This window comes from Saimiri boliviensis, chromosome 4 (genome assembly GCF_048565385.1).
Source record: "Saimiri boliviensis isolate mSaiBol1 chromosome 4, mSaiBol1.pri, whole genome shotgun sequence".
In the NCBI taxonomy this organism is placed as follows: domain Eukaryota; kingdom Metazoa; phylum Chordata; class Mammalia; order Primates; family Cebidae; genus Saimiri; species Saimiri boliviensis.
Window position 1 is genome coordinate 100,860,297 of NC_133452.1, and position 142,250 is coordinate 101,002,546.

Consider the following 142,250-nt stretch of genomic DNA (forward strand, 5'->3'; position numbering starts at 1 on the left):
TAACACTTAAAATTAGGCATTCTAATAGTTTGTGGACAAAAGGGTTAAAAACAGCCACCAGCACTCTGCCTCTAAGTTATAAGCCACTATTTGCTTTAAATCACATCACAATCCCTTCTCAGCCTTTTTGCTATCATCAAATGCTGTATCTGTTCTTATCAGTTTAAGAAATCACACCACAGATTTCCACTACTGTTTTCACACAGTTTATTCAGAAGTTTAAAAGTTAAAATGTGGGCATTTTCCCGTAAAACAAATCATCCCCTGCCACTCCCCAACAAAAAGACTCTCCTAACACTGCAGTTACTTCTCTTTACCCAGGCTTACCACACACTCTTGCAAAACACACAGGAGTCAACACCCCAACTATTTGGTAATACAAAGAGACTACAAAGTTACACAAAAGAATCTCATTTACTTCCTTTTCACTAGCAGGCTATGAATGAAAGATTGAGAGGCAAACACATCATCTTCATCCAAGAGTTGAGACTTCCCTAACCTTTTTTCTTCCTCTAAGAGGTTAAAACCCAAAGCAGTTTCACTGACAACTGTTAACTCTGATACTCCTTTTTTTTTTTTCTGAATGGCTAAGCCAGGAGATACTTTCCTTTCAAAGCTGATCTTCACAACCTCAAGACTGGCAGAAAGCAGGCTCCCAGCTGCAGCTCGGCCGCAATGCTCTGCAATAGGCAAAATTCCCACACAGGTGCAAATGATGCTTTAAGAGTTATCAAAACTTTTTTAAAAAGTAATAATGCATTAATATGGAGCCTCCACATTTTTCTGACAAAATTTCTCTAAAGGTGGTGGCAGCTGTGAAACAGAAGGCACTTTGTGCTAAAATTCAGAGTCTCTTATGAGAGAATGACACAGTAGAGACCCAATCCGCCTAACTCGCAGGCGACCCTTTAGGGTGGGGAGGAGTATCCTCCAGGAAGGCATCTGCAAAGGAAAAAACTGTAATCATGATTCCAAGGCAAAATGGCTAAAGTTGGGAGAGAAGAAATACCGAGAGAAGAGACAAAACATGGTTGCACCAAGGACTGAGGAGTGAACTTTACAAGGACTTGTCAGCTGGCTCTGTACTTCTATTGGGCTGGTTCCTTCACCATTTCCAAAGAGGTTCTGGAGACCTTGCAGGAACAGGAAGAGCACCTTAGCCAAGAGGATTCCAGGCCTCCTGCCTCTGCCTGGGTTCTCCTTGTTAGGTTCCCAAGGAATAAACTGAGTTCCCACTGGCAGTACTTGCAGGTATTGCTGGTCCACGGCAACATCTGTTTTAGGGGTTTTCTGGTACAGCCGTGAAGAGAAAGTGAGGATGTTCCACATGATCCGGGATTCCTTGGCAATGCCCAAAGGCTTTCTGGGCCTTCTAAGAGCAACAATGAATCAAGCTGGTAACCCCCATCAACACTCAGAAAAGCAGCATGGGTATTTTATATTGGGGGCAGAGAGGAGATAAATCAATGGATTGACAGTCTTTATCTTAGTACCATAAATAAAGTGCACCATGAATGGAGGCTCTAAGCCACTCTCCTGAGGCTGAGGTATGGGTAGAAACTTCCATCACCACTCTCAGGGTGGCGGATCATTTCCTTCAGCCAGGATACTGGCTGCTGAGACTATCATTATTGCTTTATTTCCTTAGTACTATGGGACTTTTAGCTATAAAGGAAAAAGAAATACTTGGTGGGCTTGGCAGACAGCATGTCACAAAATCACAGGAACTGGCTGATATTCAATGACTATAGAAGACAATCTCAATAATGTTGGATGATGGCTGTTTTTCCCGTTCATTCTGATGAACTTAGGAAAACTCAAGTTGTTTTGAAAACACCTAATGAATTGGCTCATGATGCTTCAGAAGAAGCAGGAAAGCTGTTTATGGCCCATGTAGTAGAAATGGTTGTCTTTGTTTACAAGTTTTCAGATGGATTATGGAAGAAAATCCTCTTATTATCACATTTCAGGAGACTTTACTATGACATATTGGTAGGTTACATCAACTTCTCGGAAGCTCTTCAAGAGTGTGAGAGGAAAAGCATGATGTTGTACAAAGAACTCTGCTCCATGTAGGATTCTGTGGCAAGAGTACTATTTTGCTGCTTTCATGTAGGAAGGTATTGCCCCCCTTGCAGTCAGACCCTCAAAGCGCTTGTATGTGTAATTGATGAAGACCCAGTCTTTGTTCTTGTAGTCAGTCTCAGGGTGATTACTTGTGGCCACTGGGAAAGAAATAGACGTGAGAGTTGATTCACTGCCTTACCTCTAATGGACTATTCACAGTGCTGAAGACAGCGCTCAGAATAACATACCAGTTTCTAATTGGGAAAGCTTATTTTTCACTCTACGAATTTTTTACATTTTCTTGCTCATGTTCTTTAAATCTCGTATTTCTTCACAAATATTTTTAATGTTTTATATTCCCATTCCTGTCATTTCAGATTACCTACCACTTAGTAAATAACAAGAGAACAGATTTTTGTGACTTACCCACCCAGTGGAGCAGTCTAAACATGGGAGCTGATATTCATTTTCCATTCACCAACGTTTCACCACTACCCAGCACTAGAACTGGAAAAGTACTTACAAAGAACCTGAAGAACTGAAGTTTCTCTCCATGTTCTATACCCTGATTTGTAAACATCATCCCAAAATTGGGGGTAAATAATGTGCTTATAAGGCAGCAGGAGACAATGGTGGTGGTGTTACCTGTTGGCTTAAGAATATCAGATTCTGGAAACTCATCGAAGTTTGAGGTATCATCAATGCTTTTGATTTCAATAGATATTGCAGCAGGTCTCTCTCTGCCAAGAATATACATGCCAAAAATTACTAAGTTAGTAATCATATGGATCATGCCAATCAAGTTTTTCTCCAAAAAAGACCCCTGGTCTGACATGATCAGACTATTCACTGGCAGGCAGCATTTATTTTCTCTGAAAAACTTACAAACACTGACTAACCAAGCCAACTGACTGTATCCAAACAAAATAAATTATGATTAAAAAAAAAACAAAAACTCAATCATTCATAGCTAGAAAGAAAGATAACAATAATTAAAACCTGAAGTTAATCAAACTCCCCCCAATGGCCTGTCCTGTCTACTAAAAAGGGAAACTGAACCTCTAAGTGTCCCCCTGTGCGGTGTTCTGCCCGTCTCTCACTAGAGGTGCCAACAAGTAAGATGGCTAAAAAAGTGGCAAAGGTTAAAAACAAACAAACAAACAAACAAAAAAACACACAAGCAGCAAATCAGAACCCAATTAGAAATAAATTAAAACTTCTTCACCTTCTATTTAATGACCAGGGAATGCTGAATCGGAAGGTCTGGACTATAGCAGGTGGTCTAGGCTGCTGGCTATAGTCTACCACCCCGACCATAACAGTTTTCCCTTTCGCTTTCCCTCTCCACCTCCACCCCTCCAATCTTTCCTCCACACCTTTCTCCCTTCTCTATGTCCCTGTGATACCCTTCACACTTTGGGTAGGAACAGTCCTGCTGGTGGGCTGTAAGAGGTTGCTGAGTTCGAGGTAAAGGATAATATACTTCCTAGATAGATGCTCCCTCCACCACAGAAACCAAAGTTCACTTCGCTTTGTAAATACCTGCAAGATTCAATGTTTTCCATGACACATGGCTGGCAAAAAAAACCAATGCCCAAGCTTCAACATGAATGAAAATCAAGGGAAGACCCTAAATCTCTAAGAAGCTCTCTGCCCTTACTTGGCTTGCCAATGATGATCCTTCCAAATTATTATTAAGTGAACTACATACTTTCTGAAATAATTCTGAAAGTTTTTATATGGATATACCTGATATGTTCCCAGTCAACGCCTTCAAAAAAAGAGTTACTTTTGATTTCCTCAACTCCAGGGGCTCCAATTCTATGTTCCCATTCACAGCAGAATCTGGAAAAGACAGAGGTCTTTCAGCACACCTCAAGTAGTCTCTTCAGAAAAAGAAAAGGAGTAACTTTTTTTTTTTTTTTTTTTTTTTTGGAGACAGGATCTCACTCTGTCACCCAGGCTGGAGTCCAGTAGCACAATCACGACTCACTGCAGCCTCAACCTCCTGGGCTCAAGTGATCCTCCCATCTCAGCCTCCCAAGCTGGAACCACAGGTTCAATCATGCTGGGTCAATTTTTTTTTAGAGGTAGGGATTTGCTGTGTTATCCAGGCTGGTCTCAAACTCCTGGGCTCAAATGATCCTCCTGCCTCAGCCTCCCAAAGTGCTGAGATTATAGGCGTGAGCCACCATTCCCAGCCTTTTTATTCTTTTAAAGAGCAATAAGAGGAAACAGAAGGCAGATTCGGGAGATAACAAAAGTTTTTAAAAAATGGAATCATTCATATTAAAAAGCTGGAAAAGAAGGTGAAGGGATGTTCTCTAATACCTCAAAATTAGATCCTTGGCTTTCTCAGAGATGGGAACTTCTGGAGGAAAAGTCAAAGTTTCTTTCCAGTTCATCACCTTCTTATATGTCTCTTGAGGGGTCTCAGAACAGAAAGGTGGGTAGCCTGCAATAAAAAAGGAGCTTCGGAGCTTTTACACCCTAGAACTTTGAATCTGACTGAGATTACCACTCTCTTTAATAAAAAATCTACGGGTCTTTTTTTTTTTTTTTTTTTTTTTTTGAGACAGGGTCTCACTGTTACCCAGGCTGGAGTCGTAGTGGCGCAATCATGGTTCACTGCAGCTTTGAATTCCTGGGCTCAAGTGATCTTCCTGCCTCAGCCTCCCCAGTAGGTGGGACTACCGATGAACACCACCATGCCTGCTATTTTTAAATTTTTCTTTTGTAAAGAAAGTATCTCGGTATGTTGACCAGGCTCATTTTGAACTCCTGGGTTCAAGCGATCTTACTGCCTCAACCTCCCAAAGTGCTGGGATTACAGGCATAAGCCACTGTGCCCGGCCCAATTCTGTATGTCTTTAATGACTACTGGATTACTCTGCATGGCCATCCCTTCATGATACAGACAGGATTTCCACTTATCCCAGAAAATATCGAAACCTATTTTTCATTTTCCCCCAAACTCCTAGACCCAAAGTGAAATCGTGCCTCTGGTACCACCAAGAAGTCAGCTAATAGGTGGAGCTGGGAAAAGAAAGGAGGACATAAGTAGAGTTGCAGGTGTGGGAATCACCATGCCCAAAGAAGAAATGAAAGGATGATAACAATATCATTCTAGAAATATCCTTATATGGGTAAAGTATCAAATAACTTGAATAAGAAAAAAGCAAAGATTTAAAAAGTGATCACATGCCTCTTTTTGAGAACTACAGGCAAGAAGACAAACACGCACACACCCTGTCACCCCATCTGCTCTCCACACAGTGTCCGCCCACCTCCACAGGCATCCTTCCCATGTTCCTGAAGACAATGCCGCCAGACGAACTCACTCGGGACCACCAAGGATATACTTAATCTCCCAGTGCTCACTGGCATGTGACCACCCCCACAGATGCAGCCCATAAATACAGAGCTATACTCCAATACAGTAAGAGGGAGAGAGGCCAGAGGGTCCCATGATTTGAAGGCTTTAACAGAGGAAGGGGGCAGCAAATTAGAAGAGTGAGTGAGGCAATGCCCAGTTAAATTGCTCTGCATACAACAGATGTTTAATAAATGCTAGTGCCTAAAAGAGCTTCTAGATAGAGAAGATGAAGGTATAAGAGAAAGAAAAACATAAAAAATGATCAGCAAAGCAATTGCAGGATGCTAGTAAGGCCAAGAATGCAGTGGGATACATCTGACTGAAAGAGTTGTCATCTGTCCAAAACAATTCACTTTGAAAGACAAGGGGGGAAGCATTTAGATCACTGCCAATTGAAACAGAGGCTGGTATCAACGTAGAAGTCTGTCATGGATGTACAGAAAAAGTCCTCTGAAACCATGCAACTTACCGATGAGCATCTCATACATGATCACCCCAAGCGACCACCAATCACAGAGCTTGTTGTACCCGGTCTGCATGAACACCTCAGGAGCAATGTAGTCAGGAGTGCCTACTGTGGAGAAGGCCTGAAACATGGACCACACATCAGGGAGGCCCAGCCAGGCAGGAGGGTGCCCAGAGTTCTGTTCTAGAAACCAAAGGCTATGAGTACCACCTGGAGCTACCCCCAAACCAAATAGGAAGGACTGCCCAATAGCTTAATGCCAAGCTCAATTTTCCAAAGCACTTTCAAAAATGAAACAATAAAGCTTTGTTAATGAGGTGGGAGACCCTTCTTAACTATATCCAAAGCCTGAGTCACTAGGCTGAAGGCATCTCTGTCGTAATAACGAGTATTATAAATTTTCTGAGTACCCATTAAGTACCAGGCTCTGTGCTTCTTAACATGTATACTCATGTAATATATACATATATAATGTATATTACTTCATATACATGAGTCTATTTAACCCTGACAAAACTTTTCCAAGGAGGACCTTATTAGCCTAACTTTGCAGATACAATCTGATGCTCAAAATGGCTTTGCCCAAGACCCTAGAACAAGTAAAGTGTTAGAGCGCAGTTTAGAAATTAAATATCTTACTCCAAACCATCCCTCTTTTTCATGATACATATTCTTTGATTTGACACAATCATAAAGGGAAGCTTTGATCAAAAGCTGAAGTTTTCATGTAAGTTAAATGTTTATAAATACTTATTTACCAAACTTAATTGTTTTTGTAAATAGTAGTTGGAGGAAGGTTTTCTGTTTCTAAGAGATGGGGGGGGGGTCTCCCTTTGTGGCCCAGACTGGAGTGCAGTGACACAATCATAGCTCACCTCAAACTCCTAGGCTCAAGAGATCCTCACACCTCAGCCACTAGCATAGCTGGGACCACAGGTGCACCGCCACCACACCTGGCTCATTTAAAAATTTTTTTTGTAGAGATGGTGTTTTGCCATCTTGCCCAGGCTGGTCTTTAACTCCTGGGATCAAGTGATCCTCCCACCTCAGCCTCCCAAAGTGCTGGGATTATAGGTGTGAGCCACCACATCTGATCAAAAGAAACATTTCTGCATTCCAGTATTCTACTAACATACCAGGACTGCAAAATGAGAATGTACAATCAAAATCTCCCAATGTGCTTAACATTTGAGGGCTTGCCATGTGTAAGGCTCTAATCTAGGTGCTTCATATATGTAATTTTTAAAGTTACAGCTGTATTGTCTTTTAAAACATGTATTATGAAATGTTACAAACACACAGAAAAAAGGAACAGACAATACAATACAGACCCATTACCCATAATAAAGAGATTCATAATGTGCCATACTTAGATCATTTGTCTTTTCTTTTTTTTTTTTTTTTGCGACAGAGTCTTGCTCTGTCACCCATTGCAGTGGCACGATCTCAGCTCACTGCAACCTCTACCTCCCTGGTTCAAGCAATTCTCCTGTCTCGGCCTCCTGAGTAGCTGTTATTTCAGGCACCAACCACCATACCCAGCTAATTTTTGTATTTTTAGTAGAGATGGGGTTTCACCATCTTTTCTAGGCTGGTCTTGAACTCCTAACCTTGTGATCTGCCTGCCTCGGCCTCCCAAAGTGCTGGGATTTATAGGCATGAGCCACCGCATCCGGCCCATTTGTCTTTTTAAAATAAACAAAATATAGAAACAAAGCACTGCCTTATATATTCCCTCCCTCCCTCTCCTACTGGAGTAAAAACTACCCTGAAGTTACCATGCTGTTCTTATATACATATGCTCATAAATAACATAGCACTACTTTAATATTTAAACGTAGACCGGGCGCTGTGGCTCACGCCTGTAATCCCAGGACTTTGGGAGGCCGAGGCGGGTGGATCACGAGGTCAAGAGATCGAGACCATCCTGGTCAACATGGTGAAACCCCGTCTCTACTAAAAATACAAAAATTAGCTGGGCACGGTGGCGCGCGCCTGTAATCCCAGCTACTCAGGAGGCTGAGGCAGGAGAATTGCCTGAACCCAGGAGGCGGAGGCTGCGGTGAGCCGAGATCGCGCCATTGCACTCCAGTCTGGGTAACAAGAGTGAAACTCCGTCTCAAAAAAAAAAATTTAAACGTTTAATAAAGGGTTTCATACTATACTGCTAATATTATTCTTAATGCTACAACTTGTTTTCCTTTTTTTGTTGTTTTGAGACAGAGTCTAGCTCTGTGGCCCAGGCTGGAGTGCAGTGGCACGATCTCAGCTAACTGCAACCTCCACCTCCCAGGTTCAAGTGATTATCATGCCTCTTCCTCCTGTATAGCTAGGACTACTACAGGCACCTACCACCACACCTGGCTAATTTTTTGTATTTTTAGTAGAGACAGGGTTTCATTCACCATGTTAGTCAGGCTGGTCATGAACTCCTGACCTCAAGTGATCTGCCCGCCTCTGCCTCCCAAGGTGCTGGGATTACAGGCATGTGCCACTGCACCTGGCCTTGTTTTTCTTAATATTAGTTTTGAGATTTATTCATGTAGCTCTAGTTCACTAATTTCTCTGCTGTATGCTATACTGTAATATAAATAAATCACAATAGCTTTTTATCCATTCTTCTGTAATGGACAGTTACATTGCTTCCAGTGTTTCACTGTGACAAGTAACACCTGAATAAACATTACTGTAATACCTTCTTGAGCACTGTGCAAGCATTTCTCTAGAGTATAAACTAGAACTAGTATTGCTGAGTCTTGGGTTACAACCATCTCAACTTGTATCTTCCATGTCCTCCAAAGTAGTTAGTCCTATTTAAACCAATCCCAGTGGGGATGAAGTTCTGGTGCTCCACATCTTACCAAGAATTGGCTTTGTAGGATTTTTTTTTTTTTAACCAATCTGATGAATATGAAATGGGATCTCTTTTTTTTCTTCTGTAAGGGACAGTTACATTTAAGACATGAGGTCTTGCTCTGTCACACAGGCTGGAGTACTCACTGCAGCCTTGAAATTCTGGCCTCAAGGGATTAGGGATTCTCCTGCCTCAGCCTCCTGAGTAGCTGGGACTGTAGGGATGTGCCAGCATGGCTGGGATCGTATTTTAATTTGCATTTCCTTGATTTCAAGTAGTGCTGAGCACATATTCATATTTTAATTAGCCATCCAGGTTTTTACTGTGAATTCCTGTTCAGATCCTTTGTCCATGTTTTTTTAAGCTGTGTTGTCTTTTTTCTTATTGATTCATAGGAATCCTTTATGAATTCAGGACATTAATCCGTTTAAGATATTTATATATTGCAAATATCTTCTCCCAGTTTGAGGCTTGTGATTTTTATTGTGATTTGTTAATGAAGACTGGTTACCAAAAGTAAATACGTCACATACATACATGTGTTAATTACATACATTATCAAATTATAATGCATAACAATGAAAATGAATACTTATGAGTTCAACTGAAGAACCAAGTAATACAAACATTATTAAATGTACTCCTCCCCATCTCTCCTGCCTCTCTTCTTAACCACTTTGCTGAATTTCATGTTTTGTCACTCCTGCTTTTGAAAAGAATTTTGCCAACTATCTCTAAATGAAATCTTAGTTATTTTTGAGCTTTATTAAAATGGTACCATTCTATATACAGTCTTCTGCTCTTAGGTTCTTCCTCTCAACTTTATGTTTCTCGAATTGATTCATACTGTCACACATAGCTACAGTCCAGTTCTTTTTACTACTGTAAAATATTCTATTCCGGAATGTAACTGTTTTCCCATGGATGGACACTGGGTTATTCCCAGTGTTATGCTATTGTGAAAACGCAATAAACATTCTTCTGCATGTCTCCTGGTTCATATATGCAGTTTCTCCAGGGCCTATGACTAGGGGTAGAATTGCAGCACTGTAGGATGTACACATGAATTCTGAAAGGTAATTCCAAAGTAGCTTTACCCTGTAGCTTGTCTTTTCCTTTCTTTATGTCTTTCGATATACAGAAGGTTTTTTTTTTTCCTTAAAGTAATAAAATAAACGAACTTTTTCCTTTATGAGCTGTACTTCTTGTAACTTAAGAAATCCTTCTTTTCTCTGAGATCATAAAAATACTGTCCTGTATTTTCTTTAAAATTGCTTAAGTTTAATTTTCCATCTAGAATTGCTTTTTGCATAAACTGTAAGGTAGGGGTCCATTTTTTCCACATAGATAAGCGTATATATATGTAAATATATGTACATATATTTAATATATATATTTAAATGTTGATATTAATTAACACAAATGTCAGTGTTGTCTTTTGTCTTTAAGCTTTAAAGACTGAAATGTGGATTGGGCCCTCTCCAGGAATTTTCATTCTAATCATTAAGAAACTACAAATACCCTTTAATTTAGAGATGAGGTTTACAATAACAAAGATGAATGTAAATCTAAGCAAATCTTATTTGTTCAAAGATTTCCATTATAAAACCAGAGGTCTACTGCCAGAGGAAAAGAACTCCTTCAAGATATCAACGCATTAAAAAAAAAAAAACAAAAAAAACTTTAGTATTATAAAATATAGCAAACAGCAGGCTCAAACCTATAAAGGTAAAAGTATTGCTCTTACCCCAGAAACTAGAGTCTGCCATAGAAGCTCACTCACATTTTACCAGACTTGTTTACCACACCATCTGTACCAGGTGTAGCCTTTCCAATCTAAGGACTGTCCCCTTCCAAAACCTTTGTGGTTTTCCACAGCACAGCGTCCTCCAACTCCAACCTCGAATATCTGTACTCTAGCTTTTCCTTTTGCTGTCTGGGTATTTCAAATGTCAATGAAAGCTGCAATCTACACTAGATCTGTTGGTTGTTAATAACCATTTCAACCATATGTGTTCTAACCTTATGATTTTGTGTCAGAGTTTTCGGAGAAATAAAGCAATTTAATTTCCTACCTAATCACTTCTGTAAATTCTACCCTAAAAAAAATAAACTGACCAAGATGGGATGCCTATCTGTCTACTACCTTTTACATCTGTGATTTATTAACTTCAAGCTGACTCATATTAATGAGTTACTGGGGGTTATCCAGGACCAAATAACAATTTAAAACATTACAATATGATTTAAGCAGCCAAGGAATGAAACTAAAGCATCTACTTTTTTAGTGATTTCCAATGGACTAAAAAGTAATAGGTTGGGTAGCAATTACATATGTTAGGCTTAACCTACAGCAGTAAACTTTTATTAAACATTAACAAATATCAATCTTCAGCTTGTTACTAGCTGAATGGGCTCACTTACAAAAGGTCAAAGTAACACAGTCAAGTAACATTTAGAAGACTGAAAGGTGGCTTCATTTTCTTCAAGTTTTGAAAGAAATAATACGAGGATGACCTTAATTTACACTTTCCCATTTCTACTGTATAAAAAGGCAAGAACCTTTAACATAGCATCAGGGCCTTAAGTTTATTCAGATTTTCAAAAACATTTTTAACTAGTAAATGACATTTAACTGCAAACTTGAAAATTGTGAAATTGCTTTCCTTATAGAACTATAGAAATTGTTCCTCTAATCATAACATGACCCTTTGATACACATCAAAGAGGATAAAGTTTGTCTTAGAAAATAGGGACAATTCAAGGTACTTAAGCTTTATCCCCAAAATACGTGTTAGCACAGTAGCTAAAGGTTAAATATTGGCCTGCCTCAAAAAAAAAAAATAATAATAATAATAAAAATAAAAAAGAAAGAAAAGAAAAATCACTGATTCCTTACCTTTTATTAGTTTCCAAAATATAGATAAATATTAGTTTCCCAACAATGCAGGAGCTACTATTTAAGACATAACCTCTTCAGCTGAGGATCTCAACATTCACTGCACAATAGAATCACTCAGAGTCTTTTAAAAATCAGATACCCGGCCGGGTGCGGTGGCTCACACCTGTAATCCCAGCACTTTGGGAGGCCGAGGCGGGTGGATCACGAGGTCAAGAGATCGAGACCATTCTGGTCAACATGGTGAAACCCCGTCTCTACTAAAAATACAAAAATTAGCTGGGCATGGTGGCACACGCCTGTAGTCCCAGCTACTCGGGAGGCTGAAGCAGGAGAATTGCTTGAACCCAGGAGGCGGAGGTTGCAGTGAGCCGAGATCGCGCCATTGCACTCCAGCCTGGGTAACAAGGGCGAAACTCCGTCTCAAAAAAAAAATCAGATACCCAGACAACATCCCAGACCAAGTGAATCATAATCTCTGTGGGTGGGACCTGGACATTAATATGTTCTGAAGTTCCCCAAGTGATTTTGTTGTGCAGCCAAGGTTAAAAACTACATCTCTATGGAGAGACATAACAGAAGCATCTGACCACATTTGTTCCTAATACTCCCTAATCCTCAACAAGATACATAAACCTTTTTTCAACCACATACAGAATGTAGAAGTTTAAAGAGTAGCAGAGTTCCCAAGGAAAGGAGACTGTTTTGTGACTAACTGTACTACACTTAAGATTCCTCAAGTGAATGCTGTCTGAGGCCCTACTGATGGGTGGGCTTCAAATCAATCAAAACGAATGCAAAGCCTTTCCTTTGACTTTTTTTTTTTTTTTTTTTTTGAGACGGAGTTTTCGCTCTTGTTACCCAGGCTGGAGTGCAATGGCGCGATCTCGGCTCACCGCCACCTCCGCCTCCTGGGTTCAGGCAATTCTCCTGCCTCAGCCTCCTGAGTAGCTGGGATTACAGGCACACGCCACCATGCCCAGCTAATTTTTTGTATTTTTAGTAGAGACGGGGTTTCACCATGTTGACCAGGATGGTCTCGATCCCTTGACCTTGTGATCTACCCGCCTCGGCCTCCCAAAGTGCTGGGATTACAGGCTTGAGCCACCGCGCCCGGCCCTTTGACTCTTTCTTAAATCATCCCATAGGCTTCTATTTTCACATGTAACTGACATCCACTTATTAGTGAACTACTGAGAGTGTTATTAAAGGTACTCTAGAGAGCTGTAAATCAGTATTTTACTAGGAATTCTGACTGAAACACAGTATTTGCTAAACTTGCCAAGTTACTACTGTATATATGAACAAACAGAAGCGCTACCATTTCTAGATAATACATGTGCATAACCATCATTCCAAGTTAGTCAGTTTCCCATTGCTGCTATTCTGCTTTCTAATAACCAAATGTTAGTTTGGCTCTACCATCACCAATTTCATTTGCTATGAGTTTCTAGCAAGCCTAAGAACGTAGTGATACACATTTCTATTAACTAGCCAATAACTTTCCAGTAACTGGACACTGGAACATGTACACTATACTTCAAACATGAACCAATTAATCAGCTGTTGGTAAAAAAAATAAATTCTGCCTAGACAGCAGTATTTCACTGGCAAATTTGTACTATTTAAATATCTTCCGACATACTATCAAGGTAAACACAATGTTTCTTATTTTTCAGCCTGTAGGACATAATTTTATATAGGCATAGAATCAAAGGCATACAAATTAAGTAATAAGCATTCTCCTTATATTTATCTCCAATCTGTATAAATAAGTCCTTTCTTACATCACAAAGTGAGAAAGTGTGAGGCAAATGAACTGAGAACTCGCCCTTGCCAAAGTGGATCAAATTTTTTAAAAAGGTTGAGAACTGATGCTTGAAAACTCTAGGTAGGTATTTGTACTTAGTTTTGAGAAACCTCCAGCTTAAATATAACTTCTTTACCACTATAAAAATAGAGAAAAGGTGGGACAGGAAGTAAAGTTATTGTTACCAAGCTAAGAGGTCAGAATGAGGTCATCCACTGAAAATGTCACAATCAAAACAACCTAATATTACCTGTCCTCCTTCAAAAGATTCCTCTTGGTAATACCAACATAACAACAGCACCCTATTTAGGTAATCTTAAAAGCAAGGGATATGTTGCAAGTATTTGTCAAATGCGAATTTATGTGTGTATCTTTTGAACTTATTCATACTTGGTTTGCAGCATTTCAGAAGCCACAGATATTACTTACCAGCTGACGTCTATTTCTTTTCCAGGTTTCTGCTTTCCTTTTGGAATTCATGTTCTGGAATGCTGAAAGTAGAGAATACAAGCTGCAGTCAAAAGTTGAGACCAAAATGTTTACAACTTTTTTTTAGTAGGCTCTTACAAGTCATATGAGACCCTAAAGTCTTGCTTCTTTTCTACTCATACATAAAAAGCTCCAGATGAAACATATCCTAGTAAGTTTACAATAAGCTTAAATCAGAGGCTGTAAAGCATTAACTTAAAGACTCACATAGACAGAGTTGTAAAAGACACTCCCATGTGAATCAAGTGGCCAGAGAGGATACAGGACTTAATCAGAATTACAGAGAATTCAGTCTCAACTAGAAGCAAGGTCCTAAAGTGGACCTAAAACAGTCACAATTTCTCAAAATAAGCATCAATTTTCCAAGCTGTAGTAAGTGTTATATAATCAGGGACATCTGAACTTACGATACATGATTTGACATAAGCTTTTCTAGGATGAGCTGTAATTTTGCTACATACTTGTCAACGATATCATAGTGCTCAAGTGAAGTGCCTGTCATAAACTTTTTTCTGTCATGAAGGAAAGAAGCACCCAGGACAAATCTAGCTTGGAGCTGGTCCCAGGAGTTTTTCCTCTACTACTTCTGCTTGCCTGTCCCATACTCATCCCCAGTGACCTTCCCAGTAGACCTCTAAAGAAGACCCCTTTCAATATCTGCCTTCACAAACTTGGTAGCACTCATTCATTTTGCCTCACCAGACAACACAAATCACAGGCAAACCTGGGAACGTACTGTTATTCTCTACATACTCCTGCTGTGAGAATCTCCTATTTGTCCTGCATAATTTGGTTATCAGGGAAACAGCTCTTCTAGGTCCAGTTAAAATGAAAAGGCGAACTTAATTGTTACCACTTACTGAAATCACTGGGGAGGCTGTGGTTCAGATTCCTATAAAATTCTGTCCTGTGTGCTTTCTTCAGTCCTGTGCAAAGACCAAAGTCAGAAAGTTTCACATGGCCCTATGGGGAAGAAACAAGGTGACAGATGGATGAGTATCCTTGGAGGAAGAACAGAATATTAACTTCTGCTCCTTCCAGTATCTGTTATAGTTCTACAGTCAAAATACACTGTAGAAAAATCATGTAAATGCACATAAAATTTTTTAAAAACATCCCAAATCCTATTATACTAGTAAAACTATTTTCCTTTCTGCATATCATCATCTTTGGTTCTATCCAAATACTGATTTGAAACATAGTTGATCCCTCCATGCCATCTAAAGACAATTTTACTACTATTTCTTTCTTTCTTTCTTTTTTTTTTTTTTTGAGAAGGAGTCTTCCTCTGTCACCAGGCTGAAGTGCAGTGCCGTGAGCTCGGCTCCCTGCAACCTCCACCTCCTGGGTTCAGGCGATTGTTCTGCCTCAGCCTCCCGAGTCGCTGGAACCACAGGTATGCGCCACCACACCCAGCTAATTTTTGCATTTTTAGTAGAGACGGGGTTTCACCATGTTGGCCAGGATGGTCTCAATCTCCTGACCTTGTGATATGCTAGCCGACTCGGCCTCCCAAAGTGCTGGCATTACAAGCGTGAACCACTGCGCCCGGCCTATTTTACCACTTTAACTCAAATATTCCTCTCTGTTTCTATACGGTCTTCAAAATTAACCTTTTTTTTTTTTTTTTTGGAGACATGCTCTTGCTGTGTTGCCCAGGCAACAGTGGCACGATCATGGCTCGTACAGTGGCACAGATCGTACAGTGGCACGATCATGGCTCAGTGCAGCCTCGACCTCTCAGGCTCAAGTGATCCTCCCACTTTAGCTTCCTGAGTAGCTGGGACCTCAGGTGTGTGCCATCACACCCAATTAATTTTTTTTTTTTTTTTGGAGATACAGGGTATCCCTATGTTGCCCAGGCTGGTCTCAAACTCCTGGGGTCAAGCGATCCTCCCACCCCAGCCTCCTAAAGTTGAGATTATTGGCATGCACCACCACACCCAGCCAAAATCACCACTTTGAAAGTCTACATAATATTCAATTAACTTGACACTTCATTGTTTACCTCACCATCCCCCTAATACTGGATGTACATTCCATTTTCAATTCTTAGCTCTCATATGACATGGATTAGCAATGCCCTCTGACAGATCTGTATTTCCGGCCCTAATCAGGCATGATTCAGATTGACCTTAATAAATGGTTATTAAATGAAGAGTAAATTTTTCAAAATTGTTCATATCACTTTTCCTCCTCTTATTCCATTGGAATAAATTCCAGGAGTAAACTGTTTCAAAACAAGGGAATAAATATTATTGCACAGTCCTTGATCAATACTACTGTGACAGGATCCCTGGGGTGTCACTTTGCTAGCCAGAAGTCTCTGTGGTCATTGGTGCCTCTATCTGAGTTTTGCTTAGGCCTGCTGGGCTCATTCTGCTCACTCAGCCTGGCAGGCTCATGCTACCTGCCCGGATCCCATGCCTGCCAAGGGTAAGACAGGCAGAGTGGCGAGGGGTGTGTGAGTGACTGTAGGGTCCAGCCACTGCACACAACCAGGCACACGGGTGGCAGTGGCAGGGCAGGCAGATTCAGGCGCTCGCACAGGTGCTGGCTCCATGCAAGCCTGTGGCTAGATCAGATGCACCGCAAGCGGCTTCTGCTGTGGGGGCAGCTGTGTCTGGACAAGGGGAATGCAGTGGCACCTGGAAGCTTGGAGATGCCCAAAACTGCAGAGCCCCAAAGGGCGTGTCACAGCCCTGGCTCAGGAAGCCCCTAGGTCTGGGTTCCCAGAAGGGCCACAGCTCTTCTATTCTTCTTGCTGCCTGTAACATGGTGGGCACATATTTCAGCCCTATTTGTGTTACAGCTCTTTCAGCCCCACCATTTGGCAGGTCCCAAGTTCTTGTCCCACATTCAGGAAGAATGAGGTACATGTACAACTAGAGGGTGAGCAAGGCGAAGAGGAGCTTTATTAGGTGACAGTACAGCTCTCAGGAGACCTGAAGTGGGTTGCTCCTTTCCGCAGACAGGTTGTCCTGACATGCGTGCAGCCCTCAGAGCAGAGGAGACCCAGAGCGGGTATCTTCCCATATGCAGGCAGGTCATTCCATCAAGTCTGTAGCCCTCAGTGGAGAGGAGACTCAAAGTAGGTAGCTGCTTTCTGAAGCAGGTTGTCTGACATCTGCCAGACTCTGGCTAAGTCTAGGGTTTTTATTGGCTTCAGAAGGGAGAAAGTGTGTGCTGACTGGTCCATGGGCAGGCCCAAAAAAAGCAACACAAGTTCTCACTCTGGGCCACAGACTCCAACCTGAACTGACAGACGAGTTTTTAGTACAGATAGGGTTTCACCATATTGGCCAGTCTGGTCTCAAACTCCTGACCTTGCGATCTATCACCTTAGCCTCCCAAAGTGCTGGGATTATAGGCATTGAGCCACCCAGCCTGGCCTCTTTTTTTTTAACCAACCTCTTCCCATATTCCCCTCCTTGCTACACTCCCTAGCCTTTGGTGTCCACTATTCTACTCCACTTCTGTCCATTACAATGAATAAAAAAGCAGGTGGTGGCTCACACTTGTAATCACAGGACTATGGGAGGCTGAGGCAGGAGGATCACTTAAACTAGTGAGTTTGAGACCAGCCTGGGCAGAAAAGTGAGACCTCATCTCTACTAAAAATTAAAAAAAAAAAAAAAAAAAAAAAAAAATTAGCCAGGCACAATGGCATGCACCTATAGTTCCAACTACTCAGGAGGCTGAAGCAGGAGGATCAAGAGTTAGGTTGTAGTGAGCTATAATTGTGTCACTGCATTCCAGCCTGGAAAAAAACTTCAGGTTCTTCAACGACAGCAAGAAAGTTATCAAAAGACAGCAAAGAAGAAAAATATCCTAGGCCGGGTACGGTGGCTCAACCCTGTAATCCCAGCACTTTGGGAGGCCAAGGCGGGTGGATCACGAGGTCAAGAGATTGAGACCATCCTGGTCAACATGGTGAAACCCCGTCTCTACTAAAAACACAAAAAATTAGCTGGGCATGGTGGCGTGTGCCTATAATCCCAGCTACTCAGGAGGCTGAGGCAGGAGAATTGCCTGAACTCAGGAGGCGGAGGTTGCGGTGAGCCGAGATCGCGCCATTGCACTCGAGCCTGGGTAACAAGAGCGAAACTCCGTCTCAAAAAAAAAAAAAAAGAAAAGAAAAAAGAAAAATATCCTAGAAAATAAGTGTGCTTTTTTTCACCTTAAAAGAAAATTCAGTCCAGACAATAAATCTGCTTAACAGAAAACAACATTCTAGAATTTTAGAGGTGAAAGGGATTTTAGGGGTTTCCTAGATCAGTATGTTCACTTTATGGGTAAGAAGAGAGAGGTCCAGGTAGCAGCACAGGGATTCTCTTCTAATTTCCTGTAAGTTTAGGAACTAAGCAACTAGGCTTTTCTGCATGTCTAAAGATAAATATAAAAAGGCCATTTAAGAGGCTGGGCAGGACTCTTCATTAAGCAGAGAGCACGATTTGGAACTTGGACTTTGTTACAGGTTCTTGTTATTATTGCCTCACTTCCTGCTTCTTGGCTGGGTTCCTCATTAACTGATGAGGCTGCCCAACAGAAGGGCTCTAGATAGATGATGTATTAGTAGTATAGTTAATTATATGCTAAGAGAAGATGACTATCTTTGGCTTTATTTCAAAATTACCCTCTACATCAATTTTGCTCTGATTTTCAAGAATCCCCTTTATTTTTAAGAGAAATGTTCAACCAAATTATAGAATGATAAGCCTTTCAAAGAAAGGAAGTGACAGCAAACTTACCTGTTAAAAAAAAAAAAAAGAAAGAAAACCATGACAAGGGAGGTCACAGCTCCCCCACTAGGATAATCACAGTGGTGCGGTTTTAAAGCAGAGGCTGCTCAGATCAGTAAATGTGCTTAATTCATGCCAACACCCCCCATACCTTGCTGTCCAAAAGAAGATTGTCCGGTTTGATGTCTCTATGGATGAATCCAAGTTGGTGAATAGAGTCTATGGCTAATACTGTTTCTGCTATATAAAACTGAGTCTCTTCTTCTGTCAGCGTGTCTTTTTTCATCAACAAGGTCATCATGTCCCCTGGAAACAAGATACAAAGCCACCACACACACATACACACACACACACACACACACACACACACACACACACACACAAACATATGAGTACCAATTTTCAGATATGTCTTCCCTATCTGCCAACATAAGGCAGCTAAACAGACCTCTTCTGTGTGCCAGAGATAGACCCACATTGCCAACATGAGAGGAAATGGAATTTTCACACCTAAGCTAGCTAAGATTGACCACTAAGCTGTAATTTCTATTATACTTTTGAGAGAAAAAGAAAATTTCTCCCACACTTTAAAAAACAACTATAGTTGCTTAGGATGATTTTTTGGACTTGGAGTAAAAAGCTACCCTACTTTTCACTTTCCCTGAACAAGTACCTGCAAGCTTTTCTGCATCTAGAACTAAATGGCACGTCCATATAGACTATATTGCCATTGTTACAGAGAGGCTGAAATGCCAAATAAAAATGTAAACACTTGGGGAGGCTGAAAACAAGCTTACCAATTTCACAGAACACAAACAAATACAAAGGAGGGACATGGGTAGCAAAGCATTAGTCAACAAAAGCTAAAAATGAACTGAAAATGCTACACACTAGAATGTGTAATAACTGCCTCCCAGAAGAGCACAATGAACACCTCTCAAGGTGTTTTTTCTCTAGTGTGTTATTATAGTTATTTAAATGTATATCAGTACTTTTTTTTTTTTTTAAGACAGGGTTTCACCATGTTGGTCAGGCTGGTCTTGAACTCTTAACCTCAGGTGATCCACCCACCTTGGCCTCCAAAGTGCTTGGATTACAGGCAGGAGCCACCAAGCCCGGCCCCCTTCATGTAACTTTTAAAACACAGTATCGGTATTCTAGTAGTTAAAAGGTAACCTCCTTAGTTTCTGCAAAGTCAAAATTTAATCATTTCTGCCTAATACCAGCAACATAAAACGGCAGAAAAAGATTCAGATCCTAACTCAACAGTTAGAAAAGCAAAAAAATATGTATAAGAAGTTTAAGAGAAAAAGGAAAGATTCGGTTTAGACTTCACATATAGCCACTTATGTTAGAAAACAAGGAAAAGAAAAAGGAACCTTTGATTTTAACAGAGCATTATACTGTTTTTCAATTTCATTTCATTTACAACGTTATGTTTTGCATTACTGGAGAAAAGTAGCTATTTTTCCCTCAGGCAAAAATTAAACCATTTATGAAAGTGCTCTTTTTCAGTACAAAGACAAAAAATACCATTTCCCGGCTGGGTGCGGTGGCTCGCACTTATAATCCCAGCACTTTGGGACGTGAGGTGGGTGGATCACCTGAGGTTGGGAGTTCGAGACCAGCCTGACCAACATGGAGAAACCTGGTCTCTACAAAAAATACAAAATTAGCCGGGCATGGTGGTGCATGCCTGTAATCCCAGCTACTCGGGAAGCAGGAGAATCCCTTGAAACTGAGAGGCAGAGGTTGCAGTGAGCCAAGATCATGCCACTGCACTCCAGCCTGGGCAATAAGAGTGAAATTCCATCTAAAAAATAAATAAATAAAATACAATTCCCTGATCACTCCTGGTAGCCATTAAATCTGGAGGCCCACCAGAGACATGGAGGCAGTGCACTTTGGCTGCTACATCACTAAGGTGGCTATACGGCCTCAGTTCTGTGGCTCGGGAGAGCAGCCAATGGCCTCACCTGTGCAAGTTTGCCCAGATGATCAGAGAGCTCAGGCCAGATGCTCTATGGCTTTGCAGGCCAGCTCCATCAAGTGCAAAGGGCAGGGTCCAGGAGACATGAGAAGCTATGGAAGATGGGGCAGGTTAAGGCTTCAGGACACGTTAGGAGCTGGTAACCAAGTTGGCTCTTGCTCCTATTTTAAGAACATCTAAATGTTAAAAAGTTTCTCCTCATTCTACCAGACTCTTTTCTAACATTGATCAACTAAATGTGTTTATTTACTAAAAAGTATGGATGACCCTAAATCTAAGGGTTGTCACAAAATCAAAATATTACGCTACAATTTTAAGAACCAAAAGAGAAAAGTTATCTTTTTTTCCCCACCAGAGTTTGCCCAGAGTTCATCTGCTCACTGGGAAACAGACTGTGTTCCTCAGAACAGATGGCATGTTCTGTTCTAGGTTTACTTTGGAGCTGTCTTAGGAGATGCTTATGCTGACTTACAAGTTATACAAAACTTAAAATTTCAAAAATGAGAAATGGATTCTAGCTACTAATATAGGTAATAAAAAATTCACTCCTTATTAATATGTTATACAAAAAGAAACCAAAAGTTGGAGCAAAGAATGTTATAGCTTCAATTTTGTCACTTGGGTTATTAATCATATATAATTCATATTGACAGGAGAGCAGGCAGAGCCCCCTAGTTTACTGCTATATATTTTTAAAAGAAGAAACAAAGAAAGAAATGTCCATCTGAAATCATCTGAATGAATGAAAAGGTTACTTTTATGGGACTAAGATTGTAGAAAGGCACCCCAGCACAAGACAGTTTATTGACTTCCTTTATAGACCTAAAAAAGGCTAAAGAAAGCAACTTTGTGAGAACAATTAAAAGTAGAAAGGAGGGTTAATTGTGATGTGAGAGAAAGAAACCACAGAACAAAAAGAAAAAATGACCTTTCATCGTCAAGTAATTACCTCCAGGCAGGAACTCCATGATTAGGTAGAGGTTTAGCTTATCCTGAAAACTATAGAACATTTTCACAACCCACAAACTGTCTGCCTCCACTAGAATGTCACGCTCCGCACGAATGTGGCCAACCTGGAGGTATATGCATTTGATTAATGACAAAGCTTGCTCTGCTTTATTAGATAGTATATTTGCTTAAACAACTTAAATACTGTGTTTAAATACTGTTTTGAGTATTTAATCGTGATGATACAAAAGTTCTAATTTCTGCTTAGGCAAACCTACTAAAAATTGACAACATTTGACTTGAAGGTATTCAGTGATGAAAACTTGAGTGATGAAAGGCTTTAAAAAATGGCAAAATGAATGTCTTAAATGCAAATAGCAACTTTAACACTGCTATGAACTGAATCTGATTAGTTAAAATTACTACTCTTTTGCATATAGTTTTGTCCAATAATCTTTTATAACAAAAATAAATCCCCAAAGTGAGACACTCTAGCAAGTCTTTTCTCAGGTCTGCAATAGTATCTGCAATGACAGTGAGCTCACTGACAATTCTAGAATGCTATGATACAATAGCATTTAGTTCGCTGCTATGCACATAATATGTGCTCAATCAATCCTTACTGAATTGAAATATAAGATTCAAATTAATGACATTTCCAGTTTATACTTTTACTGAAATATCTAGCTAAGGAGACCAAATTGTAGAAAGTCTGGGAGAAATGGAAATATTTTGTTAATAATGCTTTATTGTCAAATTTACCTTATTTACTTTAAATGCAGAACAGTAATCAAACATCACTGCAAATCCCACTCCTCCCCACTTTTTTTTTTTTCTTTTGAGACCAAGTCTCGCTCTGTTGCCAGGCTGGAGTGTAGTGGTGTGATCTCGGCTCACTGCAACCTCCAACTCCCTGGTTCAAGCAATTCTCCTGCCTCAGCCTCCCGAGGAGCTGGGACTACAGGCACATGCAACCACACCCAGTGAATTTTTTATTTTCAGTAGAGACGGGGTTTCACCATGTTGGCCAGAATGGCCTCAATCTCTTGACCTTGTGATCCACCCTCCTCGGTCTCCCAAAGTGCTGGGATTACAGGCATGAGCCACCAAGCCCAGCCCCCCTACTTTTTTAAAAAGAGAGATGGGATCTTGCTGTCACCAAGGCTGGAGTACAGTGGCATGATCACAGTTCACTAAAGCCTCAAATTCCTGGTCTAAAGTGATCCTCTGCCTCAACCTCCCGAGTAGCTGGGATTACAGGTGTGTGCCAAGACGCCTGGCCCCTCCCCTCTTTTTTAAGTGTCACAAGGTCTAAATTGGGTTGATTCAGATCTAAATTTATTAAGACTCAGTCCAATCCCTGAGTAGTGGTTTTGGTCTTAACATATACTACAGGTCTTAGCCAGGCGCAGTGGCTCACGCCTGTAATCCCAGCACTTTGGGAGGCCGAGGCGGGTGGATCACGAGGTCAAGAGATCGAGACCATCCTGGTCAACATGGTGAAACCCCGTCTCTACTAAAAACACAAAAAATTAGCTTGGCATGGTGGCTCGTGCCTGTAATCCCAGCTACTCAGGAGGTTGAGGCAGGAGAATTGCCTGAACCCAGGAGGCGGAGGTTGCAGTGAGCCGAGATCGCGCCATTGCACTTAGGTCCTGGGTAACAAGAGTGAAACTCAAAAAAAAAACGTGTACTACAGGTCTTGACTTTTTACAATATGTTCTGAACCAAAACATGTATCAAGGTTCACGAACTGGCACTTCTGTTGGCAAATTTAGCCCATGGCTGTTGTTTGGTTTAATACAATGTTTGATACAATGCTTGTTTTATTGACATGTCTTTAGGGAAACGAGGCCCTCTTCCATTACTCTTCCATTTCAACACAGATGCCATCCTCTCTCCTAGTCTTACAGCTAACTTGCTTCAGTCTTCTACCCTAACTCTTGGGGGCCCAGAGGCATCTGAGTTTACATATTTGAGTTTTCAGTGTCTACTAAAATTGTTCTTTGGGGAATTTTTTTTTAAAGCTGCAACAGCCGGGCATGGTGGCTCATGCCTGTAATCCAAGCACTTTGGAGGCCAAGGCAGGAGGATCACCTGAGGTCAGGAGTTCAAGACTAGCCTGACCAACATGGTGAAACCCCGTCTTTAAAAAACATAATTAGGGCCGGGTGCGGTGGCTCAAGCCTGTAATCCCAGCACTTTGGGAGGCCGAGGCGGGCGGATCACAAGGTCAAGAGATCGAGACCATCCTGGTCAACATGGTGAAACCTCGTCTCTACTAAAAACACAAAAAATCAGCTGGGCATGGTGGGGCGTGCCTGTAATCCCAGCTACTCAGGAGGCTGAAGCAGGAGAATTGCCTGAACCCAGGAGGCAGAGGCTGTGGTGAGCCGAGATCACGCCATTGCACTCCAGCCTGGGTAACAAGAGCGAAACTCCGTCTCAAAAAACAAATAAAATAAAATAAAATAAATAATTAAAAAAATGAAACAGTACAGAAAACCTTCATCTTTACATCTGTACTTATGGTACTGGGTGGGAAGAAATGGACAATAAGGGTGAAAAGAAAGTGTGCTATGAAACACAATGAAGCCAAGTAAAGCAACTGCCTTTATTCGACCTTAATACAGAAGCAAAGCTTTTGGGAAACAGTAATGTTGCCTGCTGCCCCACAGCCATGGCTAGGGGTCCCAGTCACTGTAAGACATTAATATAGTGGAAGGCAGCCTTCATCTGCCTGTCTCTCCTTGCTTCCATTCAGATCCCCACCTACTGCAGGGAGCCAGAGAAAAGTGGAGGCACTACAATTACCACTTGTCACTCACCCTGGAGGACAGAATGTTGACCACAACATTTCCTGTTTGTCAAGGGGAAAACTACCATGAGCACACCTTGCACATTTCTCCTGAGGCTGAAACAGTAGCTAGAAACTTCCTAGTTTGAAAGTGGAGTTGGGTGAATATAGATTGAGGGAGGGAAGAACCGGAGGTGCAATTCATACAAAAAGGTATCTTTCCCCTGTTCCATAAATACTTAATAAAGTGGGGGTAATAGCTGCTATCCTGTGCCTTAAGAAAGCAGAAATAAGGCCAGGCACGGTGGCTCAAGCCTGTAATCCCAGCACTTTGGGAGGCCGAGGCGGGTGGATCACAAGGTCAAGAGATCGAGACCATCCTGGTCAACATGGTGAAACCCCGTCTCTACTAAAAATACAAAAAAGGGCATGGTGGCTCGTGCCTGTAATCCCAGCTACTCAGGAGGTTGAGGCAGGAGAATTGCCTGAACCCAGGAGGCGGAGGTTGCGGTGAGCCGAGATCGCGCCATTGCACTCCAGCCTGGGTAACAAGAGCGAAACTCGGTCTTAAAAAAAAAAAAAAAAGAAAGCAGAAATAAAAGCCAGCATTTTGTCCCTTCAATAACTGTATACTGGCATCACAACTGAAGGTTTTCCTTTTGCACTGGAAGAGAAACATCAGAAACTAGCTAGATGCCATGTCTTACCCTTTAAATTTTCCCAGGTAGCAAAAATGTCCACGATGTGAAGCCAAAAAATAACCTGAATACTCAGTGGGTAGCTTGTAATTCCTACTCAGATTATTTAGTAAAAGCAAACAAAAAAACAATTTTACTTCTGTATCTCTACTTTGTCAGCCCTACCCCAAAATGGTGATGGATTTGCACTGGTCTACTTTCATGTTTTACTTAGCACACCCACATGCTTCTTTAAGATGGCTGAGCCAGGTAGAATCTGTGGCCAGAGACTGTAACTGGTTCATAATGAGATCAAACCTGGGGAGTTGAGTCCATCAGCTAAAGTGAGCTAAACAATTTAAGTTAATGTACCATTTAAGGCATAAATTAATGCATCATTTAAAATGTTAGTTCTAATAGACAGTTCCTTTACTTTCATAGAGAAAAGTTTTAGAAACTGAAGAAGGCACAATATTTGAGAAAAGGGTTTTTAACATATTATGTTTGGATCATCCACTGTTAGAAACCATGCTGGGCACCTGGTATACATAAAATTACTAATTCTGAAAATCCTATGTACTTTGTTTTGCAATTTTACTCTGACGGCCAATTATTTGATAAAAAGAGGTCTTAAGCCTTGGTTGAAACTGAAGGAAATATATCTTGCAAAAATAACTTACTCATGAGATGCAAACATACTGACTAATGCAGAAGCTTTATATTTTCCGTCTCAAGATTAACTGAAACTCTTTCAGTGCCTACACACCCATACCACACACTAATTTGTAGATAATACGTAAATACAGCTACTGTGAATTTTGAAAGGGGTTGGTGTTAGCATAGTGTCTAAAGATTTACTGCCATGGTATTTGATACTCTCAACTGAAATTCCCAGGAGTCTAAAGCTTCTCATAACACATGAAAATTTTAGAGAAAATAAAAATTCCAAATTTTGGGGTGGCATTTAAATGAAGACAGGGAAGACCAGTGATTATATCTTCTCTCAATAGGTAGAAAGGATTGCTTGTGGGGCCAATCTCCATTCTCCCTCTTTGGCTCTAAATTGGGAGTTCTCCTTGTCACAAGGTCTCCACGTTCCTGTAGCATCAAATCTTTAACAGGACATTTGTAGTCAGCACCCACTGCAATCTGTTCTTGAGCAACAAGCTACATTAAACTAGATGTACAGAAAGTCTATTCTTGCTTTTTAAAATACACTTTCCAATAGTTAAAACCTTATTTATTTTGCATAAGGTGTTTATGTACTTTATAGATCTATCTGCAAACCAGGTTTTGGTTTTAGAAAGTGTCCCTAATCATTAAAGGATAATTTGTATTGTTCTGCCATTTGCATTATATTTTTCAAATTCATTCAGAAATTGGATGGCTGGTCTTTCTCAGGAACTGATGAGCTACCTAGAAAACTCAACTTTGGTTTAGGTAAACAGAATGAAGCATATAAAGACACATTTTAGATTGTAAAATCCAAATTCTAATTCCTAATCCTTAGTTATGAGGTATATATACAATTTCTACTTCTCAGCACTTGGTAAGAAACACACTACCACATCACATATGACCTCAGTAAAAAAAGGCTCTCACATTAAGGACATTTTGTGATCAACTGGAAGACACAAGTAACAGCTGCTTTTCAAATAGATTTTCAATTTTTAAAAGATTACACATAACCTGTAGGCATTATTTGTGATTTTATTTATTTATTTATTTATTTATTTATTTATTTGTGTTTTTTGAGACGGAGTTTCACTCTTGTTACCCAGGCTGGAGTGCAATGGCATGATCTTGGCTCACCGCAACCTCCGCCTCCTGGGTTCTGGCAGTTCTCCTGCTTCAGCCTCCTGAGTAGTTGGGATTACAGGCACGCACCACCATGCCCAGCTAATTTTTTGTATTTTTAGTAGAGACGCGGTTTCACCATGTTGACCAGGATGGTCTCGATCTCTTGACCTCGTGATCCACCCGCCTCGGCCTCCCAAAGTGCTGGGATTACAGGCTTGAGCCACCGCGCCCGGCCTTATTTGTGATTTTAAATATGAACTGCTTCTTCACAGGGGGAAGAAGATAATATTACATATATAGCCATACTATATGCTAAAGAAAACTGCAATAAAAATATCCATTTCAATTAAACAAAAAGTTTTAGGAGACAAAAATCAGTAAGTTAAAAGCACCACTACAACTGTGCTTTACCTGCTCTTTTTCAAGCATATCTGCTTTACGGAGTATTTTCATTGCATACACATGCCCCGTATCTTTCTTCTGAACAAGCCGTACCTAAAATGTTATAAAAGAAATGCCAAGTCAACTCACACTGCCAAGCTAATGCTTTCAGGACACAATAGTTAACTGAAAAAGTATTGTAATTTTAACTCAAGCAACTAGTAATAACAAAGCAGAAGAAAATGCTTTTCAGTGTTCCAAAATGAATACAGTGTAGTCGGTGCTGGAAACAGTCTCAAATACCTCTACATCTAAACAGCTTTGGTTCCTTAGTTGAACAAACCAGTCTAATTAAAAACCTTCAACTTCAAATTTAAGGACTCCTTAAACCCCTGACATATGTCATCCAGTCAGCTCAGAAAATCTAAGTAAATGATTACAATGATGTGTAATTAAAACAAAAATAGCTAGACATGATGGTGTATACCTGTAGTCCCAGCTATTTGGGAGACTGAGGTAGGAGGATTGCTTGAGCTCAGGAGTTCTAAGCTATGGCGCATTATGCTGATCAGGTGTGTGAACCAAGTTCAGCATAATATGGTGACCTCCCAGGAGTGGGGCAGAGGACGACAACAACTCATCAGGTTGCCTAAGGAAGGGTAAAGAGGCCCAGTTCAGAAATGGAGCAGGTCAAAACTCCCATACTGATCAGTAGGGGGACTGCGCCTGTAAACAGCCACTGCACTTCAGCCTGGGAAACATTGCAAAACCCTGTCACTTAATAATAATAACAATAAAGTAAAACCTCATGTATAACAAAAATGTCTGGAAAGGAAAACAAAAAATTCAGGTCAGACACAGTGGCTCACACCTATAATCCCAGCACTTTGGGAGGCCAAGGCGAGCGGATCACCTGAGGTCAGGAGTTTGAGACCAGCCTGGCCAACCTGGTGAAATCCCATCTCTACTAAAAACACAAAAATTAGATGGGCATGGTGGTGTATGCCTGTAGTCTCAGCTACTTAGGAGGCAGGAGAATCACTTGAACCCAGGAGGTGGAGGTTGCAGTGAGCCAAGATCACGCCATTGCACACCAGCCTGGGCGACAAAGCAAGACTCTATGTCTCAAAAAAAGAAAAAAAATTCAAAATGTATATTTTGGGAAATTGTGTTTCATGCAGTTTTCCTTCCTCTTTTACGGTTTCCATAGTTTTTAAAGAAAACAGATTAATTTTAGAAAGAAAAGAAAATGGTCTACACACTAAAAAAAATTTCTTTTTTTTGAGATGAAGTCTCGCTCTTGTCTCCGAGGCTGGAGTGCAATGGCGCAATCTTGGCTCATTACAACCTCCACCTCCTGGGTTCAAGCAATTCTCCTGCCTCAGCCTCCTAAGTAACTGGGATTACAGGTGCCTGCCACCTTGCCCAGCTAATTTTTCTATTTTTAGTAGAGATAAGAGTTTTGCCATGTTGGCCCAGCTGGTCTCAAAATCCTGACCTCAGGTGATCCGCTTGCCTAGGCCTCCCAAAGTGCTGGAATTACAGGAGTAAGCCATTGCACCCGGCAGAAAAATTTCATTGCAAGCTCCTGCATGTCTTCCCCTCCTCTCCCAAAATAAGTATGTTTTCTTTTCCCTGAACCTTTCTTCATGTTTTTCCTAATTGAGTACCACAACCCTTCCTTGCCAAACAGAAAGCTCTTTCAGAGCTGGTAGTATACTTTTACCTCTTTCAGGAAGCCAGTCGGAATTCTGAGGGATCAATCTATCACCTATGCCTTTGAATATTACTCACATTTCCCCGGGGTACCAGGTTTTAATAATACACTGCTCCTGGCCAAGTGAGGTGGCTCACACCTGTAATCCCAGCACTTTGGGAGGCCGAGGCAGGCAGATCATAAAGTCAGGAGTTTGAGACCAGCCTGGGCAACATGGTGAAACCCCGTCTCTACTAAAAATACAAAAATTAGCTGGGTATTTTGGCACATGCCGATAGTCCCAGCTACTCTGGAGGCTGAGGCAGGAGAACTGCTCGAACGCAGGAGGCTGAGGTTGCAGTGAGCCTAGAAGCCATTGCACTCCAGCTTGGGTGACAGAGTGAGACTCCATCTCAAAAAAAAAATATATATATATACTGCTCCTTCTACACTTGCAACTATTACATCAGTAGGTTATCCACTTTGGGCATTTTTCATGAATGGGAACGACCTTGCATGGGCTCTCTCAAACTCTCCCCAACAGATTGCTCTTGTGCCCAACAAGAATTGTGGGGACAAAGTCACAAATGCTTTCAACTCTCTACCACTACCTCTGTAACTCCTTTCAGTAAATTCTACCTCCTAGTGTCATCTTTTTAGAGCTGTATCAAACTGGTGGGGAGAAATAAAGGGTGGAGAGACACCGTTAGTTTCCTTCTGGAGAAGCGGTGTGGTACTGGGAAAAGCAAGAGCTTTGAATTCAGGAAGTTGGGCCCAACTTTGGGTCCGACTGCTCAATGGCTGTGTGATACTAGGATATTTTATATACCATTGGAGTCCTAATTTCATCACCTATTAAATGGGTTACCGTCCTGATTATGGGGAAAAAAGCAGCGAGTAAATAATAAATGTTGATTTCCTTCTACCTTTCAACTCTCCCTCTAAACACCGACACCATCTCTGGCAAAATAGAGAACAGAGATCAGGGACCATGGAGAGAAGAAAAAGAGAAAGCAAACAGACAAAGCAATTAGGATGTGGGGCTGGCATGCCTGACCCATCTAATTCCATGTATTTCAGTTATATCAACAATCATGAGTTCATGGTATGTTAGAAACTTTGAAGTTTTGCAATATTTTTGTACTTGATAAGCAGCTGTGGCTTTTACCTCACCAAATGCTCCTCTGCCTATTACTTTTAAGGACTCAAAATCTTCCAATCCAAGCCTTGTTCTCTTCAAACGAAGAAACTCTGTTTCCTTCCGAGCATGTGCTGATCTTCTGAGTCGTTTCTAATATTTAAATAAGGAAGAAAGGAGAGGGGAAGAAGGTGAAATTCTAAAACTCTGTAACAAGTCATGTTTGTGACTTAACCAGCTGGAAACAGGACCACAGTGGACTAGGGATAATCTTTTCACACATGAAAGCACCCCAGAAAGATCCTTAAGAGGTCACGTCTCCCTTTCCTGGCCTTTACACGAAACATCCAAGCCACACTGAACAGACGGGTGCCTCCTCTGGGAACTCTGACTAACCTACTTCAACAATCTACTATCCTAACATTTTTAGTGAAGGGAGGGATAAATAACCAACAACATTTTCCTTTATCCTGTTTAATATATATGAAAAATGTGTTCTCTTTCCCTCTGGATTTTTTTACACATTATATGCTCTAACTTTCTGTTATTTCTACAAGTATTGGGTATTTTTCACCACTGTCCTGGGTTCTGCAAGCCAATTCTATTTTTGAAGGCATTTCCACTGCCATTTCGGTTCCTTGTGCAGTCCCTTGTTATTTTCTCCTACCATATCTGTGGGCGCTGGGTGGAAGGGCTGATTGAGATGGATATTTTGCCTTAATAAAGATTTCAGTTGTCTGTGATCAGTGGTAAATTTAAAAAGACAAACAAAGCCGGGCGCGGTGGCTCAAGCCTGTAATCCCAGCACTTTGGGAGGCTGAGGCGGGTGGATCACGAGGTCGAGAGATCGAGACCATCCTGGTCAACATGGTGAAACCCCGTCTCTACTAAAAGTGCAAAAAATTAGCTGGGCATGGTGGCACGTGCCTGTAATCCCAGCTACTCAGGAGGCTGAGGCAGGAGAATTGCCTGAGCCCAGGAGGCGGAGGTTGCGGTGAGCCAAGATCGCGCCATTGCACTCCAGCCTGGGTAACAAGGGCGAAACTCCGTCTCAAAAAAAAAAAATAAATAAAATAAAAAGACAAACAAAAAAAAAATAAAAAATAAAATAAAAAAATAAAGATTTAGGAACATCACACACTGGGGCCTGTCAGGGGGTGGGGGAGAGCATTAGGATAAATACCTCATGCATGTGGAGCTTAAAACCTAGATGATGGGTTGATAGGTGCAGTAAACTACTATAGCACATATATTCCTACGTAACAAACCTGTACATTCAACATATGTATCCCAGAACTTAGAATTAAAAATATTTCAGAAATTTGCCCTATTCCTACAGAGGCTTTTCAGTGATTTCAGTAAAAATGCTGTTACTTGCTCTTTTCTTTTTTTTTTTTGAGATGGAGTTTCGCTCTGGTTACCCAGGCTGGAGTGCAATGGCATGATCTCGGCTCACCGCAACCTCCGCCTCCTGGGTTCAGGCAATTCTCCTGTCTCAGCCTCCTGAGTAGCTGGGATTACAGGCACGCGCCACCACGCCCAGCTAATTTTTGTATTTTTAGTAGAGACAGGGTTTCACCATGTTGACCAGGATGGTCTCGATCTCTTGACCTCATGATCCACCCGCCTCGGCCTCCCAAAGTGCTGGGATTACAGGCTTGAGCCACCGCGCCCGGCCTGTTACTTGCTCTTTAAATTTTTTTTTTTTTTTTGAGACGGAGTTTCGCTCTTGTTACCCAGGCTGGAGTGCAATGGCGCGATCTCGGCTCACCGCAACCTCCGCCTCCCGGGTTCAGGCAATTCTCCTGTCTCAGCCTCCTGAGTAGTTGGGATTACAGGCATGCGCCACCATGCCCAGCTAATTTTTTGTATTTTTAGTAGAGACGGGGTTTCACCATGTTGATCAGGATGGTCTCGATCTTTTGACCTCGTGATCCACCCGCCTCGGCCTCCCAAAGTGCTGGGATTACAGGTTTGAGCCACCGCGCCCGGCCTGCTCTTTAAATTTTAATTTGATCATTGCTTTCTCTTGGAATTCTAAATCTAGTTTACTCTAACTATACCTAGAGAATCCTTCCTCTCCTAGGTACTTAATAAGTAATTTGTCCCTCTGCATGAACACCAAAATCCAGAAGCACGCTACCTCCTCAAGTTCTGTTACTGAGCCAAAACCCTTCTCATGTGTACCAAGGCTAACAACTCACTGAACAAAATACAATCTGCCATGCTGGGTTTTAAGGAAGACACTGCCAATATTAATTACCTCCTCATCTTTTAGGCCTTCTTCTTCCATCACCTTTTCTAACTTCTTTTGTCTAAAACAAAAACAAAAGACATATGAAATCACATCTGAATGATACCTTTCGGAAAATTCTATAACTTAATTCTGTCACTGCATTTTAAAAATGACAAAAACAGGTAAATCTCAAAATGTCCCATTAAAACAAACAAACAAAAAATTACAGTTACCAAGACAAATAAAAAGATTTCCACTCCTTGTTAGGTCTATTTTTTTGGGGGGGTGGGGGGGAGGAGAGACATGCTCTTGTTCTGTCACCCAGGCTGGAATGCAGTGGCTGGCACAATCTCAGCTCACTGAAATCTCTACCTCACAGACAAGCAATCCCACCTCAGCCTCCTAAGTAGCTGGGACTACAGGCGCATGCCACCACGCCTGGCTAATTTTCAAATTTTTTGTAGAAATGAGGTCTCACTGTATTGCCCAGGCTGGTCTCAAACTCCAGCCTGACCTTCCCAAGTACTGGGATTACAGGTGTGAGCCACCATGCCCCACCCTTAGGTCTACATTTTTTAAAAAACTGTCTAAGATGTTAACGCAACAAAGAATCTTGTTTCAAAAAAGGTTCTCTCTAGGTTTTGAGGGTTGTTTTAAAAAATATATTTTTTCAATTATTTTCTCCTTACCAAACCACAAAACAGCTGGTATTTGATAACCTCCTATCATGGTGTTTCTTTCCCTCTCTCTGACTGAAGTCTACTTCCTTTATCTTTGCATCTTCCTCCTCCTCCCTGCCATGAGCAAAGGGTAACAAACAATGGTAAAAGCAGAATTTGGAAATTTTAGGGGAAAAAGTGATCAAAAAAGGTGACTGGTACCACTATCATCAAAATTTCATACATCAGACTGGGTGCGATGGCTCACACCTCTGATCCCAGCACTCTGGGAGGCTGGGACAGGTGGATCACTTGAGGTCAGGAGTCCAAGACCAGCCTGGTCAATATGGTGAAACCCAGTCTCTACTCAAAACACAAAAATTAGGCTGGGTGCGGTGGCTCATGCCTGTAACCCCAGCACTTTTGGAGGCCAAGGTGGGTGAGTCACTTGAGGTCACGAGTTTGAGACCAGACTGGCCAACATGGTGAAACCCCATTTCTACTAAAAATGCAAAAGTTAGCCGGGCATGGTGGTGTGCCCCTGTATTCCCAGCCACTCAGGAGCCTGAGGCAGAAGAACTGCTTGAACCCAGGAGGTGGAGGCTGCAGTGAGCAGAGACTGCTCCACTGCACTCCAGCCTGGGCAACAGAGCAAGACCCTGTCTCAAAAAAAAAAAAAAAAAAAAAAAATTAGCTGGGCATAGTGGCAGGTGTCTGTAATCCCAGCTACCCAGGAGGCTAAGGCACAAGAATCACTTAAACCCAGGAGGCTGAGGTTGCAGTGAGGCAAGATCACACCACTGCACCACAGCTTGGGTGTCGGAGTGAAACTAAAAAACCTTCAGACATCAAACTCTTGGAGTACTGAACTTTAGAAAGTGAAGCAATAATGTTTTCGAGCTATAGTCTCATAAAACTAAAAGAAGGAAGTAAAACTTCCTTACAACCAATTCCACAGAACCTTCATTTATTCAGCACAATAAATGAAAGCACATGGGCTAGAATCTCTCCTCCACTACTCATCAGCATTCTAGATAAACAGATAAAAACAGAGCAAAGAAGGATAAGAGTGTACAGTATGCTACAGAAATAGCATGTAGTCCATTGCAGCTGATACACACAGCACTTCAAATGCCACACCAAGAAGGCTGGATCTCATTCTGTAGACAAGCGAGTGCTAAAAGAGGCTTGTGTGCAAAGGAGTGATATGGTAAGATTTCTATTTTAGAATGGTAGCCAGCAGTAATGAGGATCTGATGGACTGGCAGAGAAAGCAACTGAGAAAGATGAGAGGCCAGTGGAGAGTCACTGTAATGATTCAGACGTGCAGTAAAGATCTAGAGCCAGCTGTAATCCTAACACTTTGGGAGGCCAAGGCGGGCGGATCACAAGGTCAAGAGATCAAGACCATCCTGGCCAATATGGTGGAACCCTGTCTCTACTAAAAATACAAAAAATAGCCGGGCATGGCGGCACATGCCTACGGTCCCAGCTACTCAGGAGGCTGAGGCGGAAGAATCGCTTGAACCCAGGAGGCGGAGGTTGCAGTGAGCCGAGATTGCGCCACTGCACTCCAGCCTGGCGATAGAGCAAGACTCCGTCTCAAAAAAAAAAAAGGTCTAGAGCCAGGGCAGAAAACTAGAATGAAGTGGAGATATTGCAAAGATGACCAACTGACAATACAAGTCTAGGGAAAAGTCTTAGAATTTTTTGTCTAGAGGGATATGATACCACTAACCAAGATAGGAAATACAGAGAGAGGAACTCAAACAGTTCTCCTAGTTCCCAGAATATTTTGGGATGCATGTGCATCTATGTGTGTTAGTTGAAGCCGAGCAGAATAAGAAGTCAGAGCATAACACGCTAAGCAAAAGCTCTAAGAACACAACTGTAGTCAACCCTTTTTACGCCCTGAGTACTTAACACCATCATACCTCCTCACTATACAGGCGCCCGCCACCACACCCAGCTAATTTTTGTATTTTTAATAGAGATGGGGTTTCACCATGTTGGCCAGTGTGGTCTCGAACTCCTGACCTGAACTGATCCACCTGCCTTGGCCTCCCAAAGTACAGGGATTATAAGCATGTGCCACTGCACCCAGCGTTTTTTTTTGTTTTTTGTTTTTTGTTTTTTGAGACAAGAGTCTGGCTCTGTCATTCAGGCTGGAATGGAGTGTGCAGGGCATGATCTCGGCTCACTGCAACCTTCAGGTGATTCTTGTGCCTCAGCCTCACAAGTAGCAGAGATTACAGGCATGTACCACCATTTCTGGCTAATTTGTATATTTTTAGTAGAGACAGGGTTTCACCATGTTGCACAGGCTGGTCCCAAACCCCTGACCTCAAGTGATCCGCCCACCTCGGCCTCCCAACATGCTGTGATTATAGGTGTGAGCCACTGCAACCAGCCAGAAATACCCTAAAATTAACACTACACAGTTTCTTTAAGATCTCAACAAATTACTTCAATTCTACACTCTGATTTGACTGATATCTGGTCAGTGAAGACCATTTGGAGGTCTGAACTTGCTCATTCTTGGGGCCTAAATAAAACTGACACTGAATCACTAATAATAATCACATATCTCTACTCAGTATTAGGTAAGACCAAATGGAGAATTTCTACAGTTAAGAAACCATAGGTGAGAAAATCCAAGAGGAGTTGCAGAACACAGAGGTTCTCAGTAAAATTATTAAAGTATTTATTTGATTTGAGGAGAAAAAAAGCTTGCCTTTATTATATATTAAATTAGCTGTTTATGGTTTTAATTAATCCACCTAAATAGTATTCATGAAGAAAAGAAACAACTGAAAATATTTGGTACAAGGAAATGCCTGTCTCCTCAGATTTGATTTCAAACTGCCTATGAATGATCTAAACCATTATTTTTTAATGAATAAGTAGACAACTCTCATTACCTACTAGATACCTAGGATCATATACAGAGAGAATACAAGGAGGGCTGCTGCTCCTAAAGAAGTTTACAACCAAGGCCGCCATTGAAGACAAAACACAGACTGAAGGAATAGAGCAGATGCACTTGCCCTATTGAGCACTTGTGATTGAAGAATGGTATTAATAGGAGACCATTAGGTGGCATTCTGCAGCACCGTGTGATGGACACTAGATTCAGGGGGTTTAATTATTATTATTATTATTTTTTTTTTTTGAGACAGAGTCTCGCTCTGTTGCTAGGTGCCAGGCTGGAGTACAGTGGTGTGATCTCGGCTCACTGCAGCCTCCACCTCCCGGGTTCAAGCAATTCTCCTGCCTTAGCCTCCCAAGTAGCTAGGACTACAGGCATGCACCACCATGCCCCGCTAATTTTTTTATTTTAATAGAGATGGGGTTTCACTATGTTGACCAGGATGGTCTCGATCACTTGACCTTGTGATCCGCCCACCTCTGCCTCCCAAAGTGCTGGGAATTACAGACATGAGCCACCACGCCCAGCCTAATTATTTTTAAACCAATCTGTAGGGCTGGGTACGGTGGCTCACGCCTGTAATTCCAGCACTTTGGGAGGTCAAGGCAGGTGAATCATGAGGTCAGGAGTTCAAGACCAGACTGGCCAACATGGTGATACCCCGTGTCTACTAAAAAATACAAAAATTGGCCGGGCGCGGTGGCTCAAGCCTGTAATCCCAGCACTTTGGGAGGCCGGGGCGGGTGGATCACGAGGTCAAGAGATCGAGACCATCCTGGTCAACATGATGAAACCCTGTCTCTACTAAAAATACAAAAAAAATTAGCTGGGCATGGTGGCGCGTGCCTGTAATCCCAGCTACTCAGGAGGCTGAGGCAGGAGAATTGCCTGAACCCAGGAGGCGGAGGTTGCAGTGAGCCGAGATCGCGCCATTGCACTCCAGCCTGGCAACAAGAGTGAAATTCTGTCTCAAAAAAAAAAAAAAAAAATTAGTTGGGCATGGTGGCTCATGCCTATAATCCCGGCTACTTGGGAGGCTGAGGTAGAATTGCTTGAACCAGGACCTGGGAGGCGGAGGTTGCAGTGAGCCAAGGTAACGCCACTGTACTCCAGCCTGAGCTACAGAGCAAGAGTCCATTGCCCCCACACAAAAAAAAAAATCTGTAGAAGCTGCTATAGTGTTTCTATGAAACTGCTCAAAGTTCTCATATTTTATGTTTATACAGGAAACAATTCCCAGATGAATTTTATTCTTTCTTCTGTCTCTGGGCTTTGTACACATATCCTCCTGCAGTTAAGTCCTTTGTTTCAACTATAACCTAGTGCATGTTGGAACAGGGCAAAAGTTGCCTAACAATGCTAGGAGTAACAGATATTTAAAGGCACCTGGACAAGGCACAAAAGAAAAAAAACAAAAATTTGTATTACAATTTGGTCTCAAAATTAACTAGCCCAATACTTATTTCAAACCCTTATCACATATTATCTCTTTATTATCAATTGTTTCCTATCATTAAAACTGTTTACTTATCAAGGTCCTGCAATGTGACCCTCCAGAACATCAAAAAGCTTGAAAACCCAGGCCAGGCAATGGTGGCTCATGCCTGTAATTCCAACACTCTAGGGGGCTGAGGCTGGCTTGAGCCAAGGAGTTTGAGGCTGCAGTGAGCCATGATTGCATCACTGCACTCCAGCCTGGGTGACGCACTGAAACCTTGTCCATTAAAAACAAGCAAATATAATCTGTCATAAGATTAGAAAAAAATATTAAAAAAGAAAACATAAGATTAGAAAAAAAAATTTTTTTAAAAGAAAAAAGAAAAAAACCCAAAAAACAAAAAAACCTTGTTTCTCACTTCTGAGGTAACTCTTGTCAATCACTTTTTAAAAATATTTTCTTTTTTTTTTTTTTTTTTGAGACGGAGTTTCGCTCTTGTTGCCCAGGCTGGAGTGCAATGGTGTGATCTCGGCTCACCGCACCCTCCGCCTCCTGGGTTCAGGCAATTCTCCTGCCTCAGCCTCCTGAGTAGCTGGGATTACAGGCACACGCCACCATGCCCAGCTAATTTTTAGTATTTTTAGTAGAGACGGGGTTTCACCATGTTGACCAGGATGGTCTCGATCTCTTGACCTCGTGATCCACCCGCCTCAGCCTCCCAAAGTGCTGGGATTACAGGCTTGAGCCACCACGCCCGGCTAAAAATATTTTCTAGGAAGAATAAAACCTATAAGTCTTATTGAACTGTATCAGTAAATCCAAAACCAACTAGCAGCTCATACAAAAAAAGAGGGTACTGGCTGGGCACAGTGGCTCATACCTGTAATCACAGCACTTTGGGAGGCTGAGGCAGGCAGATCACTTCAGGTCAGGAACTCAAGACCAGCCTAGCCAACATGGCGAAACCCCATCTCCACTAAAACTACAAAAATTAGGCCAAGCATGGTGGCTCATGCCTGTAATCCCAGCACTTTGGGAGGCCAAGGCAGGTGGATCATGAGATCAAGAGATCCGAGACCATCCTGGCCAAGATGGTGAAACCTCGTCTCTAGTAAAACTACAAAAGTTAGTTGGGCGTGGTTGGTCCAGGCTACTCGGGAAGCTGAGGCAGGAGAATCGCTTGAACCTGGGAAATGGAGGTTGCAGTGAGCAGAGATCACACCACTGCACTCCAGCCTGGGTGACAGAGCAAGACTCCATCTCAAATACAAAAAAAAGAGCCAAACATATATCTGTGTATATGATTCAGCAATTCCATTTCTAGATATTTACCTAAGAACTAAAAACAAATGTTCACAAGATTGGTACAAAAATGTGCATAGAAGTTTATTCAAAATAGCCAAAAACTGAAAAGAACCCAGGTGTTTATCAATAAGAAAACGGATAAACAAACTAAGATAAAGTCAGAAGACAGAAAAGTACTCAACAATAAAACTGAACAAATTATTGATGCATATAGCAACACAGAAGAACCTCAAAAACATTACGCTGGCCAGCTGTGGTGGCTCGCACCTGTAATCCCAGCACTTTGGGAGGCTAAGGTGGGAGGATTGCTTGAACTCGGGAGTTCAAGACCAGCCTGGGCAACAAAGTGAGACCCTGTCTCTAGAAAAAATTTTTTAAAAATTAGCCAAGTGTAGCCAGGCGCGGTGGCTCAAGCCTGTAATCCCAGCACTTTGGGAGGCCAAGACGGGTGGATCACAAGGTCAAGAGATTGAGACCATCCTGGTCAACATGGTGAAACTCCATCTCTACTAAAAATACAAAACATTAGCTGGGCATGGTGGCGCGTGCCTGTAATCCCAGCTACTCAGGAGGCTGAGGCAGGAGAATTGCCTGAACCCAGGAGGCGGAGGTTGCGGTGAGCCGAGATGGCGCCATTGCACTCCAGCCTGGATAACAAGAGTGAAACTCCATCTCAAAAAAAAAAAAAATTAGCCAAGTGTAGTGACATGCACCTATAGTTCCAGCTACTTGGGAGGATGAGGCAGGAAGATCACCTGAGCGTGGGAGGTGGAGGCTACAGTGAGCTATGATTGTGCCACTGCATACCAGCCCGGGCAACAAAGCAACACCCTGTCTAAACAACAAAAAAAATTATGCTAAATGGAAGATGCCTTGCTTAAATGAGTACATACTATACATTTCCATTTATATGTTCCACTTGCATGAAACAGGCAAGACTAATCTATAATAGAAACAAACTCACAACAATGGTTGTCCAAGGTCGACAAAACTTTCTGGGAGAGGTAATGTTCGCTGTTTTGATAAAGGTTTAAATTATACAAGTGTATGCATTTGTCAAAACTCATAAAATGGTACCCTTCAACTTGTGCATTTCATTGTGCATAAATTTTACACCCTTCCCCCAAAAATATAAATATTGAACTCTAGTTAATGTTATACAAGCAAAAATATTCAGAAGTATACTGATGTCTACAACATAATTTGAAGTGAGGCAGAAAATTAAGATGGATTAATGAACACATACAAGAATGGATAGATGAATATGTGGTTAAACAAATATAATAATCAGCCGGGCGCAGTGGCTCATGCCTATAATCCCAGCACTTTGGGAGGCCAAGGCGGGTGGATCACGAGGTCACGAGATTGAGACCATCCTGGTCAACATGGTGAAACCCTGTCTCTACTAAAAGTACAAAAAATTAGCTGGGCATGGTGGCACACGCCTGTAATCCCAGCTACTCGGAAGGCTGAGGCAGGAGAATTGCCTGAACCCAGGAGGCGGAGGTTGTGGTGAGCCAAGATCGCGCCATTGCACTCCAGCCTGGGTAACAAGAGCGAAACTCCGTCTCAAAAAAAAAAAAACACAAATATAATAATCATTATAGTCTCTAGATGATATATATGTATATATTCACTGTATAATTATTACAAGTTTTTTGTATTTCTGAATACTTTCATGGTAAAATATTAGGAAAAAAATTTTTTTTAATTATGAGCTATGGCCGGGCACAGTGGCTTATGCCTATTAATTCCAGCACTTTGGGAGGCTGAGGAAAGTGGAATACCTGAGGTCGGGCGTTCAAAACCAGCCTGGCCACATGAGTGCAGTGAGCCAAGATCATGCCACTGCACTCTAGCCTGGGCAACAGAATGAGATTCAGTCTCAAAAAAATAATAATAAATAAACTTTGAGTTACTATGTGGATAGTATATGCCAGATCAGTAATAACAACAGCTGATACTACCACCATTAACTAAGTGACTACGATGTGTAAAACAATCTATACCCATTGCAATCCTGCAAGGCAAGCAGTATTATCCCCATTTTCCTGATGAGGGAACCAATTCACAGAAAGAGTAAAGAAATTGTTAGAGCTTCATACATCTATTCTATTCAATGAAACTGGCAGGACTCTAAACCCAGGTCTGACTCCAAATGGGCTGCACTCCCATTATTCCACACCGCCTTAACAATTAACTCCAAGGATTGAGCCCAATTTTTTTTTTTTTAAGATACAGAGTCTCACTGTTGCTCAGGCTGGCCTCAAACTCATAGGCTAATGCAATCCTCCCAACTTTAGCCTCCCAAGTACCAACTTTTTCTTATATTTCAGTAGAAGTTTGTATGACCTTTAGGCATAAGTAGGTTAACAGCAGGGACTTTGACAATCCCTTTCACTGTCATTCTATTATGATAGTCTATAATACGGCTGCTAGTATTCTTGTCTCCTTTCAGCATTATAAGTGTTTTACAATACGAGAAATGCATGCCACACCCATGACACAATTGTTTAAAACAAAACTCTTTACCTCATTTCTCGTTCTTCATGTTGAGCGATAAGGTTGCTATAAAAATTCTCCAGTGTCACTTTGGTCATTGTCACCCTTTCCTTTGTGTGGTTACTCATGGATGAGCAAGGTGTTGAGCCTGTCATTGCCATGGCTGCTAGAAACAAAGAAAAGAAGAGGTATTAGTTTTGGAGTTAGAATCACCCATTGTGCATTCTCCTACCCTACTGGTAGGAATGTAAATTGGTACAAGTTTTCTGGAGGACAAACAGGTAATATGTAAGAAAAGCCAGACAAAGACAATATTTGGTAAAATAATAAATATAAATTACTGTTCCATGACCGAGAAATCTCATAAAGACTTGAGAAACCGTCAAAAGGGCTTCTAAAGAGACATACACAGGATGTTCAGTACAAAGAGGATGTTCATTATGCCATAATTTGTGTTATGGGAAGTTAGAGGCAATTCAGTAAGAAAATAAAGAGCTGTCGCTGCATAGGAAATACTATGCAACAACCAGAAGCAACTCTACCTGTACCTATCAGTCACGCAAATATATCTTTAAAACATATTAGTGCAAAAGTACGGTATTGCATTTTTAAAGAAAATAGGATCACAAAACCACATAGGTAAATCAAGAATATATACTAAACCACACGCCTGTAATCCCAGCTATCTTGGGAGGCCAAGACGGAGGATTGCTTGAGCCCCCAAGTTTAAGACCAGCTTGGACAACCTAGTGAGACACTTTTTTTTTCTTTCTGTTTTTCAGGGATTGTTGTCTCTGAGTACGGATCCTCCCTGACTAGTGAGACTTAAAAATATATATATAGTATACATACAGTACAATTCTTTGCCATCTAGTAATCTACCTTGAAGAAGTCAAGGACCTATAAAAAAATCATCACAACGGGGTTCAATGCAGCACTGTAATCACAATGGGAAATTAGAGATAACTTGAATATATACAATAGAACTAATTCGGTATGAAAAAACCCTTCATGATTATGAAGCTGAAGCCTAAAGAAAAAAAAAACACCCTTCAATAAAATAATGTGCAATTAAAATATGTCCAAACAGTTAATGTCAGAAGATACGCTTCCATTCGAAGTCAACAGAACAGATTACAAAGCAAAATGTATATCATGATCTAAATTCTTTTTGTGTTTATGTGCACAGAATTATTAGAAATATATCATCGCCGGGCACGGTGGCTCAAGCCTGTAATTCCAGCACTTTGGGAGGCCGAGGCGGGTGGATCATGAGGTCAAGAGATCGAGACCATCCTGGTCAACATGGTGAAACCCCGTCTCTACTAAAAATACAAAAAAGTAGCTGGGCATGGTGGCACATGCCTGTAATCCCAGCTACTCAGGAGGCTGAGGCAGGAGAATTGCCTGAACCCAGGAGGCGGAGGTTGCGGTGAGCCGAGATCGTGCCATTGCACTCCAGCCTGGGTAACAAGAGTGAAACTCCGTCTCAAAAAAAAAAAAAGAAATATATCATCAAAATGTTATTAGTGGCATACCTATAGGCAGTGAGAATAGAAAATTTTATTCTTGCTTGTGCTTTTTACATAGTTTTCTCTCTCTCTCTCTTTTTTTTTATTCAGTCTCCATAGAGACCCCCAAAAATTGCCAACGCAGACTATATTTCAAGTCGTCATGGGGGGTATTGGGAAAAGTTTTCAATTAACAATAATCGAGCCTCGGATAAACCTCATTGGCTACAATACTGCCACTGTTGCAAAGCTGTCTCTCTCTTTTTTTTTTTTAGATGGAGTCTCACTCTGTCACCCAGGCTGGAGTACAGTAATGCAATCTCAGCTCACTGCAACCTCTATCTCCCAGGTTCAAGAGATTCTTGTGTCGCAGCCTCCCAACTAGCTGAGATTACAGGCTTCTCCTGCCTCAGCCTCCTGAGCAGCTGGGATTACAGGTGTGTGCCACCACACCCAGCTAATTTTTGTACTTTTAGTAGAGATGGGGTTTCACCAGGTTGGTCAGCCTGGTCTCAAACTCCTGACCTAGTAATCTCCCAGCCTCAGCCTCCCAAAGTACTGGGATTACAGGCATAACCCACAATGCCTGGCCTGTTCCCAGTACCTTTTTAAGTTTATCCACAGTTAGAAGAAAAATCTATGATTAAAATGGTAATCTACTAATATATACGTGCTGTGACACAGCCTTAAGGCATTTGACAAATGTTTGCCGTTTACTTGAATTTACAGGTTAAAATAAAGATTTAAGTCTTAAAATAAAAGGAACAATATGACCAAAAAACCTCAATCAATTCTAGTGGCAGAAGTATCAATACCTTAAAAACAAGAGATCCTAACTTCCTCATTTTACACAAGAAAAACACCACCAGCCACGCGCGGTGGCTCATGCCTGTCATCCCAGCACTTTGGGAGGCCGAGGCAGGTGGATCACGAGGTCAAGAGATCAGGACCATCCTGGCCAACATGGTGAAACCCCGTCTCTATTAAAAAATACAAAAATTAGCTGGGCGTGGTGGCATGCGTCTGTAGTCCCAGCTACTCAGGAGGCTGAGGCAGGAGAATTGCTTGAACCCAGGAGACAGAAATTGCAGTGAGCCGAGATTGCAACATTGCACCCCAGTCTGGCACCTGGCGACAGAGCCAGACTCTGTCTCAAAAAAAAAAAAAAAGTAAAAAGAAAAAACACCACCAACGGGTTTAGATAACTTTTAATTTTTTCCTAAATTTAAAATCTCATTTACAAAAGGGTGTGTGACACACGCCTGTAGATTACGCCTCTGGAGTAGCTGGGACTACAGATTGCAGTGAAGCAATATCGTGCCACTGCACTCTAGCCTGGGCTACGCAACAAGACTCCATTTCAAAAATAAATAATAAACCGGCCGGGCGCGGTGGCTCAAGCCTGTAATCCCAGCACTTTGGGAGGCCGAGGCGGGTGGATCACGAGGTCAAGAGATCAAGACCAACCTGGTCAACATGGTGAAACCCCGTCTCTACTAAAAATACAAAAAAATAGCTGGGCATGGTGGCACGTGCCTGTAATCCCAGCTACTCGGGAGGCTGAGGCAGGAGAACTGCTTGAACCCAGGAGGAGGAGGTTGCGGTGAGCCGAGAGCGTGCCATTGCACTCCAGCCTGGGTAACAAAAAGTGAAACTCCGTCTCAAAAAAAATAAATAAATAAATAAAAATAAATAAATAATAAAATAAAATCAACCGAGTACAGTGGCTCACGCCTGTAATCCCAGCACTTTGGGAGGCTGAGGCAGGCAAATTACCTGAGATCAGGAGTTTTGAGACCAGCCTGACCAACATGATGAAACCCCGTCTCCACTAAAAATACAAAAATTAGCCGGGTGTGTGGTGGTTCCTGTAATGTCAGCTACTTGGGAGGCTAAGGCAGAAGAATCACTTGAACCCAGGAGGCTGAGGTCGCAGTGAGCAGAGATCATGCCACTGCACTCCACCTGGGTGACAGAGCAAGACTCCATCTCAAAATAAAATAAAATAAAATAAAATCTACCCCCAGATTTTTCAGCTAACCTATATTATGACACTTGTCCAAATTGTTCACTAACACTGACTTGCTCCAGCATTGGCAATAGTGCTCAATATTTTATCCTTACCATTCTTTCCTCATACATGATCTACTTCTCTGTCTTTTTATCCCAATACAAAGCTCATAAAAATTTGGGGTCTCCTCTTTCAGCTTTGGAGCCCCCCTCCGTCTCTGTAAGGGGGAGCTTTTAAAAAAAAAATTAAGAGAGGCTGAGCACCGTGGCTCATGCCTGTAATCCCATCACTTTGGGAGCATGAGGCAGGAAGATCATCTGAGCCCAGGAGTTCAAGACCAGCCTGGGCAACATAGCGAGACCCTGTCTCTACTACCTCTGACAACCGCAGCAAAAAAAAAAAAATCACGAGAGACCAAGGGTCATTTTTCTTTCTCTCTTTCCTTTTTTATTTTAAGACCAACCTGGTCCCGGCACCGGGGCAACAAACCTGGAACTGAGCCCCGCCGGACTCTTTTTTTTTCTTTCCCAGACAGTCTTGTTCTGTTGCCCAGGGCAGAGTGCAATGGCACGATCTCAGCTCACTGCAACCTCTGCCTCCTGAGTTCGACCAATTCTCCTGCCTCCTGAGTTCGACCAATTCTCCTGCCTCAGCTTCCCAAGTAGCTGAGACTACAGGCACATGCCACCATGCCCAGCTAATTTTTTGTATTTTTAGTAGAAACGGGGTTTCACCATGTTAGCCAGAATGGTCTTGAACTCCTGACCTCAGATGATCCGCCTGCCTCGGGCTCCCAAAGTGCTAGGATTACAGGGATGAGCCATCGCGCACAGCCAAGGGCCATTTTCAAAGATAGCGCATTTTAAGAAAGGTTGTAAGGTTTTCCACCTTAGTATTTACCAGCTTTTTAAATTGTTTTGTGGATTAAACTAAGGCTTGTAAGGAATATAATTTAAAAAGCAATTATTTAAAAAGATACTCTGACAAAAATCACATAAAGAATAATCCCTTCAGAGCAGAGATTCAAAACGAAGGCTCTACTTTAGAGTCCAACATTTTGATTCATCATGTACCAAAAAGATCAGTAAAAACAAATTCAAGACAGAGCTACCTTACTATAAAATATCATTATTTTTTATGGGGAAGTTTCAACTAATACAAAGGAAACGCAACTGTTTTAAAGCATCAGTAAAGGAATACAAAAAAAAAAAAACAAAAAAAAACCTCTATTTGGTGTGAAGTTTGGGTGTGGTTCCTTATTTGTCAGCCTGTACCCCCTCCACCCACAATGAAAACCACATGCACTCTGTGTGTTTGGTGAAGAAACTTAAAAACCAGATCTAAAAACATGTCAAAAGCAAGTGAGAGTTTTGTACTTCCTTGCATGAAAATTTCTGAAGATATTACATATATGTAGCTAAATTTTAACAACTGAAATTACTTCAACATAAAATTATAACAATTTGTCAGGACACTGGTACATGCCTGTAATTCCAGCACTCTGGAAGGGAGAGGGACCAGCCTGGGCAACATGGCAAAACCCCATCTCTACAACAAAATACAAAAAAATGGCCAGGTATGGTGGTGCCCACCCGTAGTCCCAGCTCCTAAGGAGGCTGAGGTGGGAGGATTGCTTGAGTTGGAGAGGCAGAGGTTTTGGTGAGTCCAGCTTGTGCCCCTGCACCTGAACCTGGGACAGAGCAAGAGCCTGTCTTAAACAACAACCACAAACAAAACACAACAATCTGCAAGTGTTTAACCCTAAGCCAAACAATGCCTTTTATTTATAGGCAGTTAATAAATGTAAGTTGAGCGAGTTAATGATTTTTAGTTGCCAACAAAGCTAAAGAATAAAGACTACATTTACACTGATGGGTATATCAAAACTAGGGAAAAAATGTTTTCACTAATTTAAGTAGCTGGCATTACTTCCTAAACTTTTAAAAAAGATCAAAAGGACATTAAATGAACTCAAAGATGTTCATATGTTAGACCAACAAATTCTTAAGCAGTGTTTTTCAACTTCCAGAGTTTCTAATATAATAAAGACTGCAGGCCAGGCGCGGTGGCTCACACCTGTAATCCCAGCACTTTGGGAGGCCGAGGCAGGTGGATCACGAGGTCAAAAGATCCAGACTATCCTGGTCAATACGGTGAAACCCCCGTCTCTACTAAAAATACAAAAATTGGCCGGGAGCGGAGGCTCACGCCTGTAATCCCAGCAGTTTGGGAGGCCGAGGCTGGTGGATTACGAGGTCAAGAGATCAAGACCATCCTGGTCAACAAGGTGAAACCCCGTCTCTACTAAAAATACAAAAATTGGCCGGGAGCGGAGGCTCACGCCTGTAATCCCAGCAGTTTGGGAGGCCGAGGCTGGTGGATTACGAGGTCAAGAGATCAAGACCATCCTGGTCAACAAGGTGAAACCCCGTCTCTACTAAAAATACAAAAATTAGCTGGGCATGGTGGCGCGTGCCTGTAAGCCCAGCTACTCGGGAGGCTGAGGCAGGAGAATTGCCTGAACCCAGGAGACGAAGGTTGCGGTGAGCCGAGATGGCGCCATTGCACTCCAGCCTGGGTAACAAGAGCGAAACTCCGTCTCAAAAAAAAAAAAAAAAAAAGATTGCACTCTCCTTCCCTTTGACCTTTCTTTAAACCCTCCTCCACTTCCTCTACCGTAATATAAAAAATTTAGCCTAATTCTAATAACCTTTCCTCAAAAAATGTAATCAATATTGCCCTAAAGCAATTCATAGGTTTACTGGGTCACCTGACTTTTCTTAAGACAGTATCCCTCGGGCCGGGCGCGGTGGCTCAAGCCTGTAATCCCAGCACTTTGGGAGGCCGAGGCGGGTGGATCACGAGGTCAAGAGATCGAGACCAACCTGGTCAACATGGTGAAACCCCGTCTCCACTAAAAATACAAAAACTTAGCTGGGCATAGTGGCGCGTGCCTGTAATCCCAGCTACTCAGGAGGCTGAGGCAGGAGAATTGCCTGAACCCAGGAGGCGGAGGTTGCAGTGAGCCGAGATGGCGCCATTGCACTCCAGCCTGGGTAACAAGAGCGAAACTCCGTCTCAAAAAAAAAAAAAAAAAAAAGTTTTAAAGAATTAATAAAAGGACTTGATCCAGATAAAAGTCAGGTTTAAGACCTGCACGCCCAAAAGGAAGTCAAATGAAAACCATTATTTGATTCAGTCTATATGGTTATGCCTGGTTAACTGATTTACTTCACAATGTAGTCTGTGATCACTATAAATAACCCTTCTCTCAACAATATGGACTTTATTTTTTTGTGACTGACAATCCATTATCGTTCATTTGGACAATTCAACATTGGAGGTAAGATTATTGCTTAAGTAGCATGTCTACGTTCTCCTACTGAACTGTAAATCACTAGAAAGCAAGCACCATGTCTTATACTTGTTTTAATGTTCTTCCCCCATTTCATGCACAGTGCTATGCACTTAGTACCTTCAGAAAGATTAACTAGAAAAAATGCTAATTTTTGATTTCCATTCCTAGGAGTTTGTGTGTGACGGGGGATAGGGTTGGGACATAAAATAGTTTGCTGTCAACTGATTACAGGGGAAAAAAATGAAATAGTTTGCCAGAGGGTTCTCTTCTCTCACAAGGAAGCTGATATCTAAAGTTTGAGGTGGGGAGGAGAGCCTGTTATCGTGGTGCTGATTGTTTTATGTTTGGGGAAACCAAATACACAGCCTGGCTAATTCAGAGGCAGGGTCAACTCAAAGGGTGGAGACACTTAGGGTCTACTTCCTTCCAACCCTCCTCGGTGCATTTCAAAAAGAACAAGTTTCTCTTTTCCGTGTCTTTTAGTCATTTCAGAGTGAACTGAGAGATCTGGTGTCTCCGCCGGCCGTTCTGCCCGCTTGACACAGACTTTCCTCTAAACCCTTATCAACTTTTTCCTTTCCACTGGCTGTTGCTTTTCCACTCTCTTCTTAAGAATCCTCCCTGCCTCTTCCTGTGATGTTAAGCTTATCTGAACCCAGTATCCTAAGACTAACGGAGAAAGGAGCAGACTCAAAGATACCACACCCCAAGAGGGGCTTTCGACATCTCTGCCTCAGACCACAGTTCTCAGGCTCTCGGGCAGCAGCAGGAAAAGGAGATGAAAACTGGTGATGACCGAGATCCCTGAGGGACTGACTGGTGGCAGGCAGCAGACAAAGGTGGCAACATGGAAAGGAGAGCCCGGCTCCCCGCTCCAACTGCAAACGGAGAAAGAGAAAGGACAGGGTGGAGAGGCTGGGACCGGGAAAATGCGGAGACGGCCAACAAGGGAAACCGGGGAAGGAGGAGGCTAAGGAGAGGGGCCGAGACGCTGAGAGGTTAGGGCTAGAAAGAGGCGCCAGCAAGAAGGATAGAGTCAAGAAGGAGTCGGGGGTTGGGAAAGGAGGAGATGAACAAAAAACCGGGGAATGGAGTGAGGACGGCAGCAGCAGGTAACTCACCAGAGCCTCGGGGGAGGCAGGGCTGGGGGCGGCGGGGAGCCGCAGACGCCCCTTCGGCCAGTAGTCCCTACGTGAAGGCTGGCGAAGTCCCGGCAGCAGGCAGCCAACGAGCCAAAGACCAGAGGAGACCCGTGCCGGGGATCTGAGACAGGGGGCGACGGGCAGTTGCGCGTGAGGACAACAGGAAGCGTCCCAACTGCCGGAAAAGACGGGAGGGATAAGGGACCAAAGCAGCCCGATCCCCCACCGCGGAGACGGGCTGGCGCGGCAGCCCGGGGCTGGGACCACGCATGCGCGACTTCGCGGCGCGGCGGGATTGCGGGACTGCGCGTGCGTGGCCCCGCCCTGCCCCTCCCTTCACCCCCCCTGACCCGGGCGGACCCGGGTGAGGCCAGATGTATGAGAGTGCGGCGGTTTCGAAGTAGTCTGGGCTGAGGGGGAAGTTCCCTTGTTTTCTTTTGTTTTACTTTTTACTTCGAAATAATTATGGGCTCACAAGAAGTTGCATAATTAATACAGACGGGTTCCGTGTACCCATCACCCACCCAGCTTACCTCAACGTTTTTCATAAGATGCAACATTCTCAAAGCCAGGAAATTGCCATTGGCGCAACATAATTAACTAAACCAATACAATTAACTTCATCAGACCATACCCGGATTTAACCTGTTTGGCATGCAGTCATGTGCGTGCGTGTGTGTGTGTGTGTGTGCGTGTGAGTGTGGAGTGTGTTTGTGTAGTTCTATGAAAGTTATCGGAGAGAGATCCAAGATGGCTGATCACTAGCAGCTGGGGATTGTAGCTCCCAGTGAAAGCGCAAAGAACGAGAGGACGCCATACCTTCACATGAATTCTTGTTGCTCACGCACCAGGAGATTCCCAGCGGAGGAGCCCCACGGGTCGCCAGCGCGACTCTTGTGACCGGCGAGGCGGTTTTGCCGGCGCCTCGGAGAGTCGGTTCTTGGTGCAGAGTCAGAAAAGCACCATCAATCTTAATGCCGCTGATTTAGTTGGTGCAGTGGGTTGCTCAGATTTCGGCCCTGAGAATCAATAAGTCGGACGTCCACTCAGAAAACCAATTACAAAGACGGTAAATACAAAGACCACAGATGGATAAATTTATAACGAAGGGAAGAAAACAGCCAAAAAAGGCTGAGACTACCCAAGATCAGAACACCTCTCCCTCAACGGGGGATCACAGTTCCTCATCAGCAACGGAACAAGGCTTGATGGAGAACGAGTGTGTTCCAATTACAGAAGCAGGCTTCAAAATGTGGATAATGAGAAACTTCTGTGAATTAAAAGAACTTGTTTTAAACCAATCCAAAGAAACTAAGAACTTTGAAAAAAGATTTGACGAAATGTTAAAAAGAATACACAATTTAGAGAGGAATATAAGTGAATTGATGGAGCTGAAAAACACAATACGAGAACTTCGTGAAGTATGCACAAGTTTTAACAGCCGAATTGATCAAGCAGAAGAAAGGATATCAGAGGTGGAAGACCAACTCAATGAAATAAAACAAGAAGACAAGATTAGAGAAAAAAGGATAAAAAGGAACGAGCAAAGTCTCCAAGAAATATAGGACTATGTGAAAAGACCTAATCTACGCTTGATAGGTGTACCTGAAAGTGAGGAAGAGAATGAATCCAAGCTGGAAAATACGCTTCAGGACATTATTCAGGAAAATTTTCCCAACCTAGTAAGGCAGGATAATATTCAACTCCAGGTAATACAGAGAACACCACAGAGATATTCCTCAAGAAGAGCAATTCCAAGGCACATAATCGTCAGATTCACCAGGGTTGAAATGAAGGAGAAAATACTAAGGGCAGCCAGAGAGAAAGGTCAGGTTACCCACAAAGGGAAGCCTATCAGACTTACAGCAGATCTCTCAGCAGAAACCCTACAAGCCAGAAGAGAGTGGGGACCAATATTCAACATCCTTAAAGAAAAGAACTTTCAACCCAGTATTTCACATCCAGCCAAACTAAGCTTCACAAGTGAAGGAAAAATAAAGTTTTTTGTGAATAAGCAAGCACTCAGAGATTTCATCACCACCAGGCCTGCTTTACAAGAGATTCTGAAAGAACCACTGCACATAGAAAGGAACAAACAGTATCAGCCTTTCTAAAAAAATACCAAAAAGAGCATCAATATAATGAAGAATTTACATCAACTAATGGGCAAAATAGCCAGCTAATATTAACTGGCAGTATTAAACTCACATATATTATTATTGATTCTAAATTTAAATTGACTAAATCCCCCATCCAAAGACAGACAGGCAATTTAAATAAAAAACTAAAACCAATCAGTATGCTGCATCCAGACCCATCTCACATTCAAGGATATACAAAGATTTAAAACAAGAGTTGGAGAAGGATTTACCAACCAAACAGAGAGCTAAAATAAATAAATAAAAAGCAGAAGTTAAAATTTTTTTTTTTTTTTTTTTTTTTTTTTTGAGACGGAGTTTCGCTCTTGTTACCCAGGCTGGAGTGCAATGGCACGATCTCGGCTCACCGCAGCCTCCGCCTCCTGGGTTCAGGCAATTCTCCTGCCTCAGCCTCCTGAGTAGCTGGGATTACAGGCACGCGCCACCATGCCCAGCTAATTTTTTGTATTTTTAGTAGAGACGGGGTTTCACCATGTTGACCAGGATGGTCTCGATCTCTTGACCTCGTGATCCACCCGCCTCAGCCTCCCAAAGTGCTGGGATTACAGGCTTGAGCCACCGCGCCCGGCAGAAGTTAAAATTAAGCAACAAAGATCAAAAGAAGCAAAGAAGGACATTATATAATGATAAAAGGATCAATGCAACAACAAGAAGAGCTAAAGATCCTAAATATATACGCACCCAATACAGGAATACGTAGATCAGTACCACATCATATCAACTTAGAAGTTTAAACGAAATGTTGGTTGGCTCCTTGTTTGTTATTCTCTTCCCTCATTTTCTTTTATATTCCATTATTAAGGACAATTATAGGCATACCCATATTTAGACTGCATTCTAGCCTGGGCAATAAAGCAATACCCCCATTCTCTCTCCCTCTTCCTCTTTCTCTTTCTTCCTCTTCTTTATTCTTTTTCTTATAAAAAAATAAAAATAATAAAAGAAAAAAAAGAAAAATGCTGAACCTCATTTGCATTTCACTAGAGAAATGCACATCAAAACCACCATGAGATACTATTTCACACCCACTAAGATGTCTGAAAAAAAAAAAATTTTTTTGTATGCATGCAGTAGGGTGGGAGGGGCCGTGAAGGATTAAAAACTACACATTTACAGTGTACACTGCTCCAGTGATGGGTGCACCAAAACCTCAGGAATCACCACTAAATAACCTATTCATGTAACCGAACATCACCTGTTCTCCAAAAGCCTATTGAAAAAAAAATTATGTGCATGCAAATCTAGATATAACTCATGTGAAGTATGATACTGATTCTCTATATTGTAATAGATGGCCATTGAATATGAGATTATAATACAATCATTCTCAGTATTCACCGGGGATTGATTCCAGAACCCCCAATGATGCTTAAGCCCCTTGTATAAAGTGGCATAGTATTTGCACATTCTCCCACAGTAATCATCTCTAGATTACTTACGGTACTTATCACAATGTAAATGCTATATAAATAGTTGTTACACTGTATTTTTTTATTTTTATTATTTTTATTATATATTTTTCTTTCCTTCTTTCCTTTTTTTTTTTTTTTTTTGAGACAGAGTCTTGCTAAAAAAAAATAATAATAAATAAATAAATAAATAAATAAATAATATGTCCGGGCATGGTGGCTCATGCCTGTAACCCCAGCACTTTGGGAGGCCGAGGCGGATGGATCACGAGGTCAAGAGATCGAGACCGTCCTGGTCAACATGGTGAAACCCCGTCTCTACTAAAAATACAAAAAATTAGCTGGGCATGGTGGCGCGTGCCTGTAATCCCAGCTACTCGGGAGGCTGAGGCAGGAGAATTGCTTGAACCGAGGAGGCGGAGGTTTCGGTGAGCCGAGATTGCGCCATTGCACTCCAGCCTGGGTAACAAGAGTGAAACTCCGTCTCAAAAAATATATATATAAATAAAATAAATAAATAAATAATAAAAAATAAAAACACTCCACAGGGTGGACGGGAGAGTAAGTGCGCACATCCTCAACCCCAATCCAGCTGCCTCCTCGCCTCCATTTCTCTCCCACTGTTCTAGGAAAACTGGAGGGAGAGGGTTGAGCCCAGGCAGTGTATATCCAGAGTAACTGCCAATAACCAAGCCTGGCCAGGAGAAAAAGAATTTATTTGCAGCTCAAGCCCTTCAGGGAAGCACTGGTATATTTAGCTGGGTCTGTAACAGCTGTCTGGCTGGTCATTTTTATCCTGGCACTTGAACTACAAGCCTGAAAACCTCCGAGTAAAGAAAGCACTAACTGCAAAAATAGCATTTCATATTGTTTCTTGGTTTCAGACTTGGAGGTATAGCAACACAGACTACAATGAGAACTTTGACTATATGTTTGTGCCAGCTTAGAGATTTTTTACTTTAAACTGAATGCTTGAGATGGGACAAAAATAATTGAGAAGTCTTAAGAGATACACATTTTAAATTAATTTTTTCCAGTGACTATGTGTGTATGTTGTGATGAATCAATGTTTCTTTGGGAATTGAGGGTGAAAAATCTCGAAAACTAATGAAGGATGTGAAGTCTGGCAGGTCCAGTGCCCAAATGACACATAACTTTTACCACCTACCCACTGGGTACTGCAGATATAAGGAGTGAGGGAATATATGTGTATAACCAAATGTAGACTGAAGGCCTTAGTCGGGGGAAGGAAAGACAATTATAATTTCTGAATAAAAATTACGGTTCTATGGCCGGGCGTGGTGGCTCAAGCCTGTAATCCCAGCACTTTGGGAAGCCGAGGCGGGTGGATCACGAGGTCAAGAGATCGAGACTATCCTGGTCAACATGGTGAAACCCTGTCTCTACTAAAAATACTAAAAATTAGCTGGGCATGGTGGCACGTGCCTGTAATTCCAGCTACTCAGGAGGCTGAGGCAGGAGAATTGCCTGAACCCAGGAGGCGGAGGTTGCGGTGAGCCGAGATCACGCCATTGCACTCCAGCCTGGGTAACAAGAGTGAAACTCCGTCTCAAAAAATAAATAAATAAATAAATAAATAAATAAATAAATTACAGTTCTAAAAAATTCTGAAAGCCAGAAGTGAAAGGGATAAGATGTCCATTGACCTCATTGTGCTTAGATGGGACCTTCCCTGTAAAACAAGAGAGTTTCTGAGGCTCCCACTGTCGAAAGAAAACTGGTGGGGTGGAGAGCTGCATGAATCACAAGACTCTCAGTCTCCCTCAGGAACGAGCTAAATCTTCCATATCTGCAGAGGCCCCAGAATTGTCTTTTTTTTTTGAGACAGAGTTTTGCTCTTGTTACCCAGGCTGGAGTGCAATAGATTGATCTCGGCTCACTGCAACCTCTGCCTCCTGGGTTCAGGCAATTCTCCTGACTCAGCCTCCCAAATAGCTGCGATTACAGGCACGCGCCCCCATGCCCAGCTAATTTTTGTATTTTTAGTAGAGACGGGGTTTCACCATGTCGACCAGGGTGGTCTCGATCTCCTGACCTCGTGATCCACCCGCCTCGGCATCCCAAAGTGCTGGGATTACAGGCTTGAGCCACTGCGCCTGGATAGAATTGTCTTAACTACCATCTGATAACTGATCTCATACATTTCCTAAAAATGAAAGCATTTGGATCCCATTTGTTTCAAATAGAGGTAACAGCACACACACACACACACACACACACACACACACACACACTTCAAAGTGTTCCATATCCATAAATGTGCAGAGTGCTGGGTTAATTAAGTTATGTGTTTCTTTGTTGCAGGACTTCTCAGGACCTTTAATTGCATTGTGACCCTCCATCAGGAACACTTATACAGGATTTCCCAAATGTATTTGAGATGTTTTGTGGAGCGTGATTAACATTTCCCTAAACTCATGCTCTCGGGAACATGGATCTAGATAATCACCATCAGCATGTGGATTCAGGAGAAAGGGGCCAAGATCACTCATGTAGCTACAAGTCAGAGGAGCAAAAAGAGGCCCAACTGCCTGTTATCATCTCCTAGATGTCAAGAATGACCTCATAGGCCGGGTGCGGTGGCTCAACCCTGTAATCCCAGCACTTTGGGAGGCCGAGGTGGTTGGATCACGAGGTCAAGAGATCGAGACCATCCTGGTCAACATGGTGAAACCCCGTCTCTACTAAAAATACAAAAAATTAGCTGGGCATGGTGGCACATGCCTGTAATCCCAGCTACTCGGGAGGCTGAGGCAGGAGAATTGCCCCAACCCAGGAGGCGGAGGTTGCGGTGAGCCGAGATGGCGCCATTACACTCCAGCCTGGGCAACAAGAGCGAAACTCCGTCTCAAAAAAAAAAAAAAAAAAAAAAAAGAATGACCTCATAAACTTCCTTTCATTCTAAATTCCTAATAATGGTTTCAGATTCAGATTCTGATTGGATTCGGGATCACAGTTAAGAGGGAACCTACCCTTTTCCTCAGCTGCTGCCAAGGTGCTCGGTCCTTCCGAGGAAGCTAAGGCCGCCTTGGGGTGAGGCCCTCACTTCATCTGGCGACTAGCACCGTGGCCGGCAGCGCTAGCCCCACACTCACCCACACCATGGCCTCCGTCTCCCAGCTCACCTGCATCTACTCAGCCCTCATTCTGCAGGACGATGAGTGACCGTCACGGAGGATAAGATCAATGCCCTCATTAAAGCAGCCGGTGTAAATGTTGAACCTTTTTGGCCTGGCTTGTTTGCAAAGGCCCTGGCGAACATCAACATTGGGAGGCTCATCTGCAGATGTCGGGGCTGGTGGCCTGCTCCAGCAGCTGGTGCTGCACCGGCAGGAGGTCCTGCCCCTGCACCGCTGCTGCTCCAGCTGAGGAGAAGAAAGTGGAAGCAAAGAAAGAAGAATCCCAGGAGTCTGATGATGATATGGGCTTTGGTCTTTTTGACTAAGCCTCTTTCATAATGTGTTCAATAAAAAGCTGAACTTAAAAAAAAAAAAAAAAAAAAAAAAAAAAAAAAAAAAAAGAGGGAACCTAGAGATCATTTCATCTAGCCCTTTCATTTTCCAGATGTGAAAACTGGCCTAAGGAGAGGAATTAAGTTGCCCAAAATTACAACGTTAATTAAAATTACGAAGCTTGGTTAGAATCGGGTTTCCTGACTTCCTGTCCATTGATTTTTCTCCTGCCCTGTGGCACCTCCCTGTGTGACTGAATCCACAGACTAGCAATGGGCTATTATCACACAATTTTGACAAATTTGCCTATTATCAAAAGTGAGATTTAAGCCCAGCTGATGGCCTGTATTATCTCTAACAAATCTCAGTATGACGAAACTTCAATATGACAAAATACCAGACAGTCATTGGTATTTGGTGGGTTTTTTTTACTCTTTTTTTTAAAGATGGGATTTCACCCTGATGGCCAGGCTGGTCTTGAACTCCTGACCTCAAGGGATCCACCCACGTCAGCCTCCCAAAGTGCGAGGATTACAGGTGTGAGCCACTGACTGAGACTCGCCTTTTTTTTTTTTTTTTTTTTTTTTGAGATGGAATCTTGCTCTGTTGCCAGGCTGGAGTGCAGTGCCACAATCTCAGCTCACTGCAACCTCCACTTCCTGGGTTCAAGCAATTCTCCTGCCTCAGCCTCCCGAGTAGCTAGGACTACAGGTGCGTTCCACCATGCCTGGCTAATTTTTTGTATTTAGTAGAGACTGGGTTTCACCATGTTGACCAGGATGGTCTCCATCTCCTGACCTTGTGATCTGCACAGTTTGGCCTCCCAAAGTGCTGGGATTACAAGTGTGAGCCACTGTGCCCGGCCAGTCATTGGTATTTGAAGCAGTAGAATTTTTTTTTTTTTTTTTTTTTTTGAGACGAAGTTTTGCTCTTGTTGCCCAGGCTGGCTTGCAGTGCCGTGATCTTGGCTCACTGCAACCTCTGCCTGCTGGTTCAAGTGGATGCTTCTCCAGTCTCAGCCTCTTGAATAGCTGGGATTACAGGTGCCCACCACCACACCTGGCTAATTTTTTGTATTTTTAGTAGAGACAGGGTTTCCCCATGTTGACCAGGCTGGTCTCGAACTCCTGATGTCAGGTGAACCACCCACATCGGCCTTTCAAAGTGCTGGGATTACAGGCTTGAGGCATGGCATCCGGCCAGAAGCCTTAATTTATCTCTGAACACCGTCTCATGATGTCTTCCTTGAAAACTGCATTGTGGGTCATGTAGATGGCATGGTCTATCTCTCTTTTTAATGTTTCTGTATTCTTTTAAAGAACAAATCAAGAATTATAAAAGATTCAAAGTGAAAAGCTCATTTCTAGCTCTGTCTCATACCCTTTCATCTTTCCCTTTCCCTCTCCATACAGTTTCCCATTTGTTTTTGTGTATCCTCTGGAGTTCTTCATGCAATTGGAAGCAAATATAGACATAGAGACTTATGTTTCTCCCTTTTTTGCACAAAATGGCACAATCTTTTTATTAGGCAAGTCTCTTCCCCTTTGGACCCTCATTTCCTGATTTCTGAAGAAATGAGATTGCACCAACTCTCCACAGCCCCTTCCCTCTGACATTCTCAGATGCTGGGGATGCATCAAGCTCCTGGCACTCGCTCTGCTTCTCTCAACAATGTTTAGCTTTTTGGAAAGTCACACTTGTATGGCTGGTTTGTCAATGACCTCAAATTTAAGCACTCCGGGTGTGGTTTGCAGACGCTGGCATTTCATGCTTTAAGAAAATCCAGGACACAAATGTCAACATTTCCAAAGCAAATTAGGGAGTGGCTGTTTCCATAACAAATGAACCTTGCAAAAATGATTCACCAAAAGCTTTTCTTTTTGTGTATTTGCCTATATTTATTCACTAAATAAATAATACTTGGTACAAAAGTCAAAAGAGTATACAATGAAAAAGTTCCACCTTGATCCCGAGCCACTGAGCTCCCATCCCCATGGGTCACCTCTCTCCACCTCTTACCAGTTTCTCGTGCATCCTTCCATATTCTTTGTACAGGCAAACATAGCTGTATGTATCCCTTTTTTTTTTTTTTTTTTTTGAGACGGAGTTTCGCTCTTGTTACCCAGGCTGGAGTGCAATGGCGCGATCTCGGCTCACCGCAACCTCTGCCTCCTGGGCTCAGGCAATTCTCCTGCCTCAGCCTCCTGAGTAGCTGGGATTACAGGCACGCGCCACCATGCCCAGCTAATGTTTTGTATTTTTAGTAGAGACGGGGTTTCACCATGTTGACCAGGATGGTCTCGATCTCTAGACCTCATGATCCACCCGCCTCGGCCTCCCAAAGTGCTGGGATTACAGGCGTGAGCCACGGCGCCCGGCTGTATCCTTTTTTTAAAATAACAAGGGCCGGGCACGGTGGCTCAAGCTTGTAATCCCAGCACTTTGGGAGGCCGAGGTGGGTGGATCACGAGGTTGAGAGATCGAGACCATCCTGGTCAACATGGTGAAACCCCGTCTCTACTAAAAATACAAAACATTAGCTGGGCATGGTGGCGCGTGCCTGTAATCCCAGCTACTCAGGAGGCTGAGGCAGGAGAATTGCCTGAACCAGGAGGCAGAGGTTGCGGTGAGCCGAGAACGTGCCATTGCACTCCAGCCTGGGTAACAAGAGCGAAACTCTGTCTAAAAAATAAAATAAAATAACACTGTAAACATACAATTTTGTACCTTATTATTCTTTGCTGAAAAATATACCTTGGAAAGCCTTCCAGATCAGGAGAAATAGAAATTCCTCAAAACTTTTTTTTTTTTTTTTTTAAAGGACTGCATAATTTCCCATTGACAGATACATCAAAATCAATTTTACCTAAACCGGGTTGTTTTTCATAGTGAACTCAATTATTCCATTGACAATCTGATTTAATTCCTGCAGCCCTGTTTTCAGTTGCATTTGCACTCTATTGCAGGAAACAAGATTCTCTCAGTGATTCCATCTGTCACAGTGCAGAATGAGGAGGCATCAGTGTCTACAGACAGACGTGCCAACCGAAACTCACAAATGTTTTCACCTTTTATACCTTAGGATTGAATCTCAGATTAAAGATCCTCAGTTTAATCTTCCTAATTTTTGGAGTAACTTTTTCCATTTCCTGATTTTTAGAATGAGCTTCCCTCTCTCTTCCTCTCCTTATTACTGAAAATGGAACAATCTAATGCTGCTTTTCTTTTTTCTTTTCGGCTCCAAGCTTTTGAAATCAGCTTCATTTTCCAAGGTTCTTACCTAACCCACTGAAAACTGCTAGCAGCTTTTACCCTATGCTGGTCCTCACTTCTTCCCTCATAATAACAAAACTCCTCCACAGTCACATTAAATATCAGAATAAATATTGAAAGAAAGAATTTTGGCCGGGTGCAGTGGCTCACGCCAGTAATCCCAGCACTTTGGGAGGCTGAGGCTGGAGGATCACAAGGTCAGGAGTTCAAGATCAGCCTGACCAACACGGTAAAACCCCATCTCTGCTAAAAATACAAAAATTAGCTGGGCATGGTGAACCCGGGAGGCAGAGGTTGCAGTCAGCAGAGATCATGCCACTGCACTCCAGCCTGGGTGACAGAGCAAGGCTCTGTCTCAAAAAAGAAATAATTTTTGGCCCAGTATGGTGGCTCACACCTATAATCCCAGCACTTTGGGAGGCCGAGATGGGTGGATCACAAGGTCAGGAGTTCAAGACCAGCCTGGCCAACATGGTGAAACCCCGTCTCTAAAAAATTTTAAAAAGAAAGAATTCTGATCAGAGGCAGGGGATGATGAGATATTGATCTCCCAGCCCTCAGGGCAGTCAAGGGGCTCAGGCAGCCTTGAGTAGCCTCATCATTCATTTACCTCTGGGGATGCACAAAGGGTATGATTTTTCATGTGCGACAGTGAAAATAGTTGAGAAGCTCTAATGAGCACCATGAGAGGAAACACTGCCATTAGTGTTTAGCACATGGTTTGTTCTCAGTTAATATGTGATTAATTGATTAGCTAGTTGAATGACATAATCAGAAGCCATGTACTTAAAATAGTAGATATAATGATTATTATTGACTCTATCTTCTCCCTGTTCTTTGTGCCTCAACCCAAAGAAAGAAGAATGCAGGATATCTAATGGATATTTTACTTAGTTATTATTAGTTCTACTTATTTATTTATTTATTTATTTATTTTTATTTTTATTTTTATTTTTGAGACGGAGTTTCACTCTTGTTACCCAGGCTGGAGTGCAATGGCGCGATCTCGGCTCACCGAAACCTCCGCCTCCTGGGTTCAAGCAATTCTCCTGCCTCAGCCTCCTGAGTAGCTGGGATTACAGGCACATGCCACCATGCCCAGCTAATTTTTTGTATTTTTAGTAGAGACGGGGTTTCACCATGTTGACCAGGATGGTCTCGATCTCTCGACCTCGTGATCCACCTGCCTCGGCCTCCCAAAGTGCTGGGATTACAGGCTTGAGCCACCGCACCCGGCTATTTATTTAAGACAGAGTTTCACTCTGTCGCCCAGGCTGGAGTACAGTGGCACATGTTGGCTCACTACAACCTCCATTTCCAGGATTCTTCTGCCTCAGCCTCCTGAGTAGCTGAGATTACAGGTGTGTGCCACCACACCCAGCTAATTTGTGTATTTTTAGTAAAGACGGGGTTTCACCATGTTGGCCAGGCTGGTCTTGAACTCCTGACCTCAGGTGATCTACTCACCTCAGCCTCCTAAAGTGCTAGGATTATAGCTGTGAGCCACCTCACCCACCCTATTACTATTATTTTTTTTAGAGACAAGGTATCACTTTGTCACCCACGCTGGAGAACAGTGGCACTATCACAGCTCACTGCAGCCTCGACCTTCTGAGGCTTAAGCAATCCTCCTGCCTCAGCCTCCAGAGTAGCCGGGACTACAGGCCCTACCACCATGCCTGGCTGATTTTTTTTTTTTTTTTTTTTTTTTTTTTTTTTTGAGACGGAGTTTTCGCTCTTGTTACCCAGGCTGGAGTGCAATGGCGCGATCTCGGCTCACCGCAACCTCCGCCTCCTGGGTTCAGGCAATTCTCCTGCCTCAGCCTCCTGAGTAGCTGGGATTACAGGCACACACCACCATGCCCAGCTAATTTTTTGTATTTTTAGTGGAGACGGGGTTTCACCATGTTGACCAGGATGGTCTCGATCTCTTGACCTTGTGATCCACCCGCCTCGGCCTCCCAAAGTGCTGGGATTACAGGGTTGAGCCACCGCGCCCGGCTTTTTTTTTTTTTTTAAGATGAGGTTTCACCATGTTGGTCAGGCTGGTCTTGAACTCCTGACCTCAGGCGATCCGCCCACCTTGGCCTCCAAAGTGCTTGGATTACAGGCGTGAGCCACCACGCCCAGCCCCCTGGCTGATTTTTTTTTTTTTTTTTTTAATTTTTTTTGTAGCTGGGCGCTGTGGCTCAGGCCTGTAATCCCAGCCGTTAGGGAGGCAGAGGCAGGAGGATAGCTTGAGCCCAGGAGTTCGAGACCTGCCTGGGCAATATAGTGACCCCTTCTCCACAAAAAGGAAAAAAAAGGCCTGGCATGGTGGCTCACGCCTGTAATCCAAGCACTTTGGAGGCCAAGGAGGGTGGATCACCTGAGGTTGGGAGTTCAAGACCAGCCTGACCAACATGGTGAAACTCTGTATTTAAAAAAAAAAAAAAAAGGGAGCCAGGCGCAGTGGCTCAAGCCTGTAATCCCAGCACTTTGGGAGGCCGAGGCGGGTGGATCACGAGGTCAAGAGATCGAGACCATCCTGGTCAACATGGTGAAACCCCGTCTCTACTAAAAATACAAAAAAATTAGCTGGGCATGGTGGTGCGTGCCTGTAATCCCAGCTACTCAGGAGGCTGAGGCAGGAGAATTGCCTGAACCCAGGAGGCAGAGGTTGCGGTGAGCCGAGATCGCGCCATTGCACTCCAGCCTGGGTAACAAGAGTGAAACTCCGTCTCAAAAAAGAAAAAAAAAAAAAAAAAACAACCAAAAAGACAAAAAAAATTTTTTTTTGTAAAGATGAAGTCTCACTATGTTGCTCAAGCTGGTCTCAAACTTTTGGCCTCAAGCAATCCTTCCACTTCGCCCTCCCAAAATGCTAGGATCACAGACATGGGCCACCATGCCTGGCCCAACAGATATTTTATAATTCTAATCCTGGTTGACTTTTTATTTCCATTTACTTAAAACATTCACTTCCCGGCCGGGCGCGGTGGCTCACGCCTGTAATCCAAGCACTTTAGAGGCCAAAGTGGGTGGATCACCTGAGGTCGGGAGTTCAAGACCAGCCTCACCAACATGGTGAAACCCCGTCTTTAAAAAAAATCAATCAATAAATAAAAATAAACAAATAAAAAATAAAAATAAAAATATTCACTTCCCTAAGTTCTGGGACATGGTACTCTCCTGCTTTTCCTCCTACTTTCTGACTCTTCACAGATTTTTCTTCCACGGGGCCTTTAAATATTGGAGTTTTCCCAAGTTTGGCACTTCAGCCTCTTCTATCTCCCTGAGCTGAGTCAGTACTTCCCAAGACTCAAGAAGACAAACTATTCTGATGAATCCCAAATTGATGTTTTCAGCCTATACTCCTGAGCATCAGACTCATGTACCCAGCTGCTTCCCTGTCCTCTCTTCGTGAATTGACTGAGATGAAACATTGGCCACTGAAAAGAACAAGAGGTTCAAATAGAAACCCTGGGGCCGGGCACGGCACAATGGCTCACACCTGTAATCCTAGCACTTTGGGAGGCTGAGGTGGGTAGATGACCTGAGGTCAGGAGTTCAGGACCAGCCTGGCCATCATGGTGAAACCCTATCTTAAAAAAAAAAAAAAAAAAAAGAGGCCAGGCGTGGTGGCTCACGTCTGTAATCCCAGCACTTTGGGAGGCCGAGGCGGGTAGATCACGAAGTCTAGAGATCGAGACCATCCTGGTCAACATGGTGAAACCCCGTGTCTACTAAAAATACAAAAATTAGCTGGGCAAGGTGGCGCATGCCTGTAGTCCCAGCTACTCGGGAGGCTGAGGCAGGAAAATTGCATGAACCCAGGAGGCGGAGGTTGCAGTGAGCCGAGATTGCGCCATTGCACTCCAGCCTGGGTAACAAGAGCTAAACTCCTTCTCAAAATAAATAAATAAATAAATAAATAAAAAGAGAAAAGAGAGAAAAAAAGAAAAAAGAAACCCTGGAAAAGTATGGAAAGATGAGTTTTCTTACACACCTAGAATTTGTACCCACTATAGTGACTCGTTTAAATCCTTTCTACCTTCTTCAGTTCTTTGGTTTTGCCAACCCTTCCAATCCATCCACACTCCTGAGTCCCGTCTCCAATTAGCAGATCCTATCGCCGCCCATGTCACAGAGAAAGTAGAGGATGTAGACAGCTCCCTCTTCTTCTACTACCAAATCTACAGGCTTCTACATCCACTCCCATTCTTTTCTCCTCCCTTTTAGGCCGTGCTCCTACCTGGGCTTAGGCTTGTGTCACTTCCTAGCTCTTTAGGAGTCTCCATCTTGTCTTTTACCTGCCCCCTGGACAGGCTGCTTCCTACCAACATTTGCACGTGTGCAAAGGCTCCCCATTGGACAAGTCTCTTCCTTTGACCTCATGTCCAGCTTTGACTACTGCCATTCACCATTTCCTTCACAACCAAGTTTCTGGAAAGAGTTTTCTCCATTTACCATTTCTATTTCTACACCTTCCATGTGTCTCAACCTCCTGCAATTTTGCCTTCTAGCCAAGAGTAGTGGCTCTTGCCTGTAATCCCAGCACTTTGGGAGGCTGAGGTAGGCAGACCACGAGGTCAGGAATTCAAAACCAGCCTGGCCAATATGGTGAAACCCCGTCTCTACTAAAAATACAAAAATTAGCTGAGTGTGGCACCATGCACCTGTAATCTCAGCTACTCAGGAGACTGAGGCAGGAGAATTGCTTGAGCCCAGAAGGCAGAGGTTGCAGAGAGCCAAGATCACACCACTGAACTCCAGTCTGGGCGACAGAGCAAGACTCTGTCTCGGGTGGGGGGTGGGGGGGAAAATTGCCTTCTTCCCATTACCTGCTCCAGCTGTGCTTGACAAGGTCAGCACCAGTGTCTGCCATGATATTTCATCCAACAGGCTCTTCTTGGTCTTTATTTTGCTTGGCCTCTCTGCAGCATTTGCCACCATGGACCAGTCTCTTCTTGAAGTTCTCTGTTTACTCATCATCTTCCTCATGACAATGTTTTTAAAATGGTTCTGGGTGGCACACCAGGTAATTGCCAGCCCAGGGACTGGATTTTCTTTCTACTTTCATAAACATCTAGTTATCTCTAACTCATCCTTCAGGTCTCTGCTCAGGGAGTCCTTGCCTGTCCCCCTGGACTGGTTTGCAAGGCTTCCTGAGCTTTGTCAGAGTAACAATTCTCACAGATTGCAATTAGATGTGCTAGGGTCATTCTACACCCCCAGATATTCCCCTGGGTTGTATTTAATTGCCAGGGACTTCCCTGATGGCAAGACACGGGGGAGGGTGGCCTTCTGCTCCTGCATGTCATCTATTATACCGGCTGGGCTGAAATGTACTGAATGCGCACAGTGTTCATGCATACTAGATTAAAGTGATCTGAATGTTCCCCCTCATTCTCACAAATTTTCTTATTTCCCTGTTTTTTTGTTAACGGACTGTTTGCATGCAAATTTCCCTGTGTTTTTCCAGATGTTGTCCAAAGTCATAATTAGAAATTATTAAAGCAGCAATCCCCAAGGGTGGCCTGATAGTGGCTACACACCCTCCTTGCATGAGATTTCACCTAACAACCACTGAAGACACCAAAACAGTTTTCAGGGAATTCCTCTCATCCCCATTCCTAATTCCCTGATCCAGTTACAGGGCACAGCCCAGGGCCTTGGAGCCACAAAATTCTGAATTCTCCAGTCACCTTCCCCTCGGTCCAAGGACCTGATCTCATCTGGAGGTAGATTCCTGCAAGCCTCATGTGTTGTCTTTACACGAGTCCTTTCTCTTTCCCCAGGATCATGGCTCAAAAGCCAACAAAAGACTCCTTCTTCCTTGGGTTCAGATTCTCCTAAATTGAGACAACTTAGTTCACTGTGGAAGGGCTGTGGAGAAAAGAAAATCCTGGGGATGAAACCCATAGTTAATATTCTAAACAAATTATGGCTGGGCAGGGTGGCACGTGCCTGTAGTCCCAGCTACTCGGGAGGCTGAGGTGGGAGGCTCTCTTGAGCCCAGGAGTTCTGGGCTGTAGTGCGTTATGCCAATCGGGTGTCCGCACTAAGGTCAGCATCAATATGGTGACCTCCCGGGAGCGGGGGACCATCAGGTTGCCTAAGGAGGGGTGAACTGGCCCAGGTCTGAAACGGAGCAGGTCAAAATTCCCGTGCTGATCAGTAGTGGGATCGCGCCTGTGAATAGCCACTGCACTCCAGCGTGGGCAACATAGCGAGATCCCATCTCTATTAAAAAAAAAAAAAAATATATATATATATATATATGTATTATGACAAGTGGGAAAATGGGCTTGGAGACATAGACAAATCCAGAACTGCTCGATGTTCTTATTTATTTATTTATTTAATTTTTATTTTTGTAAAGATGGGCTTTCAACATGATGGCCAGGCTGGTCTTGAACTCCTGACCTCAGGTGATCCACCCACCTTGGCCTCCCAAAGTGCTAGGATCACAGGCATGAGCCACCGCGCCCGGCCTCGATGTTCTTAAGAGGTAGACAAATATGTATAGCAGGAGGAAAAAGGATCATTTTGCCAGAGACTAGAAAAAGAAGGTTTGGGCCAGTCGCAGTGGATCATGCCTGTAATCCCAGCACTTTAGGAGGCTGAGGCTGGCAGATCACGAGGTCAAGAGATCAACACCATCCTGGCTAACACAGTGAAACCCCGTCTCTACTAAAAATACAAAAATTAGCCAGGGGTGGTGGCGGGCACCTGTAATCTCAGCTACTCAGGAGGCTGAGGCAGAGAATTGCTTGAAACCGGGAGGCAGAGGTTGCAGTGAGCCTAGCTTGCGCCACTGCACTCCAGACTGACAGAGCAAGACTCTGTCTTGGAAAAAAAAAAGAGAAAGAGAGAAAGAAAAAGAAGGTCAGTTTCATCTTCAGTATTACAAAAAGGAATTTCTGAGGAGAAATGTAAATACTTTGTGATTGTTGAATAGCAAAGGGCATGAGTCATTTGTAAACATTAACAGAAACTAAACACATACTGATGCCTAATGTAGCTAGCAACAAAGTGAATAATCACCCACATATCTCCCTTTAATTACCTAATTAATCTAATTGCCTCCTATCGTCTTTTGACTTTTCTCATCTACATACTCCATTTATTGTTTATTACCCAAACAAAACTCAGTCACTGTAAACAAAAAGCCGGCAGATAACCACGAGAAGCCATGAGGTAGGAAGGACTCCTATCATGTTTTTTTGAAATCTGTATTAAGATGTCTTCTTTTTTAGAATCTCAAACCCTGAGAAGAGAATGTAAGATGCAAGTGGAAGCTTTTTTGCAAATACTGTTGGTTCTCTAAGGGGCAGGAAGCTGACCCCATGGGTGTCTTGCTTTTAGATAATCCCTCAGGACACAGCAGAACACGTGCCAAGAGTCTGCCTTCAGGTGACTAAGAACGTGAAGCTTCGGGATAGTGTCTGTCCAACTGCGTTCTCTTGCAATCCCAAAATGCAACTTGAAATCTGCCTTCCTTTAGCTGATTGAGAAAGACTAAAAAGATGTAAATGGTTAAATATCTTTTCTTGCATATCTCCATTTTGTTTTGTTTTGAGATGGAGTTTCACTCTTGTTGCCCAGGCTGAAGTACAGTGGTGTGATATCAGTTCACTGCAACCTCCATCCCCGGGGTTCAATGGATTCTCCTGCCTCAGCCTCCTAAGTAGCTGGGATTACGGGTATATGCCACCACGCCCAACTAATTTTGCTTTTGTTTTCTTTTTTTTTTTTTTTTTTTTTTAGCAGGGGCGTGAGCCACGGCACCCAGCCAAATATCTTTACTCATTGACATTCACATGGTGGAAATTTGGCCTTGTGAGGTTCCTGCAAATGACTCTCTCCCATGATACTCTATATGCCTTTGTTTTTTTGTTTTTTGTTTGTTTTTTGATACAGTTTTGTTCTTGTTGCCCATACTGGAGTGCTGTGGTGCAATCTTGGCTCACTGCAACCTTCGCCTCCTGGGTTCAAACGATTCTCCTGCCTCAGCCTCCCGAGTAGCTAGGACTGCAGGCACTCACCACCACGCCCAGCTAATTTTTGTATTTTTAGTAGAGACAGGGTTTCACCATGTTGACCAGTCTGGTCTTGAACTCCTGACCTCAGGTGATTGGCCTGCTTTGGCCTTCCAAAGTGCTGGGATTACAGATGTAAACCATCACACTCAGCTGCCTTTGTTTTTGGATGCTCTATTTTCTGGTTCTCACTTAGTTTTCTCTCTGGAGAGGTAGCTCTGGGTAAACCAAAATAATTAGCCTCTAGAGAAAGCTGACTTGAAGAGCTGAGCCGAAGTTTAAATGAACTGACACAATAGTTTTTCTCCATATTATGTTCTTTTTTTTTTTTTTTTTTTTTTTGAGACCAAGTTTCACTCTTGTTACCCAGGCTGGAGTGCAATGGCGTGATCTCGGCTCACCACAACCTCCGTCTCCTGGGTTCAAGCAACTCTCCTGCCTCAGCCTCCTGAGTAGCTGGGACTACAGGTGTGCGCCACCATGCCCAGCTAATTTTTGTATTTTTAGTAGAGACGGGGTTTCACCATGTTGACCAGGATGGTCTTGATCTCTTGACCTCGTGATCCACCCGCCTCGGCCTCCCAAAGTGCTGGGATTATAAGCTCATATTATGTTCTTTATTTTTATTTTTTATTTTAATATCTTTTTTTAAATCTTTTTAAAAAAACAGAGATGGGGTGTCACTATGTTGGCCAGGCTGGTCTCGAACTCCTGACCTCAGGTGATCCGCCCATCTTGGCCTCCCAAAGTGCTGGGATCACAGGCGTGAGGCACCACGCCCGGCCTCATATTATGTTCTTCTTTCAAAACCATGGTTAAAGACTGGCTTTTGGCCGGGCGCAGTAGCTCACCCTTGTAATCCCCGCACTTTGGAAGGCTGAGGTGGACAGATTACAAGGTCAAGAGATCAAGACCATCATGGCCAACATGGTGAAACCTCGTCTCTACTAAAAAAAAAATACAAAAATTAGCTGGACGTGGTGGCATGCGCCTGTAGTCCCAGCTACTCAGGAGGCTGAGGCAGGAAAATTTCTTGAACCTGGAGGCAGACGTTGCAGTGAGCCGAGATGCACCACTGCACTCCAGCCTGGCACCTGGTGACAGAGCAAGACTCTGTCTCAAAAAAAAAAATGAAAGAAAGAAAGAAAGAAAATATAACTTCTGGGCCGGGCACGGTGGCTCAAGCCTGTAATCCCAGCACTTTGGGAGGCCGAGGCGGGTGGATCACGAGGTCAAGAGATCGAGACCATCCTGGTCAACATGGTGAAACCCCGTCTCTACTAAAAATACAAAAAAATTAGCTGGGGATGGTGGCGCGTGCCGGTAATCCCAGCTACTCAGGACGCTGAGGCAGGAGAATTGCCTGAACCCAGGAGGCGGAGGTTGCGGTGAGCTGAGATCGCCCCGTTGCACTCCAGCCCGGGTAACAAGAGCTAAACTCCGTCTCAAAAAAAAAAGAAAGAAAAGAAAATATAACTTGTGCTCCCCAAATCTGCTGTAACTTGAACACTCCAATAAATTTAATAGAACTATTAAAATATTACTCGCATCACCCCTTTGGAGGGCCAAATATATACCAGCAGATATTTATTTATTTTTTTATTTTTGAGACAGAGTTTTGCTCTTGTTGCCCAGGCTGAAGTGCAATGGTGCAATCTCATCTCACTGCCAACTTCCGCCTCCTGGGTTCAAGCGATTCTCTTCAGCCTCCTGAGTAGCTGGGGTTACAGACATGTGCCACCACGCCCCACTAATTTATATATGTGTGTGTGTATATATATATAAATATATATATATTTTTTTAAAGACAGGGTTTTACCATGTTGGCCAGGCTGGTCTTGAACTCCTGACCTCAGGTGATCCACCCACCTCGGCCCCCCAAAGTGGTGAGATTATAGGCCGTGAGCCACCACGCCCGGCCAATTTTTATATTTTTAGTAGAGATGAAGTTTCACCTTGTTGACTAGGTTGGTCTCAAACTCCTGCCTCAGGTGATTCACCTGCTTTGGCCTCCCAAAGTGCTGGGATTACAGATGCCTGCCACCATGCCCAGCTAATTTTTTGTATTTTTAGTAGAGACTGGGTTTCACTATGTTGACCAGGATGGTCTCAAACTCCTGACCTCAGTCAGGCAAGCCACCTGCCTCAGCCTCCCAGAGTGCTGGGATTACAGGCGTGAGCCACAGCGCTCGGCCCAAACAGGTATTTATTTATCACCATATGGCTGATGGGTTGAGAGACCCCCTGTGAGAGAACGGTTCAAATGACAAATTTTGGAGCTGGCTCCCTGGGTTGGAACCTGTTTCTCCTACCTCATTCTTAGCAGTGTGTGCTTAGGCAAGTTATTTAACCTCTTTGTGCCAGAATTTCCTCTTCTGAAAAATGGATGCAATAATACTTCTTATCTCATAGGGGTTTGTATGAGTCTGTGTGTACATGTTTTAAATTAGGTTTTGTTTGTTGGTTGGTTTGTTTTTTGAGACAAAGTCTTGCTCTGTCCCCCAGGCTAGAGTGCACTGTGGCACGATCTCTGCTCACTGCAGCCTCTGCCTCCTGGGTTCAAGTGGTTCTCCTGCCTCAGCCTCCTGAGCAGCTGGGAGTATAGATGCGCACTACCATGCCCAGCTAATTTTTTTGTATTTTTAGTAGAGACAGGGTTTCACCATGTTGGCCAGAATGATCTCTCATGATCTGCCTGCCTCGGTCTCCCAGAGTGCTTGGATTACAGGCATGAGCCACGGCCCCAGCCTAAATTAGTTTTAAAAGAGTTTTCCAAGCTGCAGGTCAAGATCCATGAGGGGGTCATGAGATTGATTTCATAGATTAACCAGAATTTTGCACAATCTCGGCTCATCGCAACCTCCACCTCCTGGGTTCAGGCAATTCTCCTGCCTCAACCTCCCGAGTAGCTGGGATTACAGGCACGTGCCACCATGCCCAGCTAATTTTTTGCATTTTTAGTAGAGATGGGGTTTCACCATGTTGACTAGGATGGTCTCGATCTCTTGACCTCGTGATCCACCCGCCTCGGCCCCCCAAAGTGCTGGGATTACAGGCTTGAGCCACCGCGCCCAGCCCGATTAACCAGAATTTTAAAAAAATAAAATAGAATTGGATGGAATATAATCAAACACAAAAATTTGGAATGTGTTACATTGTCTGGGCAGGTAATTGTTTTCTGAAAGCTTTTATTTCTGTTGTGTATGGTACGAAAGTGTATGCAGGCTGTGCACGGTGGCTCACAACTGTAATCTCAGCACTTTGGGAGCCCAAGGTGGGTGGATCACTTGAGCTCAGGAGTTTGAGACCAGCCTGGCAACATGGCAAAACCCCATCTCTACAAAAAAATACAAAAATTAGCCAGGTGTGGCAGCATGCACCTGTATGTAGTTCTGGCTACTGAGGAGGCTGAGGTGGGAGGATGGCTTGATCCTAGGAGGTTGAGGCTGCAGTGAGCTGAGATTGTACCACTGCACCCTGGCCGGGGTAATAAAGCCAAACCTTGTCTCAAAAAAAGAAAAGAAAGCATATGCGTATGTGTGTATGCATGAGCGTGCTGCATTGCTCTGTAAACTGTATTTCTGATTATGAGTCACCATCAAAAAGTTTGAACACCTCTGAATGAATATAGTTAAAGCAACTAAAAGTGTGTTGAGCACCTTGTAAGAACTCAGTAAATGTTAGTTATTATTACTAGCCTACTAGACACTGAAGAGCAGCCACAGGTATGCTTAATGTAGTCAAAATGCTTTATTTGTAATATCTGTTACCTCATGTAATCCCAATATGCTTTTTAAAATAATGGTTTTGTTGTTGTTTTTGTTTAGTGTGTGTGTATGTGTGTGTGTGTGTACGTGTGTGTGTTTGAGACGGAGTCTCACTCTGTTGCCCAGGCTTGAGTGCAGTGATCTTGTCTCACTGCAACCTCCACCTCTCAGGTTCAAGTGATTGCCCCACCTTGGCCTCCCAAAATGCTGGGATTGGTACAGGTGTGAGCCACCGCACCTGGCCAAAATAATGTTTTATTGCAATAAAATCATGGATGTTCAGGATAAAAATTTAGAAAAATCTAAGCATGCAATAAGAAAATGTCATTATCACATTACCAAAGATTCCACTGCTAACAGCTTAGCATATGTCACTCCGGACCTTTTTTCTTTTTCTTTTTTTTTTGAGACAAAGTCTTGCTCTGTCACCCAGGCTGGAGTGCAGTGGCATGATCTCAGCTGACTGCAACCTCTGCCTCCCGAGTATTTGGGATTACAGGTGCCTGCCACCATGCCTGGCTAATTTTTGTATTTTTTGGTAGAGACGGGATTTCACCATGTTGGCCAGGCTGATCTCAAACCCCTAATCTCAAGTGATACACTCCCCCGCCCCCAACCTTGGCCTCTCAAAGTGTGAGGATTTTATGTGTGAGCCACCGTGCCTGGCCTGGACCTTTTTCAATGCACTTTTTTTTTTTTAACCCAAATAAAATCATATGCTTTGTACTATTTTGTAACCTTTCTTTTTTGGTCAACAAACTTCCTTTTCACTCTTGTAAACTTTCAATTTATCTAATATCCATACCATATTCAAATTTCCCCCAAAATGTCGTTTAGAGCAAATCTGTTGAAACCAGTTGTTGTTGTTGAGATGAAGGCTCGTTCTGTCGCCCAGGCCGGAGTGCAGTGGCGCAGTCTCGGCTTACTGCAACCTTCATCTCTGAAGTTTGGGTTCAAGGTATTCTCCTGCCTCAGCTTCCCGAGTAGCTGAGACTATAGGCTGGCGCCACCATGCCCAGCCAACTTTGGTATCTTTAGTAGAGACAAGGTTTCACCACGTGGGCCAGGCTGTCTGGAACTCCTGACATCAGGTGATCTGCCCACCTGAGCCTCCCAAAGTGCTGGGATTCCAGGCATGACCTACTCACTGATCTGATTGTCATGGCCTTTAGTCTCTTCTAATCCCTTTGTCATGATACTGACTTTCCAAGAGACCAGGCCAGCTGCCCTGCAAAATAATGTTTCACCTTCTGGATTTGTCTGTCTGCTTGCTTGTGACAAATGTTTAGTTTATACCCTACATTTGCTGAAAATTAAAGGTTACATCTAAAGGTATAAGATATTCAATGTAAACACTACGGCTAGACTGCAATCTCAGTGGTGTTGCCTATTCATATACACCATCAGAAGACACCTAATGTCTAGACTCGCAGGGGTGTCCAAACTTTTGGCTTCCCTGGGCCACACTGGAATTAGAAGAATTGTCTTGGGCTACACAGAAAATACACTAATGATAGCTAATGAACTAAAAAAAAAAAAAAATCACACACACGTAAAATCTCATAACGTTTTAAGAAAGTTTACAAGTTTGTGCCGGGTTGCATTCAAAGCAATTCTAGGCAGGTTGCACAAACTTGGTCTAGAGCCATTACTGAGGCTACAGTTGAACTGGGTTTAGGGGAACAAGTGTTTCCAACTATACAGTTGCATCCACTTCACCCTCAATTTGAAACTAGAAGTGAAACAATGTGGTATTAATTGGCACTATTTGTGTATCCAATTCTCTATTAACCATTCATTTAATTTTTTTTTTTTTTTTTTTTTTTTAGAGACCAAGTCTCACTATATTGCCCAGGCTTGGGCTTTAACTCCTAGGCTCAAGTGATCCTACTGAGTAACTAGAACGACAGGCAGGTATCACTGCTCAGCTTCATTTAATTTTTACCAGCTTTATTGCAGTATAATTGACACACACCAGCCTGCTGGGTAACATAGTGAGATTCCCATCTCTCTTTTTTTTTTTTTTTTTTTTTGAGACGGAGTTTCGCTCTTGTTACCCAGGCTGGAGTGCAATGGCGCGATCTCGGCTCACCGCAACCTCCGCCTCCTGGGTTCAGGCAATTCTCCTGCCTCAGCCTCCTGAGTAGCTGGGATTACAGGCACACGCCACCATGCCCAGCTAATTTTTTGTATTTTTAGTAGAGACGGGGTTTCACCTTGTTGACCAGGATGGTCTCGATCTCTCGACCTCGTGATCCACCCGTCTCGGCCTCTCAAAGTGCTGGGATTACAGGCTTGAGCCACCGCGCCCGGCCTGAGATTCCCATCTCTTTAAAAAAATCAGCCAGGTGTGGTGGTGCATGACTGTGGTCCCAGCTATTCAGGAGGCTGAGGGAGGATCACTCGAACCCAGAAGTTTGAGGCTGCAGTAAGCTGTGATTGTGCCACTACACTCCAGCCTGTCCAGGTGACAGAACGAGACCCTGTCTTAAAAATAATAATAATACCGGCCGGGCGCGGTGGCTCACGCCTGTAATCCCAGCACTTTGGGAGGCCGAGGCGGGTGGATCACGAGGTCAAGAGATCGAGACCATCCTGGTCAACATGGTGAAACCCCGTCTCTACTAAAAATACAAAAAATTAGCTGGGCATGGTGGCGCGTGCCGGTAATCCCAGCTACTCAGGAGGCTGAGGCAGGAGAATTGCCTGAACCCAAGAGGCGGAGGTTGCGGTGAGCCGAGATTGCGCCATTGCACTCCAGCCTGGGTAACAAGAGCGAAACTCTGTCTCAAAAAAAAAAAAAAAAAATAATAATAATAATAATAATAACTGACATATAACTAATGGCACATTTAAAAAGGGTACTGTATTAATAATTTTCTATTGCTGATGTAACAAATTATCACAAACAATGGTTTAAAACAGTACAAATTTCAAAAGCTGAAGAACTATGATGTTTGAGGAAAAAAGAAATAAAAAAGAAAAAAACCAGTACGAATTTATTATCTTACAGTTCTGTAGGATTAGAAGTTCAACATGGATCTCACTGGGTTCAAATCAAGGTGTTAGCAGGTCTGTATTGCTATGCAGAGGTTCTGGGGCAGAATTTATTTATTGCTTTTTCTAGCTGTTATAGGCTGCCCACATTCCTTGACTCATGGCCCCTTCCTCCATCTTAAAAGTTAGCAATGTTGCCTCTCTCTAACCATTCTTTTTTTTTTTTTTTTTTTTTTTTGAGACAGGGTCTCACTGTTGCCCAGACTGGAATGCAGTGGCACATTCACAACTCACTGTAGCCTTGACCTCCTGGGCTCAAGCAATCCTCTCACTTCAGCATCCCAAAGTGAAGCTGGGACTACAGGCATGTGCCACCATGCTCGGCTAATTTTTGTATTTTTTGTAGAGATGGGTTTCACCATGTTGCCCAGACTCTTTTTTTTTTTTTTTCTTTCCTACAGATAGGAATGGAGATCAAGTCAGACTGCTCTCAAATTTCTGAGCTCAAGTGATCCATTTGCCTCAGCCTCCCAAAGTGCTGGGATCACAGGCATGAGCCACCACAAACGGCCTGCAACTCTGTTTTTGAAGCCTTTCAACTAACTGAATCAGACCCACTCAGATGGTGGATAATCTTTCTTACTGAAAGTTGACTGATAATGGACTTTACAGCTACAAAAGATCTTCATAACACCTAGATTAGTGTTTGGCACTGGCACTATAGCTTAGCTAAACTGATACATCAAAAGGATGATCACAGGTACAATTTGATATATTTTGACGTGCAGTCACGCACTGCATCAGAACGTTTCAGTCAATGACAGGCTACACATAAGATGGTGGTCTGGCCAGGTGTGATGGCTCACGCCTGTCATTCCAGCACTTTGGGAGATTGGGAGACCATGGCGGATGGTTCACTTGAGATCAGGAGTTTGAGACCAGCCTTGCCAACATGGTAAAACCCCGTCTCCACTAAAAATACAAAAAAAAATTAGCCAGGCATGGTGACAGGCGTCTGTAATCCCAAATATTCGGGAGGCTGAGGTAAGAGAATCGCTTGAACTTGGGAGGCAGAGGTTGCAGTCAGCTGAGATCACATCACTGCACTCCAGCCTGGGTGCCAGAGCAAGACTTTGTCTCAAAGAAAAAAAAAAAAAGGAAAAGAGGCCAGGCGTGGTAGCTCACACCTATACTCCAAGCACTTTGGAGGCCAAGGCGGGTGGATCACCTGAGGTCGGGAGTTCAAGACTAGTCTGACCAACATGGTGAAACCCCACCTTTATAAAAAAAAAAAAAAAAGAAAAAGAAAAAAGGGGTTTGGAGTGACATATGTTAAACTGTTAGCAGTGGAATCTTTCCCAGCTACTCCAGAGGCTAAGGTAGGAGAATCACTTGAACCCGGAGGCGGAGGTTGCAGTGAGCTGAGATTTCGACACTGCACTCTAGCCTGGGTGACAGAGTGAAACTCTGTCTCAGGAAAGAAAAAAAAAAAAAAAAGACACGCACAAAAAAAGACACTGGAGAGCAGTGGCTCACACCTGTAACCTCTGCACTTTGGGAGGTCAAGGTGGGTAGTTCCCTTGAGGTCAGGAGTTTGAGAACAGTCTGGCCAACATGGCGAAACCCCATCTCAACTAAAAATACAGAAATTAGCCAGGCATGGTAGCAGGCACCTATAATCCCAGTTACTTGGGAGGCTGAGGCAGGAGAATCATTTGAACTCAGGAGAGGGAGGTTGCAGTGAGCTGAGATCATACTACTTCACTCCAGCCTGGGTGAAGGAACAAAGCTTGGTTGCAAAAAAAAAAAAAAGAAGATGGGGCCGGGCACGGTGGCTCAAGCCTGTAATCTCAGCACTTTGGGAGGCCGAGGCGGGTGGATCACGAGGTCAAGAGATCGAGACCATCCTGATCAACATGGTGAAACCCCGTCTCTACTAAAAATACTAAAAATTAGCTGGGCATGGTGGCGCGTGCCTGTAATCCCAGCTACTCAGGACGCTGAGGAAGGAGAATTGCCTGAACCCAGGAGGCGGAGGTTGCGGTGAGCCGAGATTGCGCCATTGCACTCGAGCCTGGGTAACAAGAGTGAAACTCCGTCTCAAAAAAAAAAAAAAAAATTAACTGGACATGGTGGTACATGCTGTAATCCCAGCTACTCAGGAGGCTGCGGCTGGAGAATCCCTTGAGCCCAAGGGTTTGAGGCTGCAGTGAGCTATGATTGTGCCACTGCTTTCTAGCCTGGGTAACAGAGTAAGACCCTGTCTCTTAAAAAAAAAAAAAGTGCAAAAAGTATAATAAGTTATAGTAAGCTAAGGTTAATTTATTACTGAAGAAAGAAAAAAAAATAAATCTAGTGTAGCCCTAAGCGTACAGTGTTGATAAAGTCTACGATAGTGTCCTAGGCCTTCACACTCACTCACCCAGAGCAACTTCCAGTCCTGCAAGCCCCGTTCATGATACGTGCCCCATAGAAGTGTGCAATTGTTAGATTTTTCTACTATGTTTTTACATACCTCTTCTAGGTTAAGATATGTCTAGATACACAAATACTATTGTGTTAAAATTGCCTATAGTATTCAGTAGGTAGCATGCTTCACAGGTTTGCAGCCTGGGAGGAATAGGCTGTATCATATAGTCTAGGTGTGTGATAGGCTGTACCATCCAGGTTTGTGTAAGTATATTCTATGATGTTCCCACAATGAGGAAATCACTTGACAATGCATTTCTCAGAATGTATTTCAGTCGTCAAACAATGCATGACTCATTTTGTGTGTGTGTGTGTGTGTGTGTGTGTGTGTGTGTGTGTGTATTCCATCACCCCAAATAGTTTTCTCTCTTGCCCCTTAATAATTCTTTGCTTCAGCCAGGCGTGGTGGCTCATGCCTATAATCCCAGCACTTTGGGAGGCCAAGGCGGGTAGATCACCTGACGTCAGAAATTCGAGACCAGCCTGGCCAACATGGCAAAACCCTGTCTCTACTAAAAATACAAAAATTAGCCGGGCATGGTGGCAGGCACCTGTAATCCCAGCTACTCAAGAGGCTGAGATAGGAGAATTTCTTGAACCTGGCAGGCAGATGTTGTAGTGAACTGAGATTGCGCCATTGCACTTCAGCCTGGGCAACAAGAGAGAAACTCTGTCTCAAAATAACAACAACAACAACAATTCCTTGCTTCTGCTCCTCCTCACTCCACATCCTCAGATAGCCATTAATCTGTTTCCTGTCACTACAGTTTGCATTTCTAGAATTTTATGTAAAAAGAGTCATTTACATTTTTTATCTGACTTCTTTAACTCAGCATATTTTAAGATTGATCCATGTTATTGCATATAATAGTAGTTCATTCATTTTATTGCTTAGTATCCCAAATATAACACATTATCCATTCATCTACTAAATGACATTTGAGTTGATTCCTTTTTTTTTTTTTTTTTTTTGCTATTACAAGTAGAGCTGCTATGAACATTCATGCACAAGTCTTTGTGTGGATATAGGCTTTCATTTCTCTTGAGCAAATATCAAGGAGTAGAATGCCTGGGTCATAATGTAAGTGTATGTTTAACTTTTTAAGAAATTGCTAAACTGTTTTCCAATGTGGCTGTATCATTTTACACTCACGCCAGCAACGCTTGAGGGTTTCATTTCCTCCATATCATCACCAACATTTAGTATAGTCAGGCTTTTAAATTTTAGTCACTCTAATAGGTAGGTCCCCCAATGATTTAAAAACCTATGGACAATCCTTGCTTGAAGGATTGCAAAGTGCTTGTAAAAAGCTTGCAAAATGCTGATTTTATATTTCTAACATTATTTCTTTATTGAGTACCTGGCATTCTTTGATAAAATAGAGACTTTTCTCATCAACTGACATGATGTAATGATGTAGTTACCCTACATATATTTCCCATATATTTCTGGAAAGAAAGATAAAATGTTTCTTTTTTTTTCAATTGCCAGTTTTCAAAATAAAGAGTTGTTTTAATCTTCACACACCTTCACAACCTTTTTTTTTTTTTTTTTGAGACAGAGTTTCGCTCTTGTTACCCAGGCTGGACTGCAATGGCGCGATCTCGGCTCACCGCAACCTCGGTCTCTTGTGTTCAGGCAATTCTCCTGCCTCAGCCTCCTGAGTAGCCAGGATTACAGGCACGTGCCACCATGCCCAGCTAATTTTTTGTATTTTTAGTAGAGATGGGGTTTCACTATGTTGACCAGGATGGTCTCGATCTCTTGACCTCGTGATCCACCCACCTCGGCCTCCCAAAGTGCTGGGATTACAGGCGTGAGCCACCGTGCCTGGCCCCTTTCACACACACACCTTTTTGATTCAGGTAGGTCATTTTTTCTCTCTTTCTCTCTCTTTTTTTTTTTTTTGGAGAAAGTCTTGCTCTGTCACCCAGGCTGGAATGGAATGCACTGGCGTGTGATCATGTTTCATTGCAACCTCGACCTCGTAGGGTCAAGCAATTCTCATGCCTCAGCCACCCGAGTAGCTGGGATTATAGGCATGCCCCATCATGCCCAGCTAATTTTTTGTATTTTTAGTAGAGATGGGGTTTTGCCATGTTGGCCAGGATGGTCTTGAACTCCTGGCCTCAAGTGATCCACCTGCCTCGGCCTCCCGAAGTGCTGGGATTACAGGCTATGCGCTGCCTTTTTTTTTTTTTTTTTTTTTTTTTTTTTTTTTTTTGAGACAGAGTCTTGTTCTACCACAAAGGCGGCCGTGCAATGGCACAGTCTTGGCTCACTGTAGCATCAACCTCCTGGACTCAAACAATCCTCTTACCTCAGCTTCCCCAGTAGCTGGGACAGGCACGCTCAATTTTTGTATTATTTGTAGAGACGGGATTTCACCACGTTGTCCAGGCTGGTCTCAGCTCCTGAGGTCAAGCAATTAACCTGCCTTGGCTTCCCTAAGTGTTGAGATTACAGGCTTCACCCGGCTTTAGGTCATTCTTGTTTTCTTCTTTTGCAATACAAAGGATATGACAATGAGACTCAAAAGAATTTAAAGAAGTTGCTTGGCTGGTTATGGTAATCCCAGCACACTGGAAGGTCAAGACAGGCAGAGATCAGGAGTTTGAGACCAACCTGGCCAACATGGTGAAACCCCATCTCTACTAAAACTACAAAAATTAGCTGGGCATGGTGGCATGTGCTTGTAATCCCAGCTACTCAGGAGGCTGAGGCAGGAGAATTGCTTGAACCTGGTAGGTGGAGGCTGCAGTGAGCTGAGATCACATCACCTCACTCCAGCCTGGGTGACAGAGCAACATTCCATCTCAAAAAAACAAAAAAAGATGTTGCTCAAGGTCTTAATCCAGACAACAGCCAAGAATCCTGATAAGAGTTTGCCTCTACGGCCGGGCATGGTGGCTCACACCTGTAATCCCAGCACTCTGGAGGCCAAGACGGGTGGATCACCTGAAGTCAGGAGTTTAAGACCAGCCTGACCAGGCCGGGTGCGGTGGCTCAAGCCTGTAATCCCAGCACTTTGGGAGGCCGAGGCGGGTGGATCACAAGGTCAAGAGATCGAGACCATCCTGGTCAACATGGTGAAACCCCGTCTCTAAAAAATACAAAAAAATTAGCTGGGCATGGTGGCACGTGCCTGTAATACCAACTACTCAGGAGGCTGAGGCAGGAGAATTGCCTGAACCCAGGAGGCGGAGGTTGCGGTGAGCCGAGATCGGGCCATTGCACTCCAGCCTGGGTAACAAGAGTGAAACTCTGTCTCAAAAAAAAAAAAAAAAAGGGCCGGGCGCGGTGGCTCAAGCCTGTAATCCCAGCACTTTGGGAGGCCGAGGCGGGTGGATCACAAGGTCGAGAGATCGAGACCATCCTGGTCAACATGGTGAAACCCCGTCTCTACTAAAAATACAAAAAATTAGCTGGGCATGGTGGCGCGTGCCTGTAATCCCAGCTACTCAGGAGGCTGAGGCAGGAGAATTGCCTGAACCCAGGAGGCGGAGGTTGCGGTGAGCCGAGATCGTGCCATTGCACTCCAGCCTGGGTAACAAGAGCGAAACTCCGTCTCAAAAAAAAAAAAAAAAAAAAAAAAAAAAAAAAAATACCAGCCTGACCAACTTGGTAAAACCAAAATAAATAAATAAATAAATAAATAAATAAATAAATAAAGCCGGGCGTGGTGGCTCACGCCTGTAATCCTAGCACTTTGGGAGGCCGAGGTGGGTGGATCACCTGAGGTCAGGAGTTCAAAACCAGCCTGGCCATCATGGTGAAACCCCATCTTAAAAAAAAAAAAAAAAAAAAAAAAAAGACATGGTAAAACCCTGTCTTTAAAAAAAAAAAAAAAACAAAACATTTTCCTCTAAAAATAAAAGCACTCAGTTGGGTGCCCTAGCTCAACACTTTGAGAGGCTGAGGTGGGCAGATCACCTGAGGTCAGGAGTTTTGAGATTAGCCTGGCCAACATGATGAAACCCCGTCAAAAATACAAAAATGAGCCAGGTGTGGTTGTGAGTGCCTGTAGTCCCAGACACTCAGGAGGCTGAGGCAGAAGAATCGCTTGAATCCAGGAGGTGGAGGTGGCTGTGAGCCAAGATCGCGCCACTGCACTCCAGCCTGAGCAACACTGCAAGATTCTGTCTCAAAATAATAATAAAATTAAATTAAAAGCTCTCAGTTGCCAAGGTACTTTGAAGATTTGTTACTGCATGCCTATTACTGGACACCTGCTTCCTAGTAACTAGTCAGAGTCTAATGAGAAACCTCTCGCCTCCCTGCCATGAACTCCCTCATCTGGGCAAGGTCTCTATGGTCCTGTGTCTCACAGGCTGTTGTGTTCCCCTTTCCAGCATCTGCTGGTATAAGGCTGAAACCGAACACTGTGACCCAACAGGACTTTCCCGTGAAAGCCCTGTGCATTGATTTCTGTTTTTCTTTGAGAAATTAGAAGTAATTTGGCCGGGTGCGGTGGCTCACACCTGTAATCCAAGCACTTTGGAGGCCAAGGTGGGCGGATCACCTGAGGTCAGGAGTTCAAGACCAGCCTGACCAACATAGTGAAATCCCATCTTTAAAAAAAAAAAAAAAAAAAAGAGGTAATTCAAACTCCTGGGCTTTTTTCCAAGCAAGGGTAGAGGTAGAAAGTAGCAAGTGATAGGAAAGCCATGAGTGTGAAAGAGGGACTAGATGGTGGAGTCAGCGAGGGACCCAGACGCTAAGGGGGAGGGATTTTCTGAGGCTACCCTGGCTCAGAAGGCTGCCCGTAGCGGGTGGGGGAAAAGAAGCTACAGGGTGGAAAGGGTGATGGGAAGGCTCTGGAAGAGAGGTAGCAATTACTGAAATATTCAAATACTTCCGTGTTCATTGTAGACAGCAGCTGCTCTGAGACCTCATACCAGTGCTTGTCTTCCTCCCACCTCCGGCACCCAGTCTCCTCTCTTGCCATTCTCCGATGACTGTTTTGATTAGTTAGGGTCCAGGCTGAACTGTGGTTAAATATTTTGAATAACTTCTCTGGGTGTGGACACAAACCAGATTGGAATTCTAACTAGTGTGACCCGGCAACAGTCTTCTAACTTGAACACAGTATCACCAACCACTGTTTGCGAACATTCAGACAACCTCAACTCTGTCTACCCTTGGGTCATGGGCTTTTAGGTACTGGCTTGTGAAGTCATCTGTCACTCTTATTATTGCGATCGGTCAAAAAGATTGAAAAATCCAGATTACAGTGTTCCAGGCAGAGGGGATTGAATGCAGAGGTACACAGCTTGTTTCTGGAGAGGAAATATGAGATGACTTGCAGGTAGGTGGGGGCCAAGTATGAAGGCCATGAGGCCCATGGTCAGTCGAGAGTGACCAGGAGGCAGTGACATTCCAATATGGGACACAGAATGGAAAGATGGTGAATTGGGGGTCTGAAGCAGGTTGAGAACATGAGAAAGAAGCATGTGTGTTGGATGTATGATTCAGGGGTCAGGGACAGCACCCACTCCTCCAAAGATAAAGCAGAGAACTGAGGTCCTGAAAGCAGATGAAGTCCCTCAAGGAGAGAGGCACAAAGGCAGCTGGGAAGGGGCCCGGGAGGGAATCCCACAGGTCCCCTGCATTAGCAGGCAGAGGAGGATGAGCACTCTGAGGGTACTGAGGAAGAGGAGCCAGAGACATGGGAACGTGGAAACTGGCCGGGCGTGGTGGCTCAAGCCTGTAATCCTAGCACTTTGGGAGGCCAAGGCGGGTGGATCACGAGGTCAAGAGATCGAGACCATCCTGGTCAGTGCCTGTAATCCCAGCTACTCAGGAGGCTGAGGCAGGAGGCAGGAGAATTGCCTGAACCCAGGAGGCGGAGGTTGCGGTGAGCCAAGATCGCGCCATTGCACTCCAGCCTGGGCAACAAGAGCGAAACTCCGTCTCAAAAAAAAAAAAAAAAAAGGACTCAGACATCTGCTGGGCCTCAGAAGCTATGATTAAGTAGCCTGACTGCAGGAGTCAAATCTGGCTCTGGTAATTCTGAGCTCTGTGACCTTTGGCACATGACTTAACCTCGTGTGCCTCAGTTTTTTCATCTGTAAAATGGAGATAACATTTATCTGAGTTTTAAGAATTAAATGACTGTGCGTGTGTGCATGTGTGTACATGTGGAGAGGAGAGGTGAGAGAAGACAGAGAGATAGCCAGAAAGAGAAGGAGATTGAGAGACAGATGCTCTGAACCAGGTTTAAAAAGTAGTAAAATAGGATAGTCTTGGTGGCTCACACCTGTAATCCCAGCACTTTGGGAGGCCGAGGTGGACAGATCACCTGAGTTCGAGACCAGCCTGGCCAACATGGTGAGAGCTCATCTCCACTTAAAATACAAAAAATTAGCCAGGTATGATGTTGCACGCCTGTAATCCCAGCTACTCTGGAGGCTGAGGCAAGAGAATCTCTTGAACCCAGGAGGTGGAAGTTGCAGTGAGCCAAGATCGTGCCACTGCACTCCAGCCTGGGTAACAGAGTAAGGCTCTGTCTCAAAAGAAAAAAAAAAAGTAGTAAATGGGCCGAGGGCAGTGGCTCACACCTGTAATCCCAGCACTTTGGGAGTCCAAGGTGGGTGGATCACTTGAGGCCAAGAGTTGGAGATCTACCTGGAAAATGGTAAAACCTCAGCTCTACTAAAAATACAAAAATTAGCAGGGCATGGTGAAAGATGACTGTAATCTCAGCTGCTTGGGAGTCTGAGGCAGGAGAATCACTTGAACCTGGGAAGTGGAGGTTGCAGTGAGCTGAGATTGTGCCACTGCATTCCAGCTTGGGCAACAGAGCGAGACTCCATCCAAAAAAAAAAAAAGTGGTGAATGTTAAATACAAGCTTATGCTAAATTATGACAGTTATCACTTGGTGGGCCTGATTTTTCTTGGCTACAAACTAGATTAGTGTGTAAGCTCTAGAAACTCAGGAAAAAAGAAAAGAAAGACAGTCATACTGGGGATAAATAGACAAATACCTTTCAAAACAGAATTAAGCACACACTGAAGATGGTGACATCTTGACATCTCTACTCTGCCCTCTTCAGTTGCTTCTTGTCCTTGCTTTTGAGGACAAACTCACTTCCCTGTATTTGTGAGTTCCAGAGTGCAAGCTAGGGTCACCAAAACAAAGGTTTCTCATCTTCCAGCTGCACAAGCAATCCTTTTATTCTAGCCTGGATTCTTTGCCAAACCTCTTTGTAGGTCTGATAACCAAATAAGGTAACACACATGAGGCAGGCATTGAAGTCCAGGCGCCACTGAGGGGAGAGGGAGGGTGGGGCTGAAATCAAAAGGGGGAAGAGTCTCGGAGCTCAGAAACTGTGCTGCCTCAGAGGGCCCAGCACGCAGGGAAGGATGTCTGTCCATGTAACATGGTGTTCCTTAGGGCTCCCTGGAGGAAAAGGGGTGCTGAAAAAACAAACACACCCCCCTCCCCAGACACCAAAGGCAGGCAATTTCCAAGCATTGCTGCTTTCTTTTTTTTTTCTTCTTTCTCTCTCTCTCTTTTTTTTTTTTTCCAAGACAGGGTCTCTCTCTGCTGCCCAGGCTGGAGTGCAGTGGTGCGATGTCAGCTCACTGCAGCCTCCCCCAAAGCCTGGTTCAAGTGATTCTCCAGTTAGCCTCCCGAGTAGCTGGGACCACAGGCGCGCAACATCATGCCCTGCTTTTTTTGTTTGTTTGTTTGTTTGTATTTTTAGTAGAGAGAGGGTTTTGCCACATTGGCCAGACCAGTCTTGAACTCCTGAGCTCAAGCAATCCACCCACTTCCACCTCCCAAAGTGCTGGGATTACAGGTGTGAACCACCACACCTGGCCCAATCATAGCTGCTTTCTGCTCCTCAAGTGGACACCAGGCTCCAGAGTCACACCTGGGATTTGAATCCCACCTTCATCCTTTGTAAACTGTGAGACCTTGGGCAAATTTCTTAACTTCTCTGCATCCTAGTTTTCATTTGTTTCAAATACTACAATTACATTTTAGAAATCAGGTATATTCCAGGAAACAACAGGGTGAAAATTAGTGTGTGTGCATGTGTGTGTCGGGGTGGAGGGGTGTGGCTGCATGTGGACAAATGTGTTGAGTAGGGTGGTGAGTCAGGAAAATAGAATTACCCAAATGTGCTCAGAAAACTCCCACACTTCAGTGTTTGTGTGGCACTCCCAGATTGGGAGAAACAGGATAAGCTAAGTCATTATTTTAAGTGTTTTGGTTTCTACTTCAGTAGAAAGAACTTTTATTAACTTTTCACCAAAATATAATTATAGCAAATTAGGATAGGTGTGGTGGTTCACACCTGTAATCCCAGCACTTTGAAAGACTGAGGCAGGAGGATCACTTGAGCCCAGGAGTTCGAGGCCACCTTGGGTAATAGTAAGGCCTCGTCTTTACAAAAAGTCAAAAAATTAGGTGGGTGTGGTGGTGCACGACTATAGTCTCGGATACTGAGGAGGCTGAGGTGGGAGGATCACATGAGCCCAGGAGGTCAATGCTGCAGTGAGCCATGATTATGCCACTGCATTCCAGTCTGGGTGACAGAGCAAGATCCTGTCTCCAAAAAGGAAAAAAAGAAAAAAGAAAAACAAAAATTAGACCACACAGAGAAATAGCAAAAACAAAAACAAAAGCAGAAAAAACTTCAAGTGTCTTAGCACTTAGAGCTAAATGTTAAACTTTCCTACTTTTTTCTGTGTCTGCATGTATATACATGCAGACACACATACACACATACAAATACTTGTGTATTTGGAAAGTGGATCATGCCTCCATTGTTCCCCAACCTTTGACGGGGAGTGGTAAGAATAGCTCTGAATTGCTGAGCACAGTGGCTCAAGCCTGTAATCCCTGCACTTTGGGAGGCCAAGGCAGGTGGATCACCTGAGGTCAGGAGGTTGAGACCAGTCTAGCCCACATGGTAAAACCCCGTCTCTACTAAAAATACATAAAACTACCTGGGCGTGGTGGGGGGTATTTGTAATCCCAGCTACTCAGGAAGCCGAGGCACGAGAATCACTTGAACCGAGGAGGCGGAGGTTGCAGTGAGCCAAGATCATGGCATTGCACTCCAGCCTGGACAACAAGAGCAAAACTCTGTCTCAAGGAAAAAATTTAAAAAGCCGGGTGCGGTGGCTCAAGCCTGTAATCCCAGCACTTTGGGAGGTCAAGGCGGGTGGATCACGAGGTCAAGAGATCGAGACCATCCTGGTCAACATGGTGAAACCCTGTCTCTACTGAAAATACAAAACATTAGCTGGGCATGGTGGCGCGTGCCTGTAATCCCAGCTACTCAGGAGGCTGAGGCAGGAGGATTGCCTGAACCCAGGAGGCGGAGGTTGCGGTGAGCCGAGATGGCGCCATTGCACTCCAGCCTGGGTAACAAGAGCGAAACTCCGTCTCAAAAAAAAAAAAAAATTAAAAAAAGAAGAAGAGCTCTGAAGAAGATTGCATGCCAGTTGCCCATTCCAGGAAAAACGATGTTGCCATGTTAGTCAGGCTGGTCTGGAACTCCTGACCTCAAGTGATCCACCTGCCTCAACCTCCCAAAGTGCTGGGATTACAGGCAGGAGCCACTACACCTGGCTGAATCTTCTTAAAACCCATTCAAGGCTGGAAGCAGTGGCTCATGCCTGTAATCCCAGGACTCTGGGAGGCTAAGGCAGGTGGATTGCTGAGCTCAGGAGTTCAAGACCAGCCTGGGCAATATGGCAAAACTGTGTCTCTACAAAAAATAAAAGACATACCCCCCACGAAAAGAAAATATTAGCTGGGCGTGGTGGTGCAAACCTGTATTCCCAGTTACTCAGGAGGCTGAGACAGGAAGATTGCTTGAGCCCAGGAGGCAAAGGTTGCAGTGAGCTGAAATTGCACCAGTGCACTCCAGCTTGGGTGACAGAGTGAGACCCTTCTCAAAACAAACAAACAAACCCACGCAATGGCCACTAGCCTTAGCAGTTTCCTTACCTACATAAATTCTCTTTGTTGATTCAGAGTTTTCTAATATTTTGATTCTGTAATATACTTTGAGACAACTAAACTTTCCCAGGACACAACATGGTAAATGACAGGAAGTATAACTTGAATAGAATCAGAAACTATAATCTGAAATGACCAGCCCTCATTTGCTGGACCCATCCTTAAAATGTTAAAACAAAACAAAATATCAACAAGAACACTTTGTAATGCAAGTTATAGGTTTCTGGCTGCAGAATAAAGATCTGGGTAAATTTGTAATTTAAATTTTAAAGCATGTGACAAGCAATCAGAAGCTATCAAGATGTGTTTGGATAGAACAGAAAGAGACAGGGAGCAAAGGTGCAATCACTACGGATCTTTGCGTCAGTCTCTGCTCTAAAACCAAGGCTTAGAGGATTGTGGCAGAGTCTCCGGGGAAGGGTGTGAATGAGAGCTTTCATTTATTCTTTTTTCTTTTCTGAGACCGAGTTTCACTCTTGTCATCCAGGCTGGAGTGCAGTGGTGTGAACTCAGCTCACTGCAACCTCTGCCTTCCCAGGTTCAAGTGATTCTCCTGCCTCAGCCTCCTGAGTAGCTGGGATTACTGGCACATGCTACCGCATCAAGCTAATTTTTTGTATTTTTAGTAGTGTCATTTACTTTAGTAGGTGACTAAATATTTTTAGTAGGATGTCATTGTTGGCTGGCTGGTCTCAAACTCCTGACCTCAGGTGATCCACCTGCCTTGGCCTCCCAAAGTGCTGGGATTACAGGAATGATCACCTTGTCCAGCCCATTTACTCATTTTTTAACCAATCTTTTAAAAAATTGGGCTGAGCCGGGCGCGGTGGCTCAGGCCTGTAATCCCAGCACTTTGGGAAGCTGAGGCGGGTGGATCACAAGGTCAAGAGATTGAGACCATCCTGGTCAACATGATGAAACTCCGTCTCTACTAAAAATACAAAAATTAGCTGGGCATGGTGGCGCCTGCCTGTAATCCCAGCTACTCGGGAGGTTGAGGCAGGAGAATTGCCTGAACCCAGGAAGCGGAGGTTGCGGTGAGCTGAGATCGCACTCCAGCCTGGGTAACAAGAGCGAAACTCCGTCTCAAAAAAAAAAAAAAAAAAATTGGGCTGAGCGAGGTGGCTCACGCCTGTAATCCCAGCATTTGGGGAGGCCAAGGTGGGCAGATCACCTGAGGTAAGGAGTTCAAGACCAGCCTGGCCAACATGGTGAAACCCCGTCTCTACTAAAAATACAAAATATGTACCTGTAATCCCAGCTACTTTGGAGGCTAAGGCAGGAGACTCGCTTAAACCCCAGCTCAGGAGATGCAGGTTGCAGTGAGACAGGATCATGTCACTGCACTCCAGCCTGGGTGAAAGAGTGAGACTCTATCTCAAAAATAAAAATAAGTCAGGTGTGATGGGTCAAATGCCACAGTGGTTGGGAGATCGAGGCTAACATGGTGAAATGTTGTCTCTACTAAAAATACAAAAAATTAGCCTGGCATGGTGGCACACGCCTGTAATGCCAGCTACTCAAGAGGCTGAGGCAGGAGAATAGCTTGAACCCAGGAGGCTGAGGTTGCAGTGAGCCGAGAACACGCCACTGCACTCCAGCCTGGGTGACACAGAGAGACTCCATCTCAAAAATAAATAAATAAATAAATAAATAAAAGTATTTATGAAGCAGTAAGGGAGGTCTGAATGCTGATAGAATATTTGGTAATAAGAAATTATTATGATTTTAGGTATAATAAAGATTATCATGATAAAAAGTACATAGAGGCCTGGCTCGGTGGCTCATGTCTGCAGTCCCAGCACTTTGGGAGGCCGAGGTGGACAGATCAAAAGGTCAGCAGTGGCTGAGGCTGAGGCAGGAGAACTGCTTGAAACCAGAAAGTGGAGGTTGCAGTGAGCTGAGATCGCCACTGCACTCCAGCCTTGGTAACAGAGCAAGACTCCGTCTCAAAAAAAAAAAAAAAAAGTACATAGAAGGATGATATCTCAAAGTATCAATGCAATTAAGTTTTTTGTTTGTTTGTTTAAGACAGGGTTTCACCATGTTGGTCAGTCTGGTCTTGAACTCCCGACCTCAGGTGATCCACCTGTCTTGGCCTCCAAAGTGCTTGGATTACAGGTGTGAGCCACCATGCCCGGCAGCAATTAACTTTTTTTGTGACGACATCATTTTTTGTTTTCTTGAGATGTAGTCTGGCTCTGTTGCCCAGGCTGGAGTGCAATGGTGCGATCTCTGCTCACTGCAACCTTCACCTCCCTGGCTCAAGTGATTCTGCTGCCTCAGCCTCCTGAGTAACTGGAATTAAAGGTGCTTGTGATCATGCCCAGCTAATTTTTGTATTTTTGTAGAGAAAAGGTTCCATCATGTTGGCCAGGCTGGTCTCAAACTCCTGACCTCAAATGATCCATCTGCCTTGGCCTCCCAAAGTGCTGGGATTTATAGGCATGAGCCGGTGCACCCAGCGGAGACAAAGTCTTGCTCTGTCACCCAGGCTGCAGTGCAATGCTGAGATCTTGGCTCACTGCAACCTCTGGCTCCCAAGTAGCTGGGGTTCAAGCAATTCTCCTGCCTCAGCCTCCTGAGTAGCTAGAATTATAGGTGCCTGCCATCACTCTGGTATAATTTTTGTATTTCTAGTAGAGATGGGGTTTCACCATACTGGCCAGGCTGGTCTCAAACTCTTGACCACAGGTGATCCACGTGCCTCTGCCTCCCTAAGTGCTGGTATTACAGGCATGAGCTACCGTGCCAAGCCACCAAAGCAATAAAATTTTAAAAAGCTTAAAACTATGTAATTTGTAGGAAACATTCTTTTTACATAGCTGTCCAGGATACAGAACTAAAATGACCTTTTAAATGACTATCTATTGTAATTGTGTGTGCTTGCTTATTTTCTATTTGTCCCTATAGATCAACACAGTCCAACAGAAATAAAATAAGAGGTACATATGTAATTTTTTTTTAGAGGTAAAGTCTTGCTGAGCTGTCCAGGTTAGAAAGCAGTAGCTTTTGGTAGTGCAGTAATAGTGCCAACTCAGAGTAGCTGGGACTATGGGCCCATGCCACCTTGTCTGGCTACTTTTAAATGTTCTGGCAGCCACAGTTTAAAAAGTATAAAGAAACAGATTAAATTAATTTTTTTTCTGAGACAGCGTCTTGCTCTGCTGCCCAGTTTGGAGTGCAGTGGTGCCATCTTGGCTCATTGCAATCCCCACAGCCTGTGTTCAAGAGAATCTTCTGCCTCAGCCTCCTGAGTAGCTGGGACTACAGGTATCCACCACCACACCCAGCTGATTTTTGTGTTTTTAGTAGAGACAGGGTCTCACCATGTTGGCCAGGCTGGTCTCAAATTCCTGACCCCAAGTGATCCACCAGCCTTGGCCTCCTGAAGTGCTGGGATTACAGGCATGAGCCACTGCTCCTGGCTGAAATGAAATTAATTTTATTTTTTTATTTTTATTTTTATTTTTTGAGACGGAGTTTCGCTCTTGTTACCCAGGCTGGAGTGCAATGGCGCGATCTCGGCTCACCGCAACCTCCGCCTCCTGGGCTCAGGCAATTCTCCTGCCTCAGCCTCCTAAGTAGCTGGGATTACAGGCACATGCCACCACGCCCAGCTAGTTTTTTGTATTTTTAGTAGAGACGGGGTTTCACCATGTTGACCAGGATGGTCTCGATCTCTCGACCTCGTGATCCACCCGCCTTGGCCTCCCAAAGTGCTGGGATTACAGGCTTGAGCCACCGCGCCCGCCTATTTTTATTTTTTTGAAATTAATTTTTTTTTTTTTTTTTTTTGGAGACAGAGTTTCGCTCTTGTTACCCAGGCTGTAGTGCAATGGCGCCATCTCGGCTCACCGCAACCTCCGCCTCCTGGGTTCAGGCAATTCTTCTGTCTCAGCCTCCTGAGTAGCTGGGATTGCAGGCACGCGCCATCATGCCCAGCTAATTTTTTTGTATTTTTAGTAGAGACGGGGTTTCACCTTTTTAACCAGGATGGTCTCGATCTCTTGACCTCGTGATCCACCAGCCTCAGCCTCCCAAAGTGGTGGGATTACAGGCTTGAGCCACCGCGCCCGGCCCTTGAAATTAATTTTAATATAATTTATTTATTTTATTTTATTTTTTGAGACAGGGTCTTGTGCTGTCATCCAGGCTGGAGTGCAGTGGTGTGATCTTGGCTCACTGCAGCCTCTGCCTTCCAGGTTCAAGTGATCCTCTCACCTCAGCCTCCCTAGTAGTTAGATTACAGGTATTTGCCATCATGCCTAGCTAATTTTTGTATTTTTGGTAGAGATGGGGTTGGTTTCATCATATTGCCCAGGCTGGTCTCAAACTCCTGAGCTCAAGTGATCCACCTGTCTTGGCCTCCCAAAGTGTTGGGATTACACGCATGAGCCACTGTACCCAGCCCTTAATCTAGTTTTTAAACTCAACACATCAAAAATATTTGAACTTGAAATCAAATAAAATAATCTATTCGGCCGGGCGCGGTGGCTCAAGCCTGTAATCCCAGCACTTTGGGAGGCCGAGGCGGGTGGATCACGAGGTCGAGAGATCGAGACCATCCTGGTCAACATGGTGAAACCCCGTCTCTACTAAAAATACAAAAAATTAGCTGGGCATGGTGGCGTGTGCCTGTAATCCCAGCTACTCAGGAGGCTGAGGCAGGAGAATTGCTTGAACCCAGGAGGCGGAGGTTTCGGTGAGCCGAGATCGCGCCATTGCACTCCAGCCTGGGTAACAAGAGTGAAACTCCGCCTCAAAAAAAAAAAAAAAAATGGGAAAAGATGGGATGATGGAGAGACTGTTCCAGTTATTCTAGCCCCACGCCCCCATAACTGGGCTGCCATAGTTCATGTATCTAAAGCTACAAAAGCTCATCTCCCATTGCTGCAGCACCTGGCTGCTTCTGGTAACCCTGCTCCCTTCCCTGCTCCATTGGGCCTAAAGCTGCCTTTGGGACTGCCCTCTCCCCTGTGAGTTTCCTTAACTCTGGCCACACCCCTGTATATAATTCCCTCTGTGGTTAACCCTTTAAGTGTGCTATCTGTTTCCCGCCAGGATCTTGACTCAACCATGTGGTTAACAAACTATTGTGATGGTTCATGTTCTGTTTTTGTTTTTTTTGAGACGGAGTTTCACTCTGTGGTCCAGGCTGGAGTGCAGTGGTGCAACCTTGGCTCTCTGCAACCTCTGCCTCCCAGGTTCAAGAGATTTTCCTGCCTCATACTTCCCAGTAGCTGTGATTACAGGCGAATGACACCACACCCTGCTAATTCTTTTTTTTTTTTTTGTCTTTTGAGATGGAGTCTTGCACTGTCTCCCAGGCTGGAGTGTAATGGTGCGATTGGGGCTCACTGCAACCTAAGCCTCCCAGATTCAAGTGATTCTCCTGCCTCAGCCTCCTGAGTAGCTGGGATTACAGGAACCTGCCACCATGCCTGGCTAATTGTTTGTATTTTTAGTAGAGATGGGGTTTCACTATGTTGGCCAGGCTAGTCTCGAACTCCTGACCTCGTGATCTGCCTGCCTCAGAGTCCCAAAGTGCTGAGATTACAGGCATGAGCCACCATGCCCAGCCTTTTTGTATTTAGTAGAGATGAGCTTTCACCATGTTGGCCAGGCTGGTCTCAAACTCCTGACCTCAGGTGATCCATTCACCTTCGCCTCCCAAAGTGTTGGGATTACAGGCGTGAGCCACCAAGCCCAGCCTGTGATGGTTCATGCTCTTTAAGATTTTCCTTCATTGGCCGGGCACAGTGGCTCATGCCTGTAATCCCAGCACTTTGGGAGGCGAAGGTGAATGGATCACCTGAGGTCAGGAGTTTGAGACAAGCCTGGCCAATATGGTGAAACCTCAACTCTACTAAAAATACCAAAGTTAGCTAGGCAGGCCCCTGTAGTCCCAGCTACTCGGGAGGCTGGAGCCTGTAGTCCCTGCTGCTTAGGAGGCTGAGGCAGGAGAATTGCTTGAACCTGGGAGGCAGATGTTGCAGTGAGCTGAGATTGCGCCATTGCACTTCAGCCTGCGACAGAGTGGGACTCTCCATCAAAAAAAAAAAAAAAAAAAAAAAAGATTTTCTTTCATGGATATTTGAAGTCAATCACAATATTAAAAATACTAAATCTTATTTATTTATTTATTTATTTAGAGACACAGTCTTGCTCTGTCACCCAGGGTGGAGTGCGGTGGTGCCACCTTGGCTCAATGCAATCTCTGCCTCCGGGGCTGAAGCGATTCTCCTGCCGCAGCCTCCCAAGTAGCTGGGATTACAGGTGTGCATCAATATGCCTGGTTAATTTTTATATTTTTACTAAAGACGGGGTTTTGTCATGTTGGCCCGGCTGGTCTTGAACTCCTGACCTCGGGTGATCTGCTCATCTCAGCCTCCCAAAGTGCTGGGATTATAGCCATTTTTTTTTTTTAAGATACAGTGTCTTGCTCTGTTGGTCAAGTTGGAGTGCAGTGAAACCATCATAACCCATTGCAGCCTCAAACTCCTGCAGTCAAGAGATCATTGCCTTCTCAGCCTCAGAACTACAGGCATGCAGCACCACTTGGCTAATTAAAAAAAAAAAAAATTTGTAGAGACAATAATAAAACTGCTGGTCTCAGAAGCCCTGGCCTTAAGCAATTCTCCCATCTTGGCCCCCCCAAAGCATAAAATAGCAAACCTTATACAAAACTATTAGTGCCTGGTTATCAGTAATTTTTTTTTTTTTTTTTAATTTCCTTTTTTTTTTTTTTTTTTTGAGACAGAGTCTTACCATGTTGCCGCAGGCTGGAATAAAGCGGTATAATCTCAGCTCACCGCTACCTTTGCCTCCCAGGCTCAAGTGATCCTCCCACCTCAGTCTCCTGAGTAGCTGGGACTATAGGCGCAGGATACCTTGCCCAGCTAATTTTTCTATTTTTTTTTTTTTTTTTGTAGAGTGAGGGTCTTGCTATATTGTCTAGGCTAGTCTTGAACACGTGGCCTCAAGTTGTCCTCTCACCTCAGCCTCCCAAAGTGCTGGGATTACACGAACCACTGTGCCCTGCATTTTTTCCTTAAATTAAAAAAAAAATGTGGCCAGATGTGGTGGCTCACACCCGAGATCCCATTACTTTGGGAGTCTGCGGCAGGCAGATCACTTGAGGTCAGGAATTCGAGGCCAGCCTGGCTATCACGGTGAAACCGTGTCTCTACTAAAAATACCAAAATGAGTTGGGCACTGTGGCACACAGCTGTAATTCCAGCTACTTGGGAGGCTGAGGCAGGAGAACCGCTTGAACTCAGGAGGCAGAGATTGCAGTGAGCCAAGATTGAACCACTGAACACCAGCCTGGGCGACAGAGTGAGACTCCATCTCAAAAAACACAACAACAACAACAACAACAACAAAACAAAACAAAACAAAATATAACTTAGACATAGTGAATTGGTAACAGGTGAATTTTAGAATTGGAAGATAACTTATTACCATGCTCTCAACTTAAAATAGTAAGAAGTCTGTCAGAATCATTTTTGTATTTGGAATCTTGGCCTGGTGTGGTGGCTTACACGTGTAATTCTACCACTTTGGGAGGCAGAAGCAGGAGGATCACTTGAGCCCAGGAGTTTGAGACCAGCCTGTTCAACAGAGCAGGATCCCATCTCTGTAAAATAAAATATAAAAGAATATTTGTATTTAGAATCTTTCTGATGGTAAGTGACAGGAAAAAACCTAACTCAAAGTGGCTTAAGCACTTTGAGAAAAGTGTGGGAACTTGTATGCTTAACCCTCTGTGGTGGGGGGGTTCTGTTTCCAGGACTCCTGAGGATGCCAAAATCCAAGGATGCTCAAGTAAGTCCTTATATAAAATGTAGTATTTGCGTGTAATCTATGCACATCCTCCCCTATAATTTAAATCAACTCTACATTAATTATACCTAATACAAGTAAATGGTTGCTATACTGTATTGATTTAAACATATTAATTCTTATTGTTGCATTTTTTTATTCTTTAAAAAAACATTTTTGATCCGTAGTTGGTTGTAGGAACCTGAGAATACAGAGGGCTGACTGTATGTTCAAATAACTGAGAATTCAGGACGGGTGCAGTGGCTCACCCCTTAATCCCGGCACTTTGGGGCACTGAAATGAGCGGACGACTTGAGGTCAGGAGTTCGAGACCAGCCTGGACAACATGGGAGGTAGAGGTTGCAGTGAGCCAAGACTTCACTGCTGCACTCCAGCCTGTGCACTCCAGCCTGCGCAACAGAGAAAGACTCCATTTCAAAATAAATAAATAAATAACTGGGAATTCAGAAAGTGGAGCTGGGTTCAAGGCTTCTTCAACAAGACTCTCCTGGGTTTCCTATTTCCCACCTTGCAGTTCTCTTTCCCACTGTGTTGGGTCTCCCTGAGGCTGCTTCTGCCCTCTTGGAAACAGGCTGGCTGCCCCAGCTCAGGACTGTGCTAATCAGGAGAAGTAGCACGCCTCTCTCTGATTGGCCTAAGAGCAGTGCTGGACTCAGCAGCTGACTGGTCTGACTGGATTCCTTATCCTCATTCCTAATGGGGGGAGGTTCAAGGGAGAGACTAATAACTTGAATGATTTAATTAATTGGGAATGGTTACCTCCCTACCCCCGAAAAAGAGGGGTGTAGGACCCAACCACATTCGAATCAATAATATGTACTACGGTGAGAAGGGTGGTTCACTAAAGAAAATCATATTCCTGCAACATATGATTCCCATTCTGAGTCTGTACTAAAAACTCATGTAGTCAAGGGGCCAGACAAGAGTGATGGTCGTGTAAGTTTAAAGGAACATTAAAATACTCCACAGGACCAGGTGTGGTGGCTCACACTTATAATTCCAGTGCTTTGGGAGGCTCTGGTGGGCAGATCACTTGAAGCCAGGAGTTCGAGACCAGTCTGGCCAACATGGTGAAATCCCGTCTTTACCAAAAATACAAAAATTGGGGGCCGGGCTCCGTGGCTCACATCTGTAATTCCAGCACTGTGGGAGACCGAGGCGGGTGGATCATGAGGTCAGAAGTTCCAGACCAGCCTGGCCAATATGGTGAAACCCTGTCTCAAATAAAATTATAAAAAATTAGCTGGTCGAAGTGGAGTGTGCCTGTTGTCCCAGCTACTCGGGAGGCTGAGGCAGGAGAATCGCTTGAACCTGGGAGGCAGAAGTGGCAGTGATCCAAGATTGTGGCAGTGAGCTGAGATTGCACCACTGCACTCCAGCCTGGGTGACAGAGTGCGACTCCGTCACGAAAAATAAAAAAGTAAAAATCAGCCCAGGGTGGTGGCACAAGCTTATCATCCCACCTACTTGGGAGATTGAGGCAGGAAAATCGCTTGAACCCGGGAGGTGGAGGGTGCAGTGAGCCGAGATCGTGCAATTGCACTCTAACCTGGGTGACAGAGTGAGACAAAAAAAAAAAAAAAAAAAAAAAAAACCCTACAGCAAGTGGATAATTCATTGTCTGAAGTCGCTAGAAGACAGAAAGCTGTGGATGAATGACCAGGGGAGGTTCAGAATGTTTTCATTACTAGAGGTGGAGGGATTAAGAAAGTTTCATTGTGCCGGGCGCGGTGGCTCAAGTAGATGGGCTACAGGTTCGAATCATGATGACTAATTTTTTTGTATTTTTAGTAGAGACAGGGTCTCCCCATGTTGTCCAGGCTGGTCTCAAACTCTTGGTCTAAAGCGATGAGCCTGCCTAGGCCTCCCAAAGTGCTGCGATTACAGGCATGAGCCACTGCACCCAGCCAGTCAGCATTTTTTTTTTTTAGACGGAGTTACCCACGCTGGAGTGCAATGGCACGATCTCGGCTCACCGCAACCTCCGCCTCCTGGGTTCAGGCAATTCTCCTGCCTCATCCTGAGTAGCTGGGATTACAGGCACGCGCCACCATGCCTAGCTAATTTTTTTGTATTTTTAGTAGAGACAGGGTTTCACCTTATTGACCAGGATGGTCTCGATCTCTCGACCTTGTGATCCACCCGCCTCGGCCTCCCAAAGTGCTGGGATTACAGGCTTGAGCCACCGCGCCCTGCTGTCAGTCAGCACTTTTTTTTTTTTTTTTTTTTTTGAGACGGAGTTTCGCTCTTGTTACCCAGGCTGGAGTGCAATGGCGCGATCTCCGATCACCGCAACCTCTGCCTCCTGGGCTCAGGCAATTCTCCTGCCTCAGCCTCCTGAGTAGCTGGGATTACAGGCTTGAGCCACCGCGCCCGGCCAGTCAGCATTTTTAAAAGCAGTGATTGAGTCAGATGATTTACATACATCATTCTTTTTTTTTTTTTTTTTTTTTTTTTTTTTTTTTTTTTTTAGAGACGGAGTTTCGCTCTTGTTACCCAGGCTGGAGTGCAATGGCGTGATCTTGGCTCACCGCAACCTCCGCCTCCTGGGTTCAGGCAATTCTCCTGCCTCAGCCTCCTGAGTAGCTGGGATTACAGGCAGGAGCCACCATGCCCAGCTAATTTTTTTTTGTATTTTTAGTAGAGACGGGGTTTCACCATGTTGACCAGGATGGTCTCGATCTCTTGACCTCGTGATCCACCCGCCTCGGCCTCCCAAAGTGCTGGGATTACAGGCTTGAGCCACCGCGCCCGGCTACATACATCATTTCTTACTTAATTAGATAATTTAACAACCCAGAGAGGTGGCTCATGCTTGTATTTCCAGCGCTTCTAGAGACTTGTTTGGAATTTAAGACCCATCTCAGGAGTCGGATTGGTCTCAAACAACTTTCCCAAGGTAGTAGAATCGTTTGAAGTCTGGCGTTCAAGACCAACCTGGACAACAAAGTGAGACTATTGTTATAGTGAACCCCAAGTTTCTCTTCAAATAATCAGTATGTCAGTATGTTCAGCTCTCTTATTCTTTAAATCTCTATTTTAAAGTTAAACTTCCTTTTAATTCCAGTAAACAACTTTCTCCACTGGTTCATCAGTAGTTCACATCTGCTGCCCTCCCTCTGGTTCCACCCTGACTCATCCCAGTCACATAATCACCCCTGGCTACCTGCTCTGACAAGCCCGTAACCGTCATTCCCACCAAAACACCCACCCTGCCACTCCAGCTTGGACCCCTGCTCTTTTTTTTTAAAAAAAATAGCCAATGGGGATTAGTCTAGCTTGTCTGGTCTAACCCTAGCCAATAGGGGACGACACAGCAACAAACGCCGCGCCTCCCCCCGCCCCCTCTTCAGGCATAAGTGTCCCTTTCCCACCTTGCCCAAGCAGGCGGCAGCCATCATTACTCCATCCGTGCACCCTTCTATAGAAATAAACTGCCTTGCTGAGAGGACATATCTTCGAGTGCTATTTCTTTTGTGGAATGGAAATTTTGCTTATAACAGTTCGTCTCTACAAAAAAATAAAAAATTAATCGGGCATGGTGGGTGGCTAATTTTCACTCATGAGGTCCAGCCCAGGAGGTCCAGGCTGTGTTGAGTGAAGTTTAGTCCACTGCCCTCCTACCTGAGTAACAGAGCAAGACTCTGTTTCCAAAAAAAAAAAAAAAAAAAAAGAAAAAGAAAGAAAGAAAGACTGGGTGCCATGACTCACGGCACTTTGGAAGGCTGAGGAAGGTGGATGGCTTTGGGCTCAGGAATTTGAGACCAGTCTGGGCAACATGGTGAGACTCTGTTTCTACAAAAAATATGAAAACTAGGCGGGTGTTTGTGCCTGCAGTCCCAGTTTTTGGAGAGGCTGAGGCAGGAGGATCTCCTCAGCTCAGGAGGCAGAGGTTGCAGAGACATGAGATCGCACCACTGCACTCTAGCCTGGGAGACAGAGTCAGACCCACAGTCTCAAAAATAAATAAATAAATAAAAAAACAAATATGTATTGCTTGCCTGCTATGTCGTTTCCAAGCCCTAGGGATGCAGGTATGACCACAAAGTGACAAAACTTAACAGCTGTAACCCTGTAAGGCTGGGGTTATTTTACAGACAGGAAACTGAGAGAGGTTAAGCATTCTTCTCAGGACACTTCAGCCAGTCACTAGCAGTGGGGGCTGGGGCCAAATCCAGGACTGCCTGACTTTAGAGCCTTTGATTTGATAGAAAGAAATAAAATAAAAAAGAGGAGAAAAGTTTACATAGAGGGGAACAAATCAAGGCAAATATAAGTGAGGCAGGAAAAAAAAAATCTAGAAGAGAAATAAGAAAAGGTTTGCTAAGATCCCCTTTCTCGATTTTACAGGTGAGGAAACGAGGCTGAGGATCTAATAAATCTGTATTTTTTTTCCTCCACTACAGATAAACCTTTTAGAACCACAGTAAGAGATAAGGCTTCAAGAGAAAAATACTTGGGAAAGTTAAAACATAATAATTGGTATATCTTTCAGCTAAGAGGGAATAAATGAAAACATAGGTTCTTTTTCTCCCCCCTCACCGGCCCTTTTTTTTTTTTTGAGGAGTCTTGCTCCGTCGCCCAGGCTGCAGTGCAATAGCATGATCCCGGCTCACTGCAACGTCTGCCTCCCGGCTTCAAGCAATACCGCCTCAGCCTCTTGAGTAGCTGGGATTACAGGTGCGTGCCATCATGCCCCACTAATTTTTGTATTTTTAGTAGAGATGAGGTTTCACCATATGTTGGCCAAACTCCTGGTCTCAAACTCCTGACCTCAGGTAATCCGCCCGCCTCAGCCTCCCGAAGTGCTGGGATTACAGACCTAAGATACCGCACCCGCCCTTTCTCTCTCGCTTTTTTTTTTTTTTTTTTTTTTTTTCAGAGCAGCTACAAGTAAATTTAACAATATGTCAGACCAGACTGAAAGGGGGTTAGGGTGGGGGTACATTTGGGGGCAAGAGACTAGTTGAACTGTCTAGGAAAGGGAGATCTTGATGACTTTTTTTTCCTTTTCTTTCTTTTTTTTCAGACAGAGCCTCGCTCTGTAGCCTAGGCTGGAGTGCAGTGGCAGGATCTCAGCTCACGGCAACCTCCGTCTCCAGGGTACAGGCGATCCTCCTGCTCTCAGCCTCCTAAGTAGCTGGGATTACAGGCGCCTGGCACCACGCCCGGCTAATTTTTGTATTTTTAGTAGAGACGGGGTTTCACCGTGCTGGCCAGGCTGGTTTTGAACTACCGACCCCAAGCGATCCACCACCTCGGCCTCCCAAAGTGCTGGGATTACAGGCGCGAGGCGCCCGGCCCTTGGTGATTTTTCTAACCCAATCAGTCTTTTCTCCCCTGAGTTATTCTTGTGGCTGTCTTTGTAGGGGAAACGGCCCGGACAAATACATGCCAGGCGGTGCAAGGGCGGCTAGGAGAAAGGCCCGAGATATCCTTCCTGGCATTCGCTCGGGGGCTCATTATTTACATTCGATCTTCAGAAACTCCCCTTTCCCGGTGTTTGCTAAAGGTGATCGTTTCCAGGTCACCTGACCGGTCTCCTTTGCAGTTAGCGCCAAGTCCCGCAAGTTTGCGTGAGAGGCGGGAAACCAGCCAGAGTCGGGCCAACTTTCCAAGCCAGGATTTTCCTTCAGTGTGGCGCCAGCTGGATCTCAAACAGTTCCGTGACCTGTTTGTAAACGCGATGCTTGGTTCCAGCCTGACCGCTCACAAGGGTGAAGCAATTACTAAATTCATTCCTTAATCTCGTTAGGAGCCAACGGCTCCTACCAGTGTTCGGCTGTGGCGGCGACCGTGCAGTTTAAGAAGCCCCGCCCTATTTGGAGGTCAGGAAGAGGGGTCTGTGAGTAACTTGAGGGTCGCCAGACAGACCAGGAAGAACGCTCGAGAGAGCGCCAGGCCTGTTACTACGAGCGCGCGCCGGCGCACGTCTCCACCCACCTGGAGCAACCGCCGGAGCGCGCTCCCAGCAACCGCGGCAGTCGCGGCGTTTGTAGCCGCTACGTCACGGCCTCTTCCGCTTCTGATTGGGCCGAGCCCGTCCAATCACGTGATTACAGTATGGCGTATAAATAAAGGCGAGGGGCAGGCGGTGGTCCGCCATTTCGTGGACGCCGGGTGAGAGTGAGTAGTGGTGTGTGCTGGGCCGGAGGAAAGCGGGAAGACGCATCGGAGCGTGTGGATTTGAGCCTCTGCGTTTTGTACCCTAGATCTCGGTAAGACAGCAGCGATAGAGGGAGTGAGGTGGAAGTGGAATTTAGTCCTACCAAGGAGGAGCTAGGCCCAATGGCGGCGCCGGATTGAGACAAAGAGGCGCCGCCGCCATTTTGTGACGTTCAGCACGGGGCGGTGGCAGGGGCTCTCGGCCGTGAGAGGGTTTCCTAGTCTTGGGGTGGAGGTGTTTATAGTTTTCACTGGGGGATGAGCCAGGATAGAGGATTACCCGGGAGTTGAGAACTGGAAGGGGGAGCAGGTAGCGGAGTTGTATCCCAGGTCGCGGCCTTTTTATGGCGCCTTTTTTTTTCTGGTTCCTCATTTAATTGGGAAGCTTCTCAGAATGCTTTTCTGAAGTCACTCATCAAGACCGGACCTTTCAATTCATAGTAAATTCATAGTAAATTAAAAGGTCCGGTCTTGATGGGTGACTTGAGAAAAGCAAGTAATAAACCTTTACTTTCTTCTAGTGTCAGTATTTACAGCCGGAATCTAATTACTTTTTTCTAAGACCGGACGGTCTTTCTTGAACTTAAGATTGGTTCTTTCAGCCGCTTCCCATTAAAATGTATCCTTAACGGTGGCAGCAGTGTTTTTAAAAATTAATTTTCACCCATGGCTTGATCTTAGAACTAACTCCTGGGCACAGGGTGTGGTCACGGCAAATAGGATGTATCTGGACTGAATATTTTAATTAGACAAGCCCAAAGTAAGAACAACGTGGTGTTCCTGGATAGCACTTGAGCTGAATTATTAAGTAGATGGTTTTTATGTAATTGAATCTGGTCTACAAGTTTATCAGATTAATCGTCAAAGTGACAACTAAGTAATAAAGACTTATCAAATAGTCTCCCAAGGAAAAACAAAATTATAAGTCGCCAGAGTGCAGTCAATTTTTGAGTAGCAAATACCTCTATTTTTTTTTTTAAAGTGAAATTCTCTTAAAGCGGTGTTTAGTATATTCGGTGTTGTGTAATTATCACTTGTACGTAGTTCCAAAACATTTCCGTTCCCCCCCATGAAGCAGTTAGTCCCACTTTGACTGTACCCCTTCCTCTAATCTTCCTGTCTCTGAATTTAGCTATCTTACATATTTAGTATTTACAGAATCATGTGCTTTTATGTCTGGCTTCTTTAACTTAGCGTAATGTTTTCACGATTTTCCAACGTTGGCGCATTTGTCAGTACTTCATTCTGAATAATACTCATGTCTATACCACATTTTGCTTATTCGTTTCTGTTGATGGCCATTTGTGTTAACACCTTTTGGCTACTGTGAATACTGCTATGAAAAAAAATTGGCAAGTTGGTCTCGTTGCTTGAGAACCTTCTACTGCGTAAGACTTTGGTCTATTTAATGTGATAGCAGCAGCCTTGCTCCTGTGGTTCCTTTTTCTGTGCTACAGAAGTTTCTGTAGCTTACCAAAATGGGGCGAAACATAAATGTGTATTTTTTTGGAGCGGAATCTCGCTCTGTCACCCAGGATGGAGTGCATTGGAACGATCTCGGCTCACTGCAACCTCCTTCTCCCGAGTAGCTGGGATTCCAGGCGCGCACCACCACGCCTGGCTGATTTTTGTGTTTTTAGTAGAAACGGGGTTTCATCAGATTAGATTGGCCAGGCTGGTTTCAAACTCCTGACCTCATGATCCGCCCACCTCAGCCTCCAAAGTGTTGGGATTATTGGTGTGAGCCACCACGCCTGCCAATGGGCATTTTTTTTTAAGTGAAAATTCTTGGCCTTATTGTTACTAAAGCTGATTAGGTTTTGGCTTTTGTGTAGGCACTTTTGAGTCACTTGCCTGGCAGTATAACCTTAATGTTTTTTCCTTATTGTTTTATTTGGTTTTTGAGCCCCCAACAGGATTAGTTTTTTTTTTCTCTCTTTTTTAAAGTCGGGGCTTTACCATGTTGGTCAGACTGGTCTTGAACTCCCGACCTCAGGTGATCTGCCCGCCTTGGCCTCCAAAGTGCTTGGATTACAGGTGTGAGCCACCACACTCGGCCCAGAATTAGTTTTTTTTTTCCTTTTTCTTTCTTTCTTTTTTTAACTTAAAGCTAAGCCTTGAAGCACAGAAATAGTCCCCCCCCCCCCTTTATTTTTTTAAGACGGGGTTTCATCACGTTGGTCAGTCTGGTCTTGAACTCCCCACCTCAGGTGATCAAAGTGCTTGGATTACAGGTGTGAGCCACCGCGCCTGGGCAGAAATAGTTTCCTAATAGGTTATTTTGTTTTCCTAAAAATGCTTTATTTTTACAATTAAATAACAGGTTAAGTTCCTAACTCACGACCCAGAGGTGGTAGATGCTCCTTTAGTGTTCTCAAGGTTCCAAGGAAGCTGTTTTTTTTTTTTTTTTAAAATTAGTTTACTAATTTGCTGGCTTCCTGAGGGTTATGAGTAAAGATTATGGGGGGTTGGATGCTTTAGTAGTAATAGTAACATTTCTTGTTTGGCTTCTAGCAATTTGAAATTCAATTTTTCTCTTTACATGTTAGCCTTAGAGTCTTTTTATCTTCTCTAATGGAATTCCTTCTGAGGATCTGTGGACTAGGTGTTTAGATAAATGAATATTTTTGGTGTTTTTCATTACAGAAATGCATCGTGATTCCTGTCCATTGGACTGTAAGGTTTATGTAGGCAATCTTGGAAACAATGGCAACAAGACCGAATTGGAACGGGCTTTTGGCTACTATGGACCACTCCGAAGTGTGTGGGTTGCTAGAAACCCTCCCGGCTTTGCTTTTGTTGAATTTGAAGATCCCCGAGATGCAGCTGATGCTGTCAGAGAGCTAGATGGAAGGTAATTTAATAGTTACGTTGATATAAATGTGTTGCTTTGTGTTTTTCATATTTAAAAATCTGTAGGATGTGTGGCTCTTAGATGGGTTTTTGAAGTCTTTAGATAAAATTGGGATCAAATATTTTTAAGAATAGTTATGAACTGATACTTGTTTAAAAGAATTGTTTACAAAATGGTTACATGGATTTATTGTACTTAATACCTTTACTTTTATGTGTTTGAAATACTTATTCCAGAAAGTGAATCAGTTAATATTTCCCTTTGTGTTAATAGTGTCCTGTTAGCTGGCCAACTAAGGCCTGACCTCCCTGCCCCCACCCCTCTTTCCTCATATTTGGAAGTATAATGGAAAAAAGGGTGTGAGGGTTGACTGTAAAGCTGCATGAAAGGTTGGTCAATTCAAGCAGGTTATAGTAAAGTTTTCCAGGGCCCAGCTCTTCCCAATTACTGTCCAGATATGATAGCTTATCTAAATTTAATGGCTGTGTTTGTATGAAGGGTGGGTAATGGTGTTTTTCTACTACTCTAAGCTATACTTTAATTTTTTAAAAAAAATTTTGGCCGGGTGCGGTGGCTCGAGCCTGTAATCCCAGCACTTTGGGAGGCCGAGGCGGGTGGATCACGAGGTCAAGAGATCGAGACCATCCTGGTCAACATGGTGAAACCCCGTCTCTACTAAAAATACAAAAAATTAGCTAGGCATGGTGGTGCATGCCTGTAATCCCAGCTCCTCAGGAGGCTGAGGCAGGAGAATTGCCTGAACCCAGGAGGCGGAGGTTGTGGTGAGCCGAGATCGCGCCATTGCCTGGGTAACGAGCAAAACTCCGTCTCTTAAAAAAAAAAAAAATTGTTACTTATTTATTTTGTTTTTAAAGACAGGGTTTCACCATGTTGGTCAGGCTGGTCTTGAACTCCCGACCTCAGGTGATCCGCCCGCCTTGGCCTCCAAAGTGCTTGGATTACAGGCGTTGAGCCACCGCGCCCTGCCAAATCTGTTATTTAAAAAATAATACAGATGGTGGTCTGTTTTGCCCAGGCTGGTCTCAAGCTCCTGGGCTCAAGCCATCCTCCTGCCTCAGCCTCTCCAAGTGCTGAGATAACAGGTATGAGCCACCTCACCTGGCCACAGCTATAATTTCTTCCGTGTTGACTATTGTGATAATTGAGGGGGGAGGGTGCTGTAAAATGGCCTAAGTGGTTCTGTCTTGTTTTGAACCCATTTTTACCTAAAGTGGAGCAGTGGAAGACCAGTAAATAATGTCTGGTAAATAACTGAATAAGTGTTGAGATCTCAAGGAAGAAATCATAATGAAGATACAGGAGAACTTGTTTTTTCAGGGATAAATGGAAGGATCTTGACACTTAAATTGTACCTGTTAACAAATCAATTAACATTGAGCTCAGTCAGACTGGCTCTAACAAGGGATAAAATAGAAGTTGGCTTCTTTGTGAATTGGTACTTTAGAAAATCATATTTAATTGTTTAATTTGAAATTAAACTGGGAAACAAGCTTATTTTCCAAGAAGGAATCTTGCTCTGTCCCCCAGACTGGAGTGCACTGGGTAGGGGGGTCTCACCTTATTGCAACCTCTGCCTTCAAGCGATTGTCCTGCCTCAGCCTCCTGAGTAGCTGGGATTACAGGTGTGTGCCACCACACCTGGCTAATTTTTGTATTTTTAGTAGAGCCGGGGTTTCACCATGTTGGCCAGGTTGTTCTTGAACTCTTGAGGTAGTGATCCGCCTGCCTCTACCTCACAGTGTTGGGATTAAAGGTGTGAGCCACCGTAGCCGGCGAAGCTCAATTTATATTAGTAAAAATAAGGGAACTAAAAATTTGGTATTCTGTAGACACTTGGATGTGTTCTTTGCAGAGTAGCTATAGGGAGTACTCTTGGCTTTAATACACATCTCAGAAAGGCTGTTTTAAGTTTAATGTCTTTTTGCCCTCAGAACACTATGTGGCTGCCGTGTAAGAGTGGAACTGTCAAATGGTGAAAAAAGAAGTAGAAATCGTGGCCCACCTCCCTCTTGGGGCCGTCGTCCTCGAGATGATTATCGTAGGAGGAGTCCTCCACCTCGTCGCAGGTACTTGAGAGAGAGTGTGTTTAGAGGTATTGGTGTAATGGAGTAGCTAGTAGGAGCAGGTATTTCTCTTAAAGTTTGTTGGTGGGTTTTAAACTTTGGAAGAATCTGAGGTTTCTGTGAAACATATTTGTTGGGTTTAGTTTGGGGTATGTGAGTTGTGCTGAGTGTTGGCTTTTGTCTTTAGGTCACTGTTCATGTTGGTAGTCAGTAACTTCTATCTTGGATCTGTCTTCTAGTTCATCTTTCTAGTTTCATCTTTTCGAGTCTTCCCTTGTACTTCAGTTTAGGCCTTTTTCCATTTCTTGGCTCCATAATGACAAACATTACATTCAACTCTAGCTCTTCACAAATTTGTGTTTTCTACTACTAGCACAATTGTAATATTTATCAAACAGGCAGCTGTTTTAATGTTACAACTGGTAAAGTAGAAGTCATTCTGAAACTTAAGTCACTGACCAATAAAGGGGGCTAAAAAAGAAGTAATCCCAGTCATCTGTTCTTCAATCCCAAATAGAAGAAAATTCAGTTTTTTTATAATTTAAAATGGCATCATTCTTGGACCGGGCAGTATTGTCTGGATGCTAACTCCACATCTCCTCAGACCTCCAAAATAGTTTCTATAGGACTAAATTTACCTCTTACAGGTGAGTGGAGTCCTTCTAGGAGACAGGAGTTCAAAATCTTGCCCCTTTTGCTATTTTGAAAAACAGCAGCACACTGTTGCCCATCATAATAAAGAGTATTTGTTAGCTAATAGACGGTTGTACTGATGGCTTGTTTTTCATTTTTTTTGTGCTTTTTGGTCCATCTATTAATAAAAATGAACCCCGTTACAGAGTCACCATCATGTCTCTTCTCACCACCCTCTGAATCTGCATTAGCCAGTCAACTAGCCCTTTCAGCGTCATGTGACCAGCGCGCCCCATTCAGCTTGGCTGGTGTCGTTTCACATGACCCAGGCTGGCCAGTCGTCAGGTTGCACCGCCCTTTGGTTCCCGAGCATGCTGTTTTCTCTCAGCCTTCTCTCCAACCTTAACCAAATCGGCAGCAGCCACCTCGACCGCCCACACATTCCTGGCCAATCAGCTCAGCTGTTTATTTACCAAATGTCTTCACAACAACTACAGCAGCAGCCTTCGGCTAACAAAAAAGCAGGAAAAATCCACAACACCCCCTTCGCCAACCAACTAAATCCAACGCAACATCTGGCAAAACCTTTTCAGCAAATTCTTCCTGGCCGTCAGTCCGGCAGCCTCACCTCACCATTTCTAGCTTGTTGAAACCCAAAACTAGTAAGTTTTTCCTGCTTATACAGTTTACTGCTGGTTAAAATAAGGAGTAAGCGGCTTAAAGTAATTCTTTTTTCTGGATCAAAGGCTGGCTGTGCATAATTGAATGGTAACGTACATATATATTGCTTGAAAAACTTTTAAGGGTGATAGGGAACTCGTAATGTAACTAGACCTTCAAGTGAAACTTATTTGCATGTGTGAGATGCCAAACTAAAAATTTTAATATCTCTAACAGATTAGCTTTTTTTTCTGGCAAAAAATTTGTTGAATCCTATCACCTTTAAATGGTTTTACTAACAGTTTCAAAATTTTAAAATTTGGGGTTGAAGTGTGGGCCAAGCTAAGGTAATTTTGGTAAGCCTAAACACACTCTTAAATGTTGACAATCACAAATGCAGTTCTAATGTACCACTTAATGGCATCAATATTGACACCTACCGCGTTTTCACAAATTTACACTATCCACCTGGTGCCTAAGTCTTGTCATGGACTTACAGGTTTGCATGGGTTCCAAATACTGGTTTATGGTACTGTTTTTGGAACTACTTGGGACTATATTTTGGTGTGGTGTTTGGGTAGTGAAGTTAGTTTGACATGAAGTTTTGCATTGGACAGATCTGCTGTGAAGCATTCTTTGTTAAAGTGAATCCATGGTTGGAATACCTGCTTTTCACTTGAGCTTTTTGTTCCTTAATCCTTCTGTGCCTTTTTTTTTTCTTTTCTTAATTATTATTATTATTTTTTTTGGACGATGGGTGCCAGTTCTTCGGCACATTCACTGGGCCCAACAGTGAAATTGAAAAGTTGGGAAATGCCTCACGCCATAAATACTAATTGATGATGAGTCTAATTTTCCTGTTTCTGCTTTTAGATCTCCAAGAAGGAGAAGCTTCTCTCGCAGCCGGAGCAGGTAAATTACTACCTTTTTTGGCTACATTCTTAGAAATGGCAGTGTTTCTGCTGTTCTGAACTTTTCCAGATGGCTTGGTTAATGGGATTAAACCTTGGCTTTAATTCTGAATCAAGTTGAAGGATGGATCAGCTTTGAGTTTTCAAAGACTTAGAATTTAATTTTCTTTAAAAAGAGGGTGTCTCGGACTGGGCCTGGTGATTCAGGCCTGTAATTCTAGCAGTTTGGGAGGCTGAGGTGGGTGGATCACCTGAGGTCAGGAGTTCAAGACCAGCCTGGCCATCATGGTGAAACACCATTTAAAAAAAAAAAAAGAAAAAAAGAGGGTATCTCACCTAGCTGGAGTGCAGTCATGTGATTATAGCTCACTGAAGCCTTTAACTGCTGGCCTTGGAGCCTCCCTCAGATTCCTGAGTAGCTAGGCTTGTAGGCACACACCACCACACCTGCCTAATTTATTTTTTGTGGAGATGGGATCTGTTTGTTGCCCAAATCTGTTATCAAACTTTTGGCTTCTAGTGAGCCTACTGCCTCTGCCTCCCAAAATATTGGAAATACCAGCATGAGCCACCATGCCAGATCAAGAGAATATTTATGTATAATTTTATCATACCTCATTGGGCCTAATGTTTTTTTTTTTCCTCACTTAGGTCCCTTTCTAGAGATAGGAGAAGAGAGAGGTCGCTGTCTCGGGAGAGGAATCACAAGCCGTCTCGATCCTTCTCTAGGTCTCGTAGGTAAGATCTTTGATAACTTGAGCTGTTTAAGACTTCGCTTATGTAGTATACTAAGGCCTGTCTTCTAAGCCATGGATTTTTTACCTTAAAAGTCTATTTTGATAGGTCACCAAGTTACAAATGTAATGTTTTCTTTTCTTTTTTAGCCGTTCTAGGTCAAATGAAAGGAAATAGAAGACCAGTTTGCAAGAGAAGTGGTGTACAGGAAATTACTTCATTTGACAGGAGTATGTACAGAAAATTCAAGTTTTGTTTGAGACTTCATAAGCTTGGTGCATTTTTAAGATGTTTTAGCTGTTCAAATTTGTTTGTCTTTTGAAACAGTGACACAAAGGTGTAATTCTCTATGGTTTGAAATGGATCATATGAGGCATGTAATACCAAGAATTGTTACTTTACAATGTTCCCTTAAGCAAAATCGAATTTGCTTTGAATTTTAGTTACGCATAGACTGATGATAAACCTCTAAACCCGCCCAGCAGAAGTGTGAATTTTTTTTTTTAAATACAGAAACAACTGGCAAAAATTGAACTAAGATTTACTTTTTTGGGATATAGGATGCAGCTGTATTGAATAAGCAGTCTTTAAAAGTTGCTGTGAAACACAAGCCATTGGGTAAAAAACGCTGCACTATTAAATTAGAGGTTTTTGAAAAAGCCACTCAGGCTTATCCTGGGCAGAGGTTGCCTAGTTGGTATAGGAATCTGTTAAGTTTCAAGAAAGTTTAAATTAGAGGTTTTTGAAAAAGCCAAATTCAAGCTTATCCTGGGCAAAGGTTGCCTAGTTGGTATAGGAATCTGTTAAGTTTCAGGAAAGTTTATCTTTGCTTTAGGTCATAAGTTCCTTATTTGATTACTGTATATGACTACATGGCTGTTCATGACATTATGTACAAATTTGAGATTTCAACAATGACCTGCCAGTTTAAGGGTACATTGTAGAGCTGAACTTTGAGTTACTGTGCAAGATTTTTTTTCATGCTGTCATTTGTAATATGTTTTGTGAGAATCCTTGGGATTAAAGTTTTGGTTACAAATTGTTGTTTAACTTGAAAGCCTGTTTTTCCTTGCAAACTCAAATCTGTGAGCTTGGTACCAAGTCCAGGTATAACATTCCTATTGGAAGCCATACTTATATTTTCTTGTAAAGTGCTTTTGAATTAATAAAATACTAGCATAATTGTGTAATAGTTTAACCCACTGTTACCAGTGTTCTTATCCCATGGGAAGCAGTTGGTTACACGATTCTTATTTTATAAGAAACACAGCTGAGATGCACTATGGATTAGTCTTCGTAAGTGAAGGAAATACAGTTGTCACCTAAGTGATAGTTAACCCATTTTAGGAGTAGAAGCCAGTTCAGGGTCCATGATATTTAGTGACCAACATTTTAAAGTATAGCAGCAACCTGGTACGTTGTAACACAAAGTAAGTTGCCCATTAAAAATGGCTTTTATCTTTAGCATGAAAACTTGCCACAGTTCTAAAAATTGCTTCCATTTTATAATTTGAGGTGTTGCATGGGAATTCTAAGCTGATCCATCATGATGTAAAGTTCACAATATGGTTCAAATGTAACAGTGCAGAATTGAATATGGAGGCATGCATAACCTTCCTCTTAGAAAATGAGAGGAGTTGTAATTTCAAATTTTTGTGCAATTAGATTAAATCATAATGCAACAGTCTTGTGGCTTAATTTCCTTAAATATGCTTTTTCAAGATAGTTTTGGATTATGCTGTATTGACTGTTTTAAGATAAGTCATTGCATTAAGAGATAAAGCTGTATGGATATATTAAGATACAGGTCTCCTAAACAAATTACTAAATTATTTCCACCTTTTACACAAATCTTGGGAGAATTGCTGTCAGGAAGATGCAGCTTTCAAGCTAAGTGTTTAAGGAAGACACTTTTCAGATTGCCTGTCACTGGGAGCTCTGGCATTGGACATTTTGTCTTTCAGCATTCCCACATAGCCTCAAATCTGTTCCTGTTAGGAACAAGCCAAGATAGCTAAGAAATTACAGAAGCAATGCAATATGTCAAGTTACATTGCTCTTAGTTTTATTTATTTTTTTTGAGAGGGACTCAACTCTGTTGCCCAGGCTGGAGTACAGTGGCATGATCTCAGCTTGCTGCAACCTCTGTCTCCTGGGTTCTTGTGATTCTCTTGCCTCAGCCTCCTGAGTAGCTGGGATTACAGGTGCACACCACCATGCCTGGCTAATACATTGCTCTTATAAATGGACAACTTACATGGGCATTTTTTGGACAGTATATGACTATCTTGCAGAGTCTTAAGTTGGAGAGTTTTTTGTAAAGTGGACAGTATAGGTATGGGTATAATATGGCTAAGAAATAATACAGAACTTGAAATAAAATTGACTTCACCAGGTAGTTGTCCTGACTTAGGTGACTTACTGTCCCAATTTGCAGTTACTTTAAACAGAAGCCTGAGCACAACCTCAAGGCTCTTAGAAACTTTAGAACATGGAAAGTGTTAAACCTTTGAATTGCACATTTATATTGTGGCTATTTGGAAGTTTTAAAGTTCCTGTAATTTCCAAAGTGACAGGTCACACCAGCCAGTCTTGTCCATATGAGTTGAGTTGTAAAATTGAATCACAAAACCGAACTCAAACTTGTGGTTTAAGGATTAAGGTGTTCACTAGAAGTCACTATTGTTAATACTTGATGACAATTTAAAGAAACAGTAAGGATTATAGTTGGTTATGTTTTAAAGGATATTGGCTGGATGTAGTAGCTCACGCCTGTAATCCCTAGCACTTGGGAGCCCAGGGCAGGAGGATCTCTTGGAGCCAGTAGTTTGCAACCAGTCTGCCCAACAAAACAAGATTCACATTTCGATTTTCTTTTAAAGGAATATTTAGCTTGATCTGTGGTTCTCAGTTTATTGTGGATTGCTTCTGACCTCCATGTCTTAAGCAGAAAGTTGAAAATAGCCAGAGAGGTTTCAGTTTTACCAAACACAGGTATGCTGTATCTACCATTTTAGTATCTTAGAAATCCTTACAAACGTGTGATCTGTCATTGAAATCCCCACCCTATTAGACTGCAGTCACTGGTTCTCGCTCAAACCCGAATGTGGATGGGAAATCCAGATAATTACTATTTCGTATTAGTACAGTGCTGCTTAATTAGAAATTTTGTTGGATTGAAAAGGTACTTCAGGGCTGGGGGCGGTGGCTCATGCCTGTAATCTCAGCACTTTGGGAGGCCGAGGCGGGCAGATCATGAGGTCAAGAGATTGAGACCATCCTGGCCAGCACGGTGAAACCCTGTTTACTAAAAATACAAAAAAAAAAAAAAAAAAAAAAAACAAATAACAAAATAGCTGGACGTGGTGGCACGAGCCTGTGGTCCCAGCTACTTGGGAGGCTGAGGCGGAAGAATCACTTGAACCCAGGAGGCTGAGGTTGCAGTGAGCCGAGATTGTGCTACTGCACTACAGCCTGGAGACAGCAAGACGACAACAGCAGCAAAAGAAGATATTTTCAGAATAGATAAAGCTGGACTCCTGGCTCATTGACTTAGTTTTTCAGGATGATCTAACCCTGTGTAATTTTGAGTTCTACGTGATAAATGCCCTTGGTAATGTGAGAACCACTAGTTTAGTATTTTGTCCAAGTATGCTTTTTTCAGAGAAATTTAGTTGTCAGATCTAGTTGGTGGTAATCTCTTGCAGTTGTATATTTTTGTACTGCCAGATTGTTGCCTTCTGGTTTTCCATCTTTTCGAGAAAGATTTCTAATTAAAGTTACTGAAGAAAAACTGGGTTCAAAGTATATTTTTCTGTAAATAATCCAGTAGTGTTGAATGATTTTGTATGTCCCCACTAATTCTTTTAATCCTGTTTTATTATGGATTCAACGGGTACCTGAAGAGAATTCAGCTGTAGACTCCTGAAGGTTCTGAGACAGGATCATTGAAATTTGTTTTTGCAGGGTGAAATGCCTCACACCTGTAATTGCAGCACTTTGGAAGGTTGAGGTGGGCGGATCACCTGAGGTCAGGAGTTTGAGACCATCCTGGCCAATATGGTGAAACCTTATCTCTACTAAAATACAAAAAAATTAGCCGGGTGTGGTGGCATGCGCTTGTAGTCCCGGCTGCTCGGGAGGCTGAGGCAGGAAAACTGCTTAAGCCTGGGAGGTGGAGGTTGGAGTGAGCTGAGATCACTTCACTGCACTCCAGCCTGGGTGACAAAGTGGGACCCCCGTCTCTATGGGGAAAAAAAAATGTATAAATCTTGAGACCTTGAAGTTTCTTAATGTTTTGTTTTTTTTTTTTTTGAGATGGAGTCTCTCTGTTGCCCAGACTGGAGTGCAGTGGCTTGATCCCTGCTCACTGCAACCTTCGCCTCCTGGGTTCAAGCAATTCTGCCTCAGACTCCAAGTCTGTAGCTGGGATTACAAGCTTGTGCCATCACACCTGGCTAATTTTGTATTAGAGCCAGGGTTTCACCATGTTGACCAGGCTGGTCTTGAACTCCTGAACTCAAATAATCCACCTGCCTTTGCCTTCCAGTGTGCTGAGATTACAGGCATAAGCCACCGTGTCTGGCTAAGAAGTTTAGTTTTTGAAAGAATAACTCCTGTGGGAAACCATTGTAAATCTTAAGCTCAGGCAGCTGGTAACTTAAAAACCTCGTCCAGCTGGCTCTCTGCCACCAGAATCTCATAAGGACATTTATTTTTAGTTTAGATAAAACCACCCATGTTATGTTTTCAATGAAAGTACTTTACAAATACAAATTGGAATAGCAACTTGTCAATTATTTGGTATCTTTCCCACATGTCAAAGTCCATGACACAAGCACTTAGTAACGGGATACGGTGATATATCACGACACCAGCTCAATATCTAGAAAGAAAAACCTATATAATATTTGTATTTGCAGTGCAAGTTTAGGCTGTTGACCTTTAACAATTCATTCTTTCACTCCAGTTTTTTTTGTTTGTTGGTTTTGAGCAGGCATCCCAAACTTTTTATACAGGGGGCCAGTTCACTGTCCCTCAGAACGTTGGAGGGCCGCCACATACTGTGTTCCTCTCACTGACCACCAATGAAAGAGTTGCCCCTTCCTGAAGTGCGGCTGGGGGCCGGATAAATGGCCTCAAGGGGCCGAAGTTCGGGGACGCCTGGTTTTGAGACAGCCTCACTCTCATGCAGACTGGAGTGCAGTGGTGTGATCTTGGCTCACTGCAAGTGATTTTCTTGCCACAGCCTCCTGAGTAGCTGGGATTAACAGCAGGTATGTGCCACCATGCCTGGCTAATTTTTGTATTTTTAGTAGAGATGGTCTTTCATCCTGTTGGCCAGGCTGGTCTCACCTCAAGAGATCTGTCTGCCTTGGCCTCCCAAAGAGCTGTGATTATAGGCATGAGCCACCACGCCTGGCCTTGTCCCAGTTTTTTAGTTCTTTTTTTTTTTTTGGTGGGGGGGTACATTTTTACTCACTCTCTCAGGCTGGAGTGCAGTGGCACTGTCATATCTCACTCGCCCTCTTGGGCTCAAGTGATTCTCCAGCCTTAGTCAGCCTCCAGTGCAGTTGGGGTGACAGATGCACACCATCACACCCAGCTAGTTTTTTTTTTTTTTTATAAGATGGGAGTTCACTGTCACCCAGGATATGAACAAACGCTCCTCCCTCTTTGGCTTCCTGAAGTGCTGGGATTAGCATGAGCCACTGCAACTGGCCATCCCAATTCCAGAGCTCACATTAAAATGATAAGGAAAGACTAACGAATCTGAGGTAAGAGGAAGAAATAAATGCCTTAATCATAAAATACATGTTTAGAGGCAGAAACAATTGAGAATGTAAACTGCACTAGGGTTTAGAGGTAAAACAGTTTATTTTTTAAACCATGAGTTTGAAGGGGGTCCAGATCCGATGGTTTGAACTTTCCTTTAGCCATGTATTTGAACAAGCATGTATAAGGTAACTTGGCCAGCTTTCACTGACAGGAAAGCCAAGAAGTACATTGATGAAATAAATGGCTGGCTCGTTCATTCTGGCTGCTTGGAGTTTACTGAGAAGTTGACTGAGCTGGCAGTCCTGGTTGGATTTCAGTTGGCAATATATAGCAATCCCTTTGAAATGAAATTGCCCTCAGAGTGAGTTTAGAAGAAGTCATTTGCTTTGTAAGTTGGAGTGGATGAACAACACTGTCAAGAGGGCTAGGAACCGAATCATTCTAAGTATCTGCCTTTCAGGGTGCTGGACATTTCAGTGAAGACAGTTGGGAGTGGTCAGGAAAGGAAGTAATGACTGATCATTTCTGCCACAGGAGAGCCATTTTCTTTGTTTTTTGATGATAAAGGATTTTTAAAAATTTTTTTGGCGGAGCCATTTTCATATGTGCTGTTGAACCACTTGAGAGGTACCTGTTTTTTTTCTTTTTTTTTTTTTTGAGACAGTTTCTCTCTTGTTGCCTAGGCTAGAGTGCAATGTTGTGTTCTCAGCTCACTGCAACTTCCACCTTCTGGGTTGAAGTGATTCTCCTGCCACAGCCTCTGAGTAGCTGGGATTATAGGCATTCGCCACCACGCCTGGCTAATTTTGTACTTTGAGTAGAGATGCAGTTTCTCCATGTTGGTCAGGCTGCTCTTGAACTCCTGATCTTAGGTAATCCACCTGCCTAGACCTTTCAGTGTTGGGATTACAGGGGTGAGCCACCACACCTGGCCGGAGACGAATTTTTTTTTTTTTAAAGTAGAGATGGGGTTTTGCCACGTTGGCCAGGCTTGTCTTCAACTCCGAGCCTCAAGCAATTCGCCTGCCTCTCAAAGTGCTGGAATTACAGGCGTGAGCCACTGCGCGCAGCCCGAGGTTATCTGTTAAAAGGGCAGAAAATGTTCCTTATGCATTACACATCCTACTAAAAAAGCATTGTGTTTAGAACCCAGGCCAGCCTTGACTCCAAACCCCCTGTTTTTCATTACATTTTAACTTTCTTATCCCAATCACAAAATAACATTTTTTTTTTTTGCCACTAAGTGATTGTCAGCATGTCTTTTTTTGTTTTTTAGAGCATGTCTTTTCAATTATAAAGCATGCTCATAGTAAAAAAGGTGAATTTTACGAACATTGGAAAATAATTTTCTCTTCCAGTCTTTTATAGAGGTAACTTGTTAAGAGGTGTATTTTTTTATGTCAACTCATATGTAATTGTATATTCTAAAAGTTAGGCATTTATGGGCTGAGTGCGGTGGCTCACGCCTGTAATCCCAGCACTTTGGGAGACCAAGTTGGGCAGATTACGAGGTCAGGAGATCAAGACCATCCTGACTTAACACGGTGGAACCCTGTCTCTACTAAAAATATAAAAAATTAGCTGGATGTAGTTGCGGGCACCTGTAATCCCAGCTACTTGGGAGGCTACTGGGTTTGGAAGAGTGTGGAAAGGGGACTACTGAGTTGAATAGTCCAAGGTCAAGAGGGACATTTGTGGATAAGGGAGTATGGGCATATGTCAAGAAAGGGGTTTCTGAAGGGATAGGCAGTGGGAAAGATGGTGTGGATTAAAACTGTTAGCTCTTGGCCGGGCGCGGTGGCTCAAGCCTGTAATCCCAGCACTTTGGGAGGCCGAGGCGGGTGGATCACGAGGTTGAGAGATCGAGACCATCCTGGTCAACATGGTGAAACCCCGTCTCTACTAAAAATACAAAAAATTAGCTGGGCATGGTGGCGCGTGCCTGTAATCCCAGCTACTCAGGAGGCTGAGGCAGGAGAATTGCCTGAACCCAGGAGGCGGAGGTTGCGGTGAGCCGAGATCGCGCCATTGCACTCCAGCCTGGGTAACAAGGGCGAAACTCCGTCTCAAAAAAAAAAAAAATAACAAGAACAACAACAAAAAAAAACTGTTAGGTTTTCGAATTAGGCTGCCTTGAGTTCAAATTTTTGTCTTTTGGCTGTGTGCGGAGGGCAGGTCACTTCCTTAGTGTCCTTACCGGAAAAGTTGGGGGATAACACTATACTTCACAGGGTATTCATGGTGTTTTCTCTGCCCTTTGCTGCACATTGGAATCACTTGGCAAGCTTTAGAAAACCAATAACTTGGGCCGGGCATGGTGGCTCATGCTTGTAATCCCAGCACTTTGGGAGGCTGAGGCGGGTGGATCATTTGAGATCAGGAGTTTGAGACCAGCCTTACCAACTTGGTGAAACCCTGTCTCTACTAAAAATAATACAAAAAATTAGCCCAGCATGGTGGCGTGTGCCTTTAATCCCAGTTACTGGGGAGGCTGAGGCAGGAGAATCGCTTGCACCTGGGAGGTGGAGGTTGCAGTGAGTCACGTGCCACTGCACTCCTGTCTGGGTGAGATTGTTCCATGGTATTCCGTCCTGGGCAGTCAAGATTCAAGTCTGTTTCTGATCCCACATAGGTGCAGTTGATCACTTTGATTTAGTCTGTCTTAAGGAAAAAGGATAACTATCTGAGGAATGTGATTCCTTTTAAATTATCAATGCCTTCAACAGCAGTCCTGGTCTTGAGCTAAATAATTACCTCTTGAAGTCACTTGCCATATGGGTTCTAGACTGTGATGCCAAGTAGCCATAAAATGCCATACATCCTGTAGTTCACAGTGTATAGCCAATCACTAACCAATGTTATTTGTAAACCAATGAGAATTCCTGATGAACAACTTTTGTAATCACCTGTCTTTTGATTGATTCTTTTTACTGTAAAAACTTGAGCCTCTCTTTTGATGGAATACTCTTGAAGGCAACCTGGAAGTGTGTCTCAGGCTGCAGTCTTTAGCCTTGGCCCAAATTACATTAATTTTGCCTCTGCTTCTTTTAGAAGAAGCTCTAATCTTTTTTTTTTTGGAGACAGAGTCTCAGTGTGTTACTCAGGATGGAGTGTAGTAATGCAAGCACTGCTCACTGCAACCTCAACCTCCCAGGTTCAATTGATTCTCCCACTTCAGCCTCCTGAGTAGCTAGGACTATAGGTACATGCCACCATGCCCAGCTGATTTTTTGTATGTATTTTAGAAATGGAGTTTCACCATGTTGCCTTAGCTGGTCTCAAACTCTTGGGCTCAAGCAGTCTGCCCACCTCAGCCTCCCAAAGTGCTAGGATTACAGGTGTGAGCCATTATGTCTGGACTCAAACTTTTTCATGATTACTATATTTGTTATGATGATAAGTAATTTTTTTTTTTTAATCTTGGATCACTACAACCTTCGCCTCCTGGGTTCAAGCGATTCTCCTGCCTCAACCTCCTGAGTAGCTGGGATTACAGGCACGTGCCACCATGCCCAGCTAATTTTTTGTATTTTTAGTAGAGACGGGGTTTCACCATGTTGACCAGGATGGTCTCGATCTCTTGACCTTGTGATCCACCTGCCTCGGCCTCCGTAAGTGCTGGGATTACAAGCTTGAGCCACCGTGCCTGGCCAATAAGTGATCTCTGATGTTACTATTGTAATTTCTGTGTGTGTGTGTGTGGTGGGGGTGGGGGGGTGCCATGAACCACACCAGTATAAGATGGCCAACTGAATTGATAAATTTGTGTGTTATTACAAAAATTATCTGGGCGTGGTGGCAGGTGTCCGTAGTCCCAACTACTCAGGAGGCTGAGGCAGGAGAATCGCTTCAACACAGGAGGTAGAGCCTGCAGTGAGCCAAGGTCATGCCACTACACTCCAGCCTGGGTAACAGAGTGAGACTCTCAAAAATAAAAATTTTGGGAGGCCGAGGCGGGTGGATTGCGAGGTCAAGAGATCGAGACCATCCTGGTCAACATGGTGAAACCCTGTCTCTACTAAAAATACAAAAAATTAGCTGGGCGTGGTGGCGTGTGCCTGTAATCCCAGCTACTCGGGAGGCTGAGGCAGGAGAATTGCTTGAACCCAGGAGGCGGAGGTTGCGGTGAGCCGAGATGGCGCCATTGCACTCCAGCCTGGGTAACAAGATTGAAACTCCGTTTCAAAAAATAAATAAATAAATAAATAAATAAATAAAGATAAATGTATGTGTTCTGCCTGCCTCACCAACCAGCCTTTACCCTGTCTATCCTCTGGCCTCCCTGTTCCCTGAGAAACAATATTCAATTTAGGCCAATTACTAACCTTACAATGGCCTCTTCAGTGTTCAAATGAAGAGTTGCACATCTTCCTCACTAAATCAAAAGTTGAAAAAGAGTAAGCTTAGTGAGGAAAGCATGCTGGAAGCCTAGATACACCAGAAGTTAGGCCTCTTCTGCCAAACAGCTGAGTTGTGAATGCAAAGGAAAATTTCTTGAAGAAAATGAAAAGTGCTACTCCAGTGAATACATGAATAAGTGAACAGCCTTATTGCTGATAAGGTGAAGGATAGAAGATCAAACCAGCCACAGCATCCCCTTCAGCTAAAGCCTAATCCAGACAAGGCCCTAAGTCTTCAATTCCATGAAGGTTGAGAGGTGAGGAAGCTAGAGAAAAAAAGTCTGGAGCTAGCAGAGGTTGGTTCATGAGGTTTAAGGAAAGAAGCCATTTCTGTAACATAAAAAAGTACAAGGTGGACCGGGTGCGGTGGCTCACACCTGTAATCCCAGCACTTTGGGAGGTCGAGGCGGGTGGATCATGAGGTCAAGAGATTGAGACCATCCTGGTCAACATGGTGAAACCCTGTCTCTACTAAAAATATAAAAATTAGCTGGATGTGGTGGTGAGCGTCTGTAGTCCCAGCTACTCGGGAGGCTGAGGCAGGAGAATTGCTTGAACCTGGGAGGTGGAGGTTGTAGTGAGCCGAGATTGTGCCACTGCACTCCAGCCTGGTGTCTGGTGACAGACCAAGGCTCTGACCAAAAAAAAAAAAGTGCAAGGTGAAGCAGCAAGTGCTGATGTAGATAGAAACTACAATAAGCTATCCAGAAGAGCTACCTAAGATAATGGATAAAGGTGACTACACCAACCATTTTCATTTTAGAAAAGAAAAAGCCTATTGGAACAAGATGCCATCTGGGACTTTTGTAGCTAGAGAGAAGTCAACACCTGGTTTCAAAGCTTCAAAGGACAGTCCTACTCATGGCTTTTTGTTTTGTTTTTGGGACAGGGCCTTGCTCTGTGACCCAGGCTGGAGTGCAGTAGCACAAACACAGTTCAACCTCCTGGGCTCAAGCGATTCTCCTGCCTCAGCTTCCCGAGTAGCTAGGACCACAGGCACACGCCACCATGCCCGGCTGATTTGTAAAAAGTTTTTGTAGAGATGGGGTCTCACCATGTTGCCCAGGAGACCAGCCTGGTGAGACCCTATCTCTACAAACTTCTGAACTCCTGGGCTCCTGCCTTGGGCTCCCACAGTGCTGGGATTGCAGGCATGAGCTTCCATGCCCTGCCCTGGCTTACTCTTGTTATGAGCTGAGGCAACTGGTGGAAGCCAGTGCTCAGTTACCGTTCTGAAATTCCCAAGACAATTAAGTGCTAAATTTACTCTGCCTGTGCCCTATAAATGGAAGGAAGCCTGGATGACAGCCCATCTGTTTTATAGCATGGTTTACTGAATTTTCTTTTTTTCAAACGGAGTCTCACTTTGTCGCCCAGGCTGGAGTGCAGTGGTGCGATCTGGGTTCACTGCAATCTCCACCTACTGGGTTCAAATGGTTCTCCTGCCTCAGCCTCCCAAGTAGCTGGGATTACAGGTGTCCACCACCATGCCCGACTAATTTTTTGTCTTTTTAGTAGGGACAATGTTTCACCATGTTGGCCAGGCTGGTCTTGAACTCCTGACCTCAAGTGATTGGTCTGCCTCAGCCTCCCAAAGTGCTAGGATTACAGGCGTGAGCCATCGTGCCCAGCCAGGTTTACTGAATATTTTAAGCCTACTATTGAGACCTGCTCAAAAAAGATTTCTTTTGAAATATTACTGCTTGTTGACAATACACCTGGTTATCCAAGAGCTCTGCTGGAGATGTACAAGGAGATTAATGGTTTCATACCTGCAAACACAACATCCACTCTGCAGCTTATGGATCAAGGAGTCATTTCAGCTTTCACATCTTAATAAGAAATAAATTTCATAAGGCTATACTGATACAGATATTCATTACTCTGATGCATCTGGGCAAAGTAAATTGAACATCTTTTGGAAAGGATTCAGTATTCTAGATGTCATTAACAACACTTGCAATTCATGTGAGGTGGTCAAAATATCAATATTAGCAGTTTGGAAGAAGTAGATTTCAACCACATGGATGACTGAGGGGTTTGAGACTTCAGTGGAGGAAGTAATGACAGATGTGGTGGAAAAAATAGGAGAACTAAAAACGGAGCCTGGAGATGTGGCAGAATTGCTGTAATCTCATGATAAAATTGAATGGATGAAGACTTGTTTCTAATGGATGAGCAAACAGTGGTTTCTTGAGATGGAATCTATTAAGGTGCTGCGCACATTGTTGAAATGACAAGATGTAGAATATTGCATACACTTAGTTGAAAAAGCAACGGCAGAGTTTCAGAGGATTGACTCCAACTCTGAAAGAAGTGCTGTCGGCAAAATGGTGTATCTTACAGCATCAGATGCTACAGAGACATCTTGTGAAGTGTCAGTTAATGTGGCTAACCTCATTGTCTTATTTTAAGAAATTGCCACAGCCACCCCAGCCCTCAGCAAACACATTCCTGATGAGTTAGCAGTCATCAACACTGAGGCAAGACCCTTCACCAGCAAAGTTATGACTGGCTGAAGGCTTATGCAATTGTTTGTAAGCATTCCTTCTGCCTCAGTCTCCTGAATAGCTGGGACTACAGGCCCACACAACCATGCCCCGCTAATTCCTTCTTTCTTTCTTTCTTTCTTTTTTTTTTTTTTTTAAGACAAGAGTCTCATTCTGTCACCCATTGGAGGGATCTCAGCTCACCGCAACGTCTGCCTCCCAGATTGAAGTGATTCTCCTGCCTTAGGCTCCCGAGTAGCTGGGATTATAGGCACCCACCACCATGCCCTGCTAATGTTTGTATTTTTAGTGGAAATGGGGTTTCACCATGTTCCCAGGCTGGTCTTGAACTCCTGACCTCAGGTGATCCACCCGCCTTGGCCTCCCAAAGTGCTAGAATTACAGGTTATGAGCCACTGCGCCTGGCCTGTATTTTAGTTTAGAGATGAGGTCTTATCATGTTGCCCAAACTGGTCTCAGACTCTTGGGCTCAAACCATCCACCTGTTTTGGCCTCTCAAAGTACTGGGATTATAGGCATGAGCCAACACACCCAGCCCCTGAACATTTATAAATACATAATGCTTTTGCACATTTATGGTACAGTGGAAACGTAACTTTATTTTTTATTTTTATAGAGATAGGGTTTATTTTTTTATTTTTTATTTATTTTTATTTTTATTTTTATTTTTTTTTGAGACGGAGTTTCGCTCTTGTTGCCCAGGCTGGAGTGCAATGGCACGATCTCGGCTCACCGCAACCTCCGCCTCCTGGGCTCAGGCAATTCTCCTGCCTCAGCCTCCTGAGTAGCTGGGATTACAGGCACGCGCCACCATGCCCAGCTCATTTTTTGTATTTTTAGTAGAGACGGGGTTTCACCATGTTGACCAGGATGGTCTCGATCTCTCGACCTCATGATCCGCCCGCCTCGGCCTCCCAGAGTGCTGGGATTACAGGCTTGAGCCACCGCGCCCGGCTTGAGATAGGGTTTAACCATGTTGTTCAGGCTGATCTTGAACTCCTGACCTTATGATCCACCTGCCTTGGCCTCCCAAAGTGCTGGGATTACAGGCATGAGCCACCGTGCCTGGCCATAAACATAACTTTTATACACAGTGGAAAACAAACTCTGTGACTTGCTTTACTGAAGTGGTCTGGAACTCAACAGGTAATATATCTGAGGTATGTCTGTATGTGAAATGCGCACATACGTTTCCTGGCACTAAGTTCCCCAGCTTTTGGAAAATTTAAAGCACTTTTTATATTTTATACCTGAAGTGTTCTGTGGGCATGGGAAATTCTTTGTGTGCCAGACATTTAGTATCTCTGTCCTCTTCACCCTACAGCCAGTTAAGCTCCCTGACTAGTGTGACAATCCTTAAAAAAAAAAAAAAAGGCTGGGCACACTGGTTCATGCCTGTAATCCTAGCACTTTCAGAGCAGAGGTGGGAGGGTTGTTTGAGCTCAGGAGTCAGCCTGGGCAACATAGCAAGACCTTGTCTCTACTAGAAATAAAAAATCAGACAGGTGTGGTAGCATGTGCCTGTTGTCCCAGTTACTCTAGAGGCTGAGGTGGGAGGATCGCTTGAAGTCTGGGAAATTGAGATCGCAGTGAGCCATGACTGCACCACTGCACTCCAGCCTGCAGAGCAACAACCTGTCTCAAACAAAAAAGAAAAAAAAAAAAAAAAAAAAAAAGGCTCAGCCATCCACTAGGAGGCAGTACTACCCCACTGAGAATGGGCCAGACTTTTTTTTTGTTTGTTTGTTTTGAGAGGGAGTCTTGCTTTCCCTCTGTCCCCAGGCTGGAGTGCAGTGGCCTGATCTTGGCTCACTGCAACCTGCAACCTCCATCTCCCAGGTTCAAGCGATTCTCCTGCCTCAGCCTCCCATGTAGCTGAGACTACAGGCGTGCACCACCACATCCAGCTTATTTTTGTATTTTTGGTAGAGACCGGGTTTCACCATGTCGGCTACGATGGTTTATGAATCTCCTGATCTCATGATCTGCCCGCCTGGGCCTTCCAAAGTGCTGGGATTACAGGCGTTAGCCACCGCGCCTGGCCGAAAATGGGCCAGACTTTTTGTCTGAGGTTGCACATCTCTTCAGGGAATTGACTCTGTGTTGACTTTCCCACCAAGGCAATAATAATACATTAACAAAGAGAATCATGACAGTAATGATCAATCCTTGAGCTTAATGTGTCAGCATTTTGCTAAGCATTTTACATATACATACCACCCAATCACTGAAACCTGAGCACCTGAGGGAGCCTCTTACCCTATTTTGAAACCAAGCCTTAGGTCCAAGACCCATGTTAAGTGCTTAGTGAGGAAGGAGCTTTACTGAAGTGCTGAAAGGATGGGATTCAGATAGGAAGTTGGATATGTGCAGAAAAGAGCCAAGTGCATAAAAACACACAGGCAGGAAACTAAAAGGTTCCATGTCGACAGATTTAAAGCCTTATGAATTTGTTCAGAGCTTTAGAATGGTAGGTAGACTAGTAGAATGTCAGAGCTACAGGCACCTTAGAGATCATCAGGGATGGTGATTTTCTTTTTTTCGAGACTGAGTCTCGCTTTATCGCTAAGGCTGGAGTGCAGTGGTGTGGTCTTGGCTCACTGCAACTTTCACCTTCTGGGTTCAAACAATTCTTATGCCTCAGCCTCCTGAATAACTGGGATTACAGGCACCCGCCACCGTGCCCGGCTAATTTTTATGTGTGTTTTTTTTTTTTTTTTTTCAGTACAGGTGGGGTTTCTCCATGTTGGCCAGGCTGGTCTGGAACTCCTGGACCTCAGGTGATCTGCCTGCCTTGGCCTCCCAAAGTGCTGGGATTGCAGGTGTGAGTCATCACGCCTGGCCAGGAATGGTGATTTTCAAACTTTAAATGTAGTTAAACTTTTTGGAATGAAATCTTATATAGAATACATAAAACTGCTAAAAATGGTATAGCTATAAAAAGTATAAGTTCTAATAGATAGTATTGGCTTATAAAGACAGGAAAAATCCAATTTCCTTCTGCTATTTTGGTTGTACAGAGAAGTACAAATGGCAACATTTTTTACACTGTATTTTGCAATGCCCAAGGTGACAGGATAGGAAAATCCACCCCCAAACAAACTAGAAGCACAAACAACAGAAGATCACCCCATGTTCACAGGCATTCGGTTGAATGGGTCTTATGTGGGAAACAAAATGGAAAACTTAAAAAATTATTAGGTGTGTATATATTTTTAACTCTACCAAGTGCCCGTGAGCCCTCTGCAGTCACAGTGGGAGAAGTCATTAGGCTGCCCACACCTTCATGCTACAGATGAAGAGCCTGAGGCCCGGGGTGGGGGAGGGAGTGGCTGAGACTTAGGGAGACTAGGGGGGCCATCTCCAGGCGCTCGGGCCTCCTGCCACCCCATCCAGTGCTCTTTCTGAGTGACCAGTCATGACATGTGGTATGGCAGTGTGCTGGAGCCTGGCGGTTCAACCCCTTACCCTGAGAGGGCTCTGGCTACTTGCCCATCTCCCTGGTAGATAAAGTTTCAGACAGATGGCAAACAGAACTTGGCTCCGGGAATCAATTCAGGTCTGATTCACCAGTGGTTTGTGCCTGAGCCAGCCCCGCAGGCTGTCTCCTGATCCCCTGTTCTGTCACTCACTGCGGCCGGATTGGGGCTCTTGAGCAACAGACAGATACCTGTGATCTTGAGAACTGGACTGGCTTTTTTGAGGGGTTTCCAGGCCGCAGCAGGACTTGCCTGCTCCATTCCTCTGGGCGGCTCAGAGTATCACCCCATCAGCTGCAGTTTCAGTATCAGGGTGGGGCAGTGGTGTGGGGTGGGGCACCGTGTTACTAGGACCAGCCCTGTTGGCTGCAGACACATTGGCAACAGGTGGCGGCTCCGGCACAGAACAGGTGGATACACACCTCCAGGATAAAATGCCATTTATTGGCATTTGCCTTTTGAAAGAAGCAATCTACTTACAAACGGCAGGACCCTTTTTTTTTCTCATTTGAGAAAAGCATTTGTTTGTTTGTTTTTTTTTTTTTTTGAGACAGAGTCTTGCTCTGTCACCCAGGCTGCCGTGCAGTGGCGCGATCTTGGCTCACTGCAACCTCCGCCTCCTGGGTTCAAGCAATTCTCCTGTCTCAGCCTCCCGAGTAGCTAAGACTATAGGCACCTGCCACCATGCCCAGCTGATTTTTTGTATTTTTAATAGAGACAGGATTTTACCATATGGGCCAGGCTGGTCTCGAACTCCTGACCTCATGATCCCCCCGCCTTGGCCTCCCAAAGTGCTGGGATTACAGGTGTGAGCCCACCACACCTGGCCAAGAAAAGCATTTTATTAAATCCATATTTGGCGTTTTTTTTTTTTTTTTTTTTTTTTTTGAGACGGAGTTTCGCTCTCGTTACCCAGGCAGGAGTGCAATGGCGCGATCTCGGCTCACCGCAACCTCCGCCTCCTGGGTTCAGGCAATTCTCCTGCCTCAGCCTCCTGAGTAGCTGGGATTACAGGCACGCGCCACCATGCCCAGCTAATTTTTTGTATTTTTAGTAGAGACGGGGTTTCACCATGTTGACCAGGATGGTCTCGATCTCTTGACCTTGTGATCCACCCGCCTCGGCCTCCCAAAGTGCTGGGATTACAGGCTTGAGCCACCACGCCTGGCATATTTGGAGATTTTTTTTTTAGCACAGTATAATTAGCATTTTTTGTTTAGAGGATGACTGGTGTTGCTACTGAATAGGAGAATGTGACATGCAAACCATGCTTTTATGTAGAAACATGTGTTTTTGTTTTTGTCTTTTTTTTGAGACAGGCTCTGTCACCCAGGCTGGGGTGCAGTGGCGCAATCTCGGCTCACTACAACCTCTACCTCCTGGGTTCAAGTGATTCTCTTGCCTCGATCTCTCATGTAGCTGGGGCAACAGGCATGCACCACCACACCTGCCTAATTTTTGTATTTTTAGTAGAGATGGGGTTTCGACACATTGCCCAGGCTGGTCTCGAACCCCTGACCTCAAATGATCCACCCACTTCAGCTTCCCAAAGTGCTGAGATTACACTCATGAGCCACTGTGCCTGGCGGCAGAAACATGTTTTGAAAGTACATTCATACACTGCAATTTTCCGACTGGACACAACGCTGCTATTTGATAACAAATTTTCTTGATCTTAAAAGAGCCCAGAGCAGGTCCCCCGGGAGCAGGTTCCTGGCTTATGATCAGTGGGGAAGGCTTTTCTCAGAGGCTCTGAGGCAGTGTCTCAGGGGAGGGAGGAGGCTCTGCTTCCTCGTAGTTGCAGTGCTGACCTTGCTGCCACCGCCACACATCTGTGCGCCCCTTCCTGGTGCATTGCCATCACCGTGGGCTCTTGTAAGAGTGAGGGCTTGGGCCGGGCGCGGTGGCTCACGCCTGTAATCCCAGCACTTTGGGAGGCCGAGGTGGGTGGATCACGAGGTCAAGAGATCGAGACCATCCTGGTCAACGTGGTGAAACCCCGTCTCTACTAAAAATACAAAAAACTAGCTGGGCATGGTGGCACGTGCCTGTAATCCCAGCTACTTAGGAGGCTGAGGCAGGAGAATTGCCTGAACCCAGGAGGCGGAGGTTGCGGTGAACCGAGATCGCGCCATTGCACTCCAGCCTGGGTAACAAGAGCAAAACTCCGTCTCAAAAAAAAAAAAAGTGAGGGCTTGACTCCTTCTGGAACCTCAGTCTCCCCAGCTATGAAGTGGGAGCCATAGTGCCTCCCCTTCAGGCTTGTTGGGACAAAGACATGAGGTCACATAGGTGAAGCATCAACAAATTTGCCTGGCACAGAGGAGGTCCTGAAAGTAGCCAGACTCAGCGTTTGCCTTCACATCATCAGCTCTGCTCCACCCCATTTAATTACTCACTTTTATAATAATTCAAAGGTAACCCATGGCCATGGTAGAAAAATTGAAGGGCACCTATAAACAAAAAAGGAAAGAAGTGGCCTAATAACTTCTGGTTTTTCTAGCCTGTGTTCTTTATTCTGGGTGCTTGGTATGGGACGTTTCCTCATTTGTGTTTAGAGGGTGTTGTAGAGATGATAATCATGGTCCCATTTTGCAAACGAGACAACTGAATTCCAGAAAGAGGAAGTGCCTTCCCAAGGTCATGCAGATAAGGTTCAACTGGGTTGAAATCCACAGCCTGAGTCCAAGCCCAGCAGCAGAATATCAGGACCGCAGAGGCGTACACAGGTGGGTCACAGATACCTGCCCCTGAAAAGCCCATGATGCGGTATTCCCCTTGAGGTACTTAAACCTTCCCCACTGAAGACATCCAGCTGTGTGCTTGCCTCAACCTCAAGTCCTGGGAGTGGACAGTTTGTGAATAAACCACCTGACTAGCTGGGGGCTACAGGCCCCTTAGTTTTGCTCCCCCAGGGACATTGAGTTTGCACTGTCTGTGGGCTTGCCAGTATGTAAGTGCTATCATTCTGGGCTTTCCCTTCAAATTTTTTTTTTTCTTGGAGACTAGGTCTTGCTTTGTCACCCAGGCTGGAGTGCAGTGGTGCGATCTTGGCTCACTGCAACCTCTACCTCCCAGGTTCAAGCGATTCTCCTGCCTCAGCTTCACAATTAGCTGAGATTACAGGTACTCACCATCACACCTGGCTAATTTTTTGTATTTTTATTAGAGTCAGGGTTCCACTATGTTGCTAAGGCTGGTCTCGAACTCCTGGCCTCAGATGATATGCCTGCTTCAACCTCCCAAAGTGCTGGGATTACAGGCGTGAGCCTGGCCTCCCCTCACTTTAAAGGGTGCTCCTTACTCTGTTTTTGCTTTCTTCTGGTCGTTCCTGTGGCAACTGTCTTGGGGTTCCCAGCAGATATTTCAGTTTTTTCCTAAAAGAAGTAAACTTGGACTTTTATAATAATTCAAAACTTTATAATGGCTAAAGTATACTTCCGTGTTAAAATTATGCATTGAAAAATGGATGAAGTCAGCCTGGCAACGTGGCAAAACCGCATCTTTACAAAAAATACAAAAATTAAGGCCGGTGCTGTGGCTCACATCTGTAATCCCAGCACTTTGGGAGGCCAAGGCGGGCAGATCACTTGAGGCCAGACATTCAAGACCAGCCTGGCCAACGTGGCAAAACCCTGTCTCTACTGAAAACACAAAAATTAGCTGGGCATCAAGGCAGGTGGATCACGAGATCAGGGGTTCAAGACCAGCCTGACCAATATGGTGAAACCTCATCTCTGCTAAAAATACAAAAACTAGCCGGGTGTGGTAGCACACACCTGTAATCCCAGCTACTGGGGAGGCTGAGGCAGGAGAATTGCTTGAACCTGGGAGGCAGAGGTTGCAGTGAGCCGAGATCACACCGCTGCACTCCAGCGTGGTCGACAGACTAAGACTCTGTCTCAAAAAATATTAGCCAGGCGTGGTGGTGCATGCTTGTAACCCCAGCTGCTTGGAAGGCTGAGGCACGAGAATCACTTGAGCATGGAAAGTCATGGCTGCAGTGAGCTGTGATGGCACCACTGTACTCCAGCCTGAGTGACAGAGCAAGACCCTGTCTCCAAAAACAAACATAAACACACAAACAAAAAGGATGAAGTCACATAGATTTTGGGCTAATTGTTTCCCAAAATCTGTTAGCATAATTCTACAGAATGCCAAGAAGATGAAGACATCAGTTAGTAAACCCTAATTGATGGTTGTAAGTAATCACTTGTGCTGTGACCCCATTAGGGGCCTGCTCATGGGGAAGGTGGCATACCCACCCATCTCCTGTGCCAACATGGCGTTCATCTCTCCTGGTAGCCCCGAGGTGAGGGTCAGGTAAAGGAAGTTAGGATCATCATTTACTCAGTTTCCCACCTGTAGAAAGGGGGTATTTGGGCAAAAGGTGCCTGTAACTCACAGGATGATCTGTCTCCTCTTCAGGCTGCACCCTGCAGTGCGGGGAGCAATCAATCACTGAGCCTCAGCTGCTGCTTTAGGCAGTGGGGGTCCTTTATAAGGAGATAAGTTTGCCACACTGGGACCAGATGGCTCTCAAGGTCTTTTCCAGAACCCATATTCTAGGATTTGGTGACTCCAGCAAAGGAATACGGCCACTGTGGGGAGGGTAGGTCCAGAAAATGATCTTCCTGGAGGGGAGAGGAAAATATTCCATGCATACGGTTGGTGACGGTTCATCTGAGGTGGCACCAGTCTGTACAGCAAGCAGGGATTGTTCTGCAGGGGTCAGGCAAATGTCAGTATTTGATCAAGAGACTGGAATATTCTCCCAAAACCCACTTGATCCCAACAGAAAAGTTCCTATCCCCATTGTGCAGAAGTGGAAACTGAAGCTTAGAGATAGAAAGTGAGACCCCAGGGTGAGGCAATGGGTGGCTAGGACTAGAACCCAAGGCAGTCTCCTAGGGCTCCTGCTTTTCCAGCATGCATCTACCACGCGTGTACTACGAACAGGCCTGGCGCTAGGATTCACATCGCTTTAGAGGCTGCTTGGTGAACATGGGCACCCACGAAAGCCCTGGAGAAGGTAGGTTCTTACTCAGAAATGGCCAGTGAGTGTCAAGGAATCACCTCCAGCAGCCTGTGGTTACCGCTCATCATTCAGGTCAGCACCAGGAAGGTTCTGCACAGCACCACTAGGGAGCACATGGGGAGTCCTATGGCTGTTTTGGGGTCTGAGGATCTAGATTTGGCTTCTGGCAGTATCACGATGCAAACCTGGGCAGGTTGCTTTGTTCCCTAGGTCTTGGTCTCTTCATCTGTAAAATGGAACTAATTATACTACCTCATAGGGCTATTATAAGGCCTAATAATAATAATAATAATAATAATAATAATAAAGCAACCAAAACCAATATTCACTGAGCACTTGTAGTGCCGGGCATTCTTCACTTGTATTAACCCATCTGACCTTCACAACAAATTTTAGAGAGTAGCTGCTGTCACTATCCTCGTTTTAGGAAACAGAGAAGTCTGTTCCAGCCACAAGGAAGCGGCTTCATCCATTATCAAGAAGTTGATTCCAGCCCACATAGGTGGCTTTGAGGAGTTCAAGACTTTAGTGGAGGAAGTAATGACAGATGTGGTGGAAATAGCAAGAGAACTAAAAGTGGAGGCTGGCGATGTGTCAGAGGTTGCACAGTCTCTGCTGCCGCGCCTACTTCACCGCTTCACCAAAGTTTAGCCAAATGCACTATTAGGATATCAAGAAACTATGGATATAGGCCAACAATCCTATGACTGTATGATGGCTGTAGGCTTGATCATCATAAGTGTCCTGCCATTTGCTGGTCCAGTTGGCACACCCACCTATCTCCCGTGCCAGGGGGTGTGCCTGTGAAACAGCAGTCAGCTCTTCCGGTGGCCCTGAGGGTCAGGGTGAAGGAAGAGAAGATCTTCATTTCGTCACTTGCCCCTCTGCAGGAGGAGGGCAGTAGGACACAGATGTCTCCTAACAACCCGCTTGGGCTGCTGGAACCTTCCTGGGAAGTGTGTTAACTTCTGGGAGCAGAGCCTGCAGTTCTGGACTTTCGTCACAAGGGGGCAGCATGAGGAAGAAAACAGATTCTCCATTCCCGGCCTCGGACCCGTCAGGTTTGCTGGCAGGGGCAGAAAGCAGGATGAGGTCGGGAGTGTGTGGTGGTTGTCGGGGGAAGCAACCATCGTCTCCCAAGAGTGGCTTATTAAACATGAAATGAAGCAAAAGCCTAGTAGCTCCACTGCATTTGGGAAGAATGGCGTCATTTTCGAGGAAGTCATCCTCACACCTGTTGGTCCTCACCCAGTCACCAGCTCAGAGATGAGCGACTGTGTGTGCACGCGCGTGTGCATGTGTGAAGGTGTCTATATGTGAACGTGTATGTAATCGTATGTGTGTGACTGTGTGACTGGCAGTGGAGGGGTGCTGGCTGGAGTGCGGTGTGATAGTGTGCTCCCGTGGCTGTGGGTATGACTGTAGGGGGAGGCGGAAGGGCAGAAGCAGCAGGCTCAGGTGTCGCCAGAGAGGCTGGGAGGAAACAATAAACCCGGGCAATTTCCTCCTCATCAGCGAGCCCTCCTGGGGCAATAGGGGCAGAGCTCAAAGTTCACAGAGATAGCGCCTGGGAGGCAGGAGGCCAGGCGGAGGGTCTGACACGTGAGGGGCTCTAATGGGAAAGGAAGGGCCCACACTGAATTCCACTTAGCCCCAGACCCTGGGTCCAGAAGTGCTGGCCTCCAACCATACCAACCATTTCCAAGGGGTGCTGGCAGAAGTTAACCTCTCCGAGCCTCAGTTTTCCCACCTGTAAGATGGCAGAAGTAACCAAGCTTACCTTCCTGGCAGTGTGTGAGGGTGAAAAGAGCTATGGGCCAGGCCCAGTGTCTCACACCTGTAATCCCAGCACTTTGGGAGGCCGAGGTGGGCAGATCACGAGGTCAGGAGATCGAGACCATCCTGGCTTACGTGGTGAAACTCCGTCTCTACTAAAAATACACAAAATTAGCTGGATGTGGTGGTGCCCGCCTGGAGTTCCAGCTCCTTGTGAGGCTGAGTCGGGAGAATCGCTTGAACCCGGGAGGCGGAGGTTGCAGTGAGCTGAGATCACGCCAGTGTACTCCAGCCTGGGTGACAGAGCAAGACTCTGTCAAAAAAAAAAAAAAAAAAAAAAAAAGAAAGCTATGTATGTCTCGTGCGTATGGAGGAGACATTCTAGGCAATGAGGCCTGGGGAGATCCTGGTCCATGGCCTCCACTCAGCAAGTTCAGTCTCCTGTCCTCTGCACCCCCAGCCTTCCAGAGAGGCCCTTCCCAATGGCAGAATGTGCTTTATTGAGAAGTGGTGAGTGTCCCATCCCTGGGTGGGGGCAGGGGTGGCAAGGGGCAAGCCTGCCTGGAGGGAACTGCCAGGCTGATTCCCAAAATCCAGCTCCAGCTTCCAGCACCTCGCCCTCCAGGCAGTCTAGAGTATTGACTCAAGCATTCTTGGCTCAGATTTCCCTCTTGTTTTCTTTTTTATTTATATCAAAAACTGGGTGGAGAGCGTTTGGTGTCATTGGGGATTGCTTTGAAACTCCTCTCTGCCTCACATTGGGAGCTGGCTTGAGTCAACTGGTCTCCATGGAATTTCTTTTTTTAGTGCATAAACAGCTGAGTTTTAGGCAGCTGTTGTCCCGTCCAGGGTGGAAAGCAGCCTGTTGATGCGGAACTGCCTGGCTCAGATTTCTTGGGCAAACAGATGCCGTGTCTCTCAACTCACCAATTAGGAAGCCCAGAAAATGTGGCTTGGAGACCACATGTCTGGTTATGTCTAGTAACTCAGATGGCTTCACCTGAGAAGCCCTTTCTGAACGTCAAAACCACCAGATAAAGGACAGATATACATAGTAGCTAGGGTGCTCCACTTCTTGGGGCCACCCCCAGAGTGGTGAGGATTAAGTGCCAGGAAGAGAGGAAACTCTGTTTTGGAGCCAAAGCATAAAAAACCTCAGCCTCAAACCACTGAGCACTTGTTTTGTGCAGGTTCTGAGCCCAGGAAGGGCTTCTGAGGAAAGGGACAGCTGGAGCTGGTAAGAGTTATGTGAGATGGGCCTTTTAAGAGGTGGGAGGGGCATGAACAAAGGTAGAGAGGCAACAGTGTATAAGGCATGTCATGGGAAAGAGTTTGGCTGGAGCAGAATTTACAGAATAGAAAAATTCAGCACTGTTAATTGAGCCTCTACTACATGCTCCACAAAGTTCTTACTCACCGAGATAGGTTTGGTGTAGAAAACAAAATCCATCCTTTGTGGACATTTGAGTGACTAACAACAATATAAATTAAAAAAATGAATAATGATTAAGAGCTCAAAACATGCCAGGCACTATTTTAAGTATATATTTATTCACCGACTCCTCAAAGCACCCACACGAACTAGTAGCATTATTATTCCCATTTCATGGATGAGGAAGTAAAGGCATTGCATGGTGGAGGCAGAATTCAAACCCAGAGCCCACGCTGTGACCACGACGCTCCCCTACTTCATGACCCTCAATAAGAAAGTGGCCAAAGGTCCAGCTAGCCAGGGAACAAGGGCAGGTCTGGAGAGTGGTATACACGGGGCAGCGGCAGTGGGGAGCTGCTGGTTTTGGAAGATGAATCTGGAAATGTGTGGAGTTGATGGGAGAACAGGTAGCTGGAGGGATGTGAGGGCTCACTTCTGAGCAGAAAAAGAGGGAAGACAGAGAAGAATCAGTAGACAGGGCTTGGAACATTTCTCAGGCCATACCTTAACTGGAATTAGTGAACTTGGCAGAAAGCATTTCCTCCCTGGTCAAAGAGGACTGGTCACCTGTTCACTGTGGGTTGTGCTTTTTATTGTTATTCGTTGCAATTCTTGAGGAGTGAGAGGGCCCTTCTGGGGCTCCCAGGCTCAACCTGAAGGAATGGTGATGCTTTGCCCAAAGTCCAGCCTCACGCCTTCTCTCCAGAGTACCCTCGGCCAATCCCCAAACTCGGTGTTTAGGTGAGTCACACGCCCACTCCCATTCCCCCGCTCTAACACACCCCCATCCCTTCTTCCCTTCTCTGCAGGGCAGGGCCCTTCACATTTTTTTTTTTATTTTTGAGACAGAGTCTCGCCTAGTCACTCAGGCTGGAGTGCAGTGGTGCGATCTCAGCTCACTGCAACCTCCGCCTTCTGCCTTCAAGTGATTCTCCCACCTCAGCCTCTCGAGTAGTGGGATTACAGGTGCCTACCACCACACCTGGCTGATTTTTGTATTTTTGGTAGAGATGGGGTTTCACCATGTTGGCCAGGCTGGTCTCGAACTCCTGACCTCAAGTGATCTACCTCCTTTGGCCTCCGAAACTGTTGGGATTACGGGCGTGAGCCACTGTGCCAGGCCCACATTTCTTTTTGAGAGATCCCGACACCAGTCCCTTGGTAGCCAGTCTGCAGGCCCCTTGCACGGCCGGAGCCACACTTTTATGCAGGTGATACCACTGCTTTTGTCTCCCTGCCTGCCCATCACTGCCACAACTGATCCGGACTCCCACAAGCACAAGCCAGACCCCTGTTCCAACCCCTTCCAGTTTTCCTCCATGTTTCCCGAATGGATATAGGATCTCACTGTGGCTTAGGTTAAGAGGAGCCAACTTTATTTTTTGGCTGCTGTCAGTTCAGCCTCTTAGAGTGCCCCCTCCCCACACTTGTGGATGTACTTTGCCAAGCCTCCTTCTCACTGTGCACTGTCTTGGGGAAAGGCCTGTCCCCTGGAAGCCCAGAAGGGCCTGGACCCTCGGGCATCATGTGACCCTACCCACCAGGGTCCATTCTTCCCCAGAGTCCCCCCTGCCCACCCTCTCCCTCCTACCCTAGCTCTGCTCTGACCTTCAAAACTCAACTCCGACTTCAGGTACATGCCTCCCTCTGGGGCAGGGCAGGGGACAAGGGGTTAGGTCCTCCCATGAGTTGGGAACAATGTCAAGAGCTGATTTCAAGATTGTCCTTTACGAACTTCCTCAGCCTGGCTGGCATAGGCCTTGAGGGCTGGGAATTCCCGCCTGGGAATTTCTCCAATATTCTGCCAGCTGTTTCTTCTCTTTCAGTGGTTTTATTATTTTTTCTTTCTGTTCCAACTCCTCCTTTCGCTTTCAGTCTGGGAGCTCGGGCAGAATGGTGGAGGAGGGTGGGGACCTGGCATTTGCTGAGTTAGGAGCTGTGGCCAAGGCCAGCTGTGCCAAGGGAGAGGACGGGATAAAGGAGGAAACGGGGCCGGGTGCGGTGACTCCCAGCACTTTGGGAGGCCGAGGTGGGTGGATCACCTGAGGTCAGAAGTTTGAGACCAGACTGACCAACATGGAAAAACCCCGTCTCTACTAAAACTACAAAATTAGACCGGGCACAGCAGCTCATGCCTGTAATCCCAGGACTTTGGGAGGCTGAGGCGGGGGAATCAAGAGTTCAAGACCAGCCTGGCCAACATAGTAAAACCCATCTCTACTAAAAATACAAAAATTAACCAGGCATGGTGGCACATACTTGTAGTCCCAGCAACTCGGGAGGCTGAGGCAGGAGAGTCGCTTGAACCCAGGAAGTGAAAGGTGCAGTGAGCCAAGATCATGCCACTGCACTCCAGCTTGGGTAACAGAGTGAGACTCTGTCTCAAAAAAAAAAAAAAAAAAATTAGCTGGCTTGGTGGCACATGCCTGTAATCCCAGCTACTTGGGAGGCTGAGGCAGTAGGATTGCTTGAACCCAGGAGGTGGCGGTTGTGGTGAGCTGAGATCGCGCCACGGCACTCCAGCTTGGGCAACAGCGTAAGACTTCATCTCAAAAAAACAAGAACAACATTAGCCAGACATGGTGGCAGGCACCTGTATTCCCAGCTATTCAGGAGGCAGAGGCAGGAGAATTGCAATTACTTGAACTGGGGAGGCCAAGATCGTGGTGAGCTGAGATTGTGACATTGCACTCCAGCCTGGGCAACAAGAGCAAAACCTCATCTCGAAAAAGAAAAAAGAAAAAAAAAAGAGAGAGAGAGAGGAAATGGGAGTGGAACAGAGGAAGTGAGATCAGTGCCAGGGCGGCCTCTTGTTCTGGTGATTTTTACGTCATTCAGCTCTGGGCATAAGTCCTTGTTTCCAGAAAAGCCCTGTCAAAAATGCCCATCTATTACCTGCGAGGGTGACACATTAACCCAGTAACTCCAATTCTCATGTCAGATGTGCTAGCTGTTGCCTGCAAGCATCGAGCAAAGAGAAGGGCCCAGGAAACAGCTACATTTTGAGGGAGAGTGTGGGAAGGGGTGGGGGCATGGAGTACCTGCTTGGAGAGGTGCCATAGAGCTCTGAGCAGCCAGAGGACAGTGACGAGGTGACAAACGCCTGGGGATTTGGGCCAAAGGACAGCCCTACTGCTTAGGAAGACTTTTCTCATGGCATAATAAGGCTTCGAGAGGGAGTAGGGTCTCCTGGCAAGATCATTTCCTTGGTGTGATGTTGGCACCATAGCACCTGACCATGGCACTGGGCCTCCAAGGCTGGTGGGTCCCTTGGACAACTTCCTGGTGAGACAGCCATTGGCCTCCAGCATCAGATAAAGATTAAATTCAGCCATATGTAACAGAAAAGGCAAGTCAGTTGCTTAAACCAGAGAAGTTTTTCTTTCATGTAAAAGAATTCTGGAGGCAGACAAAAGTAAGAATTATGCCGGGGGTGTGGTGGCTGATATCTGTAATCCTGGTACTTCGGGAGGCCAAGTAGGGAGGATCGCTTGAGCCCAGGAGTTTGAAACCAGTCGGGGCAACAAAGTGATATCACATCTCTACAAAAAGTTAAAATAAAAAAATTAGCCAAGGCATGGTGACATGCGCTTGTAATCCCAGCTACTCCGGAGGCTGAGGTGGGAGGAGCTCTGAGCCCAGTAGGTCAAGGATCCAGTGAGTCGTCATGGTGCCAAAGCCTGGGCAACAGAGTGAGACCTTATCTAAAAAAAACAAAACAAGGCCAGGCATGGTATCTCACGCCTGTAATCCCAGCACTTTGGGAGGCCAAGGTGGGTGGATCACGAGGTCAGGAGTTCAAGACCAGCCTGGCCAAGATAGTGAAATGCCATCTTTACTAAAAATACAAACATTAGTTGCGCGCGGTGGCAGCCGCCTGTAATCCCAGCTACTCGAAAGGTTGAGGCAGGAGAATTCCTTGAACCTGGGAGGCGGAGGTTGCAGTGAGCCAAGATCACGCCACTGCACTCCAGCCTGGGCAACAGAGTGAGATTCCATCTCAAAACAAACAAACAAACAACAGCGACAAAAAAACCAAAAACCAAGACTTACAGGAGCAGAAACCCTCAGGGACCATTCACTTTTTTGATTCTACTTCCAGGCATTTTTGCAGGCGGGTGGCTAGTTCCGGTTGGAGCTTGATAAATGCGCCTTCCCTGGGCTTCCTTTCCTCCTGTTCTCACTTCCCCACATTACCACCCATGCTTCCTGGGCTCACCTCCAAAATCCTTGTCTTGGAGTCAGCCTCTGAAGGATCCCAGGAAGTGGAGGGTGCAGTGAGCCAAGATCGCGCCACGGCACTCCAGTTCAGCTTGAGTAACAGTGAGACTCTGTCTCAAAAAAAAAAAAAAAAAAAAAAAAAAAAAATTAGCTGGCTTAGTGGCACGTGCCTGTAATCCCAGTTACTTGAGAGGCTGAGGCAGGAGAATTGCCTGAACCCAGGAGGCAGAGGTTGCGGTGAGCCGAGATGGCGCCATTGCACTCCAGCCTGGGTAACAAGAACGAAACTCCGTCTCAAAAAAAAAAAAAAAAAAAAACTAAAACAACAACAACAAGGATAGTAACATTTACCTCATAAAATTGCTGTAAAGATTAAATGAGTTTACATATTTAAAGCATTCAGAACAGTTCCTGGCATATCATAAGCACTTAAACTATATAATTATGTAAGTATTTTTGTTATCATTCTTTTTACTTTATCCCGAGGAGTGGTGCCAGCCCGTGGAGGGAATCTTTGAACAGCTGTGGTCTCTTCCACCAATTCTCTTTCCTGGCAGAAATACTGGTGGGGTGGGGGTGGGCTGGGAGTGTGGCATCGCCTCCATCTCTTCCCCTTAGATGTCTGAAGAGCCAACCGGCCACTCCCGCATTCCAGGCATGTCAAGTTGGCATTCCAAATGCTAGGGGTGGCAGGGAGGCACGTGAGCAGCTGGAGTGGGCATTGGAGCTCCCCTCGCAAGCATGTGCAACTGCCACTTCAGTGTCCCTAGAGAGCAGGAACCCCATGCGATGGCTGCCGGACGGGCTGTTCCCGACTTACCCCTGTCTCATGGACCCCCCTCGCTGGGCTTTCCAAACACTTTCACATCTGGGAACAGCTTTGCTCCTTTCACAACCTATGAGGAGGGCTGAGCCACAAGATATTATTACCCCATGTTACAGATGAGGAAGCTGAGGCTCTGATTAAAACGATAGTTCAAGCCGGGCGCGGTGGCTCAAGCCTGTAATCCCAGCACTTTGGGAGGCTGAGGCGGGTGGATCACGAGGTCAGGAGATCGAGACCATCCTGGTCAACATGGTGAAACCCCGTCTCTACTAAAAATACAAAAAATTAGCTGGGCGTGGTGGCGCGTGCCTGTAATCCCAGCTACTCAGGAGGCTGAGGCAGGAGAATTGCCTGAACCCAGGAGGCGGAGGTTGGGGTGAGCCGAGATCGCGCCATTGCACTCCAGCCTGGGTAACGAGAGCGAAACTCCGTCTCAAAAAAAAAAAGAAAAGAAAAGAAAAAAAAAAGATAGTTCAAAGTCACATGCTACAACTCAAGACTTTTTTTTTTTTTTTTTTTTTTTTTTTTTTTTTTTTTTGAGATGGAGACTGGCTCTGTTGCACAGGCTGGAGTGCAGTAATGTGATCTTGGCTCACTGCAACTTCTGCCTCCCAGGTTCAAGCAATTATCCTGCTTCAGCCTCCCGACTAGCTGGGACTACAGGTGTGTGCCACCATACCCAGCTAATTTGTTTTTTTAGTAGAGACGGGGTTTCACTATGTTGATCAGGCTGGTCTCGAACTCCCGACCTCAGGTGATTTGGCTGCCTTGGCCTCCCAAAGTGTTGGGATTACAGGCATGAGCCAACACACCCGGCCTTTTTTTTTTTTTTTTTTTTTTTTTTTTTTCCGAGACAGAGTCTCACTCTGTCACCCAGGGTGAAGTACAGTGGCTCAATCTCTGTTCCCTGCAACCTCCCGGGTTCAACCCCCTGCATGAGATTCCTGAGTAGCTGGGATGACAGGTGCCCACCACCACGATCAGTTAATTTTTGTATTTTTAGTAGAGATGGGCTTCACCATGTTGGCCAGGCTGGTCTTGAACTTCTGACCTCAGGGGATCCAACTGCCTCGGCCTCCCAAAGAGTTGGGATTACAGGTGTGAGCCACCACACCCAGCCAAATTTCAGTCTTGACTATACAGTCGAATCACCTGGGGAGCTTTAGTGACATGGTGACCAGTGTTGTCCAGGACCAGAATCTCTGGGGGGAGGTCCAGGGAGCAGTATTTTCAGAGCTCCCCAGATGAATGTAATGTGCACATCACTGCGCTGATGTGCACATTACAGCACATCATGGGACAGTAAGCACTGAAGGCTCCTCGTTTGACCCGACTGTTCTGGAGTAGCAGAATGGGGCAGCCTGATTATGATTATTCCTCCTCTTCCCCTTCCTTTCCTCCTCCTCCTCCTCCTCCTCCCCCCGCCGCCGCCTCCTCCTCCTCCTCCTCCTCCTCCTCCTCCTCCTCCTCCTCCTCTTCTTTTTGAGACAGAGTCTCACTGTTTCCCAGGCTGGAGTGCAGTGGCGTGATCATGGCTCACTGCAGCCTCGACCTCCTGGGGAAGTGATCCTCCTGTCTCAGCCTCTTGAGAAGCTGGCGTCTGCTATCATGCCTGGCTAACTTTTTAATTTCATAGACATGGGGGAATCTCGCTTTGTTGCCCAGGCTGGTCTTGAACTCCTGGGCTCAAGTAGTCCTCCCACCTCAGCCTCCCAAAGTGATAGGATTTCAGGCGTGAGCCACTGCACTCGGCCTCAGCCCCTGCTTCTTGAGAGGCCTCCGTGAGGGCCCAGGAGGCCTGCAGCCCTGTTGAGGCCCGGAGACCAGGCCGTTTGTTTTGGAATTTCCCCAGTAGGCTGTTCTGTGTGGAGCTGTGGCTCTTTTGTTTGTGTGGTTTAACTGTTGGCCCAGTTTTTCCAGAGCTGATTAGATACCCCTGTGAGCAGCTCATCCGTCTCTAGTCCGCAGGATTCCTGAACAAGGGGCTGAAGCCATTGTTTCTCTTAGCCAGGAGGCAAGTCAGGGGTACGGGGGCCTGACTCCTGCCTCTGTAACACTCTGAGCCTTGAGTTTGAGGGTTCAGTGATTCAGTGAGTCTGTCAGTCAGGGTCCAGTAAGAGACAGAAACTGGCCGGGCGTGGTGGCTCACGCCTGTAATCCCAGCACTTTGGGAGGCTGAGGCGGGTGAATTATGAGGTCAAGAGATTGAGACCATCCTGGCCGGTAAACTGATGAAACCCTGTCTTTACTAAAATACAAAAAATTAGCCAGGCGTGGTGGTGAGCGCCTGTAGTCCCAGCTACTCAGGAGGCTGAGGCAGGGGAATCGCTTGAACCTGGGAGGCGGAGATTGCAGTGTACGGAGATAGTGCCACTGCACTCCAGCCTAGCGACAAGAGCAAGACTCAGTCTCAAAAAAAAAAAAAAAAAAAAAAAAGACAGAAACCACACCACACCAATTTTGTTTGTTTGTTTGTTTGCTTGCTTTTGAGACCAGGTCTTGCTCTGTTGCCCGGGCTGGAATGTAGTGGCATGATCTGAACTCACTGCAGCCTCAACCTCCTGGGCTCAAGCCATCCTCCCACCTCAGCCTCCCAAGTAGCTGGGAGCACAGGCATGCGCCACCAGGCCTAGATAATTTTTGTATTTTTTGTAGAGACAGGGTTTTGCCGCCCAGGCTGGTCTCGAACTCCTGGGCTCAAGCGATCCGCCTCCATTGGCCTCCCAAAGTGCTGGGATTACAGGCGTGAGCCACCGCTTCCTGGCCCTCACCAATTATTTCAACAGTGAGAATCTAACACACAGAATTCTTTTTTTTTTTTTTTTGAGACGGAGTTTCTCTCTTGTTACCCAGGCTGGAGTGCAATGGCGCGATCTCGGCTCACCGCAACCTCCGCCTCCTGGGTTCAGGTAATTCTCCTGCCTCAGCCTCCTGAGTAACTGGGATTACAAGCATGCGCCACCATGCCCAGCTAATTTTTTGTATTTTTGGTAGAGACGGGGTTTCACCATGTTGACCAGGATGGTCTCGATCTCTTGACCTCGTGATCCACCCGCCTCGGCCTCCCAAAGTGCTGGGATTACAGGCTTGAGCCACCGCGCCCGGCCAGAATTCTTAATTCGGTACTGAAAAACTGAAAAAGGCAAAATGAGAATGCTGAAGCCTTCTGGAGGTCACAGCCGCAGGAAGCAGCCAGGGCTTCCCTAGGACTGCAGCAACAAAGGGAAACAGTGAGAACTGTTGGAACTCAGAAGCTTGGCGGAGCGCCCATGGTGCTGGCATTCAGACCTTTGCGGAGGGGCTGCCGACTGGTGGTGCTGGTGTCTCTGAGGGGAAGCCATGAGGCTGGTCCTGTGGATGCTGGAAAAAACACAAATCGGAATCAACTGCAGCTCCTCGAGTGAACCGCTATGTCAGTTGGAAAAAATGTTTCTAGGGTCGGGACATGTCGGGGCAGTTGGGGTGCTGGTTGTCTAATTTCTCCCTGCCTTTGGGGACTATTCCTCTTCACCCGCAGGCCCACACTCCCCTCTCAGTATTCTTCTTTCCAGGACCAACCCCAAACTTTGCTGGTTCCATCAATAATGTGCTTTACCGAGCACCTATCAGGCTGCACCCGCCCTGGGGTCTGGGGCCAGAGATATAGACGTAGTAACAGCATCCACATTTGTTGGAAAGCGTAGTGCCTGACCCTGCTCTAAGCATGTCATGTGCATTAATACGTGGACTATTACCCTCATTTTACAAATGGGGAGCCTGAGGCACAGAGACATTTAGCAGCTTGCCCAAGGTTATTTTTAGCTAGTAGTTGGCAGAGCCTGAATATGAACCCAAGCAGACTGGCTCCACGACCCACATTCTTCACTAAGTCCCCTCATTGCCCCAAGTACACAGCTGACCACAGCACAGGATGGAGAATGCCACTGAGAACGAATGGGAAGGCCTCACAGAAGTGGTAGCTCATTTCATGCATTCATTCAATAAGTCGTCTTCTTTTTATTTTTTTTTTTTGAGGTGGAATCTCCCTGTGTTGCCCAGGCTGCAGTGCAGTGCCGCCATCTCAGCTCACTGCAACCTCCGCCTCCCAGGTTCAAGCAACTTTCCTGCCTCAGCCTCCGTAGTAG

The 142,250-nt window shown here is 44.4% G+C and overlaps 2 protein-coding genes, 1 non-coding gene and 1 pseudogene across 4 annotated transcripts; 2 read left to right on the forward strand and 2 right to left on the reverse strand.

Annotated features, from left to right (window-relative positions):
* Nucleotides 1–1,414: 1,414 nt before the first annotated feature.
* STK38 (serine/threonine kinase 38) lies at nt 1,415–49,492 on the reverse strand. 2 transcript variants are annotated; one of them, XM_010334089.3, is made up of 14 exons: nt 49,201–49,492; nt 41,230–41,362; nt 32,394–32,445; nt 30,161–30,283; nt 27,327–27,410; nt 21,643–21,766; nt 18,855–19,009; nt 14,822–14,924; nt 13,902–13,963; nt 5,913–6,030; nt 4,399–4,522; nt 3,817–3,912; nt 2,713–2,807; nt 1,415–2,225 (listed from the first exon to the last, which is right to left on the reverse strand). In XM_010334089.3, the coding sequence occupies exons 2-14, from the start codon at nt 41,358–41,360 to the stop codon at nt 2,095–2,097; spliced, it is 1,398 nt and encodes a 465-aa protein (XP_010332391.1). In that variant the 5' UTR covers nt 41,361–41,362; nt 49,201–49,492; the 3' UTR covers nt 1,415–2,094. The 2 variants fall into 2 exon arrangements, with proteins under 2 accessions (XP_010332391.1, XP_003923251.1); XM_003923202.4 differs by having other exon boundaries at nt 41,230–41,365.
* Nucleotides 42,822–42,962, reverse strand: LOC120363352 (U4 spliceosomal RNA). Its single transcript, XR_005578918.1, has one exon. It is a non-coding gene; the product is annotated as a U4 spliceosomal RNA (small nuclear RNA).
* Nucleotides 49,493–55,912: 6,420 nt separating the features above from the next.
* On the forward strand, nt 55,913–56,330 carry LOC101040302 (large ribosomal subunit protein P1 pseudogene; annotated as a pseudogene).
* Nucleotides 56,331–100,712: 44,382 nt separating this feature from the next.
* Nucleotides 100,713–112,019, forward strand: SRSF3 (serine and arginine rich splicing factor 3). Its single transcript, XM_003923203.4, has 6 exons — nt 100,713–100,842; nt 103,436–103,643; nt 105,596–105,730; nt 107,894–107,932; nt 108,583–108,669; nt 108,816–112,019. The coding sequence occupies exons 2-6, from the start codon at nt 103,438–103,440 to the stop codon at nt 108,841–108,843; spliced, it is 495 nt and encodes a 164-aa protein (XP_003923252.1). The 5' UTR covers nt 100,713–100,842; nt 103,436–103,437; the 3' UTR covers nt 108,844–112,019.
* The last annotated feature ends 30,231 nt before the right edge of the window (nt 112,020–142,250 follow it).

Coding starts and splice junctions, on each gene's coding strand:
- STK38 (XM_010334089.3), bottom strand. CDS start 41,360: ATGGCAATGACAGGCTCAACACCTTGCTCATCCATGAGTAACCACACA. Junction 21,767..27,326: donor ATATGCTTGAAAAAGAGCAG/GTAAAGCACAGT, acceptor ATATACCTCCAG/GTTGGCCACATTCGTGCGGA. Junction 13,964..14,821: donor CAGCCTCCCCAGTGATTTCA/GTAAGTGGTAAC, acceptor CTCTACTTTCAG/CATTCCAGAACATGAATTCC.
- SRSF3 (XM_003923203.4), top strand. CDS start 103,438: ATGCATCGTGATTCCTGTCCATTGGACTGTAAGGTTTATGTAGGCAAT. Junction 103,644..105,595: donor GTCAGAGAGCTAGATGGAAG/GTAATTTAATAG, acceptor TTTTGCCCTCAG/AACACTATGTGGCTGCCGTG. Junction 105,731..107,893: donor AGTCCTCCACCTCGTCGCAG/GTACTTGAGAGA, acceptor TTCTGCTTTTAG/ATCTCCAAGAAGGAGAAGCT.